Genomic DNA, 144,179 nt, shown 5'->3' on the forward strand with positions numbered 1-144,179 from the left:
AGGCTGCCCTGAGCTACAAGAGGGGTCTGCTTATTCCCCGCCTCTGAAATCAGAGTGCTCCTGGGGACAGGAACTTTCCCAGGCTTAGCACTACCTTCAGGTTCAAAGAGAAGATCAGAGTCCATAATTAAGTGTTCAGGGCAAGTTAAGTGCTCCAAGATTTGGTGCTAAAAATATTGTATTCAGCATGCAAATTATGCCCTGACAGCTCCCCAGAGCCCGTGGGTGCCACCACCTTGTTTGTCATCACCATCGTTATTCTCAAGGTGATAAGAACATTCTTCTTCCACTGATGGATGTCTATTTCATCTTTTAAAGCCACATTTCTGTTGTTGGGGCGGGATTGAGTTGTAGCCCCAGAAAGCTCAGAGAGATATCCGGACCCCGCACTCATGCCCGGCCTGCTTCCTCCAACCTCTCCCAGAGGTAGAGATCCCAACGTGAAACAGTGACAGGATGAAGGACAAAGACACACAGGCAAGGCTGGAACCTCCAGGGCCACCTTTTCCAAGGAGCTTTCTCTGCCCGGGTGGAGGTGGAGCTAAAGGAAGGGCTGAGCTTTAGAGACCCCAGCCCTGGAGAAGTGGGATCCCCTGGCTTCCCTCCAGAAAGACCCGGCTAGGTTCAGGAGTTCCGGCATCTCTGAAGGCTAAGGCAGGTGTTGGGACTGCTCCAGGTCACCCAAGGGCCCTTGAGAGTTATTGTCAAAGTTTTATTATTTCGGTGCATGTATGGTGATGTTACAGAGTCTGGGGCCTCGGGGCCCCTCCAAGCTACAGCTTCCCCTCCTCCCTCAGAGCAGGACCAGGCCGCCAAAGGGCACTCAGCAGCCTCCTGGCCGGGGCTCCTCTAACACAGAGGCATTGGAAGGGGAAAGGGGAGAGAAGAAGCCAAAGGGAAGAGAAAGGGAGACTTTATGTCCGAGGGTGGCAGGAGGTGTGGATTCTCAAAGAACCTTAAAGTTCCCCCGACTTAGGCCCAAATGTGGGTCCAATACTTATCTTCCCACGCTGACCAGCACAGGCTAGCAGAAGGGAGGTGGCTGAGGGGGGTGGGGGCTGGCGTGTCTCTCCCCTCAGACCCTTCTGGGCCCTTGGAGATTAGGGTTCCTTCCTCCGAGGGCAAGGGCATAGAAACTGTATGGGGAGCTGTAACAGAGTGCGGTGAGCCAGGACCAGAGCTGTGGAAGAGGAGACGCACTTCGGGGCTGGGGAGGGAGCTAAGATTTTTGGCTTGGCTTCCTCTGGGGTCCACGTGCTATCTGGTATTTACGTGGCTCTCCCAGGGCTGAAGTTTCCAGGGCCTTCTGCATGTGAGCTTTGCAGGGTGAGAACTGTCCCTCCCACCCCAGCACAGGCCCATGAAAAGGGGGGGAACCCAATAAAGTATGCTTGCCTTGACTCCGGCCTCAGTCACCCTAGAGACCCCCTAGTGCCCAGAGGAAGGTCAAGGAGGGCGGCTGCATCTTTGGTGCCGAGGAGAGATGGCCTGGAGGACAGAGGGAGACTCTGGGAGCTGCTCTGAGCCATAGGTACCGGGCCCAGCTCTGCCCTGCCCCGGCAGAGTGAGGGGGTGTGGGCAGAGGGGCGCAGAGCCACGTGAACACTGCAGCGCCTGCGGGGTGAAGAGCAGGCCCAGTCCCTCGGGCCTTTCTGCCCGTGGATCTAGGGTCGAGGCCCGGATAACCCGGGCCCGGAGGTGGGAAGCAGCTGCTGCGCAGGCGGGCGGCAGAGTCAGCAGTGTAGAATCTTCATGAAGGCCTTGCGGAACTCGATGTTGAAGGTCGTGTAGATGATGGGGTTCACGGCGCTGTTGACGTAGCCCAGCCACGTGAAGGCGCTGTACAGGACTGGCGGGATGTTGCAGTCACAGTGTATGTTGAGGATGTGCGTGATGAAGAAGGGCAGCCAGCAGATGATGAATACGCCTGGGGGAGAGGCAGGGTCAGGCTCACCGCCAAGCCGTGGGGAGGCCGGGCTGGGCATGCCCTGTCCTACCAGATGGGCCCCGAGCGTGTGCCCTGCAGGCATCAGTGCTGTGGGCCGCAGCCCCAGGAGCACTGCAAGGGGAGTCCAGGTCCTGAGTCTTAGACCTGCCTGTGATGCTCATCTGTAAGCAAGGGTCCCTTCACCTCCCCAACCTCATTTCTTACCAGTCCAGTGGGTGTAATAATAACTGCCTTTTAGGGAAGGAGAAGCAGTTTAAAGAGAAGCCCTTAGGTTAGCATTTTGACTCAAGGCATCCAGGGCTCATGGAAACACCTAGTCCTCTTCTCAGGACCCTTGAGAACAATGTCTCCCTCAATCTGGCAGTGAAGGAAGTGGTCATTGTCTGTGGCAGCCTACAACGCATACTTCGGGAAAAGCGAGTGTTCAATGCCTGTCTCACATAGTTCTCACGGTGTCTGCAGCTGAGTCCTACGATTGCTCTGGAACGTGTCCTGGACCATTGTACTCTTGAGCATCACAGCTATGTGAGCATCAGTCTATCTGGGCCCCTAAAGAGCCACATCCCTGCTCCAGTCTCCTCCACTCCACCCCAGCTTAGAGGCTGCGTGTTTGCCTGTCTAGCCTGGATAGCACATTCTCTCACCTAAGAGAGATTTCCCACCTACCCTGCTGTCTGACTAGGGTGTTCTTGCTCCAGGATAGCTGCTCCAATGGGACATTCAGCATGGAGCCCCAAGGGGCATCTTCAGGGACATCATAGTATCAGGGAGGAGCAGAGCCTCCATAGCAAAATATCCTGCTCCAACATGGCCTGGCCACATCCCAGTCATGTGATCATGAGTAGCCCCTTAGCCTTCTGGGACAACAAGCTCTTATGCATAAAAAGGGAACGGGGCACTTGCCTACTCACATCCAGGGTTGCTGGGTTATTAAAGGACCTCTCGGGTGTTACATAGAAGACAGATCACCTTGGTCCCTCCTTTCCTCAACCATCCTCTTAGTGACCATTACTATACAATTTTCTAGGAGAACTTCATTCAGAAGTCCTGCCTAGTGGACAGGGATGCTCTGTCCTTCAGATCAGAGCCCCATTCCCCTTTATTTTTACAGCTCTTGCTCCATAGAGGTGTGGTTCAGTACTAGCGTTTGCTTCCCAGTTCTGCAGAACAACAGTAGAGAACACAACGATAACCTGGTATGTGGACTGCTTTCCATATTTTAAAAGCACTTTCACCAAACCTATGGCATCTGACCATGACAACAGTCTTGTGAGGTTATCTACTCTACAGACAAGGCGGGGTCAGGAATAAGAAGTGACCTGGCTGAGGACATGGGGCCTGGGGGCATTATGGCAGACAGGTCAAACCCACAGACTCTGGAGTCAGACTGCTTGAGTTCAAATTATGAGGCCTTCTCGTCCAAATTATATAAACCTCAGCTTGCCCATCTATAAAAGGAGCACAATTATAGAATCCTCCTCAGAGCTTGTCTGCATGTCCATAAGCATGGGAAGGATCTGAGAATGTGTTGGACCCGTAATATACCAGCCAGTGCCAACAAGGGCTCACAGGGACTGGGGTCTGCAGTGCCAGACCCTTCTCCTGGCCAGAGCAGACTCACCGAGAACAATGGCGAGCATCTGAGTGGCTTTCTTCTCCTTCTGCTGGGAAAGCTTCCTACGGCTCATGGTCTTGAGCGAGGTCCGGGTTTTGCCATTGGGCATGGACTGGATCTCAAAGATCTTGGCAATCTTGGGGTGGTCTTTGGCGTGCCCGTTCTTCTCTGGCTTGGCAGGGCTGTCAGGAGTGCTGTGGAAGCCGTGGTGGGACTGGGCGGGGAGGGTCAGCTGGTGGTGGCTGGGCGGGATAGGGCTGTATCGGGTCCTCTCAGGGGGGCTGGTGCTGGAGACAATCTCCATCTCCAGCTCCTGGGCTCGGCGGGCGGCCTCCTGCATAGAAGCAGAGAGCTCTGGGTGAAGCCAGGCATGGTCTTAGGCAGCAGCCACCCAGGCTCCCATGTTCCTCTACTCCTCTCCCTTCCTCCAGTGGAAACTCCTGCAAACACAGGGTCACTCTGCCAGGAGGGCAAGGAGAGCCATCACGGAGAGGCAGGGGCTGTCCGGATCCATAGCCCACGTCCCAGAGCAATCCTTCTGCAGTCTCAATATCCCACGTCATTTTCTGAGGGCTTCTCTTGTTACCCGAGTAATGATGACTGAGTGCTGCCTAAATGTGAGGTGCCAAGCTGGCTGCTGGGGAGAAATCCCTGAATGATGTTTAGTCCTCCTCTGAGAACTCATGCTGCATCTGTCTAAAGAGCACCACCCTTTATCCTCCCAGTAGGCTGAACACAAGCCTACTACTCTTGCTTCACGGGCTCCTGCACCAGCATGCCAACTAGACTGACCCAGGTGCTGAATAGCTGATCCTGGGTCCACATCTTCCCTGCTGGGCTGACCAGGAGGGCCTGGCATGGATCCACTCACAGCCTCCCAGTTCTTCCCTAGGCTGTCCTTTATGAGGCCTCAGAGGTCTTAGCTCCAGCCTCTAAAAATGCAGCTGGTCTGTGTGCCCAGCTGGTATGACTGAGTGACTGCTTGACTCATCCTGGGTCCCTGTTTTGGTACCTGCATCAACAGCTCTTAGAGTGATGCCCTTGGAGTGCAGGTGAGAGGTGAGGATCCTGCTTTCCAAGAACGTCAGCCCTGGACTTTACATGTGGCCCTCTGTGGGTTCCCTGGCCCATGCTCTGCTCACCTGTACGAGTGTGGGTGAGACACCCGCTGCTTAGACCTCTGATTTGCACCTGTGGGCCCTGTTTCCGGACTGTGTTTCATCAGCAGCCCCAAGTCTGCCCTGCTGCAGCCTTCCTTAGCTACCAGCCTCCAGTCCCAGCGCCTGCCTGTCTAGACAGCAGTGTGGTGGAAAGAACATGGGTGTGCGTGTAAAAGTTGCAGAGATCTAGGTTCAAATATGTGCTCTGTCACTGTTTTGACGTGGGGAAGTTACCTTAGCTCTCTGAGCCTCTGTTTCCTCTTTTGTAAGTCAAGATTGATAAAATCAGCCGGACTTGCTTTCCAGGGTTGTGGTGAGGATTGATGAGATAGGAGGGACTCAATAGGCAGGCGACAAGTGGTAATACCCATTCCCAGCACTTTATTATGCTTTTGTAGCTAAGTCCCTCTTCCCAACAATTTTCTGTGGACCTGGGGCCATGCAAGTCCTGTGTCACACCTCTGTCAGCAGAGGCAGTGTGGGGGATGCCAGGAGGCGCTTCTCTCTTAGGCCAGATGGCGAGGTTCAGAGTCACGGCTGGAGACTCCCCAAGGACAAAAAACTTGATGATGGGTCCCTGACCTGAAACTTACCATTCTCCGCCTGTTCACTGGGAAACTCCCATTAGACTTCATGATAACGGTGCAGAGTTTCATGTCCTCAGGGTGAGTACAGTTGGCCTGTGGAGTGAGCCAGCACATGGGTCACACGAGACAGGGAGGGGACTGGGCACAGGGAAACAGGAGTCCAAGGAAATCTCAGAGTCAGACCAGAGCTCAGAGATCGGGAGGGCTGAGCCACAGAAGGCAGTCAGGATAAAAGTTAAGATTGTGGCTTTGATGAGAGGAAACAGGCAGGACAAGGGACAAAAGGACCCTGACTTTGATGAGCACTTAGGGTGCAGCACCCTCTTAGGCACACTCACATCCCTTCTCATGAATCTTCAAGACTACCCTGTGAAGTCCATATTATGATTTCCATTTAACAGATGAGGAAACGGAGGCTCACAGAAGTTAAGCAATTTGCCCATGGTCATGCAGCCAAAACGGGCCAGTGCCGGAATTTGAACCTGGTATGTGTAACCCGAGAGCTTTTGTTACTCCCATTCCTGCACAAAGTCATTTCAGATAAGGCTGAGGGGAGGGGAGAATTCACCAGGCAGAAGAGCAAGGAGCTGAGAGAAGAGCAAAGAAGCAGGAAAGAGGAAGTGTTAAGGGTACAGGAGATAAACAGGGCAGAGAGGGCAGCAGGTAGGGAAACGGGCTGGAAGAGGCTAAGGGACGGAAAAGGAGACGGAGAGGGAAAGGAGGAGATAAGCGAAGGGAAAGGAGGCCTGGAGGATGCCGCGCTGGAGCAGCTGCCCTCAGCCACAGAGACTTGGGCGGACTTCTCTGTCCACTCAGTGCCACCGCAGACGCCACCTCCCAGGCCTGGACATTCAAAACCCTCCACGAGACCCACTCCCTCAGCCGCCTGCTGGGCACTGCTCCAGCCTGGACCTCAGCCTTGCTGTGGTGCCCAGGTCCCCTCCTGGGCAAGATGCAAACCACGCTGGGACCGCTTAGGTAGGGGCAGGTGGAGGGGGCGTCCCGGGACCTTGAGCGGGGCCCTCAGGTTGGCCCGGAAGGCTCGGCTACTGCGGCTACTGCGCTTGGTGTTGACCCGCTTGCGGCGTTTGCGGAGCACGATGTAGATCTTGATGTAGACCAGCAGGGTGACAATGAAGGGCACGTAGAAGGACACGATGGAGGAGTAGACCACGAAGGCAGGGTTGGCGATGATGCACTCATTCTGGTCTGGGAAAGAAAGCCCGAGGTGGGCAGGGCATCAGCTGGACCCCGGGGACACAGCGCCTCCTCCTCGGGGGGAGAGAGAGCAGGCGTGCAGAGAACAGGATGACATGCTCAAGGCTGCCTGGAAATGTTAGGTGTACACCGGTGTGCAGGTGTAACTCAGCGTTAAACCACACTTGTAAGCAGAAAGCTAAGACACAATTGACTGCGTCCACACTTCCTCACTACTAGATCCCTAGATCATTAGTTATGACATCTCTGAGCACATGAATAAACCCGAAATGTTCAGGAGAAGTGACCCAAGAGTTATTTTCAGAAGAGCGACCCATTACTCCAAGCCTTCCCTGTACACTGGGAAGGGGGGTCGTGCCACTTGGTAATTAGGAACGCGATAGCTTGGTCCTATTTGCTGGACCCAATGTGTTTTATGTACTCTTAAGGTCCCTTTCAGGTCTACTAGATGTTTGTTCTTTATCTTGGCCTTTCCTGGATTAATTCAGTCATACTTAGTTCTGTTCTGACTTCTCAGAATTCCTGTGAAACTTCGATTTCATATCACACATTTCCTCAGCTTCACTGTATTCTGTCTTGCTGTGATCTCCAGGGTCAAACCTGCCTAGCTCCTGTCTCTCTGGTGAGAAGCAGACACACACCAGCAGGTACTCTGCCCCTCTTCTGTTAGCGGTGCTCTGAGGCTCCCTTCTGTAGAGGGAGGCACAAGGTGGGCTCACTTGGTACTTTTCTCTAATTTTCCTGCTCTGGGTAACTCAGACTTAGCTTGGGCTCAGGCAGCCCACTAGACTGAAAGCTAATCACAAAAATTCCTTGCTAGTGATAAATGGAAGACCAGTAGTCTCCCCCACATGCACACACACACACACACACACACACACACACACACTCTCTGTGAACTCTGCTTCAATTTAATAAGGTTGAAAATGACCAGACATGCTCCTGTGCCACTTTCACTGCTTCTCAGCCCACTCTATCATGCCCTGGGCCACTGTGTCCTCTCTAGCACACCCTGGAACAGCTCTGAGTTGGGCTGGATCCCGAAGTCCTAGGCCCACCTCAGTCCAGGCTGGTGAATGGGTTCAACAGGACTCTCCACACAAGAGCGGGCCTCCCTGGGGCCACTTCAGGCCCAGGCCCAGGCACGACTCACCTGTATTATTGAGTCCAAAGAGCATTGGGCAGGAGATGGTGAAGGACAGGACCCAGACGATGGCAATCATGACGGTGACCCGGCGCTTGGAGCTGTAGCGTGTGTTGTACAGCATGGGCATGGCTACCGCTGTGTACCTGTAAGAGGGGCTGAGGCTGGGGTGCAGGTCCACAGAATGCACACACAAGAGATGCCCCCACCCAGGGACTGAGCTGCTGACCGCCTCCGCGTAGCCTGCCTAACATTCTCTCTCAACCCTTCCCTCTGTGCCCACATTCAGACAGAGAGCATAGCTGGCCATGCCCTTTGGAGCACAGGTTGGCCAGCTGCAATGTGCTCCTCTCTCGTGTCCATTACTCTAACTCTCCACTTGGACTTTAGACTATTTGAAGGGTCATGGCCTGGGTCTTTGCACCTTTTAAATAGCACTTCACTTATGGTGGGCCCGTGGGAGGTGGAAGTGTTTGCTGATGGACTGATAGCCAGGCTCTTTGGAGCAAGATGTCAGCACTATTTAGCAGGAAAGATTTATGATGGCAACTCTTTGCAATCCTCTGTCACATCGCACCGCCCAGAACATCCTAAGCACTAATTTATCTTCCATGAATGCTGTGAGCGGAGTAGGGCCAGTACCAGAGGGTACATTGGTGCAAATTAGTGAAAGGCTCTCCACATACCGAAGAGTGGGCATAACCTGTGTCAGGTCTCTGAACTAGGCTCCAGCCCAAATAGAGAAAATACTCCCTCAGACAGATCTGTTATTCACATCTAGTGGGGCACGGCATTCCGTAGGAAGCAGGCAGCTGTCTCTACTCAGCCGAACCTGCAAAGAGGTGGTTTCTCGAAAAACCACAAGAGACATGCTGTGCCTGCCAGCACCCCTGTACCCAACTCTGCCTATCACCTAGGCTTTGACTCCCTACTCAGAAACCCAAAATTTTGCACCTGTCTCAGCAGTACCTCCCTCCCCTACAAAAACATGCCCTCACCCCTTGCTCGGTGCCAAGGGTCTTTTTGCCCTTGGCCCGACCTCACCAGGTTGGCAATAAAGTCCTTGCACCTTGCTTCAACTTTGCCTGCCTCAGTGTTCTCAGATGCATCTCAATTTAGCATAACAACCTGTGCTGTGAGCAGTGCAGGGCATAAAATGCAAAACCAAACTCTGAAGCTTCAGGGGGGAGATGTCATTAGCATTCTTGCCCAGAATGTGAAACTGGGAGGTTTAAGAACTTCAGCAAGTTTAGGGAAGTAGGAAGAAACAGAGCGACAGCTTCGTCAGCATCAGCTACTTTCTCTGTCAAAGCACTCACTACATGGGTATTGTTTGGAGCCTCACCATCCAGAGATGGCTTCCTTTTCGGGAGTTTGTGCTACCCTACCCAAACACAACACACACACACACACACACACACACACACACACGCGCATGTATGCATGGATGTGCACACACATGCGTGCACAGACACACATGCATACATTCACACACAAGCACATTGAGTCACACACACATAGCCAGTCATAGAGTGTCACAGACACAGCTGGTCAGAGAGTCACGGACACAGCCTGACTCTGAGCAGAGGCAGATGAACAGAAAGGTGGATGGCTAGAGTCACCTCCCCCTGGGCTGGCGGAACTCACCTGTCGATGCTGATGGCACATAGGTTCAGGATGCTTGCTGTGCACATCATGACATCCAGAGTGACGAAGATGTCACAGTGGATCCTGCTGAATTTCCACTCGCCCACAACCTGGGGACAAAGCAGCACAGTGGGTGGACAATAGGAGGAGGAGACTGGCTTAGGCCCATGGCTTGACCACAGCAGCTGCAGATCAGGCCATAGGCTCAGAGGACAGCTGTGGGACTCTCCTGGCCCTTGGCTGGAAAAGAGGTGGCGATTGGGAGAGGGCCCATGGGAATCTGTGCCCCCGCCTCTCTTCTCCTTGGTGTGGAAGTCTTCTTTGGGCCAAGAACCTGACTAGAAGAAAGGCAGTTCACTTACAGGAGTGCCTCATCTTTGACCTTCATCTGTGAAGCATTTGTGTGATCATCTTGTAGATTCTCCTGTGTTTTCTTAGATTCTTTGTCTATTTGCTGCTTACTCATCCAAGAAAAACTTATGTTAACTCTATTTTTTGTGTTCTATGTTTCTGATGCTATCTTGGGGGACCTCTAGACTTGGGGAAATACTGCCTCTCCCAGAGTTAACTAGTTCATAAACACAGTAAACTGCTTAGGTGGTAGCACACTACCTCTCAGATGCAAGCCAGCCATTGCCTTTATACTCTATCATGGCCAATATTTCCTGCATCTGAAATCCTCCTGGGAGCAGATTCTCTGGAGTTAATCAGAATACACAGTGTTAAACCGCTCGTTCAGTCCCACCTGCATTTCCCATGGAAATCCCAACAAAGTCTGTGGCATGAGCTTTCCCCTGGCCTTCCCTTTGCCCCTTGACCCAAGCTTGGCTTGGTGCTCCCTGCCTGTACCTCCCCTTCTTAGGGGAGCTGGGAATAGCATTAATTTTTTCCCATGATGTTGACCTCCAGGTCATCACTCCATTACAACTGTAAATTAAACCACAGGTATAATTTCAGAACACTTATTTTTTTCCAGTAAAGCACACTGACCCACTTACAGCCTTTTGGTTCAGCTTCTGATCCTTCACTAGCACAAATTCTTTATGAGCCAGGAAAGAGTGTCCAGTCTTAGCCTAGAGTGTGTAGCACAAAGTTAGGGTCCAAAAGTTGGTTGTGAAGACAGTGGATCACTATGAGAAGGGAAGAAGCATCTGCTCTTTGTTATCCTTAGAGAATAAAAATATCTGGGTTGGAGCAGGAGGTACACCACTGGGAAAGAGGTGTTTTAGTGATCTGTCTTTAGTCTGATGAGAAATGAGGGGTTCAGCTCCTGTTGGGAACACTTCATATCTCACACACATACCCGTGTGCACATACACACACACCTGCACACACGTCTACACATCCCCAGCCCCTCATTCACACACAGTCACATAGCTGGCTGGCCCTAAATGTGGCCCGCTGAGGACACCTTTGGCTTCTCCCCATAGTAAAGAAAGAAGTAGCAAAGCCCTCTCCAGTGGCCACAGCAGGGCAGCCCCAGCTACGTGTGCCAGTTCGGCATGGCAGTGGAGCTAAAGGCCACATTCTCGTTCTCGCCAATGCCCTTTCTTCTGCTCAGGCACAGAACCAAACCTTGGCGTTTAGGCTCAAGGGTGGGCAACCCAGCTGCTGTTATCTTGCAAATAGGAAACAGCAGCGTTTCCCAGCAGACAGAGGCCTTTCTTGTGGCAATATTTCCTGGGGGCCCTGTCTCAGGGCTTTTCTTGGTGGCCCTGCACTGTGGGAGCTGACGGGTGGAGCTCCAGTTCGGTTGGCAGAGGAAGGTGTGGAGGGTATTCTCAAGTACAAACAGGGTCTATCTTTAAGGTACTACTGGGCAGGGTCCCAATCCCATCTGATTTCCACTCACCTCACCTTAAAGCCTCTCCCAGGACTGGCATCGAGGAGCTCCCTTTATGTGTCTGGGGACCCAGGTCTGAGAGTGCAGACCTCTGTCTCTGTCTCCTCTCCCTAACTGAGCAGCTTAGTGTTTATGCGAGGCTTATGGACACAGACATGAACCACTCACACTTAGTCTCTGCTCTCAGGACACTCCAACCCCAATCTCCTACAGCCTGCCTTGAGCCTAGTGGGAAGGATTTCTTTACTGGGCTCAGGAGCAAATGCTTTGCAGAGAAACTAGGTGTGGCCATTCAAAAACCCAAGAGAAAGCATTGGCAGCAGCTTTACAGAATATCTACTCCGGGCACTGTACTTTGGCTCTTGTAAGAATTTTTATCCCCTGGGAACTGAAACTCAGAAGGGCAACAAACCATGGCCAAGTTCACACAGCAACTGTTCAGTAGGGCTGGAATGTGGGACAAGCTGGTCAGGCGTCACATCCCTTGCTTTTTCAAACGTGGAGAAGACCGTCTTAGAGATCTTGCAAAAAGAAATCATCTGTGCAAAGCACTAGATGAATATAAAATAAGGCATGGAGAAGTCACCATTCCAAGCGTGGACAAACAGGGTCACAGAAGAAATCAGACTTGCCCACGGTCACCTGGAGACTGAGTGGCAGAGGAAGGAATGGCCTGGGTTTTCTAGTTGCAGAAAGGATGTTTCCTCTACACTTTTGAGCATCTTTCACTGATATCTTACTCCTTTGGGGCTGGGACCAGCATAGGAAGCTCTGTACCGGAGCCAGAAAATACTAACAAATCTAGAGTAAGCACCCAGTGCTTAGCGTGTCGGGGGCTGTTCCAAACACATGTGTTCGGATTTGTGGAGTGAAGACAACAAACCTCAGTATTAAGGACTCTGGTTCCTTCTCTCACTGGGTGATTCTGCTTCACTGCTCCCGCTAGGTAATTCTTCCCAAAGAATTCCCTCTTTCTGGAAGACTTTCTAATATCCCATATGCCCCACTATTCCACTTGTCTTGCAGGGGGACTGTTCCAGGTCACCTCCAGGAGATTGCATTGTTCTGGGGTTCTGTCTTCATCTATGGCAGGCCAATGCCTCAGACTCTAGAGTCTCAGATGGAAGTGTTTGATCAGTGATGAATAAGTGCATAAATAACTTTGAGACTTTGCTCATCTTTTCTGAAAATATTTGTTGAACGAGTTAATGGGTACGGCCACCTCAGAAATGCCCTTAGTTTGTCCAGCTCCTGATCATTCCCTGGAGAGCCCAGTTCCAATTCCATTTACCGTCTGCACAGAGGTGGTCATATGGAGAGACACTAACCATTCCATGGCTGCTTTTTATCTTTTCTTTTTGTGGTGCTGGGGATTGAACTAAGTGCCTCATATATGCTAGGCAAACCCTCTAACCCTGAGACCTTTGATCATCTTTCCAATCTCTTCTTTTAGTAAATGTATGCAGCAAGCCTCACCTTGGAGGGGCGGGAAGCACCTCAGTAGAATCCACATGCAGGCAAGTGACCCCTTCTGCCATTCTTCGGGGACTTCCCTCACTGCTGTGCCATTGAAGAGGGAGAGTCGGGAGGTAAACCCAGGCTTCTCACTCCAAAATCAGCATATTGTTCATAGAGAAGGCACAGTCGTCCCAAGACAGAGGATGGCATGGCAGGCTATAGGGGATGTTTAGCATTGTGGGAATGGAATAGAATGGAAAATTCTAGACAGCCACAGCATCTCTTGGAGAAGGTGCAGTGTGCAGTTAGCTGAATGTTGGACAATACTCTACTAAGGGACGATAGATCAAGGAGATTCTGTCCTTCAACTGGGGCTTGCCACCAAGGCCTCGTGTTAAGAGGATTATGTGGGTGGGTTTGGGTACCGCCTGAGAAGGTGCCTGTCTGCCTGCTACATGCTCAGCTTCACCTCCACAGTAATGGTGGGCAGAGGTGTTTAAATCATTACTTGAAGGATTTAGATTGCATGGGACCCTGAGATGACTTGTGTAGAGATCTTCCTCTGCCCAAGGTCTGCTTCAGTCCTGGATAGGCAACCCTAGAATTCATGGCAGAAAATGGTACAGGACCCAGCCTGTGCTCAATGACTCCCCTCGGGCTCTCCCACCTGCCAGGTTTGGAAAGTGTCTGCCGGTGGGAGGCTGTTTTCTTTCTTTACCACAGGACCTGGTGGAGACAGCAGCTTCTCATCGTCTCTGCTAGCCATAAAGGGGGGAGAGTCATGTTGCCTCCCAGTTACCTGATCAGAGTATACAACACACTTGGTAAGTGTCTGGGCTACCCTGGGGGGCTGCTTGCTCCCCATTTTAAGGCACAGAGCTATGCTCTGTCCTGGGTGCACAATGAGTAGGTTGCATAATTCTTCCTAAGTGGCTGTCACACAGTTAATGGAAGCCTCTTCCTGTGGTGCTGGTCATGGGGTGCCAGGATCAAATGGGAATGGAGAGGATTATAGACGCTCAGAGCAGCAGCCCCATTTCTGATAATGAGAGAGTATGATGAATGTTTCAGGCCAGGGAGCATTAACATGCCCCTTCTTTGGGCATCCTGACCAGCTGCTCCATTTCCAGCATAACTTTCTGAACTGATAGGAGAGCCAGACAGAGTTGCACTTTGCACCTGCCAGCTGTGTGATGTTGGAGACACCACCTAACTTCTCTGACCACCTGGTTCTCCATCTGCAAAATGGTGGTTACACCAGCTTCCCAGAGCTGCTTGGAGGATTATTTGGGAAAGTGCTGTGTTTTCACCCCAAGGCCCAGCATTTAGTGAACACTCTACAAATGATTGTTGCACTTATTAAGGAGACAGTCTAACAACATGATAAGGGAAGAAACTGAGCCCAGAGGTAAAGGAGAAAGTGTCAGGCAACATGTGACGGAAGTAATCGGGGATCTGAAGCCCAGGCCCTCGAGGGCACAGAGCCTCCTGGAGAACGCCCTGGAGTGAGGTGGGGCCTCCACCTACCTCCAAGTAGACAACCCAGGGCATGACCAGCATGGCGACAAGCAGGTCGGCCACCGCCAGGCTGACGATCAGGTAGTTGGTGGTAGTCTGAAGCGCCTTCTCACGGGACACAGCCATGCACACCAGCACGTTGCCGAAGACAATGACGAAGATGAGGAGGGTGAGCAGCATGGCGTAGTAGTTGTAGTGGGGCCTGTCCGCCTTTCCTTCCGACCCATTGAAGGGTCGACTCCAGTTCTGCCTTTCCAGATCATCATCGTACCAGGACAGATTCAGTGGATCCATCGGGGTAGCGGAGCCACTGGGCAGCACGGCTCTGGCCAGGAGAAATAGACACAGGGGTGAGCAGGAGGGTTTCCAGGGTACACTGCCTCCCACAGATGGATCGAAAAGTCCAACTATTACCAACCACAGGTAGTAAAACAGAATTCTCCAAACTCAAGATTTCAGCTTTGGTAACCAACACTTCTAAATAATGTTGGGGCCCAACACCACTCTTCCGCTAGCATGTTCTTGCAGATGGTACAAGGAATGATGAAGTATATAGCTTCAGATGCATAATAAACTAAGTGACCTTGGGCTGGGGATACAGCTCAGCAGCACAAGTGCCTGCCTGGCAACTGCAAGGTCCTGGGTTTGATTACTGGTACAAAGAAATAAAAATAAATAAATAACCTTTAAATCCATCAATCATCCATTCTTGCATTTATTCTACATGCTTGTAAGAACAATCCATGTACCACACACATTAATATAAGTTAGTTAGGGGCTCTAGCTTCTAATGGTAGGAATAGAAATAGGCATTTATTTATTCTCAATTCTATAAATATTTATTAAGCATTGCTCTATATATTGCCAGAAAATGTGGGCAGGAACAAAATGCACATGGTTCTGTAGCTCACATTCTGGAAGAAACAATAGTTGATTAATTAGGCAATTAAATCTATGATTGGTAGGAACTAAGAAATGGACTGGGAAGAGATACTCACTACCTAACCTGGCTATTCAAGGAAGGTTTTCCAGAAACAATGTTCAGATTTTCAGCACCTAAAAGATGTGCAGTAATCAGCCAGATAAAGAGTTGGGAGTCAGGGAAAGATTCTAGACATGGCAAACAGAGTACGCAAAACATATGTATAGGTAACAGGTGCCCTAGGAGAGGACCTGAAAGATGTCCAGGACAGCAGAATTCTACAGGGTCCTGACATGAGTGAAATCGAGGCAGGCAGAACAGGTGAGATTATGGAGAGCTTAAAAGTCATGCCAGAAGCTGGCATCAACCCTAAGGGCAGCAGGAATACGTGACCAGATCTCCTAGAAGACAGATGACCCAGACTGCAGTACCGAGCGTGGGTGGGAGAGACCCAGTGAGCAAGTGGAACACCGGGAGTCCGAGTAAGTGAGGCATGCCAGACACTTCTGATGACAGTCCTGGAGAGTGGGCATCCCATCCCAGGGGGAAAGACTTCCAGAAAGAGGTGTCACCTAAGTAAAGTAGAAGCAGAGGCTGAAACAACTGGGTGGCGCAGATGTGCCAGTAGGGGGAAAACCACAAGTGCTAGCAATTAACTTTTCTTGGCTAGAAGAGTTATAGCATGATTGTCAGGTGGGAGAAAATGAAATGAGAGAGACATTCTTTGGTCAGGCTGGGGTTTTGTTAGCATGGGAGTCCCTGAAAACTGGAGACAGAGGAGTGATCCCTTTGGGTTGTTGTTCTAGAAAAGTCATTAGCAATTATGATGTGGAGGGCAGCTGTAGGTGAAATTCAGGTAGGGAATTACAGCCACTGAATAAAGGTAGAGGGAGTGAGAATGGAGAGGTGTTCAGAATCAGGAGCTAAATTACAAGTCATTCCCCAAACCGGGGGTGTAGCGCAGTGGGAAAAATCTCGCCTAGCTTATGCAAGGTCCTGGGTTAGATCTGCAATACTGGGCATGGGGAAGAGTCAGTATCATGGAACTTGGTTTTGGGGTGGATGTGCACAGGCGAGAGGGCAGAGGTAAGCAGGGAGAGGAGTTAAGGATAATTGCAGGATTTCTGCATGGAGCTCCAGGAGGCAGTGGTGTGCTCACAGAGAAAACAGCGGAGGGGCTCAGGAGCAGACTCAGGAGGCATCAGCTTGACAGCCTGTGTTTTGGTTGTGATTGAAATACAATGCATACATAATACAGACAGTTTGCCTGCTATCAAAATTGTTCCTGTTCCGTACAATGGAATTAAATTTTTCAGAATTTCAGGATGGTTGGCACAAGAAACCATGACTTCCAGGTGCTTTGTTACCCAAATGGATTTGAAAGCCACCAGTTTATAGCATTTGAGATGAACATGGAACCATATCAGGGAACAGGGTACGCTCACTGAAATGGATCAAAGAGGACTGCGGAGAAGGCTCAGCCTCCTTGTCTGACATAGCCACTCTACAAGCTATTGGCAGAGGGGTATACACGGTGTCCTCACCTCCACCCTGGGATCTCCAGGGGAAGCAGAAAACTTAATCCTATGGGAGATGACATGCAATGTCACCGTTGTGCAAGTTTTCCAATTCTAAGGCACTGAAGCATTGTATGACACTGATGCTGAATTCAGCAATGCCAACTGGTCCCTCTTTCTATTTGGAGCACACAGCAGGAGACCTGCATGCACATATTGATCAAGCAACCCGAGCTGCTTCTGACATTCATTTACTCTATCAGCCTCTTATTGGACCTGCTAAGCATGAAGCACTGTGTCAGCACTGTAGGTGCCTGGAGAGACGGGAGGGCCACTCACCCTCCACTGTCTGCCCCTCTTCCACCTTCTTCCTGCTCTGGGTATGGCCAGTGGCATCCACGATGGCTTTCCAGTGCCCGTATCCCCTGCCCCTACCCATTCTCACATCTGCCACACTTGCTTTCTGTAACAATGCTATGTGCCTAAGAACATCCTATACTTGTGAAGGGTTTGAGGATTTCCTACCTTATTTATCCTCAAAGGAGCCCTCTGAAACTTTCACTGTCAGCCCATTTTACAAATGAGAAAAGTATCTGGAGAACTCTACTTGGTTCCCATACATCCTTCAAAGCAAGCTGGTTCAGAGTCCTCTTGCCTTGGAATCCACTCGTGCCCTCCTGTCCAGACCATCACCCATTCTCTGCAGAGCCCCACAGTTCCATGGTTCTGAGGCCAATTTTCTTATCCAGGTGTGATTGTCTTAGGAATTTTACCATGTATAACTCAGGCCCCAACTGTGTCATGAGTCAAAAAATTAAAAGCACACTATTGTTCTTTTCTGACTCCTGGCTCTGCGGTTTGTAGGCATGCGTGATCAATAGACATTTCCTGAATGGAATCCAAGGGTTTATAGAACTGAGAAGAAAATCCCTCCAGACCTGAAATGTACCTGCAAACAAGACTACTAGACATCCGTAGCCTGAGAGCATCATGGGTGCTGACTCTCAGTACTATTTGGGCTACACTGTGTTCCTTGTTCCCCCACTCATTAGTGCCTACGTTGAAATCCTAAACCCAGTACCTCAGAACATAACTGCTTTTGGAGACAATGCCTGTAAAGAGGAGACTGGGTCACAATGAGGTCAGTAGTGTGGGCTGCAGTGTAATTTACTCATGTCCTGCAATAAAAAGAGGAAATTTGGACACACGGAGAAACACACAGAAGACATATGAGGACCTATCGAAGGGGGAAAGTTCCAAGATGCACCAACGTCTGTCCCTGGACTGTAGCTGTAGGACAAACTCAGGATGACCCTCGGGATGAGATGGCAACTAGCCCGGGGGACCCAGTTCTCCCAGGCCACCTGCTGTAGTCAGTGGTTGTCATAATACTCACCTTATTTCATAGGATCTGACACAAGGTTGAATGGAAGATGCAGCACCGTTTTATGTACCAATAGCAAGAGTATCAAAGCTGTAAGATTCTTTTCATTATCAAGTGCATTCTGGCTTCAGAGTTATTGAGATGGGGTATATCTTTGGATGGATAAAATAGCTCCCTGGCATTTCTCTGCTGGTTTTGTCTTGTAACCCCTGAGAAAACTGCCCAGCCCAGGTCACCCCCGCTCTAGCCCCTTTTTTCTTCTTTTCTATCTACCTCTGTGCTGCACATGTGAAGCTCCAAAGAGCACCCTAGGAGAGGCCTGGGGCCAGCTGTGGTTTCTTCCCTGCAGTGGAAACTGGGGGATTCCTCTGCCCTCACCTGGCCCTGTCCTTTATGCTTCTCCTTCCAACCAGAGCTCATGCCTCTGGGAGGGAAAGGGAGCTCTCACCGAGCTGGCTCAGGCTATCCTGGTATTCTGATGTGGTCCCTCCTCCAAAGAAGCCAGGTGAGGTCAACGTCTACACTGGACTTTTGTGGGGACAAAACGCCAGGCCACACGGCACCTTTTACGCTGAGTTTCCAGGAAGACTCAATTATTTTGGTTCTTTTTTCAAAAGAAAATCAGCTAAATGTATAACTTAAGGTAAATCAGTTTTATAATCACAAGATCTTTCAGATAAATAAGATCACATTTTTAAATGTGATCTTAAGTCTGCTATCAGAATCTACATTTTGATTTAAGATTTTAAATATTTGAGCAACTTATTCACCACCTCCAAACACTGCCTCTGTTCCTCGGGTGACTCCTGGCTCACACAAAAAAGCTCACAGTCACAGGCCTCATCAACAAGCAGTTCATGATCACCATATACATGTGTGGTCACTGGCACCTCTCAGCCCTTACAGGTGCAGCTGTTTGGTCCTGTTTCCTAAGGTGTGGCCGATGGTCTAACTCTCAGGTGCCAGGCCTCCAGGAATGCCCGCCTTGCCTCAAGATCACAGGACATCTGTACAGCAAACAAGGTGGGACCGCTCCATGAGCAGATGCGTCCAGCCCAGCTTCCGCAGCTGGGCCGCCGCTTCCTAGGCTGCTCTTTTGCAGCGGTGCTGGTGGATGTTAAGGCCATTTGTGTGGGTGGCCTGCAAGCCTCAGGCCATCAAAGTGCCAGAAATCATGTGCCCCTCATCTGCCGCCAGTACTTACTGTTCTGCCCTAGCACGGAGAGGTGAGTATCTACTAAAAGATCTTCCAGAGGAGTCATGCGTTCTGGCGCTCAGCACCTCTCAAGTCCCCTGAACATCTAGCTTAGTGCCATCCCGGTTCAGTGGGGTTCTCTGCAGAAGCATCAGTGAAGAGCTCCCCACAAGATGTCTGGAAAGGTGTGCAGAAATATCAGACCAAGTGGCAGGGGGGCCCCGATATTTCCCACCTCAGCAGCTCCAGTCATTTGCCTTACAGATGCTCCTCGTTTGTGTGTGTACCTTAATTTTAAAATTAAGTAGTTCGCTAGCTGAGTGCTGATGAGAAAGCCTGGGGTCAGAGTCTGTCACCCAGGCCAAGCCCCCTGCTGTGATCAGCCACCTCTCAGAGCTGGGAGCATGTGGGGGGCAGGGCTGAGGCATGGGGTAAGGGGCGTTGTGCTGGTCACACTGTAGAGACAGACGGCTCCCTAGCTATAAGCAGAAATTACTTCTTCCAGATTCTGTATGTTGGAAAGAAAACCTCAGCTTTAACTCTGAGACTTAAAGCTGACACCCAAATGTGTCATTTTTTTCTTGGGGGAAATCTGAGAGATGATCACTCTTAGTTCTCAGGCTGGCGGTGGTGGGAAGGGTCCAGGGGGGCATCTTCAGGGCAGCGTGGATCCCTGCAGCAAAGCTAGCTGGCTCGGAGGAAGACCTCCATCCTCTGTCCCCTTCTCTCTCTGTCTCCCTTTCTGTCACTCTAATCCACCTCTGTGTGTCTTTTGTTTCTGACATCTCAGGACACAGTACCTGGGAGGTGGGGGATGAGGAACTTTGGTGCAGCACCAACCTAAGCAACCTGTTTCCTGCGCTCCCGTCTCAGCGTCAGTCGTGCACTGCCTCCTCTGAAGCTTGGCACTTGAAGGAATCTAATTGTCTAATTAAAATTTAACAATCTTTTATCAGGCTCGATGGCGGGTGAGACAGTGCTGTCTTAAACACATCATTTTTTTTCTTCCTTTTCTGAGACTTGAAGCATTTCAATGAAAAAGTGAAGAGGAGGAAAAGCATTTTGCATTTGCATCTCAAAAGCAGCACTTTGTCGGAGTGATTTGAATTGGATGAGAATTCAGTCACCAGATAAGGGACTCCACTGAGGGCCCCTGCTAGCCAGACCACCACCTCCCGCCCCCTTCCCTCTGCAGAGGATCAGCCTGTAACTTAGAGTGAGCCTTTCTCCAGAATCTCTTGCAACTACAAGAAGGTAGGATAGAGGCAGAGGAAGAGGAAGAGATAACCGTGTTCTTCTTATTCCTAAGAGAAAAGACATAGAATATGCCTCAAAGACTCTGGGCCTGGAGGCAACCTCGGCAGGGGCCAGACAGGACAAACGTCATGCCAGAATCCAGGTGGAGGCCAAGCATCTTCCACAGAGGCCCTTTGTGCCTAGACCTCGGGAAAGCTGGTGTGCGGGATGAGAGGCACTATCACCCTGAATGGCAAAGGCAGGCTCTAAGCCCTGGTGTGCTGGGGTCTGTGGAAAGGAGGAGAGGAGGAGCAGGAAGAGGAGGACGGCAGAAGGCTGAGATCCAGGAAAGCCAGGCATGGAGAATTTACAGTGGATGCTGTCAACTTCCAGGGCTCACCCTCTTTCACCCCTGAGCATCCTTCCCGGCATCCAGGCCATGTTGCAAAGGGGAGCTGGCTGATGAGCCCAGGAGACATCTTCTCACCTGGGTCTGGCTCAGCTGTCACATTGAGGCAAGAAACACTAACATTTTTTTCTGGTTGGGGGTAGATATGCTGCTATGTTTTAGATTTTCAATGCCCCACAAGGTCCATGTGTTAAAGCCTTAGTTCCTGTTGGGAAGTGGTGGAAACTTTTAGATGTGGGACCTAGTAAGAGGACTTAGGTCATTGAGGGGGGTGTCCTTAAGGGCAAGCATAGGACCCTGGCCCTTCCTTTGCCTGTCTGTGCTTCCCAGCTGCCAGAAAGACAGCTTCCTCCACCGTACACTTCCACCATGATTGCTACCTTACTGCAGATCCAAAGGCAACAAAGCCAATCGATCACAGGCTGAAACCTCTAAAACCTGGAACCATAGTAAACCTTTCCTCTTTAAATTGATTGTCTTGGGTATTTGTTACAGTAACAGAAAGCTGACTAATACAGGTGCCCCTTTCCCTAGGTCACTAGATTTCCTCTGTACCTGCAGCTTCAGCATTGCTTGGGGGAATAGGTCTGGATGATTCAGAAAGCCAGGCCTGAGGAGGCGCCTACCTGCCAACAATATGGGCATTTGAGAGCTGGCATCTGAGGCTTTGTGAGAGCTTGTGGAGAAGCATCACACTGACACCTCTTGCTCGTGTCCCCTCTCTGGGCATGGCAAGTCCAACCTGGTGTTGTGTAGAGGTGGCAGGGGACAGGGAACAGGCCTATAGCAGCTTTGTTACAGAGTTCAGACACTGTTTCTGTGGAGAACACTATCAAGGTGTCCTTAGGAAATGTGGGGTGGTCTGGCTGAATCTGGCCTTCTTGCTCTCTGGCTATGTCTGTCCCTGCCCAGTTAGAGCCATGAGGGTGGGCACTATCAATGCCCAACACTGAAACTGGCACCCCAGTTACCTGTTCAACTCCTCTCCCTCTTCTTCCTGTATTAAAACCCTTCCCAGCATCCTCAAACCATATCTCCTACCTCACATCAAAACAAGCCATCAGAGGCAGCACTCGCCCAGCTTCCTGTCACTAAATCCACAAACCCACAGCACAGGCAGCCACCTGCCCCTCTCAGGGTTCCATCATTCTGACTTCTCACCAGGCCTGGTCCTGCCCCTGAGCTCAGAGTCCCACCATGCTGCTGATTTCCTCCTCCTCCCCTTCTCCCCCCTCCTCCCCCTCTTCCTCCTCCTCCTCCTCCTCCCCCTCCTCCTCCTCATCCTCCTCCTCTTCATCCTCCTCCTCCTCATCCTCCTCCTCCTCATCCTCCTCCTCTTTTCTTCAGCACTGTCTTCCAAGTTTCTTCTCCCAGGAAGTCTTTCTAATGCTTTCATAACACATGCGCTTCTGGGTGATGCTTACTGCAGGTATAACTACGTTTTATTTGTCTATTTGTTTAGTGACTATGCTTCTTGCTAAGCTGTGAGCTGCCCCACTGTAAGTATCCTGTCCGTGTCTGTCTCATGGCCTTGCCTTTCTGGCCTTCTTTCTCCCAGCACAATGCCTAGCAGTAGCAGGGGCTCCATGAATGTTGGGAGACATCAAGGAGCTAGTATCTCACTCAAGGGAGAAGCTGGAGAGAACTAATCCTAGGTCTTTTTCTACTTCTCAGTCATTTCTCCTCCTGCGTCCTTCTGAGGGGGATCAAGGGACCCCCTCTGGGGCTCAGTCACTAGGGTTGGATACCCAACTAATTGGGTTCCCTTCAGAGAGCTCCCCAGGTGGACCATCACAATGGCAGCCAGGGTCACATGACACTGGCAGGAAAGAGTTCAAGTGTATGAAGGGGGGCAAGTGGGAGGTGGGGAAAGATCTCAGGTAATATACTCCCGTGGAAAGGGGGGCACAGAGCCGAGGGGGGTGCTATTGAAAAGCTGAGGGCTCGAGGGTTTCATACTATCTGCACTGTAGTGGGACTGAGCTCACAGCAGGCCAGGAGCCATCCTCTTACATGTCACCAGCCAGAGACCCTACAGCACCCTCAGTGAGGGTACTGAGCGCTGCTGAGGCTGAGCTGAGTGGTGGGCGTCATGAAGGGGAAACCCTGGCCCAGCTAGAGAGAACCCCGGGTGAGGATAGTCTGCTTGGAACAGAGGAACAAGGGAGCCTCCGAGTGTGACTAGGGCCCTCCTCCCAGACCCCTCTGTCATTCTTTTGCTTCGTTCCAGGTGGCCAGGAGTCCCCAGTCTATGCAGGTGTCCCTGGGAGTATGGAGCACCCCGAGTAGCCTGGACAGCAGTGGAGAGTGGAGCTTTACAACCTCACCAGAGCGCAGGCCTCCAGGGTCTGTGGAGGGGTACAGCGGGTTCTGGAAACAGTCAACACACGCAGGGGTGTCTTCCTGACAGCCCCACCCCTGAGGATTTGGATGGCTCTGTATAAAGTGTCTCCTCACAAACTGTCAAAGTGTCACATTAATTAACTGTTAGCGGGAGCGACTCAGTGTGGGGGATGGAGAGAAGGCTCCACTGAGCCACGCGGTGCTCTGTGCCTGCTACCTTTTGATTAAAAATCCTCACTGAGCCAGCGCTCTCCACGGAAGGGGCAGCTCGCACTGAGAGTGGGAAGCAGGCGGGGACCCCATCCTGGAAAGGGGACCCAGTGGGGAAAATACAGTCTCCAGAAACTGCCCAGAGGACCTCAATTCAGACCAGATCTCACGGGTGACACTGTTTGCTTTTGCTGCTCTCTCCTTTCCTCTTCCTCCCCACGGTTCACACACACAAACACACACACACACACACACACACACACACACACACCGAACCCGTGAAGAAACGAATTGGAAGGGAGCTCAGTTTGCCTCCGGGCTGGGCAGGGCACCTGAGCTCAAAGAAGCAGTGTCTCATTTGGCCCTGCCAGCCTGTGCCCGCAGGAGTTGGGAGAGGAGGGAGGGCTGGGTCTCACACCAGCCCTCTTGACCTTTACTTTAATTTCGAGAAAGAATTGAGAAAACATGCTCTTGAAAGTCAAGAGAGGGACAATTCCTGAACCTTATTGCTCCAGGAGGAGGGAAAACAATTCTTGCTATCCGGCAGAAAATTGCCCTGCTTTATGAAAAGACAACCTATTCATAAAAACGGAGAGAGTTTCCGTTCCAAAAAAGAGCAAGAGCCATGATCACACTGCCGAGAGCCCTCGGCAGGTCTGTCTGCCATCTCTCCTGTTCTTCAGCACCAGCAGGCCAGGCCAGGCCAGGCCAGGCCAGGGCCAGCTCTTCCCCAAGTGACAAAGGGGAAGGAGCCCTTGTAGTGCAGGGGTGGAGGTGCCCCCGCCTGAAACAAAACTTTGTCAACTGCCACTTAGCTAATATTAGGTGTCAAGACCTCAAAGGCAAATTGACAGTAAAACTTCACCACAGGAACACAACGCAGAAAATCCAGATCGCTGACAGTGCCACGGGACAGATGAACTGCTTTCTTCCAAAAATAAATTGCAAAGGAAAGAGAAAGAGAGAGAGAGAGAGAGAGAGAGAGAGAGAGAGAGAGACAGAGAGAGAGACAGAGAGAGAGACAGAGATCGAGATGGGGCGGCGCTCTAGAATAAAAGCAACTTCAGGGCTAGTTTAACCAATTGCAGTGTGCAGGCCTTATTTGGATTCTGATTCAAAGAAACAAACTGTTAAAAACCATGACATTTCAGAGACAATTGAGAAACTAAACAGGAGATTTTTTATAACATTAGGAACTACTGGTAACAGTTTTTAGGTACAGCAAGGTTAAGTTTTTTTAAAAGTCCTTATCATATAGAGCTACACACTGAAATGTGGAAACATTAAATTTTATCTTTCCGGGATTTATTTGAAAAGAAGGTAAAGGTACAGATGCAATCAAAACTGGTCACGAGTTTTGATCTGAAGCTGGATGATGGATACATTGAGGTTCATGAAGTGGATTTTTTCCCTACTTTTGCATGTTTGGAATTTTCTATAACAAAATGTTTTTAAAAATGAATCTACCCTTTAACCCATTACTTCTGGATCCCTAAAAAAAAGATGGGTACAAACTAGGATTATTCCAGCCGTCTTTCTATCCTGTTCCTTCATTATGACTGCAGGCAGGCTTCCTTTCTTCCCCACTCTGGCTTGACAGAGGCCTTTCGGCCCTGTCCAGCATAAAAGAAGCCTTGGGGACCTCTGTGGGCCTCCTCCGAGGAAACCCTCCTCCAAGATACTAGAGCCTGGGTGTCATATTCTCCTTTTGCAGAGGTAGTGGCTCAGCTGGTAGGGACAAGAGACGGGCCTGACACCCACTTTAATCACGAATGTAACAGCCGTGGAGCTCCCAAGGCACACCAGACACTGTATAACCGCTAGGTACCTATGACTTCGTGTGCTGAGCCCAACAGCCCCGTGAGGTAAGCCCTGACCTCAGCGCTGCAGGTGAAGAGGCAGGCACAGAGTGGGGACAGTGTGACCAGGAAAAATCCCACAAGCTTATACAGAGGAGGCTGGGTCCAGACCACACCTAAATTTCCCCAGGGCATCAGGTTTCCTGACAATTAGCTCAGGGAGCACAGGGCAGGCTGGGCTTCGAGTGGCCCCAAGGTGTGGGCAAGCCTGGGTCACCTGGGGTCAGCTTGACTTCCGCCTGCTCCTCCCCTCCTGTTCCTCTCACTCCCTGGGTGCAGCTTCTCCACCAGGGGCAGCGCTGCTCTTCACTGGAGATGGCTATGGGTACACAGTGCAGAAGGGAGCAGGGAGGCCGTGTTCCTGTCCTGGGGACAGGCTGCCGAGCATGCACGGCACCCCCAAACCACCTCCCTCCTCAGGGCCCTCCTCCCAGAAAAGGGGGCTTTTCTAAGCCGTGATAACCAGAATACAGAGGAGGGGCTTCTCTCTACCTCATAAGTTGAAGGGGAGAGTCAGTACGGCCTATGTTTGTTCCTTTTTTTCATCATACAGGCAGAACTGGTGCCAGCCCCATGGCCAAAACTTGCTAGTAGTGCAGTCCTGATAGTGTAATTGATCTGAACCTCAATTTTCTTACCTGCAAAATGGGGCACTGGAATAGTTGTGGAACCAGCATGTGGGTGCTCAAACGTAGCAGCTCGTGTTCTTGAAGGCAATGTAACAGCTGCCAGACAGAAGGAGCTGGGCTATGGGAGGATCTCGGGCAAAAACACAGTGGGAGGAAAAGATCCATGTTTTTCTGTGGCCCCCAATCCTCTGCCTACTCCAGAGACTCTAGTCGTGATGCTACGTGGCTCCCAACAGCCAGCCCTAAGCTAAAAAGCCAGCAGTGCTGGGACACGTGGCAGGCTGCCTTTCCAGGTGGGCCTTGTGTGTTTGCAGCAACCTCGACCTTCCTTCCAACTCTCTGGGGAAAGAAGGCCTGCCTGACCCATAGCCTCACTGGGAAATTCTGGGGACACAACAGCTGTTAGACCTTGCTGTTCCCAAGACCCTGGTGGAGCAGGAACAAAACATAATCAGTCTTGGTAGACTCTGCAGGAACTGGCCGCTATCAACTCTGGCTTAGTTCATCTAACAGAGTGACATACAGAAAGATAACACTGCTCCCTTGGTAGAATTTCTTCTTTAATTCTCAGCTGTACTTAATAGTCAGTGGTCATTTAATACTGAGAGTTTTCATACCCAGCTTCAGAGAGAGAAGAATCAAGGACCATGGCATATTCCAAAATGTCTGCGCATCCTAATAAGAACGTCACCTCTGTTATGATTCGGTGCACACCTCCCCTCGCCTCCTACACACTGACCGTGTCTGTCTTCTTACTAAGAAGCTGCTGTGGTGGGTGTCGTTCACTCGCTGCTTGCACAAGTGCTTGTTACTTACTTGTTCTGGATCTGTCATGTTTCTCTGATGCGTTTCTAGACCCCTGGGGCAGAGGAGGTTATTTTAAACCAGTATGTGTCTTGGCATCTACCAGAGGACTGTCACTTCAGTGAACGTTTGTGTGGAAACGGACAGTGATAGTACTGCTACAGGCAACTCTAAAACGGGGTGAAATCGCCTTCCTTCCTGGGCTCTTTGGAGGAGATTATATGAGACACAGCAAGGCCTTAGCACAGTCTCCAGGCGAGAGAAGGCATTCGATGGTTCTTATACTTTGGTTGCTAACCTAACATAGCACAGAATGTTAAATTTTGCTGCTGGAAGACACCTTAGGACTATCTAATCTCTTCATTTTGTGGATTAAGAAACCAAGCCCAGAAAACTGAAAGGACTTGCCGGAGGACACAGAGATGCTTGTTTCTTAACCAGAATTTCAGCTCACGTCTCATGCAGGCCCTCTGCTTTGTCCTCCAGGACTCTCTGTCCGATTTGCTGCAAGGACTCTGTACATGGCCAGTCCTGGCAGCTTCATCTTCATCATTGGCATCATCAAAGAAATTAAGTCAGCTAAAGGAAAACCATTCTGGAGTCTCACACGTATCTCCTGTACCTAACCTAAATTGATCCAAGTTCTGTGTGTGCTCCTGTCTCCCAGACCTGTCCTCCACAGAGGCTGTTGGCATTTGAAGACACTGCATATGTGACCAGCCTGCACCCAGCCAATTCATTTCCTAGCACGAACCCTTTTCTTCTAACTTCTCTTGATGAAGGCTGCTTTCCAAGCCTGATACTCCCCTCTCTGTGTCCTCTGGACATTGGTGAGAACATCAGTCACAAGATGAGGTCATGTGTCTACAGATGACCCCCAGATGTTCTGAGAGCAGCCCAGGGCCATGGTCTCTTGTAGGTCACCTCATGGGGTGCTGCTCCTTGAAACAATTTCATTGAGAGACTTTCTATCCTATTTTCCCCTAGAACCCTGAAACAAAGACTGAACTTCTACACATGTTGTTAAGAACAACAGAGGCAAAAAAATAAATCCAAATCCCAGAGTGCTTCATTAGATGTAAAGATGCATAGGAATTCTCAGGCAGGAGCTGTGGACAGGATGGGTAGGACCAGGGACTCGGCCCACATCAGCTCCTTTCATGATAGAAATCCAATGAACCGTGTTCTAGAGATCCACCTATGGAGCAGAGGAAGAATGGGGGAAATACAGCTTGGGAACTCCAAGCGGGAGCTGCCAGTCCAGCTTCTGACCCTGAGAATTTCTGAGGTAGAATATAAACACTGCAGTCTTATCTTGAGCTCCTGGGACACAGATGAGCTGAGTTTCTGAGCCCATTATGGCAAACAACATAATGTTGCTAATCAAACTTCCTGTGCGCCCACCCAATTTTATAAATCAGCCTTTTGATGCACTAAGTGAAGATGAATTAGCAGTAATGAGGCTGTGACAGCTCCCTGAGGCACAGGCTGATGAGAGCTTTGAAGCAGGGGGTGGGGGGAGCGCCTCACAGGCATCAGTTTGAGCTGCCAAATCTGCAAATAACCCTCCACTGCAAAGCATCTTGGCTTCACCTGCAGGTCATGCACATCTCCCCCACAGGTGCCACCCCAGAAGTGTCAGCCTTTGCATATTTGAGATTTTGCTACATTCCAATGATGAGCCCCAGGCCGAAATCTCAAGGCAGTAGCAACTTTGGGCAGACCAGGAGTGCAGACCCAATCCAAGTCATTATGTGGGCAGAAGGGAGGCTGGTATTTTCAGGCTAGTAAAATCTTTCTTATTTCCAAGGCTGCCTACTACATAGCCATAGACTCTACCAAAAGAAGCAGCACTGTTAGCTGATCCCCTTCATACCCAGAATTTGCAGCTGGTAGTCTATGGCCTCGATGAGCTTGCAGATATGATTTGCTGAGTTCACAGAGCATTATGGGAAAACTGAAATTGACTGCCAATATTAGAATTGGAGCTTTCACACTACAATGCAAATCTCTGGCTTCTTTTACAAAATTAACCATAAGCTTTTTGGGGAAAACTGGTCAGCTTTAAGTCATGGCACTCGAGCTGGGTTCCTGGAGAGGCAACTGCCTCTAGGCAGGCACATGTGTAGAGAAGGAGGCAGAGGAGGAGCCAGCTCGTGAGGAAGGGGCTGTGTCCATTCTCCAAGGGTGTAGGAGGGGAGGGAGCTACATCGCCGCCACCTCTGCCACCTACCTTGCTCTGCACAGATGCCTCAGCTTAAAAAAGGCAAGACCCCAAGGCTTCTCCCCTAGGATCACATGCACCCCGTCAGCCTGGGGTCCGTTCTGTCAAGTATGCCACAGTTCTCACCAATCCTTATAACCCTGTGCCCAGACTGGTTTCTCTCAGTTTACTGTCATTGCTTGGTCCCAGAAGATAAAGTGGTATCTCAATTCATGAATGATTTGTTTGCAAACAATTTAGTTCCTGTTTGCAAATTCTGCATTGGGTAACAAATACGACCGGAGCCATCTTTCCCCTATAAACACAAATATGATCATCTTTTCCAAAATCATAGAACAAATTAGGTTCGTGAGGTGACATACCGCAGTATTTGACTTCATGCATCGTGTCATGACTCAGCTGAGAACGGTGCTGTTATTACCTGGCTGAACTGCAAAGGCTGTGTGAGAAGGAGCCCCTCGTTCTCCTCGCCTGATCCACCCCTTCATGATGTGGCAGCAGGAAGATGAGCGCTCTGGGGGCTGGGGAAGTTGAAGAAACTCCGGTGCCTTTGGGCACAGCAGTGATTCTCTGCACTTCCTTGTCCTGGAGACCTTCTCCAGGATGCCCCTGTCCTGCTGTGTCTGAAGCTCTGGCTCCCTTGTGTCCCTCTGTTCCCTGCTGATATTCAAAGCAACTCAGTCTAAAAAAACTCTCCTCAAAGGCTGTATTTACTTTCAACTTGCTGATTGATCATCTAATTACATTCATGGCCCAGGAAGTGGTAATCTGTGCAGCAACTGGGGTGCATGCCACAGGTTGGAACCAAACACTCCATCTCCCAGGCCTGACACACACTAAGGGCTGGCATCCACCGGGTGCACCGGCCTGATAGGCTGGGTTGCTGGTGATCCGGCAGAGGCACCTCCGGCTATCTCCACCACCATCCTCGCTCTGTGCAGCACAGAGTTCCCAGAGGGAAGGCCACATCTGTCACTCCCACCCTCTCCCTTATCTGCCGTGCTGACAGGTAATGCTGGGGTTTGCTGGATGGTGCAGCGGCCCTAGGATGCTGGTCCACTCCAGGATGAGTGCTGCTGGCAGTAAACAAGTGGACCCAGCTGCCACTAGTACCTCAGCGCCCATGCCAGAGAACAGCATTTCAGCAGGCTCATCTGTATGCTTGGGTTATTTAAGAGGATGATGCAAAATTCCTTTTCACTGCGGCCTCTAATTGTCCATGGAAGGGCAACCTCCTCCTAGCAGTCATCAATAATCTCTGCCAGGATCGATTACTTATTTATTCCTCAATGTCATAGTAATGATTTGTTTTTCTCAGTACTTATAATATCAAAATTCACAAGTCTTTCTGTTCCATCACCCATGCTCGTTAATGACGAGATTGGAGTCTGCATTCACCGTAACTCCAGGACCTGGCTCCTGCTAACATGGAAGGCAGTTCGGCAATGACTACTGCATTGAGAGGAAAGACCATGCACACTAGAATCTCTCCGGAGAGCTCTGTGTTACTGGTGCGTCAGGTTAACGCTGCGTCCCAATCACTGTGTGAAGCTAAAATGCAGCCTGGTGCCCATGGCATATGGCACGGCTCTGTCCCTTTGTTACACGAGAACATCTGGCAGCAGACTGGCTGTCTCTTCCCAAACTGACAAATGATAATTGTACTTATCACTGTCACTAATTTAATTTCATTATTTCACAAACAATGAAATATTGCAATTGCTAGATTGCAATATTCATTTATAAATGCATTGGTGAAAAGTTTTGTTAAAGAAAAATGGCAACTGATCCCGGAGTGTCATGATGTGAAATCCAGCAATACTATTATTCTTTGTTCAGTGTGATTTTAGCCTGCTTTGGTTTGTTTAATCTCAACATAAATGAAGATATGGATAACTGCATGTATGTTTAAGTGTACAGGATAACCATATTACTAAGTTTTTGTTGGATAGTTGAACAGAACTGTTTGCAGTCTCGCTGTTTGAATCCCCACTCTGTATGCTTCACTTTTGTATCTTGAACAACTATTCGTAAGAGGACAATATGTAATTATCAACTAGTGATTTCTTACTGTTTATTTTTTCTTTGAAAGTATGTATTATTTTTACTCATTTTCTGTTTTGTCTTTCTTTAAATCAATTTTTTAAAAAGAAAGAAAAATAGCAAGTATTTTTGTGAATGCAAAACATAAAATAAGAATAAAAAGGAATAATAACATAAAAGAAAATTTCTCAAAGCAAAAAAAATTATTGACTGCATGTGAAGGAGATTAACTAAAAATTCTGAAAATCTAGGTATCTACACTTACATTGTTTCATAAATTTAAGTTTTCTCTCTGATTTAAAAAACAAAACAAAACAGTTGTGATGGTACCTGCTTATAATTCCAGCTACTTGGGAAACTGAGGCAGGAGAGTTACTAGTTTGAAGCCAGTCTGGCCAACTTAGCAAGAACTTGTTTCAAACTAAAAATAAATAAATATACAGATAAATAGGCTAAAGATGTAGCTGCCTCCTCCCTAAGCTCTGCCCCCAGTAACACACACACAAGGAAGAAGAGACAGAGGAGGAAGAGCACCTATCATTTGCAGGGAACGTGTCCTAGAGAAAATCTTCAAAAAAAAAAAAAAATTGTGATCCCATTCTAAAAGGAGAGAGCCAAGAGAAACTCAATTTGGTAAATGAATATATATTAATATTCTAAGATAAAATGATACGTCTGAAGTATCATCTGTTAGTGAATCCTCTCTTTAAAACCTTTTCAATCAACCAACAAAGCACACTGGATGAGAGAGCTTCTGTGGGGTAGCCTAACCCATCTATTAGCTTTCTCTGTCTGCCTTTTCATCTCCCTAATGGGGCAGTGATTTCCTTGAGGGATGATGAGCCTTACGCCCCTGTAATCTGCATGCCTGGTTTTGCACTCCACGGGCCATCTGTACAGGGTGGTGATTGCAGTGCATTCCAGCACACTCTGCCGTGTACAGCGTGTGTTAGACACTGTGGACACAACACTGAACAGGAGAGGTGGGCCGCTTGCCCCAGGGAGTTACCTTTAGACAGAGTGAAGGTGAGCACAGCTGCTCAGGGTGAGTAGGAAACAGATTCACATTTCGCGGAGGAAGGAGATGTCAGGGCTAATGCAGTACTTTAAGCAGATTAATAGCTGCCAATTTGCTCTTTCATTTCGTGGGACAGATTTTTAGTGGAAGCAAAGGCTCTCAGAGTAGAGAAAAGGAATAAATACTTTTTAAAAACTGCAAAACTCAGGGTTGCTAGCTCCGTTAAAATATTTAAAGTAAGTGTTCTACATTCTGCAAAGGCCTGACCCTTCAGCCACCTCAAGGACACGAGAAGCAGGGAAACTAAGGTATTGTCCCAGAAGACTAAGTGCCATGTGTGATCCTGGACCAGGAAACGACACTGGTGAAAACATCAAGTGCGTACAAACTCTGTCTTTTTGTTAACAGCATTGAATCAAGGCTACTTTCTTAGTTTTGATAACTGTACTGCGGTTACATAAAATGTTAATATTAGGGGAAAATGTTAATATGAAGGGTATACAGGAACACTCTGAACTACTTTTGAAACTCTCTGTTAGTCTAAAATTATCTCCAATATAAAATAGGCATCCCAGGATGGCCAGGTGGGAGGGATCTCGATACTCAGGTGCCACGGTAAAGAGGATGGGCCATAGCATCCGTGGCTTTCCAGGCCTTTCTGAGGCATCATGTCCTCCTCTGTCTGCAGGCAAGGACACAAGACAACTTCTCTGCAAAGGGCAGGAGATTCCCCTTTTCCTCACCCACAGACACAACAAGTGTAGAGTGTCTAGTGTGTACAAGATGGTACTAGCTGCTGGTACAAGGGACAGGAGGCAGAGAAGGTGAGAGGCATTAATATCTCTCAACTGACCCAGCCATTGTAAGCACCTACTGTGATCTGGGCATGGTGACCTTCCTAACCTGGGTAGGCACCCTTAAAACTCATAATGTCCCCGTTTTTCAGGAGACATCAATAACTCCTCCACAATCCCAGCTGTTCGGTGGTGGGAAAAACACTAACAAGGTCAGTCTGCCCCCAGGGTCAGGCTGGCTACAGAGACGCTGCTGGCCTTGGAGACCTTTCCCAGCCTCAGTACCGGAGCGCTTCCAGGGTCCCTGAGCCCAGCGAGTCACCCGTTATCCACGTCAAGGAAGTTTTTCTCTTTCTCTGACCTCCACTTGCCAGTTTCTTGCCAGAGCCCTGTGGCTCCCCCTGAGACATGTGGATGCCACTCCCTGTAGGTGACGCGAAGTGAAGAGCTTCGGCTCACCCTCCTCCCTTCCGGGTTCCTGTGATGGATATGACAGAGCTATGGAGCTGCTGCTTTGGCCCAAGTTCTATGGAATCCACCCCTAATGACTAGAACCCCCATATCCAAGTCTTGTGGTCCTTTCTGCTAAGAGCGCCAGTTTCTGCCACCTGCACTGGGGGTCAGACATAGGTGCTAAAGAAAATAGGGCTAGAAGAAGCAGACTTGTTTACCGTGGTGACACCAGTCCTAGTAATAGTAGCGACTGTTTGTTGATTGCTTGCCACGCATTAAACATTATGCTGCACACTTTATGCACCTGCCTTCTAATTTTCAAAGCAATCTTAAATGGTAAATGTTAATAACCCTTTAATCACAGAAAAAGCAAGTAGGTTCAAGAGAGCTTCAATAACCCAGCACCGTTAGCAAGTAGTGGTGGGGGGCAAAAGCCCGGGGTTGCCGCGTTGCAAAGCTCCTCTTTCTGCTGTGCATGAAACCCCCTACCAATGTGCAACACATGCAAGACAGACTATTTAAGCCATATCCCTGCTAATTCTCACAATACCTTTACGAAGTTAGCATGATAACCCCATTTTACAATATAGATCAAAGTGAGCAGGTGTGAAAACAAGGAAAAAGGCAAGAAAATGAAACAAGAAGAAGAAATCTGAGTGTTAGTGTGCAAAGACACAGTGCTGCCACTCCTGGACTAAGGCCTGGGATGTGCGCCCTGACACGTGTGCTCACACCTGGCCCCTGAGAAACTGAATGACTGCACAACTAGTGGATGGTGGATACGGGGTGCAGATCCAGGCTGCTCTGGCTCTAACCCCGTTGGGCTTTCTGTCATCATCAAAGCCAGACCCTGCGAGCCTGGGCCTGCTGATCAGGCACAGACAGACAGGAACCCTACTGAGATGTGCAATCCTGATGCGGTGTTTAAAAACCAGGCATCAGCATCAAGGGAAGAAGATGCCATCACCGGAGCAAGGCAGAGCCTCTGTATTTCCACAGTGGGAGAGTTTGCAAGGACCCTCCTGCACTTTCCCAGCTTCCTACCTGGCCACCACCTGTGCTGATGGCCTGGTGAGACAGAATATCCAAGTGGCCGCCTTTGGCCTCCTCTGTGGCACCAGTGCCAGCTGGCTCTGGCTCTGCTCACCTTTCAACTGTGCAGCCTTGACTTGTAAGCACCCTGGTCAAGAGTGCTACACAAATGCTGGGCAAAGAAAGATCTGTGCTGAAGCCCTTGGGTTCCTGGGGAACAGATCCTATTGCCTGTCATGGACCTTGAAATTCCAGACCTGTTCTGTTTATGCTCCAGCTCCCGGGAACAGCAGCTCCCCGTATCTGGAGGCTGCACCGAGAAAGGTATGGGCAGTGGTTTGCAGACCCAAGGTGTTGCTCCATTGCGCCATGTCCTTGTCCTCCGAGGCTGCCCTGGCAATTGAGCAGGCTCCATGCTGCTCTTTTGAAACCATGAGGCCCTTACCCCTTCTATGTCTCTCGGGTTTCCCGGAGAATCTGCTGTTCCTGGCATTGCCCTGTGGCTCAGGCTGCTGGGATCAGTGCATGGAAGTGGCTCAGAGAACCAGAGTAAGAAGACATGGCTGCTGGTCAAGGCTTCCGCGTGACCTCTGGGCCAAAAACAGAAAGCAAGACGCTGCTTGCCCCGGTGTTACAGCTGGCAAACACAACACTTGCCTTGCACACGAACACTGGTACACAGGCTCAGTGTGCAGCAAGGGTGAAGTGGAGCCTGGTGGCTCCAGAGAGACATGAAGCAAAAGGACCCAAGGAGGTCAGAGAGTGTGTGGGCAAAGAGCTCTGGACCAGCAGCCAGCACTCATTTCTTGCCCCAGCTCTGCCCATCTTTCCAACTGGGCAGCCTTGAGTAAGTCCCTCTTCTCTTCCTGTCCTGAGGTTCCTCTTCGACAAACACCAGTGACTGCACTAGAGGATTTAGAAGTCCTCACCCTCCAAACACTAGGTTCAAACGTGTCGTAATATACTGTCCCGTCCTGTCCATGCTGAGAAGCCAGTGGTCAAGGTCCTTCCAGCCTGTCAGTCAGGAAACACACAGCCTGTCAGTCAGGAAACACTAATCTGTGGTAGTTACTGCACCTGGAAAGCAGGGTCAGTGGCTCTGAGATTTGGGACTGGGACTAACAATGGAGACTGTGATCAGAAGAGCATTGCCCCAGGAAGTCATCGTCACTCTGAGGAGGAGTCGGAATGGGGAGTTACGTGTCAGTGAAAACACCAAGCCGTGGTAGAGAAGGCAAAGAAGCCTCTTACACTCTGAGTCATGATTTAATCTTTAATCCGCAGGCCAGTGGAGCATCCAAGGCCAGCTGGTGGCCTGGAGCACTGGGTAAGGGGGCCTCGCTTCAGTCCAGCGCAGTCTCCAGGCAGCCACACCTGGTCAGCGGCAGCTGGAATCAGTTCCCAGGTGCTGGAGACTCCCTAGCTCTTCTGGACATGAGGCCAGTGCTGGCTCCCTCCCCAGACATTCCCTTCTCTGAGAAGCCAAGGAGTCACAGCCACAAGGAGGGAGTCTCAGTGATTGGGACTTGGTGCTCCCTTGTCGGCAGCATTAATCACTCCCTCGATCCCAGCCCCAACCAAGGGAGAGGGAGCTGGAGGAAGGAACCAGAAGGAGCTGCTGCTGCCGCCTGTTTGCACCTAAGAGCAGTCACAGCAGTCTGCTCTGTCCCCGCGCTTGCTCAAGCCTGTTCTTGCTTCTGACATTAAACTCTGCGAGGTGGGAAGACTCAGTATGAGAGCAAGGCAGCTGTTGCTCGCCACTTCCCGTAAGGAATGGAGGAGTCCGGAGGACACGGGAAGTGGAGTCTGTCCTCCCGTTTCTGTCCTTGCCCTCACTTCCCCGCCAGCCTTTCCAAGTCCACCACCCCAACTTGTGGCTTTGGGTTTGTCACCACACTGCTCAAAATGCCTTTAGAAAAGGAAGAAGTCCAGATTGAGTACCTCCCCCCACACCTTCTTAGTGAAGCTCTCTGCTTTTTGTACAAAGGCAACGCTACTCCTGGGGCTTCTCTATTTTGTGGATTTTCCTACTTCGCACTTTGCCCATTCTCCCCATTCCCTCAACTTGAGTGTCCCCATGTCTCCACCTGTGTCCATTTCGAGCTTTCCAACCCTTTCAGCCCTTCCAGGGGCAAAGCTTCTCCTGAAGGAAGCCTCCCCTGACCATGAGCTCAGCGGGACCTCTTCCTCTACCCTGCCGTAGTCTGTCACGGGAAGATATGTAAGATCACATGGGAAATAAGGAACACTCTAGCATCCCTGGGGAGGAGGGGTCCTGAGACACCTTGGGACACTGGGTAGGTGAGACAGAGGGCTTGGCATTTATCGGTTTGACCTGCCAAACATTCCTGCTGTGCACATGAACTGTGAGCTACAGGTGCCCTTCCAGTGAGAACAGATCACAGAAGCCAAGAGCAGGTTTTTAAAGTGTGGTGCAGGAAGCTGCACATGTTCTGTTCACTGCATTTGCTTGGCTGCACAGTGACAGTAACTGTGCATATTTATGCATCTGTTCCCAGCACTGTACCTGGTGGCACCTGAATCTGTAAGAGAAGTAGAAAAGGGGGTGTATACCAGATAAAGTGAGCCCCTCAATCTACTATTGTTATATGAGATGTTGCAGCTTTCAATGCTTCAAAGGAAGACATACTTTCGTGCTTTTATTTGAAACCCTCTCATTTTTAAACACTGACAAGTAACTTATCATACTCCATGAGCCAAAGTACTTCCTTTGGACAGATCGAGCTTGCACCTTTCACTTACGCCACCTAAAACATCCAAGCCAAACAAACAGCCCCAAAGATGCTGTTGTACTTTTGAAAGTCCCACAATGGTCATCTGACAAAGCAGTGCAGGGTTATTACACTGTCTTTAAGAAGTGAGGAAATTGGTCCAGATAGACTGACTGGCTTGCCCAAGGTTGTTCAGCTAGTTAGCAGCACATGTTAGATCAGGACTCACATCTAAACACTATTTCACATGAGCACTCTAACAAAGTCAGCATCTTCACAGTGAACAGCAGAGGCAAAGCAATTGTTAGAACTGTCTGAGATCTACGGTGTTAGCTGGTAGGGGAGGAAATAGGCAGACCCCTGAATCCTTACTTAGTCTCTATAGGAAGGAGAGTTCTAGGTCATCTGAAAACAGAGCTCTAACTCAGATCACCAAACAGAGTCACAGGCCTCCATCAGTTCTCAGGTTTGAGAGGATTTTCAAATGCAGACCAGGTTTATGAGGGGAGGCTGTATCTTCTTGAGGAAAAACCCCACTATACTGCCATAATTTATACTTTCTCTTTGTCCCAGCTTTCTCCAAAGTGACCTCTAGCCTTTACCAGAGTGACTGCACGTTGCCAAAAGAAAATAATCAGACTTCGGGAGGATAACTAGACAGTGGCTCAGAATCATTCCAGGAGAACCAAAACATCACTGTGGTCCACCAGTAGAAAGAAGGACTTAATGAAGTCAGATGACCAGTGGAGTTTTAGCTTAAGTCCTTCTCACAGTGAATCAGCAAGACCCCAAGCCCACCGGGGATTATTCTCCCAGTATCAGAGAGTGTGGTGGGAGCAGACACACTCAGTGACTTGAAGAATCCTCCATAGCACACAACCAGCCAGCTTCTTTGAGCTGTTCAAAACACGCATCCACAAGGTGTACATAGGGCAGCAGGTCCATCTAAGAGTCATCTGACTGCAAAAGGTCCATTCTGTTTATTTACAGTTTGCTTTCATAAAGTTTGCCCTGTAACATAGATGTTAACAGGTAGAAAACTTTGTAACATGGAAATGATTTCTAGTCAGCAGAGAAGATAGTCCCAAACTTTACAAGATGTTATAGAGTTTTAAATGTATTTATAAATATATTTAAATACATTAGTAAAAACCATGTATCTACATATTCCTATATAGGCATACACACACACACATATATACACACACACACACGCACACGCACACACACATACATATAGGTGTGTGTCTGTCTGTACATCTATCCTTTTGTGAACCCTGCTTTATCATGTGACTAATTTCCCTGGTAATGGGTTAAACAAATCTTTGGCTTATTTAAGAAACTGTTTTTTAACCTTTAGGAAAACATTACTTTAATCATTTACGAGTCTCAAAACATAAACACTTATAGGAAAAGCCAGTGGCTGGGGATGGGACGGGAGGCTCAGGGAATTCCATGACTTTCATCTCTTCTCCCATGACTGGCCTTTCCAGGCCAACACTGGACTCCTCTTCACCCCACTCTCCACAGAGGCTGGTGGGATGCATGCCGTCCTCCTCAGAGGGCAGCTCAGAGCTCCAGACTCAGCTGCTGTGGTCTCCGGACTCTGCAGAGTGAGAGGGGGCTGACTGCAAACCGTCTCTGGACGCGGGCACTTTTCGGCACGGTCAGCACGGCAACGCGTCCAGGAGTCGGAGATGCAAATGGTGAGAAAGGTCAGTGTTGTCTGGGCAGCCTAAAGGGCCAGTAGATCCTTTGTGGACACAGCTCAGAAAATAAACACGCAAGAAAGGCAGCAGCTGCCCAGCACTTCTCCCAGACTTGCATGGGAATGAGCTTGTCGAAAGCTTAACCCTCGCTTTCCTCAGGGAGGAGCAGTGGCAGGGAGGCCTGGGTGTGCGTGCATGCACACACGTGTATACGAGTGCCAGTGTGTGTTCTGGGATGACAGACGACACCTGCAGATCCAGGCCAACCCTCGGCTCCCCAGAACCCACTTGCTCACCTCCGGCAGCTGCCTGACCGTGTGACACCCCAGCTGGGCTGCCACACTTCCGCTAGTTATGGCGCCAGGAATCAGGAGCTGGGTCTACATTCTGGCTTTACCTCCTATCTGCTGTATTGTTTTAGACCAGTCATGTAATCTTTCCTTCTCTAAGTTCTAGTTTTACTTCCTATCAAATTTTGGGGGGCAATAAGCATCAGGTCGTAAATTCACCTCCTGGCTCTGTGCGTGTAATACCAACAGTAAAAATACTGGGAACCCCATTTAACTGCTGCTCTTTTGCTCATATATAAAATGAAGATAATAACAAGAGCCATGTCTTGCAGTATCTACTGGGCTAGTTGTGAAGAGGGAATTGTTGTAATGGTTAAATGAGACACAGTGTGATGTTTGTTGACTGACCACATTAGTGCCTGGCCTATAGTAAACACTTAATAAATGTCCCATCTGAAAATGTTTTGAAGCAATAAAATTCTTTCCAGGTGAGAAATTTTGTAATCATGATTTCCTATTTTCTCCTATTATTCCATTTCAGCTATAACAGATGTACCTCTTCAGGTGAATTTTAAGCATGTGAAATCATTTAGTAACTATATCTTAAACACCTTCAAAATGCTAGGAAGTATGAATACCAAAATAAAGAAGGCATATTCATTGTTTTCAGGGAGACCACAGCCTGGAGAGAGAAACGAATACCTAAGTAGTAACATATTAGATACTACAGGTGTCAACATATGCCAGGTATCTGAGCACCCTGAATTTCTGAAGGCAAGCATGGTCACATGATTTTTTTTAATATTCTGTGCTTTCAGGAAGGTTTTACACATACTAGAAGGCCAATGTATATTTGTTGGACAAGCATGAAGAACTGAGTGAACTTTATTGTCTAGGCTATCCAGAGTCCCCTTGGTAGGAGAAGGGAGGAAGGAACCTAATGTTAATAGCGAACCTGAGGTGCCCTGTGCACCAGGAAAGGCAGGGCACGTATGGACAGCGTCTGGTGCAGCTGATCCTGCGGGTCTTTCTTTCCAACTATGCATTCGCAAAACAAGGCTGGCGGCTTGGATTTCGATGCAGTTTGAGTATTTACACAGCGAAACTGACAGATGCTTCAAACTACGGAATTGTTTTTTCTTTTTTCTTACAGAACTGGTTGTTAAAACATTTACCAGTATACAGCTATGTGAATCTCTCACATTACTATTTTATGGATGAGGATATCAATGTTCAGAGAGATTAAATCATTTGTTTTAGATCAAAAAAGGCAGATACAGAATCTGAAATTTGTCTAACTCCCAAAGGCTTGGCTTTTCTCTGTGTAGTTTGTGGCCTGCCCTGTTCCCGCGGGAGCTTGCTGGGAGTGGATTAGCACATTCTCTGGCCCTTTACCTCTACTCAGTCTCTGGTAGGAAGGGTGCTCTTGGTACCCTTCCCAGCATCCATCCGAGGGAACCTAGTGTTCTCTGCCTCCCTCATCTCCTACTTTGGAGCTCCTTATTCATCTCCTCCGAGAATTATAACAAGATGCTTAATTTCACAAATCGTCAGAGAAATGTGGATCAAGATCACAGTGAGCAACTGCCTCGTGCCACCAGGATTGCCAGTCCTGGAAAATGCTGTCAAGAATGTGGAGAAATCAGAAAGCTTATCCACAGTCAGCAGGATGGCAAATGCTGTGACTGATACCCAACATGGAATGGAGATGCCTCAAAAAATTAAAAATACAATTGTCATATCCAGCAATCCTACTGGTAAAGATATATCCAAAAGAGCACGAAGAATAACGCTCATGTTTATAGCAGAAGGAGAAATTTCTTACCAAGGGTCCACGTGGTATACATTAGATGGAATATTAATCTGTCTTTAAAAGTAAGGAAATGCTAAGCTAATAGAAAGCCCAGAAATAAAATAAACATATATATCTTGATTTCCAACAAACAGATCAAGAACACATGTAGGAAAGAACAATCTTCTCAGAAATTGTGTTGGAAAATCTGGCTACCCACATGTAGAAGGATAAAATGGGACCCTTATTGCACATTCTATACAAGAATCAGCTCACAGGGGATTAGAGATTTAAATGCAGGACCAAAAACTGTAAATCTGCTAGAAGAAACACGGGGTGAAATCTACCGGACACTGATTTGAGCAATAAATTGTTGCACATGACCTGAAAAACACAGGCGACAGAGGCAAAAACAGAAAAGAAAATTGCATTGAACTAAAACTCTTCTGCAGAGCAATGCAAACAACAAAATGCCAGAGCCTCCTCACAGACTGGAAGAAAGCATTTGTAAGTAACACACTGGCTAAAGGACCGTGCATCTGAAATACATGAGCGACCCAAATTATTCAATAGCAAGAAAACACACAACCCTATTAATTATGCCAAAGGGTCCGATAGATCATTCTCTGAGGCTTTTGCTCAGTGGTAGAGTTCTCACCCACCAGTGTCTGAGGCTCTGGGTTAAATCCACGGCAGGGTGAAGAAGGATACAAAAGTCCAGGAAGTATGCAAAAAACACTTGCCATGAGTAATGACCAGGGAAATACAAATTAGCCACTGGGAAGTATCACCCGTGCATCCAGAACGGCTGTCACCAGACAAAGGAGGTCAGGGTTATGGGGGTGGCTGGCAGGAATGTAAGTTAGTGCAGCCATTTTGAAAGACACTATGGGTGGCCCTCAAAATACTAAGAATACGACTCAACAGCCCCACTCCTGAGTACCAATTCCAAGGCTTGGAATCAGTAAGGGGGAGAGATGTCTGCCTCCCGGTTCACTTTAGCACTATTCGTAACGTCCAACTAGGAAAAAACTGGAGTGTGCACCAGCAGATGTGCAGATAAAAGCCAATGCTTAAGTGCACAGTAGGACACTAGGTAGCCTTTAGAAAGAATAAAATTCTGACCAGTCATGGGAACACATGTCTGCAATTGTAGCACTTAGGAGGCTGAGGCAGGAGGACACTGCATGTTGGAGGCCAGCCTGGACTGCGTGGTAAGCTCAAGGCCAGCCTGAACTACACAGCAGGACCTTGTCTTGAAAACAGAAAGAAAGAAAGAAGGATGAACGACAGGGAGAAACTCTGTTATTACTAACAATACTGATCAGGCAGAGCATTATGGTAAGTGAAATAAGCCAAGCACAGAAAGATAGATATCACACGATCTCATTCACATGTGATATTTAAAAATTCAAGTTAGAAGAAAAGAAGGTTGGTGGTTATCAGACTGAGCAGATAGGGATGAGCAAAGAAACGGGAGTCTTGTCGGAGGTGCAGAGTTTCAGTTAAACAGGAGGAATAATTGTAAGACTTTACTACACAGCAAAGTGCTGGAATTCATAATGTACTGTTTATTGCAAAGTGTCTCTAAGAGTGGATTTCAATTATTCTCACCACAAAGAAATTATAAATGTGTGACATAATATGTTGATTAGCCTGATGGATTCATTCCATAGCATATACTATGTATCAAAGCATCCTAGTCTACCCCATAAATACGTACAGTAATCATTTTTCAATAAGAGTTTTTTAAAGTTTAAAAAGAAAGAAATCCAGGACTCAGAAGTTATAACATGATGAACCTTGAAGACATTATGCTAAGTAAAAATAATCCAAGTACTAAAAGACGAATGCTATATGATTCTCTCAAATGAGGTGTCCAGAGTAGTCAAACTTGTAAAGACAGAGAGCAGAAAGGTAGTTGCCAGGGCTAAGAGGGCCAGAGCAATGGAAGACTAATGTTTAATGATACAGAGTTGCAGCATTGCAAGATGAAACTATTCCGCAGATCCGTCACACAATTTAAAAACACCTACCATTATACACTGCCGATATGCTACAGAGCTATACACCGAAAATGGGCAAAAAGGGTAAATTTTGTCATTTTTTTACCACAATAACAAAAGAAAAAGATTATGAATCTGAAATGGAATTACACCCCGCCTCACCCACCTACAAAAATGAGTACAGTACTGGGATCACCATGTACCCCCATAAGCACTGCTGTCTGAGAGGCTGCCACCCCCGCAGGAGTGGTAGGATCGGGAAACTGACCAGAGATGCCCAGCAGCTCACAGGTGAGTGTTGAGAATGAATGCACACATTTATTTATCCATCAGGTATCTGTGCTACAGCATGTGGAACATTTTTGCCAGGCCCAGCAGGGTGATGAAAAGCAGGGAGGTGCTAGCCCTCAAAGCCAGACGTTCAAACGCAGAGGCAGATAGATGTTCCGGCAGCTGAAGGACGGGCTACATTGAAATCCCGACTGTGCCACTCCTTGGATGAGTCACTCGAGCTCAGTAGGGCTCAGTGTTCACATCAGAGAGTCCTGCCCTCTGCAGGTCTGGATGATGAGAGGATGTATGACCGCATAGTGTAGCTTTCTTCACTAAGTATGCATTTGTTTGACAATAATTGCAAGCAAACAGAAGGAAGGGCAGAGCAGCTTGGTGCTTTTACACAGAGCTCCTGCACAGACTGCAGTCCTGGGCACTGCCAGGCAGGTTGCATCTGTGGGGTTGTAATGCTCCTGCTTCTACTACGTCATAAGGGTGCAAAAGAATGCTATCTAAAGGCCTCCTCCAGACTCTGGGAACCAGCTGGCCCAGACTGAGTCTCTGGAATCCCCCTACCACCACCTCTAGGACCAGGACTGAAGCATCCAGAGATTTTCCAGGAGCAAAACTATTTGCATCTAAATGACCTGGGGAAGATAAAGTCTGGGGCCCTGGTGACTGAGAATGAAATCACTTTCCATGTAAGATTGCCCTTTGTCAGCTCCTGCAGGAGCTGCTAAGCCCTGTCCCTACCACAAAGTCCAGGCCTTAGAGCATCTAATTTTGAAATTATAAACCTTCTGAGTGGCAGCTCACCAAGCTGCTGGCTGGATGCTGATCCCGGTCCTTTGCAGGTAGCACTTCCAATCAGTGATGGCCTCTGTCACCCTGGCCCTGCTTGTTAGAGCGGGTACCAATTATTCTCCAGTCCTGGATGCTGAGCCAAATAACAGCCTCTGGTTCTCAGGGGCGACACCAGGGCAGGTGTATGGGACCGGGCAGGCCAGGAGTGGCTGGGCTGGAGAGACACACAAAGACCTGAGCCTTCCTGGGCAGCAAGGAGGCCAGACTGTCAAAATGAGTAAAAAGGATTAAAAGTGCAGAGCAAGACAGTCCCGGCTTTGTCTTGATTCCAGCCAGCTAGGGACAGCCAAGACCTGCAATTAGAAAAACAACTCCCCGAGGCAAAAGCTCAGCTGCTTAAAAGGTTTCTAACCTGGCATTTAGCAATCTTCATACATAAACATGCATCCCTGCAACCTACACAGAGTATGTGGGATTTTTTCAATCATAAAAATCATTTTCCAATCCTCTCCTTTTTATAAATGTTTTCCTCAGTAATTTTCTCATTTAGGGCTTTATTCTCCTTGTTGCATTTGGAATCTCTAGCTCGCAGGGGTGACATAAAGTGTCGGATATGAGCTTACAGAAGGATATCACCAGGCGAACGTGAGGGGAAGGCTCCATTCACGCTTCTTGAGGTTTGCTACTAGAGAAACAAACGCAGCCCTGTGTGGCTTTTGATAGGGAGGTCACGGTGACCACCCTGTACTGGTGTGAGGATTTACTGATTCTTCCCAGCACATCCACTGAGATTGAAGTTAATCTGGAGGGTATGTATCGACTGGTATCTGTGAAAGAAGTGGCTGTCCCTCCACAATTTACAGGACACCACAAATGAGCGCTGATTGTGTGCGCGTGTCAGGTAGCATGATTAAATGCCACTCTTGTGCGTAGCACTTTGGTTTATACTGATATTAAAATTTGTCTGTAACTTACTCAAGTTCCAAAATTTTGGATCACACACATTCTTTCATTCATTTACTCCACAAATGTCCAGAGTTGACTGCACTATGCAAGGACACAGAGAGGCCCTTACTGACCTGTCTTGGTTGAGTGAGACAGAGACTGGCAAGGCAGAAGGGAGAAAGAGGCAACTTAGTGCCAGCACTTTGTCATGTACATTGTAATAGGGGTGAAACAGTACATGGTGGAACTTAATCCAGGGGCATCACGGGGCATTGCATCAGACAGAGCTGGACTCAAATGCTAGCTTCAGTTCTTACTACTGTGTGGCCTTGAGCACAGTTACTTGATATCAGTGAGTCTCAGAGTCCTTGTCTGTGGTACGGCAACCCCGAATTCCCATCTTTTACAGCTATCACAAGAATTAAGTATGAAGTGGGTAAGGTCACAGTATAATCAGTATTTCAAGCAGTAGATAATCAATTGAATATTGCTGTGGGCAAGAAGGCGACACATTAATTTTAGTGCATACACATGTGTAGTGTGCATGTTTTGTGGCCAGGCCTGTGACCTTCAGATGCAGCTGGAAGGAGGGAAGTGGCATGGGGGCAACTGTTGGTGGTCACAGTCTGCTAACATTAGAAGGGACTTCATTTAGCCCAATGCCATCATCTTAGAAATAGGAACCCAAGGACAGGAAGGGTTAGAGTAGGTGGATCATCAATTTGGATGTGAGCATTGAAACCAGAACTGATCGCTGCTGACTCCCAATCTCATGCAGATCCGTATGAGTTCAGTTTGCACAGAAACAAACCCCAACAATTTAGCAGATGCTCCAGAGGAATGCTACTGGCCGGAGGAAGCAGACTGGACTCCAGCTCTACTTCTCCTTTCTTTGCTATTTGAGTCCAAGCTTGTAGGTTTGCTAGGCGTCTGTGTCTGAGGGACAGAAGCCCAGAGGCTGTGATTTAAGGCATCAAATCTACTGTCTTTAGACAAGTTGTTTTTTTCTACCATCGTTGCAGTTTACCTGTTCACCAGGTTGGGCAGCCAGTGGCCATCTGCTGAGGACACTGCACTCTTCCAACCCTCCTCAGTCACACCCCAACCACCAGAGTCTGGAGCTTGCACGGGCTGGCAGAACAGGAACGGGGAGAGCACCTTCAGGTGAGGGGCCTTTCCTGGGCCACAGGGAACCTGTGTTCTGCCTGGGGATGGATTGTGACTCCCAGGCGGGGAGATATTGAGCTGGGGAGAGCACCCTGTGGAGAGACACCCCCTCTGTACCTCAGGAGCTCCCAGGATACTTTTCTGGTGCTGAGAGGTACTACTGTGGGGCCTTCAGCCCAGCCCTTCCTCCCTGCCACCCCCTGGTACAGGCTCCCTTCCTGGCCTATTAGAGTGGTGTTCCTCAGAACAGTCATGTAGACACTGCTGGCCACATGTGCCCAGCTCTGCCCTTTCCTCTTCTCTCCCCCAAGACCGTAACCTCAGTGGCTGCAACATTGCCATGGAAACAGGGTGTGAGAGATTCTGCAGAGGGCAGGTAGCTGCTCAGAGATGGAGAAGAGATGGCAGCTAAGAAACAATGGTGCTGGGTGCTCGGGTTGCTAATGCTGGCTGCAAGCCTGGTCCTGGATAGAGCTTCTGAGGCCCCAAGTCTCTACCTGGGCTGGGAGCAGCTCAGGCTTTGGAAATCACCCTACCTCTTTCCTTGGCGCTGTCCCTCACCTGTTACGGTAGGGGGTTCATTTCTCTCTCCAGGGTCACTCCAGTTACTCAGCAGGTGATTCCTAAGACTATGGTATGGACGGGGCCGGCACAGAGCAGCCTACGGGCTGTGATGACTCAGGCTCACTGGGGTGCATTACAGGCAGCTTCAAACATGCCATGCGGGCAGCAAGGCAGCAGGAGGAAAAGGGGGTGTGCTGGGCCCAGGAAACCACCAGCACCACTGGCAGCCCCTCATCCCTGCTCATTGGCCAGCCTTGTGGGGCTCCTTCAGCGTCTAAAGCCTGTTTGGGGGAGAAGCAAGTCCCTGCCGGCCTCTCTCTGAGGTCTCTATGGGAGAACCCATCCTACACCTTGCCTGTTTCTCCCCTAGAAAAGCTGACCCCAGGGGCAGGAATGCAGAAGATGCCTGCGCTACTGGCTCTACCCAACCACATCAGAAAATGACTTCTGGAAACCCTTCACGCACAGTCCAGGCCTGCCCAGATGCGGGACTTATCACTGTCAGTACTATTTCCTGATGAAGATCAGCAATCCCACAACAGAGCGGAGCGTATGAGAGAGGAGGATTGCTCTGTGTGAGGTCAAGTTTCAGACCTCAGATAATTCACCTGGCTGGCTGGAGCCACGGTGCTGTCATCTGTGCCAGGACAGCAATAGACAGAGAACTTGGCACACAGAAGGCCTTTGATCAATGTTTGCAGAATGAACCCTGAATGAAAACTCCAAGTTTCTGAGTTTTCTGGCACTTAACATTGGCATGCTTCCTGGGCCTGAGCCAAGTGGCCAATAAATTGGGGTTCCCATGGGCTCCCCTTCCTGAAACACCAGAGGGACCCGCTGTCTTCTTCTGTCTTTCTCCAAACCCCTGTTACTTTGCCCTTACTAACCATTACACCAGCAGGCCAGTGAATCCTTTTAATCCTAAACCCCCTGTCATACTAATTGCTTTCTTTCTTGTCCTTACCTGCCTTCTAACTCAGGAGATGAAGCTTCAATTAGATACGTGGGCAGCTGTTCCCAAATAGGTGATGAGAGGGAAACCGTTCTGCCCCAGGGGAAGCCAAAGCTGTCTACAGGAACTTGGAACCAGCAGAGTAGGAAACTGTCTGTACTGGATTGAAGAATGTCACTCCAAAATTCATGTCCCCTCGGAACCTCGGGGTGTGGCCTTGTTTGTAAGTAGGGTCCTTGCAAATGCAGTTAGTTAAGGATGAAAAAGGGATCATACTGGAGTAGAGTAGACCCTAAATCAGTACCTGGTGTTATTATAAGAAGGGGAGGACACGGAGATGTGGGGATAGATGAAAGTGTTAAGACAGAGGCCACAAGCCAAGGAACACCAGGGGCCATGAGAAGCTTGAAGAAACAAAGAAAGATACTCCCCTAGAGTCTTCAGAAGGTCCACAGCCCTTCCAACCCTTGACCGTGGACTCTTAGCCTCCATAACTCTGAGAGAATAGTGCCTTTTGTTTAAAACCACATGGTCCGTGGTATTTTATCACGGCAGTCATGGGTAGCTAACACATTCCCAAGGTTTATGTGGCCCTACAATGTCTGAGGCCCACGGCTGTGAGGTATGAAGAAGACTTTCGCCTCTGAGATTTCCTTGATGGCCTCAGGCTCAGGGAGCCCAGTCAGATTTGAAGTCTTCCTGCTCAGTGTGCTTTGAGCAAATCTCAGTTTGCTGTGCAAGAGGACATCAGTTACTCATTTGTTCATTGACATCCTGCTTCCTGCCAAGCATGGACTGTGTGGACAGCCCCCTTGCTGCCCAAATCCTAAGATTTGCCTGGTGACCTTACAGGAGCAGCCAATGTACCTTTTAATGTTATTATGAAAACAGCAATACAGCATCCAAAGAGCTGCAGCTTGTCATTTGATACAGTGAGTACCAATTTACCTACAATAAAATGAGAACCTGGCAGGTCTGCAGTCCTGTCTCACAACATGAGCCCCTCAAATACATGCGTGCTAACCTGGCCCTAATTTATGTTTCACTTCTCTGTATTTTCCAGACAATCAGAGTACATCTGGGTAGTAAGGGTCACCAAATCAGCAATTTCTGGATACAGAAAGAAGAAGAAAAGATATGATTTTTGTAGATGTGTAAGCCAGGGGAATTTAGTTGAGGCTGTGTGGGCCAAATAGTGTGAGGAACACAAGCTCTGGCTATCAGATCCAGGGCAGGGCTGTTTGGGGGTGGTGGTGGGGGTGCTGGGTGATTGGCGTGTCCAGGGTCAGACTCTAACCTGGTACTAAGCATCTGTGACACTCTGGATGCATCACAGTACAATTTTTTATCTACACACAAAGAGTTAGTTAATCTAAGTCCTTATGGCTCTGTACAGGCACTGACATTCTGGGGTCTCTCCAGTGTAAATCACTTGCTGGAGGAACTTCTCCCCCTCCCTTAATAATTGGAGGTTCCAGGATGAGCAGAGGATATGTGTACTGGTGTCACATTATTGAAACTGTACATCTGAAATGAGAGGATGCTGGTCACTATCCCACTGTGGTCAATGCAGTGAGCTATTACCTAGACCTAAAGAGGTAAGGATTCCATTTCAAAGAATTTGTCATCCAGCGAGAGAAACCGACCAGGAAATACAGTAACACATGACCCTATCCTGCATGCTATGGAAGTGTAGAGGAGGGTCACCTAGCCCAGGAAGGTGGGATAGTGCAGAAAAGAAAACCAGGGAAGGCTCCCCAGAAAAGGCGACACATCTGCTCGGTTGAGTGGGAGTTAGCCTTTAAGGTCAAAAGCTAGAGCATTTGTAGAGAAAAGAGCATACTGAAAGGTTAGCTATGGAACGCTGGCTGCAGAGGAACAGCAGATGTCAGCAGATCCATGTTCGCTCCCTTTCCGAGAACCCTCGCCCCTTCATCTCTCACACCCATATTTCTATACCAACCCACCACCCCATTTCTCCTCTCGTCCTCTCCTTTTTCTCTACTACCCTCTGTAGACATGAAAAGACATGGCTCACAAGCCAGTAAGAGGCCAGAAAAGGGAAGCAGAACAGGAAAGGTAAGATCTAGAAGAAGATGCGCCCCGTGTCGCCTCAGTGATCCTCTCCTCCCAGCTTCCCCCGCAGGCAGCGCCTCTGCACTCACAAGCCTGTACCGCTTCACCACCTTCCATGTCCACCTACAAATCCCCCGTTCCTTGGAGGAGCATCTCACGCACCCACCACCCTCCACCCGTCTTGGTCACTATCCTCCGTACATTCCTGGACACCTTCCCATCTGGCATCTCTTTCACTGTCTTCTCCTCCAGCCCGGGTCCTGACACTGAGGTGAATGAAATTAGCTGGCAGCATCTTGTCTTCTTAGGCCCTCGACCTCTTCTCCACTACTTTGTACTTCAGTGACCTAGTTCCACGAGGACCTTCTGAACCCTGTCATCATCCGTCCTGACCACCATGGCCTCTGCAACCCAGCTAATCGCTCAGTTCTTCCCCTTCACCAATTCTCTGACCTCACCATGATCACGACTCCATTGATTGCATTTCTTTCTGTTAATATCCACAGCCTAGACTCACTTTCCTTCTGACTTAGATTCCTAGTCCAACATTCAGGTAGTTGTACCAGTATCCTCAGTCCCCTTGCTTCCTGTCCTTGAATTATCTTTAGCTTCTTCCTTGCATTTTTCAAAGCCTATCAGTCACGAAATTCTGGTGAATTGTCAGATTTTTTCAGATCTTCCAAATCCTCCAGCTCCTTTGCTACCACCATTCAGGCTTCAGCACCGCTGTACTGGGGATCTGCAACCTCTCCGGGCTGCTCTTCTTCCTGCCTTGCTTCTTTGATGATCAGTCCCTTCACCCCTACAGAAATTCCTCTGAATATTTTTTTTAATGCCAGCTGAACAGATTAAATTATTCTACTGCCAAAATTCAGTCCTTCAAAACAGACCCTTGACTCTCTCAGGATGAAGTCAAATCTCCTCCCTAAAACATCATAGTTCATAACCTCTGGCTTCACCTTGTATCATCTTCTACCCAAACTCCACCCCTCAGTCACAGAGTTTCTTGCTCTGTGCTGAGACTTAAGATAAAAGAGCATGAAGAAAAGACCCTGGGTCATAAGTGAGCTCTGGTCCGTCTCTGATTTACTTGCTGGGAGATGCCGGGTCCTTCCCAGGATGACACTCTCAGTCAGGTCTCACTCTGTCTCATTGTCTCATCTGCCATGGCATCTTTCATCTTAAGGGAGAAGACAACTTCAGAGCACAGGCTGGGAGGTGTCCTGTGTGTGTTTCTATGTTCCCTGACAGTTACGATAAGAACAATGATAGGTGAATGTTTATTGAGAATTTACCACACATCAGACACTTCTGTGATTTATTCATTTACTTTGCACAAAAGTAAGTGCACAGTCAACAACAACAACAACAAAAAAAAACCTACAGCTGAGTGAGGTCATAGTTACCTGTTTGAGGTTCCACAACTTGTTAGTGGCAGAACAAAGAACTGAGCCTGATTAACTGTGGATTCCAAGTTCATCCTCTAAATCACTCTGTTATAATGAATAACTAGATGGGTAGATGGTACATATCTCACTTTTTCAGGAATGACAGCTTCAAAGTATTGCTGCCTTTGGAGGATCTCAGGTAGACTGATACATATTGTACTTCTCAACCTGAGAACCAGCCCAGGTTCCTAAACTAACCCTCAGCTTCAAAATATAGAAACTACCAAGAACATTAAAAAACTCCCCCCAACTGCTCATCCAGGATGGTTTCAGATCTTCCAGATGACCAGAACCAAAACATCTGAATGTGTGTTTTGGACGGAGCATCCACCACCTTTATCTCTGTGTGAGTCTGGTTGAGGGAGGCTCCCAATTGTGCAATTGTGAATCATCCCAGCCAACTTACAATGTAGTCCAACCAGAAGGCAGCCAGAGAGTGCCAGCACAGAACCAAAGAGAGAAAGTGTGAAGTTTCTCTCTGATTTAGGAGACACGAGGAATGCCACAGACACTGCCAGACCCTCTTGTTGGCTTCAAGTGAACAGGGAGAGGGTGAGACTGGGGGGAAACAAGTTATCATGCACTGACCCATCAGCCACCGCTCCCTCAACAGCTCCAGCGACTACTAAGTGCTTGGCATCATTTTAAATTGCAACTATTTCCAGAGAAATATCAGATTCTCTGCTTCAAGGACCATAGAGTCTAGTGAGAAAACAAAAAACGAACTATGAGAAAATTAGCACTAAACATCAAGGTGGCAAAGGAAGGAATACAAGAGATATCATCAGGCACTGGACCCAGTATTTTCTAGCTCTGTGACTCTGGACAAGTCTCATTTAACTCCTCTTAAGTGGCCTTCAGTGGCCACATCTGCAAAAATGGGATTTATAACACCTATCTCAACGGATTATAATAAGGAGCAATAGGGATGGTGTATTGGAGGGTGTTTTACAGTGACAGGGTTGTTATCACCTATAGATTTTAAAAATTGAAAGGGAAGCTGGGCACAGTGGCACACATCTATAATCCCAGCAGTCCAGTAGGCTGAGGCCAAAGGATCACAATTTCATGTGCAGCCTAAGCAAATTTGTAACTTAACAAGACCCTGTGTCAAAATAAAGGGGGCAGGGAGTTGGGATATGGCTCATTGTTAAGGTTCTGGCTTAATCCTCAGCCCCATGAAATATAATAAAATAGAATCCTGAATGCAGAGTGTTATCACTATTGCTCCAAAAGAGGATAACACAATTATTTTATTTATTTTTTACTTATTTATCTTTCATACCAGGAATCAAACTCAGGACCTTGTGCTTGCTGTACCACTGAGCTAAATCCCCAGCCCCAAGACAATAATTTTAAATGCCTGTAAGTGTATGCAGACTGGATGGTACCCCTACCTTAAATGCTATGTCTGGACAGCTCATTTCCCTATGTCCTTTAAGTCTCAAATGTTACTTCCTTCATCAGGATAATTGTGGACAGCCTATTTAATAATACACAGAACTATGGAGATTACTCAGCAGCTCCCTAGAAAAGACTTTGCCTTCTTGGTTACCCAGAGTGATCCCAGACCTTTAGGCTGTGTACATTGCTAGAGGAAAGATGTTTACTAAACAGTAGATCCACCTTGGAGACTCTTACGTCTTCCAACGGGGACTCCGGATACTAATTTCTGCTTGACAATACACTTTTCTTGCTGACTCTGTTATAAGTGAATGAAAGAGCTAAGGGAATTCAGAATTTAAATTAAAAAAGAGTGATCTGAGGAAGATAACCTGGGAACAGAATACCTGTCCACCTGTCCTATCCTCTGAAATATACCATCACTAAGCAGCAAGCAGCTATAATTGGTCAGAAGTACCAGGCACCAGTCAGAAGAGGCCTCCATGAGAAAGGTATCATAGGTCATGGAAAAAGCCAGAGACAGACAAACAGACAGACAGACAGACACAGACACAGCCACAGACAAACACAGAGACAAAGAGAAGAAGCTTTCAGGATTACAGAATCCCAGGCCCTTTTTCAGACAGGACCATACTTCATGCAAATACAGAGATGGCCTGTGTTCCTGCTACTAATGTTCCCAGAAGACAGAGAGTGCCTGTTTCATCCTGCTTTGGGGAATCTGTGCAGCGTGAGATGTTTTGGGGCTCTCGATCTGTGAAGACAGGAGTTTCCTTGTCCTTGTGCACTGGTATGGTCTCTACAGCTTTTATTTTTAATAAAAAGTGGCCTGTGTCAGGATACAACACCCAGCGTGACAATGCCAATCAGGAAGGTTCCAACCAAGAAGTGGCAGATGAAGGACTTAAGAAGCCAAGAAGAAAAATGAGACCATGAGAAGCCACCATCAGGAAGCCTGATGGCTCTTCCTGGCCTTGTGGGGTGAGATGGGGATTCTGCTGCATTTACTTCAGGAGGATGACAAGCAATTCAAACCATTCTCCTTAAGATGGGGAAGAGCCTTTAAAAGGTGATCACTGAAGAATTTTGTGTAGATTTACAGAGAACATAAAAAAAGTTGTAACTTTGAAATTTGGGGAAAATTTAGGAGCATAATTCCAGAGGTGCAAAATCAGGTACTTAACTAGTGAAAAAGGATAGCAGTTGAGAATTTCCCCCTTAAAGGTTTTTCATGATCAGTAACAGTCATTGCAGGTAACACTTGTGAATTGTGCCTTTATCTATTATTTCTTTTAATCAATATAACAATAAAGTTGGTACCGACATATACCTCTAGATAAGAAATTCAGGATGAGAGCAGGTAATCAACTTTAAAAACCAATCATGCTCAAGTATGGGAACAGGTATTGGTTATGTCATCCATAAAAATCCTGGTGAGGTTTAACAACAGGCCAAAAGCTTTTTATTGTATTTCAAAGTGAAGATCACTAACCAGGCATTTAATGGAAGATTTTCGGGCCATTGAATCTCAGAAACACAAATTTATTATGCAGTATATCAACAGTTCTCTTAGTCTGTACCTGAAAAAAAGTGATTCACAGGGTTAGTGCTCTATCCAGGGATACCCAGACCTCGCCTGCTTCTGCCAACCAAAAAACCCACTGCCCCTCAGGGACAGTTCTCATGAGTCACTCTTTTGTCTGTGCAGGGTGCTAGGCCACTCGACCTTCACCTCTATGTTTGAGCAAGAAACTTATTATTCGAGATAACAAGCTTTCATCCATGGTCATAACAAAGCAGCACAAAGACCTAAATGTTGGCAGAAGTCTGGCTTTCATCTTTTGGACAGCTCCATTTACTCAAAGAGATGTAGGGCAGAAGGTGATATTAATCACAGCTCCAGGCCAGCTTGAAAAAGCCTCCATCCACACCTCTTCCCTTGCTCCTGCTGCCAAGTTGGAAAGCTTCGAGTTCTGGCCTCCTCACTCTCCTCCTTCCCTTCCTTTTCCCCTCAATTGTTTGTGTTCTCCATGTATTGCATCCAAAGCTGCCCACACCGAAGCACAGATAATACTTTTTAATTGATTCTTTTTTGTGTGTGTGTGGTCTTTTTCGTTTTTATCGGTACCAGGGATTGAACTCACGACTGCCTGCTTATAAGGCAGGCACTTACGCCGCTGAGCTAAACCCCCAGCCCCTTTAATTGATTCTTAAATCTAAGAACCTCAAAGAGTTATTTCATCCATTCCCTCACTCTGCTGTGTATTCACCTCACTTTCCTGGTGTGGTGCACAAAATTCCTTGTCACATCGGTTTATTAGAAATATACTCTTACCTCTATTCTTCTCCATTCATCTATTTATGCCACTTATGTAAATCAGAAAGAGCTATTACTTAAGCATCAGATAGTCTGGCTTTGAACCCACATTAGCTCTGTGCTCTTGGGCAAGCCACCTACCACTATAAACCCAAGCTTCTTCCTCTGCTAAATCAAGAGGACAAAAGTTTCTATTTTATAGAGTTGCTATGGGATCAGGAATTGAATGAAAAGCACATGTCAAGTGCTGAGCACAGTGCCCTGTGCACAGCACATGTATAAAAAATACCAATTGTTATGACGATGAGGCCAGCAGTAGAGAGACTTGTGAACAGAACCACTTGTCAAAAGGAACCGTTCTGAGGCAGCCTGAGAGTAAGGCTCTTTCCAGAACTAAGGGTTCCCAGGGAGCTGCTAGTGATGGTGCTGCCTGGGGTAACAGGAAGGGACGGAGGCAATTATACAGCGTGCAACAAAAATAATTTCATTTCTAATGCTTTTCCCCCGCTGGGCCACTTAGACCCAAACAATAACAGTGAAGCGGGGTAGAAATGAGAAGGGCAGACACATTCTGAAGGAGCCTGGTGACAGATGGACGAGCCCCAGGACACAGTTTGTCTCCCAGACATCGCAGCTCTGTGCTGCAGGTGGTGCTGGAAGGCAGGACTGATGAGAAGCTATCGATAGGGCCTTGGGGCTGAGTGTCCTGATGTCACTCACCATTGCCCGTCTGTGAGCATGCTCACAGCATTCAGTGGGCTCCAGGGAAATGAGGGGCTCTTCTTCCCATCCCCTCAACAAATACCTCCCTTGTCTGCTCTTGAGAAGAGTGAAAATCCCTGCAGGTGCCCACAGATTATAACAAATTTGCTCTAAACTTACTAAGCTGCCTATGTTCAATGCATATCTAACATCAATCTATTCTGGGAGTTCCCAGGAGCACTTCCCTGCTCCCACCTTGACATATTGCCCAATACTCTCCAGAACATTCCCAGCAGCCTCTGAACTTTGGGGTTCTTCAGCAATACAAGCTCTTCTATCTGGGGAGAAGGGAGTCCCCAGGTCCTAGTGAGTCATCTCTGGCTCCTCCCATACAGAGCCAGCAGGAGCCTTGGTTCTCTGCAGAGACGCACTCTCGTGTCTCCTAGGGAGAGAAGAGGGTGCACACTCCCAGAGGCACCGCGGCTGTTAAGGGTGTTGATTTAACTCATTTGTCAGATTGAGGTGAAGGTGACAAGAGGAAATGAGCAGTTCACAGGGCAAGTTTCTCTCTCTCTTCTCTGAATGCAAACAGCAACAAACCAAGAGGTCATCATATAGCTTCATTTCCTCTCCATTCCCATTATGCTAGCTCTATAGCCAGACTATTTTCCACACCTATGCAATTAGGTGATATGACTCTGTTGTTAAAAAAAACAAGATGCAATGCAATCCCAGTACTCAAGAGGTTGAGGTAGGAGGGTAACTGAGATCAAGGCTAGATTGAGTTACATAGTGAGTCCAAAGCTAGCCGGAAGTACATGTTGAGATGAGAGAGAGAGACAGACAGACAGAGACAGAGAGACAGAGAGACAGAGAGATAGAGACAGACAGAGACAGAGACGGAGAAGAAAAGAAAGTGAAATTTTCAACTACATTGGTGATGGAGACAGGTGGGAGGCAGCAGAATATTAATGTTGGCTTCCAATAATATTTGAGAAAATAAAAAAGTAAAAAGTATTAGAGGAAATATTATAAGAAGTAAAAAATGCAAGGAGACAATATCTCTCTACTACCCAGAATGGAAAATAAGCAACATATTTCGTGGTTCCATTATGCATCATTATGCAACCTTCCAAATAGAAAGAAAGAAAGAAAAAAGAAAGAAAGAAAGAAAGATCTTCCTACAGCCAAGTCTTGGGGTCTTCCTAGAGCTACAAGATACATTCTTGAGAAGACACAGCAGGAGGAAGGGATGTTGTGCTGGAGTCATCTATACAGCAGGTCACATAGAGAGGAAGTTGCCAACTGAGAAGCTGAACTAAATTGTTCCCTTTCTGCTGCTTGCTGTTTCCAAAAACTGGAGCTCTTGGTGGAATGGAGAAGTCTGGTTGATGAATCTTTGGGCCAAAGAACTAGAAACTTGACATCACTCTGTTTTAGACAACTTCAATAGAGGGAAAGAGATGAGGTATTTCTGGGCAGCTGCCCTTTAAGGAACAGAGACATTCAGAAAAACATCTGAGGAGGCCAGATAGTATAAGAAATTGAAAGCCCTGTCAATGTTGCCTTGGGGAATGTAAGTGACAGAGCCACTCTTCTAAATTCTGTTAAAGACTTCAAATCTTAGTTTATTGTGACCTGCTGGTATACAACCTGATTCGGGAAAACACTGCAGATATAGCTTTGGGTCTTGACATTATAAAATCCCATTTGATTCTCCACTCTTTAAGTGCTAAAAACCTTCATTACCAGAGACTCGTAGGTATTAAATCACAAAAGTGGGAGAATTAGAGAGCTGAAGGTCAGAAAATATGAGGCACTAGGACAGGTTTGGCTCAAGATGACTTCATTATATTACCCCATGTGTATACACACACACACACACACACACACAGTGAGAGAGAGAAAGAGAGAGAGAGAGAGAGCTATCTTTATAACCATTCTTTGGTTTCAACACCAAAATATGACTTTTGCTTTGCAAGGAGATGAAGACAGATCTCTCTAGGTAGAGTTCACATGTGCTTTCCCTTATGCCTGTTTACCCATGGAATAGGGTCATCACACCAGTCTGCCTTCAGCCGGTCAGTCTTGTAACATTTGAAACCCTATTTCTGATGAGACCCTAGGCCAGAGGAAATACGAGACAATTTTTTTCTCTTTCAGGTTCTTTGACATCATTCTCAAAATTATAATTTACAAAATTATAATGTACAAAGACAGAAATAATCCAAAACCTTGCAAGTGAGGTAGAAGACTGACTACCTTACCAAGCATCATTACTGGCTGATTCACCCCACAAGCCTCCCTGTTTATGGAGCACAAGAATTAAATCAATATAGTCAATATGTCACTGCCAGGAGGGAATGAGTGGCTACAAGCCTTGGAAGCATGATGTGCTACCAGGCTGGCATAATCATTCCTTGGCATTTCAGCAGCAGTTGTATTTGCAGATCACAGCACATGCATAACAAAAGACCACAACTCACCCTGAAAGAGGGTAAGAGTGACACACTAGATTGGCCCCCAGAGAGGAGCAGTTAGTATTTATTCAAACCCATTTGCAACCATGTTGGTGATTCCTAGAGAACTCAAGAACCTATCTGAGAAAAAAGGAAAACCCAGTAGGGTCCCGGGGAAGAATCTAGTCACAGCCAACAGCCCCACACTGGAAGAATATAACATGCATAACTTCAGGGGATAATGGTATAAATTAAATATTTTAATTTTAAAACAATTTTAAAGCATGAATTCTCTAAGGAGTGTGAACTTTTATGAGAAGTAATTCCCTAACCCCGTGTACACAGCAACCATCCAGAGATATTGTTAAGAGATAAGCTCCTAAGTTTCATTTTGAGATTCTCACTCAGCATTTCTTCAGGGGAGAAGCAAAAATATGCATCTAACAGCTCTCCAAATGATTCAGAAGCAGGGAGTTCATTTATTAAAAATCCCTTCGAGAAATGCTGCTTAGGACCTCTACAAAAGATCAGAATTTCTCCATTTCCCAATCACCTTTCATCTTCAAGCTGTGCAGGGAAGGTGGGAGAAACTGAGAACATTTTAAGGAGACCAAGGCTGTGAAGGCCATGGCCATCATTTGGCACTAGGTAGGCCTCACCCTTCCAAATTTCAGATATCTGAGACCAGAGATAGCATCATTATTCCCTGCAAACAAATATGTCATGTATTTTGAACACAAAGCAAAGAAGTTCAAGGCAAGGGTTGAAACCTAATAGGTCAGCTAACTGATTCTCTTAAGACGGGTAGGCTTCTCACAGGCCTTTCTCTGCCCACCTTCATCAATCAGCAGCACATGGAAAAAATGAAAAGAATGCTTCCTTTTTCAAGTGATCCTAACGCTGCAGGATGAATCACGGATAAGAAGAAGCATTTGCATCTAGTAGTGGGATCACTGAACGTCCGGTTCCCAGGAGAGAAGCAAGGCTTAGCCTGAAAGGTTTGCAGCCTGGCCAGAATTCAGAAATGATTAGATGTGCATAAGGACCCGTGGAAAAACATCTACAAAGCACCTTACACCTAAGGTACCCTCAGGAAGCCTGGTACCAAGAGTACTGAGGTGCCAGTTGGGCCTAGAGTGACTTGCTCCGACAGCTTTCCTGAGGCTGAACAAGGGTTTGTCCCTGCGGAGGTATCACGCTGAGATTTGTGTCCATGGTGAAGCCTGCTGTGTAGATAGATGCGCAGGCATCCTCTTGCCTCTGCACCTTAAGAGAATCCGTTCACAGGCTTCCTGCCGCACACAGGGATGGGGTGCTACTGTCTGGGGCTCGGAGCTGCCTCTTGTCTGAGCACTCCGACCCAGCGGGACTCATGGTCCATTCCAGAGCTGGACAATCGCCTAGGCTACTGCCCCGACTGCCACTCGCACTCCCAGGTCTAGATGGGACTGGGATCCCAGGCTCCCTCCCCAAATGAGTCTCAGAGACCCGCTGGAAGAGAGCGGGGGTTCAGGACCAAGGACAGCGCTAACCGCTGCGTTGGGCGAGTACAATCCTCTTCCCCATCTTTGGCTTCTGCTCTTTGAAACTGAAGTCTTGGGTTGCAACAATACAGCGTTGCCCAAAACAACCCTTTTTTCTTCTTTTGGGGTAATAGGAAACTGGTTCGGTGTCCCAGGATCCCGAGCTCCAGGGCAGGGAGGAAAGTGCCCTCCGGGGTCCGGGGTCCGGAGCGGCTGTCCCTGAGCGGCTCACTCAACGCCCCGCGAGAAACTGCCCGGTCGCACCCGGCCGTGCAGGGACGAGGATTCCCGGCAGGACGGGCGGAGGGAGCGGGGCGGCCGCCGCTGGTTCCGGACACCCCTTAGCGCTCGGGAGCGGAGTGGCCGGACTAACTTCTGGTCCCGGTCCTGTCCCGGTCCCGGTCCGGTCCGGCCCCTGCCCTGTCCCGGTCCCGTCTCGGCCCCGGTCCGGTCCCGATGGCAGTCTTCAGCGCCCCCCTCTCCTTGGGACCCCGCCTGGCCCCCGAGTCCCGCTCCCTCGGTCAGGTCGGTGCTTACCTTCAAGCCATAGGGCGCCCGGGGGCAGAGTCGGTGCCCGCTGCTCGGGGCTTCGGGCTCCCGCCGCATCCACGCGCGGCCGCCTCCGGCAGCCGTCCCGGGCCGCCGCTCCCGGCGGATCCCTGGCTCCCGGCCCCGCCGCGCGGTTCAGCGCCCCGGCGGGCAGCCTCTCGGCCGGCTCGGGCCCGCGGGGAGCGGTGGACCGGCCGCGGCGGGGCGGGGCGGGGCGGGCCGGCCGCGGGCGGGCGGGCGGGCGGGCGGGAGAGCGGCGGCGATGGGCTCCGGCCCCGGCTCGGAGGCTGGACAGCTCCGCGGCTCCGGAGCGCGGGGAGCTCGCAGGAGCGGGAGGGAGGGGGCGGGGCCGCCCCGGCCACGAGGCGCCCAGGCCCCGCCCACGAGGTGCCCAGGCCCCGCCCCCGAGAAGGCCCCGCCCCCTCGCGCGCTGGGGTGCTTGCTCCTCGCACCCTGGCCTGGGGCCACCCGGGGAGGCTCGCCCTGCCCTCCTCAGGCTGCGTGTCTAGGTTGCGCTGGCCCTGCTTCGAGGAGGCCGAGCTCTGGTGCGGGCACCGCTGCCCAGCGAGTCCAGGGAGGAGGAAGCGGTGTCTGGAGAAGCCCAGGGTCCATTTTTGTGACTTGGGCTCTGGACGTCTCTGTGGCCTCTGCTGTTTGACCTTTGCGGAGGAAAAGCCCAGTAAAGGACCTGAGCCAGGGTGGAACCTGCAGTGTGCTGTGGGACGCAGGCGGAGGAGTGAGGAGAGCTAGCTCTGGGCTGCCCGGGTCATCTGGGGTGCAGAGAAGCCGCTGCTCCCCCTTCCTTTCTCTCTCCCATGCGTTTCACCTTCTTCAGCAGTTTATCACAGAATCAGCAATCCCTGCGCTGGGCTCTACGTCACATTCAGGGTACACAGAAGGGAACCAAACCAGGCCCCTGCTCCCTGTCCTGCCAACGCAGGGGAGGTATCTGTGGCTTAGACGGGAAAGGGAGACCTTGCAGAAGCTGAGTGCTGAGGGGGAGGGTGGCATGGCATTCCAGGCAGAGGGAGCAGCACGAACAAGGGACTGGTGTGCGTGGCAGGGAGTCAGCTCTGCACGACTGAGTCTGCGCCACTCTAGGTCACAAAAGACTGAATCTGCCCCTAGTGACCCGTACAATTATAGAAAAATAGAAAGACTGTGGTATTCATGTCCATCCTTACTTCAGAAGGGGAAACTGAGACTCAGTGAGAAGCTGTCTCCTTCCCACTCCCACAGAGATCTGGGGTGGAGCAGGCCCTGTGTTCTGAGCTGCAGGCCAGCACTGTGGCATCCATGGAAGCATTTGAGGGAGGGGCACTAGTTGCCAGTGGACACCCCTGTGCCTTTCCCCCAGCTCCTGCCTTTGGCCCCACTGCGTAAATCTGGACCGTTATCTGCAGCCCTTCAGGCTTGATAGGGAGATGTCACAACCATCAGAAATCCTAACATTTTAAATGTTTGTTCCCAAAAGACTCGAACATTACAGATTCAGTTGAATTGTCAGTGTTTCCCTTGTATCCCTTGGGCCATTCTGTTTGAAATTTAACTCACTCAAAAGAGACTTGGTGGCTGCCAAGCCAGAATCCCGGTATAGATTCTGGGATGGGTCAGAGCGCTTTGTGACAAATAATTGGGCTTGGGGTGGCAGTTTGGGCACGGAGGCTCTCAAAGGTTAGCCATCACTGTTCCAGGGCAGCCTGGGTCAGTGTCCTGCCTCTGTCACCTCCCAGTTATGTGACTGCCTAAATCGTTCAGTCTCTCTGGTTCTCAATTCTCTCATCTTTAAATTAGGGCTAAGAATACCCATCTCCCTGGGCTGCGTTGAAGATAATGGATGGTGACACAGTGGACAAAGAACAATACGGGCAAAATCTGGCTGCTCTGAAGCGGGAGGTTGGCTCCGCTGGGTCAGGTGGCGGAAGCAGCACCCAGATGACCTACACAGGGATGCACTAACCAGGGATGCTGTCATTTGCGCTGCCTTTTACCCTAATTTTGCATGGTTGAGTGGATTTCATGCTGGCTATGAGTGAGACGGATGGATCTTTTAGTTTTCAATTAGCAAATGCCTCGCTTTTTAAACAAGCAGCTCGCAAACAGATGCAAGGGGGGAAGGATGACAGGGAACATCTGCAGCTAAGCAGCAGCTGCACTGGAGGCCCCCAGCATCCAGGACTGTCGGGGCCTCCGGAGGTCGTTTGGTGCCTCTTCCTGCCCCAGGCAGAACTGTGCCCAGTCCAAATAGGCCAGGTGAACAGGGCATGCCTTTCCTCAATTGCTTTCTTGGAAAAGGGGCACCACAGCTTTTTTGAACTCATCAGTATGTCCCAAATCTAGAAGTTAGGAAGCTCTCCTGATATACCCTAAATTATTTATTCTACTCTTTTTATTGTTGAAAATAGTAAATGAATAGATAGGAGTAGATATTACAAGTTATCTTAGTCCATTCAGGTAGCGATAACAAAATATCGTATGTAAAGTGGCTGATAAACAACAGAAGTGTATAGCTCACCATTCTTGAGGCCGAGAAATCCAGGATCAAGACTTAATGTCTGGCACAGGCTGCCTCTTAGTTTGTCACCTATTGGTGCTTCTAGCTGAGTCCTCACGTGGTAGAAGGGGCAAATACTACAGGCTCCTTTGGGCTTCTTTCTTAAGGGCTTTAATCCCATTACAAGATCATGAATCCACTCTTAGGACATAGTCACCCCCCAAAGTCCACATCGCCTTATACTCTCCCCTGGTAGGTTAGGATTTCAGGGTGTGAAGGGCTGGTGTACAAATACTCAGACCCCAGCATGGGTGGAAGAGGGGTCAGGGCAAGTAGGGGTTCTGTTGGATCAGAGGGAGACTAGAGAATAAAGGAAACTAAGTCCTCCACCCGTGCTCCAAACACTGCCCTCTGAGCTGAGAACATGGCCGGCTGAGGCTTGGTACTGAGGCTCCTCTCTGGTCTCTGTCAAATTTTGAGACCTGCCCAAAGAGGTACAGACAGGCACAGACCCCTTATGAAAACTGTTCCAAATAAAATAAGGGAAATGCCCTCATCTGAGAGGAAGGTCAATAGCAACACTAGAGAAACACAAGCCTTGGTTCAAGTCCAAACTCCACAACCTTGGAACACTCTGAATGCTTCTGAGGCTGTTTCCTCTGTGGTAGAGTGGGGACAGAGACCCTCATCACAGAGCTGTTGGGGAAATGAGTGACAGCGGCCAGCCACTGGTGCTCTGTGTGTCTTGTCTTCTTCAGAAAGCTTCAGCTGAAGAAGTCGCAGGGAAATGCAGTGGCCCACGTGCAGCACTGCAACTCTTGATTTATTAAATAGCTCTGTAGATAAAAATAAATAATAAGTGGAGACTTTATTTTCCAATTTTAGGGTTTGCTCTTTTCTCCTCTTCCTGTATTTTTGCCATTTCACTCTTATCCCATTTGCAAATAACTCTGGAGACACCAGGGTGGCAACAGGTGGGTCAGAGCAGGAGTGGGGCAAGAGAAAAGAACACAGTGGTTTTGTCCTTGATTTCAACATCTCTTGAACACAGCAAACCTTAGAGAAGGGCAAAGTTCTTGGTAACTCCCACTGCTGAGACAGCCACAGCCCCGGCCAGAAACTAGCACAGGAACTGAAAGTGGGTTAGGCTGGCCCTCCTGAGGCTGGGGGAGGGGAAGGAGAGGGTCCTTTTAGAAAGACAGGTGCAGGGCACAATCTCTGACAACATGGGAGAGCAGTCACCTGAGGTTTTTGGCAGCTTTGTGTGTAATTTGTGCTTAGAGAATGATTTCCTCACTGGCAGACTAACGGGCCTTTTCACCTCGGTGTGAAATGGACATTTGTGGCTGTTCTTTGCATCCTCTTATTTTGAAACAACAAAAAAATACAGGTGTGACCCACTTTTAAAAATTCTATTGTACAGTCCTTCAGAGTCACACAACAGATAAAGCATAATTATCAAAAATGTTTATTTTACTGCCTGATGGGAAGAAGTCATAAACATGCATGCCTTACTCTGTATCCATGTTCACAGTGGCAGTATTTACAGTAGCTAAAACCCAAGAACCTATCAACACAGACAAACAAAATGTTATAGTATATTACATATACATATACATTACATATTACATTACATCTGATTCTTAGTATCATTCAGCCTTAAAAAGGAAAGAAATTCTCACATATGCTACAACACAGATGAAACTTAAAGTCATAAGTAAAATAAGCCAATCGCAAAAGGATAGAGAGTACAATTTCCCTTAGATGAGGCGCCAAAGAAGTCGAACCACAGAGGTAAAGAATGTTCGAGGGGTTGCCAGAGACTGATGGCGGGAGGCACTGGGGCATTACTGAGGGAACATGGGTTTCACTTTGAGAAGATGGTACATTTTTATATCTTGCCACAATAAAATATACACACTGTGTTTCCGTGGGCACTGCAGTTGCCAGTAACTGTGAAAACAAGATAAAATCTCTTGGACATTACTGGGAAACTTACTGAATTCTGAAATTTGAAAACAATCAATTGACATTTAACCTCTGAGGTGGTATCTAGGGAATTAGAATCAGTGCTGCCTTGGAGTTCTAGGCCCTCACATCATAAAGCACTTGCCTGTGATCATATCACCCTAGGCACAGCCTTGGGAGGTCAATGCCATTCAGTGGGGAGGGCATGGGAAGGCCACGGAGGGTGCCCCTCCCAGAGGAGGGGAGCAGACCATGGAACTGGGACAAGAGTTTTCATAAAGCTCTGCAGTGCAAGAGCCACTCACCCACTCAGGTTCTGAATGAACTTGTGCAGTTCAGAGAAAATTCCATTATGAAGAAAAGCTCCATCCAAGCTTACCTTATTGAGGGTGAGTCAATGGGGAGCAGAGATATTTTTAGCCTATAAAATAATCCAAACCATTTGGAATCTTGTTGCTCACAACCTGCTCCTCTGCTTGTTGAGTTCCCCATCTCTGGAGATGACAGCATCCAGCTATTCATAGCGTGTCTTCCTCCAACACGATAAGGGTACAGTCAGGATCACAGACGTGAGAAATAAACAGCCCTGGCAGTGTAAGCAGGGAAGGACTTCAATGAAAATAAGCTAGTAGCTGGTAAAGTCACAAGGGAGAAAGGAGGCTTGAGTTTATAAAGCTGTCAGGGAAAATAAAAACTAAACAGTGTCTCAACCAAAATCAAGTGTGAGCAATAGTGCACTGAGCAATCAGCTTTGGAGTTAAACACAGGACACCGGAAGGCATCTCCATGGCTGCTGAAATTGGACACAGCACCTTCCTGACATTGTTATGTTATTTTCGGTCCCTGAAAGTTGTGGCTGCTTGTGCTACCTCCTAAATGGATTCTTTGCTGTCCCTGCTTCTTAGATTCACTCACTACGGAGTGTAAATCCGGAACAACTGTCTCTCATTGATTGAACTCAGTCATGAGCTCACCCTTCTGGCTGAATGGTGGGATGAGGGCTCTTACACCACCCAGAGCCTCCCAATGAAGGATTCTCCAGCATAGGAATGGAACCGAGCCTACTATAGGTCCAGACAACAATAATAATTCATCATATCTCGGATACAATGAAAAAAATAACAACAAACCACTGAGTACAGCCCGTTCTATTTTCTGGGTGCCATAAAAATCAGCCCCCTCTAACCGCCCCTCCCACCCACTCACTCAGACTCGGGTCATCATCCTGTTATGCAGATTATTACAAAGCCCTTCTAACTGCTCTCACCCCCAGCTCTCTTCCACACTGCCTAAGAATGCTGCTGCTAAAGCATAAATCTGATCATGTCACCCTGCTTAAAGCCCTTCGAAGTCTTGCCTATTGCCTTTGAGATAAATTCTAATCTTGCTAAAATGGATTTAAAGTTCACCACATCTGTCCTTGACTCTCCCCAGCCTCCAGCTGGTATTTTTCCCTCAGAAGCAATAAATCTGTGATTTGGAAAGGGTGACAGAGAGGTTCTACTCCAGAGTTTCCCAGCTGTCAGTTCTCTAGTTGAATGTGACAGGAAAACCTGCAAAACTAAGAGAAAAACACAGATGGAGGATGGAGGAGATGCCAGACCTACTAGGTTACAATTTTGAAGGTAGGGCTTAGGGTTCTGGATTTCTAAAAGTTTAGCCAGTGATTCTAAGCACAGCTTGGGTCAAGAGCACTAACCCAATTTATACCTCTCAGTTTACCTGTCTGGGAGCTAAGGACCAGAGAGATTAAATGCTCAAGGTACGTGAATCTCATTTGGTGTTGCAATGAAGCAAAACTTTAAGCTAAGTTAAGCTGACACATTCAGTGCTATACATAATCATTATTGTGCCACATGGTAATTAGATATAAATAGTGGGTAAGGTATTCAGAGGGAGAGCTATTATTACAGTTATAGAAACCAAGGATTTGGGTAGGTCAATCTGGATGGGAGAGAGAGAAGCCATTAGGAAAGAGTGAGGTGTTTCTCTAAGACCGCCCCCAAAGGCCCCCAAACTGCCACCTGCTCTCCAACAGATCTAATCCACATTGAGATGAGTCAAGTGGGAGCTGGGTCAAGGAAACTGATTCAAAGCAAACCCTCAACAAAACTGGGAAAGACAATAAGCATCTGACTTCTTCCAGGAAGGGAGAGATTGGACCAGTTGGGGCATCTGGGGAGGAGGGAGAAACATGCTTATAAACCTCAGGTTGTTCCTCTGCAAGAATAAACCAAAAGATGGCATTTCAATGCATCTCTTTTTCTACCTGCTTTCAGCAGAAGAAAATCTTCCCATATTGGATTTGCCTGTTGTTTGCTGGATACAATTCCAGGTCCAGCTCCAGGCCTTGGCTCGCACTGTTCACACTGTCTTAATTACCCTCAGCCCATGTCTATATGTCTGGTTCCTGTTGGTCTTTCAAGGTTCAATTCATGGTTGTGTTCCATAAAGTATTTCCTCTTCTCCCATACTGCAATCTTAATAAAAATACCTACATCTCTGTGACATTGCTTGTACCATTTCTGCTACTGTCTTGTTTCTTGACTAAATACTGGGGTCTTTGGGCTCACTTTCGTTCTTTCAAGTTCTTAACACAGAATCTTTTGCTGAAAGATGCTCAGCAAATACTTGATAAAAAAGAACTCCCCGATTAGTAATCTGTTTGGCTTAAAGAGCAAACTCCCCTGGGAAGGTGAGTTACCCGTTATACTCACTTTAGTGTAAGTTGGGACCTTACTTTCTAACTTCCTAGTGAGAGTCTCTGGAGATGCGCAAGTTCTGATGAGGATAGGAATCAAGAGTTGAAAGATGCAGCAGACAGATCCTTTTGCTCAGCATTTGGACAGAGCAAGAATGAACTGGTGAGCCCTACCGTGAAGCTTCTGAAAGTAGATGAATGTTGCTGTGGAAATAGGAACCAAGAGAAAACCAGAGAGGTAAGGAAGCAGAGAAGGATGGGTAAAGATGAAGATAATGGTAGAACCAAACAGAACTGACCCTCTCGGCTCTCCGTACTCCTGTATTAGACACTACTCCTTCTCATTTTCAAAAAACCAGGATGGAAGTGACCTACCCCACCATTCACCTCAGCCCTCACTCCAATCTTGTTTAAGGGAAGAACACAGAAGTCCAGAAGCAGAATCTCCTTGTCCTTGTTCCCGGCCTTCCTTTGGAGCTTGGGAAATGTGAGTAGTCGCCAATCAGTGACCAGTTCTGGATGGGAGCCCATTGCCAGGGAGAAAAGCCCCTGGGTAAAGGAGCTCTGGTCTGTCCTTTTCCACTTTGTGCTCTGAGCTGACCCGTAGGGAGCACACCAAGGACACTGTGCCCTGTCTTCCTGAATAGTGACCCGGTGGACCACTGGAAAGAAATCAGAAGAGTCAAGGACGATGGGGCAAGGGTCAGCCCTCAGAGCCTCCCTGGAGGTTGGGTGCACCACCTCAACTGTAGGCTGTAGATCAAGGCTGTCATGAGGACTCTGTGGCAAGCACTTTCTTGTGTTTTCTCTTTTCCTTCCTTCTCTCCTACTCCCCTTCTTGTGATTGCTTCCTTGTCAGCCCCCTCAAGTGGCAGTGGAGCCCCACTGTCCTGGATCTAGAGGACAACACTTTCTCTCTGGTTTTCCTACGTGCTACTTACATATTTGTGGGAGTCTTTATTAACTAAACTCTGAAATGAGCCCATTTGAGAGTACCATCTGTTTCCTGCTGGGACTTTGACAACTAGAAAACTCAAAGTAAAAGTCTAGCTTTCCAAATAGGGACTGAAAACAGAGTGGAGTAAATGAAGCCTGTCACAATCATATATATGAGCCCAGGTCAAGTTCCCACGGGACCCTAGAGTACAGCTGTCAGAATACTTGGTCAAATAAAACAGAGATCAAATTGATTCAAATGGAGAGTTTGTAGGCAATAATATAATTGGGCATTATTTTTCACCCATCCTGCTTCTGATTTGGAGAGAATTCCCCACTTGACTACCATGTGTAGACCTTGGCTCCACAGGCTGAAGGATTAGCATTTCCTCACGCTAGCCCCTGGGCAGGGTGGGGCACAACCAGGACCCACGAGGCTGAGCCAAGTAGATGCTCACATTTACTGTGGCTGGAGATGCTGTTCCTACAAGGAAATTACCTTAGGAGTCCCCCAGAGGAGGTCCAGATGCCCTGAGCATTGCAGGGATGTCCTAAACAGGCTGTCTCCTGCTGAAAGACATGGATGACTCCTTCCTCACACCACAGATGCCTTAGTATGCATGCATCTTCAAGTTCAAGTCTTTGTACCACTGTGTCATTCTACTCAATTAACTCATCTATCTCCGAGGGAGCGTGGAGGGGCTGCAGGAGAAGAGGATCAAAAAGAAGAAGAGGAGGAGGAGAAAGAAGAAGGAGGAGGTGGAGGAGAAGAAAGAGGAAGAGGAGGAGGGGGAAGAAGGAGGAGGAAGATGAGGAAGAAGAGGAGAAGAAAGAAGGAGGAGGAAGTGGAAGGGGAGACGCAGAAGGAGAAAAAGAATTAAGGTGCATTTTGCACATGTACAAACTCTCCACAATAAATAAATAAATGTAATCATTATCTACTGCAAACATGCACTAATAAAAACAATTTGTGTGGTCACTTAGCTTTGCTCCACTTTTCCAGTTCTGGCCTCTAAAGAAGCCAGTGGGAATTAAGGCCTTGTTAAAACAAGCTCCCTGGTTCTCTTGAAAACTGGCTTTGTGATTGAGTGTTTAATTACCTTATTTCCATGCTCTTCCTTGTAGCTCCCCTTCCCTCACCCGAAACATATGCACATTTACTCAAGGTGACTCAAGAAACCTCCAGTGCTTCCCATCAAAAAAATCTATCACACCTACCCTAAACTAGAGCCTAATCTTAAACAGTGGTTTTCTTCCTTATCCCTAAGACCAAGGCTTCCCCTGGTGTCCAGATATTGTGTTCCGAGTGTGAATCCCTAGCTTTCTAGCTTCACCCACTATGGGCCTTTTCTGGGCTCCCCACTTCCATCAACACTAAGTCAAGACTTCAAAGGGCTAAGTGAGGTGGCAGGACTGTGGGAGCAAGGGGCATGTGGTGGTTCACCTTAGGGGTCCATTGAGTAAATTAAGAAACTCTTGGAGAGGTGGCTGAATGGTGGGAATGTTATTCTCATTGGTGGATCAATTCATGGATGTTCATAGCGGAATGTTCTTTTAAAGTCCAAACTGGGAGATGGATTGCTGAAGGAATACCACATCTTTGGATGATATTATCTTCTTTCTGGCTCTACTTCCTGAAGACCATGAAATGAGAAGCACTGCTCCACCATTCGCACTCCCCACCCCATGGTGTTCCTGCCTTAGAACCAGCCTACCACGGATGGAAACCTCTGTCAGTCAAGCCTCTCTTCATTTCAAATGTGAGTGTTGGGTATTTTGTACAAACAACAGGAAAGCTGACCAATAAAGGGGAAAAGGTAGCAGTCTACTTCTTCAAACAGAAGAAGGCTTAGTTCAAAAAGAAGGAGACATAGACGTCCTCTGACAGACACTTTCTCCTGTCCCCTAGATGTCCTTTCTCTGGCTTCTCCAGCTCTATGGCTCTTCTCTTTATTCTCTGAGACTTTGCATGAGCCACTTTCCCATCAGTGGGACAAATATGAAATACTTAAAATTTAAAGGAGAGATTTACTTTTGGCTCACAGTTTCAGTTGATTAGTCCATGGGTTTCCAGCTCCAAGCTAGAAGTGCAGGTGAAAGGAACTGACAGAGAAGCTGCTCATGTCATGGTGGTCAGGAAACAGAGCAAGGGAAGAGTGCCAGAGAGCTAAGGGATCAGGCACAGACCCAAAGCCCATGGCTTTGTGTCCTGCTCCACAGACACACATAGAAATGTGTTCCACCAAAGCCTGGAGCAGATCATAAGGCCAATCAGGTGAAAATTCTACCCTATCACAGGCGATCCGTCTCCTCTAAGCTGCTCTGAGCTTCTCACCTTCCTTCTTTGTTGTGGACAGTTTCTCTGTCTTTACGGGATATTCATCCCTCTCAGAATTGGCTCTTTGACCTCTTTATTCCATGGAGTTGGACTGATTGCTCTGATCCTGTTGGTCCCTGTCCCTGGACCTGTGCCCCATGTTTTCCCTGAGATCCAAGTGAGTGTGTCACTGCCTTCATCTAACAGTTGGTTTCTAAAGCATTAAAAAACATACTCTTGGCCCCCACCCAACTCTGCATATGCTAATCACCATTGTGAAAGAAGCCAGCGTTTTCTTCAGATTCACTAGTGCAGTCAGTCTCTGTAGCTTGCTTGTTGACAGACATGATTCCATTGCATCCCAAAACTTACTCCTGCAAACTCCAAGCCCACACAGCCTCAAAGTCGGAGCTGACAAAGAGGTTTCATCTCACACATCAGTCTTAATTCACTCAGTGGCTGTCTGGAGTGGTGCACTGAGGACTAGGAAGCCACATCTGTGCTCAGAGGGAAGGGTATCAGATAAATTGGCGGTGTCTGGCAGTGGGACAGCTGGAGGAGTGACAGGCTATATATGTACCATTATCTGCCACCCATGGGCCAAGCGATTGTTTCAGCAGCCACACAGCCTTGGTGACAGGCTGTTCCTAGACATCTGTCACTTGCCACGTAGAGGAGCGTGCCTCTTCTCAACCAGGATTTAAGTTTCAACTTTGCTGTTTCCAGCCATTTGATCTTAGACAAGTCAGTTATCTCTCTGGCCTGGATGCTTTATCAGTGAAATATAGCCATCCACATCCCCTGGGGTTCCTAGTTAGGAACTGGCTTGATGCTCGTAAAACCCCTGGAGCACCACCTCACAGAGAGTAAGCATGTGATAAATGCTACTTCTTGTAGAGCAGTTATGATTTACATCAAGAGGGATCACAAAGATTCTCATGTGCCCAGATGCACATGGAAAGTGTTTGAATCATGGAAGTGACATAGCTGAATTGCTATTGGGAGGTGGGGCTTGGCCAGAAGGTGGGGGTCACTGTAGGTGTGACCTCAAGGGCCCATCTGCCTCTCTGGTTTCTGCCTTCTTTCTCTGCTTCCTTGCTAGTAAGACATGAGCAACCTTCCTGCCCAGGCCCTTCCACTATGCCTTTCTGTCTTGGAGTCAGCTGACCATGGACTAAAACATGACCCAGTGTAAATTACTTCTCCTTTAAGTTGCAGGTGTCAGGTATTTTGTCCTAGGGACAAGAAAGTGACTAAAACAGAGACTTTCTACTTCTTAATGAGTTAGATTGCCTCACCTTCTAAGGGTATATGTTGTTTTCCCCAACGAGGTAAGAGCTCTAGCAATTATTAAATCCACTCCCATTACCATTTTGTCCTACTAGTCTTGGGTTGTCTCCTTGCAGAATGATCTGGAAACTCCTCCCCCTTCTGGAAACTTCTCCCCTTGTACCCACACTGCTTTGCCTCTCAGCTGACCTCTCCTCTCTGGCTGCCTTACAGTCAGTCACTCCCTAGCAGTGAAAGACCCCACTATTCCCTTAGGACCATCTCTGGGATTAGCACACAGTCCCAGAGGACTGTTCAGACAAGCAGCTTCTTTTTTTATTTATTTAAAGAAAAAAAAACAGTAAAAGGGTACAAGTAATACAGAATTTCAAAAAAATAAGCAGTAAGAAATCACTAGTTAATAGAGTACATATTGTCATCTTAGAAATAGTTGATCAAGTTACAAAATTAAGCACACAAAGTGGACATTCAAACAGTGAGACTGCAAACAGTTGTGTTCAATGATCCAACAAAAACTTAGTAATATGGTCATCTATCTTACACACCTAAACACACTTGCAGTTGTGTCCTTTAGAGCACTTTCTTTTCCTCTCTTTTTTACAATAACATTTACACATTTTGGGTTTTATCACTCCCACAATTCTTATTACTTTTTTGGAAGAGAATAAAACCAAATGTGACAAAACAAAGCAGTCAGTCAAAACAAAGGATGGACATAGTACATGATGTAAAAACAGAATACAAGGTAATCAGCAATGGTTACCATAATGCCTCTTGCTACCTTAAAAAGAATGGCCTATGTCATCAGGTATAATAAAATCGAACAAAACAGTACAGAACAAGACCAATAAAACCTAAACATTGGAGACATTACTGAACTTCAAAAGAAGATAACAGTCAAACCAGAATGGGCATGATAGTGAATCTTATTGCCTTCAAAGTAGTTGCCTATACCCTCAAAATTGATAGTATCAAACAAAACAGAATAGAGTAAAATCAGTCAAAACAAGATGGTGAGAGCAATGCAGGGCTTCAAATTGAGTTAATAGGAAATCAAAAAAGTTACTATAATATATTCTGCTAATTTTTAAATTTTTTAATTAAAAAAATAATAAATTTTTTTTAAAAGGCAGAGATTGAGCCTGTCCCCACTTTACCACCACTTGCCTCTCTCCCAGCACCGCTGCCTCCCCTGCAGCCTCTTCAATTAGAAATGTTTCTTTCTTCCACAACTCAGAAATGTCCCCATCAGGGGCTGAGCATGACGTCTCTATGCTCACTGACGCAGAATTTCCACACTTCACCTCCCCTCCTGGTCAGGCCTGTGCTTCCTGCCATCTTCCCCAGTAACAAGCTCCCTTCCTTGGGGACTCTGTTTCTGCCCTCGGCCGCCTGCTCCCCCGGTTATTCTGCCACCCCAGGCGATTCCCCTGTCCGTGTAGACCACCCGACAAACCCGAGCCTCCCTGTCTTATTCTCCTTAGCTCTCGTGGCTTTTACCTGCCCTCTACTTCTCTGTTCACAGCTCCAACCTGAATCTGCCGGTACCTTGGACAGCTCCACCGCGGGCCTCTGAATCCAAGTGCTCACAGCAACTACAGCTTCTTAAATCCCCTTCCTCAGTGATTCATGCCCCGGCTCATCTGCAGCCTCTTCTGCACCTCCCGTTCTCTGCACTTGTCCCACCCGCAGCCCACTTTCTTTCGTTCTTTCCCACCTAGCCTGGACCTTATGGGTTTTTTTTTTAATTACTTTCCTGCCAGTATTTTATTCTCTTGCCATTCCAAACTCTTTCCTTAGCCTGCAGTTCTTTCTTCCTCCTTTTTTTGCTGCAGTTCACTGAGGCAAAGGGTTTTTTGTTTTTGTTTTTTATTTTTTGTTTGTTTTTTGCAGTTCTGTGGTTGCTGAGGTTGAGATTTCCGTGTGACTTGTTTTGGCCAGTGCAATGTGAACAGCAATGATGATGCACTGGCTCTGAACCAAGGTCTTAGGAGACCTCTCAGGTTTCTGACTCACCCTCTTCACCACCTGAGGAACAAAATTGGTTAGCAATCCAGTCAGAGGAGAGTGGAAGGCACCTAGAGCAGGTGTAGACACACAGATCTGCAGCACGATTCAGAGTCATGCAGTCCACCTGCTGACACTAGGGAGACTTGAATAAGTGCTTCTTGTGACTGCAAGCCACAGAGGTTGCAGGTGAGATTTTATTCAACATTACTGGTGTAATTTCTAATGCAGTCTCCTGTATCTTAGTCCTCTTCCTTCCCTCCAGTTCCTTTCCCTCCCATCGACTTAAGTATGTGTAAGTCTTTCCCATCTTTCAGAACAAACCCTCCGCCTGGCCTGTCACCTCCTCTCACTGTTGCCGTTCTCACCTGCGCTCCTCTCAGCTAATCTCCTTGGAAAAAGGAGATTTTCACTTCCTCCAGGACTCACGTTCATTCTCGGCTGGCTTCCCACCGTCTAGCTGTGCTCCACCACTTCTCTGAAGAGGCTCTTCCTAAGATTCCCATTTATTCAAAAGATTGTTACTGAGAACCTGCTTTGTGTTCCAAGATGCAGAGAAGGCAGCTTCGCGGAGCACGGAGACAATGCTCTAAATTATGACAACTCAGTGGCGATGAGAGCTCCCCCAGTGACAGGGAAAGTGCCCAGGGAGAGCCCAGAGCGTTGATTCAGAGCTCAGGAAAGCATCCCTACAGAAAGTGAGATCCAATGTAAAGAAGAAAGAATGGACAAGACTTATCCAAGTAAAAGAGAGAGAAAGTTCCAAAAACTTGAAAAACAGGTTATTTTAAAGGCATAAATCCATTCAAATTCTGCCTTTGTTCCAAGGCTTCAAAAGTTTTGCATTTTAAAATATCCATGCAGCAGCAAGAGACAGCATTCTTGTTTACCATTATATCCTCACTTAGCTCATAACAGAAATATGAGAAATATTTAGTAATATGGAAAATTAAAAACCAAAAACTCAGGTATTCATGTTTTCTGGCTAAGTACCGTTAACTGTTATTTTTTAAGAGTCATTTATGTAATGTCTAGTGTAATGGAGTCGCATAGTTAGTGTTTAACAATGCTTTTGGAATGCATTAGTATTTGGTAATTTTAAGCACTTATAATATATCTGTAATCCTGCATCCTGTAACCCAAGATAATCAGGGAAAAAAGAGCTGATGTTTTAAAATGGTAAATCAGTTTCACAAAATCACTCAACTGCTAAGTAATGTAGTCATGATTGGATACTAAGGCTTCCAGTGGGAATCTAAGCTCTTTCCCTGGAGCACATTGAGTAGAGATTTATGTCAATCACAACACTGGAGAGTCCTTCACATGATGAAACTTGCTCTGGACCAGGCAGAGCAGTAGCATTTGAATAGACCAAAAGTTGTGCTAAAAAAGAATCAGTTGTGAGAGGACCAGCAGAAACCCAGGAATGGAAACAGGATTAACATGCTTCTTTAAGGGACAAAGAAATTTGTCTGCTCTAGGCAGAGGGTCCATACCACCACAGAAGCTCCATTTCCAAACTGAGCCCAATTAAAGGCATCCAGAGCAAAAGAAATTTATTAAAACCCAGAGGAGAAGTACATCATCAGCTTCTCTCCATCGTACAAGCTTCAGTAAGACTGATGTACACAAGTAAGATATATGCACACAAGTCCCAAGATGGGCCATGCTGTTAGGATCAACAGAAATCTTACTTCCTAGACAAAGGTGTGTGAATCCACCATAATTTGAAAGGGCTTGAATAGATCTTATTGTAATGTCATAACTCTGCCTACTTGCAAATCCTAACAGGTCAAAAAGCGTCTGAAGTGAAACCAGAGAACCCAGAAGCTTCTTCAGATCGTACCACCAGAATAGGCAATCTCCCGGCCAAAGGCCTGTCTTACGGCTGGTAATGGCAGGCCATGAATAGGGCAGGTACGGTCTAGATGGCCTTGCAGAACCGGTTGAAACCCATTCATGTTGATATGCTGTGTCAGATACATGTACACAATCTTCCCTTTCTCCATTTGTGTAATTTGTTCTTGCCTAAATGAGGACTTAAGATTTTCCTGGCATTAAATCTTGAGTTCATATTTTCAATGGTTTTATGTCTTCCTTATTCAATGGTTTCATCTCTCATTAATCAAGCGGTACTTGCACACAGTTGAACTATATGTAGTTTCTACTATAGTTCAACTGTGTGCAAGTACCGCTTGATTAATGAGCAAAACGGAAGCAACGAAACTTCCTCAAAGGTAACAGTGGATAACTGGTTTGTATACATCTCCCCAGAATCTTGGCATAATTTTAACGATAAAACCAGCCCATACTGCAATACAGTTTTATGTTTTGGTTTTCATTTGTCAACATAACCCTAAATATGTTTATATATTATATATAAAATCAATAAATTATCTTCCACAGCATCATTTTAATAGCCAGGCAGGGTTTTTCTGTTACATTAGTGCTGCTGTGGTGATCTACTGTTTGACATCTGAGTTGTCTTCCAGTTCCAGCTGTCATAACCATAAAACCATACCTTGATGAGCCCACTCGTTCACCTCCTGTTACTCCCGTGTGTCCTTTGCTTTCTTTCCAGCCTTCCCTCCTAATTGATCCCTCAGTCTTGCTCATCTTTCAAGTCAAAGTGAACCTCTTTGGGGACCCTAAGCATCCATGCCCTCTCCACCTTTGTGTATACTCATATTACTTCTTAGAATATCCTCCCACCACCAATAATCCCTTGCCTTTTTGATTTGCGTTCACTTTTTAGACCTTGCTATGGTTTGAAAACTGGTGGCCAACTCAACACCAGCTGGATTATATCAGCATGCATTGAGAGAAGGTGCTCCACCTGAGGAGGGTTGTCAGGATAAATAGGTGGAGAAGAAGGGAGGTGTTGAGGGTTGAGGTGTTAAGGAGGTATTATGGATTCTCCTACGAGTTGCTGTCTGAGCTGTTGTTTCTCCTGGAAAAGCTTTGGGCTTCACATCGAGCATTGCTTCCTGGCTCTGGAGGGGAAGACATGTGCTGCCTGGTCTCCAGGATGAACTCATCGTGCTGCTTCCTGGCACATACCCGACTGTGCTTGGGTGGGGGAGCTCAGGGCCTCCATGTCACTGAGGACGGCTGTGGTGCCTTTCAGGATAGCCCCGCTCTTTGTTGTGAGTATGACCTCTCGGCTCCAGCGTAGAACCCTCATCCCACTAGCACAGCTCCTTCATCCTGCTGGCATAGACTTTCTGGCTTCCACCACTGACCCTTGGGTCTTCCTGGCACGGATCTGTAAAAGAGACTGGCATGAGTTCTTCTTGTGGGCTTTGGACTTCCAGTTGGACTCGTGGAGGCATTGTCCTGAGCTCTAGATTTTTATCTGGACTCATGTGGGACATGTGCTGTGGGTTTTAGACCCTTGACTAAATAATCTATGACTTTGGTGTTGTGGATAAATTTCCTGCATTTTCCAGTGTTAACTCCTGGTGACCATTATAAAAGTATTATAAACTCCATGTCCTGATCTGTATTGTTCTCTGTGTACAACCCTTGACTACAACAGACCTTAACTGAGACATCACTTCTTCAGATGAGTAACCCTTGAGCACAGTTACCCCCTCAGCTTTCCATCTCAGCTTGGCCACCATCACCCACTGTTCATCCCTCTGGAGCAAGAATTGACCTGTGTCTCCTCTTCGCTAACTTATAATGTTCATAAGGGTAGGAACAATATGCCCCTTGGCCAATGTTGTTGTGTAGATATAACATGGTCCTCAAAGTCTCATGTGTTTGAAGAGGGACCTCGTTGGAAGAGTCAAGTCCCTGAGGGCATGGTCTAGAAGGCTGCATTCTCATCCCTGGGGCCTCTCTGTTTCCTGGTCACCATGGGATGAGGAGCTTTCCACCATGCTGTTTCTGCCTCGAAGCCAACTGACCCACCTCTAAAACTAAACTTCTTAAATTTAGAATCTGCTAAAACTATGAATGCCCCAATCCAAACCTTCTTTCCTTTCAATTGTAGATGTCCAGTATTTCGTGCCAGTGATGTAAAAGTAACTAATACAGTACATACACACAGCGGTGCCAACACAAAATCAGCACTCCAGCTTTATTCAATGATCAATAAATAGATTTCTAAGAATAAAATCGATGGGTCAAATGTATGCACTTGCCAAGGCTCATGATATATATTGCCGAACTGTCCCCTCCAAAGACCTTACTCACTTGCTTTTGCCCTCAATGTGTGTGATGTTACTCATTTCTCCACTTTGCAAAACATGAGAATCATTTCCCCTCACAAAACTTTGTTTTGGGAACGTCAGTTAGAATGATACACATAGAGGAGTCACAATGCAGTGGGGCATAGACACTGAGGTTAACCTATTTTTCAGTCACAGTTATCTGTTGTATTCCACTGAATCCCTTTTCCCCATCACTTGATGATGTCTTTGGTGTAAAGTGAATGTTCCTGCCACTTTCAGTTATTAAAAACTCGGTCTACTCAGTTTTAAACTCTGAATTTACATTAAATTCAAGGCTTTTCTTTCTCTAGCCATCCTAAATCCTACAGAGGCTGTGGCTCTAGGGACGCCAAGGTGGGAGGATCAGGCTGGTCTCTTCTTTCACTTCTGCCAGTCCTCTCTCCTGGGCACAGCTGTTCCAGGCTCAGTGTGGGAGAAGAGGATGGGAGGTTGGGAAGCACCTTAGCCTAAAGTATCAGTGGTCATGAGGCAGACTCTCCAGTCTGACCTGCATCAGGTTGGTTCTGTGGGAGTTCTGTGTAACCTGCTTGAGTGAGAGTCCCCATGTGTACACGTAATCCTTTTCTTGGGTAATGCTTGACTCAACCTGAGCTTCCACTCATGCAACAATGCACTTAGAGGAAGTGATAATGCTCCTTTAAGCCCAGACTATGGGGCCACCCTTCCTGAATAAATAAAGCTCTCTTCCCTTGTTCTGATAGCCAGCTGGACAGTCTTCACCCCTGCCTCTGTCCCTCACCATCCCTACCTACCCTTTTAGGTGGATCCACAGTAAAGGCTATGGCTTACTCTCTGTGTTCCAAGGGTTGAGGAGATCTGGGGTGGGATCACCTCCAATCTCTCCTCTGCAGGCCTTCCACAATCTCTTCCTCCTTTAAATGCATGGGCTGCATTCACAGGCCTCATGCAGAAAAATTTAGACTACAAGTAGCCTCTGGTCTCTGACTCTGTGTGTCTTTCCTATGGAAAGACAAAGGACTGAACCCTTCCCACTAACATTCAAGGTAAACCACTTTGCTATCATCTTCTTGTGCCATTCCTCATGCCCACCTTATATAACAAGAGTGGAAGAGGTCAGAATGGGGCGTGGAGTTCTGCAACCTGTGCTTTCTACATTGTGCTACCCAGATATGCTGGCTCTGTTCCCAGGCAGCTCTGTTTAGAGTGTAAGCTTCCATCAATGCTTGCTCTCTTTGTCCTTCGTTTGGGCCTTGGCCACAATTCTGGGATACCAGATAATCCCTCTTTCTGTCATTTTATGGCAGATGTGCCAGTCATGATCCTCGGTAGTATTTTCATAACAGCAGAAATACATTGCTTTATAAACCAGTGGCCCTGGGTAAAAGCTGAGGGCAAGACCAGGCAATTTGGAATTAAATGGCCACATAAAGCAAGAAAGACAGAGCTCTGGGCCTGTGGAGAAGAGTGGGGGAGGAAGAAGAGTGAATGATGAGCCAAGTAGGAGCCCGCTGCCTCCAGGGGCCAGGAGGTCAGGAGACCTCTCTGTCCAGTCTTGTCTGTTGTTAGAGACAATCTGACATCACATGCAAAGCAGAGGGGAAAGAGACCCCAGTGAAACGCTCTCACCCTGCCGCAATCCTCCAATGCAAATGTCACATCCAGTTGAGTGGAAATTCTGGCTGTTGCTCCTCCTTCTTTGCTGGCACTGGCCAAAATAGTCCATATGGTCATCTCCCAGAACCTGGGCTACTAAAGCTGTGTGGGTAAGTACAGAAATGCCCATGGGTTGGGGAAGGCGTGGCCAGGGACTGTTTCTAGCTCGCGGCATCCATGAGAAAAGAAAGCTTAGATAGGGTCTCAATGAATCAATCACAGTGAGAGGGTCCATTCTTTCCTCCCGACTGTCTGGTGTGGTCTGTTGAAATAAGAACCTCACTATTGCAATTACAAAGTCCAAGTGTTAGGAGCCTTGGGATTCATTAGTCTCGACTTCAGTGACATCGATTTCTTGTGTAGTAATTAGCTTGGCAGAGCTCTGGGTAGCATAATCTCTCCATTTACATAATTAAGACATAAATCTTGAGCTTGGACATTAGCCAGGGCACTGGGGAACAGGACACCACGGGCAGCAGGTGCTTGACAGCTCGGGATCCCAGCCTCACATTCTCACCAGCTGACCCCATTTGCCTCTGTGACTTTAGTAGGTGGAGAACTCCTCCTAAGGCGCTATTTTCAAAGACTCATGCCAAAGAGATCAATCTACTTAAACTAGGTTTATTGAGAGACTGTGATAGTTTTAAAACATGTTCATAATTTTTTACTTGTTTTTTTTTTTTCAAAAGGTGGGGGTGCAGGGACTGGAGATGTAGCTCAGTAGCATATTTGCCTAGTGTGTCCAAGGCCCTGAGTTTGATCCCAGCACTTGGAGAAAAATAATAGACAAGCAAAAATATGGAGTCTAACCCCTTTCTCCTTTCATTATGAACTGGAGTCAATAGTCAGCACTTGCTTCTAACAAGCAGAATATGGCAAAAAGTGATGGTATGTGATTTTGAAACAAGTCCAAAAACTGTCTGTCTGTCTGTCTGTCTGTCTGTCTGTCTGTTTCTCTGCCTCTCTCTTTTTCTGTGTGTCTGTCTGCCCATCCATCTGTCTTGCTATCAGTCAGGCTGCCTGTGTATCTTAGCTTGTTCTGAGGAAACCAATTGCCATGTTATAATGGCAATTGAGTCTTTCTGCTGACTATCATCACCTAGCCAGCGGGTGCATGAGCCACTGTGGAAGTGGATTCTCCAGACCCAGCCAAGCTCTCAGATGACTGCAACCCTGACTACCTTTGTGATCACTGTCTCTCAAGAGACCCCAAGAAAAAAATCCGCAGAGCAGTCACTCAAAAATTCTTGACCCAAGAAACTGTGAGAATTGTAAATATCAATTGTTGTTTTAAGGCAGCAAGTTTTGAGGTAACTTGTTGAACACAGTAAATAACGAATACAAATGTTTTTCCAATGTTGTTTCTTTAAGAAAGAAATGATCTAAGGTTAAGACAATAGACAATGTTTATATTCTTAGCCCAACAATTCCTCTCGTAAGATTTAGTTTATCAAAATATATGTAAAGTACAAGGGCATACAATTAACAAAACACTATTATAATCCCATCTCCACCAGGACCCAGGCAAAGCCCTAGAGAGTGACCCTGGTGAAGGTGCAGAGGGTGGCCCCCACCATCCCATCTCCACTGTGACCCAAGCGAACCACTCTGGAAGGCCCAGAGAATAACCCCTCCCCTCGCCAGTGCCACAGCTGAGGTGAGTCAGTGGGGAATGCCCAGAGATAAGAGTGAGCTCCAGTGACACAGTAGGGTTGCAAACGATGTGCAGGCTGAACAGGTGGGACTAAGCAACAGTAGCAATGCAAACCAACAGGTGTTAAGTTAGGTGACCCAGCTCTGTGCTTAGGGACAAAGATGGAATAGAAGCAGGTGGGCAGGGCTGCCCCTGTTCTCTTTCTCTTTTTACTTTGATTTCTTTGTCTTTTTCCTTTTTACTTTTTTTTCCCCTGATGCTCTTCTAAACATCTGGAGAAAACTCCTGCCACGAAAAATTAATCCCATCCCACAAACCAAGAGACCAAGCTCAGACAATCCCTTTCTTTCTCCTTCTCTCTTTCTCTCCCCTAGTCTCCCAAAGTGTATGTGATCATTCTTTGACCTCCATGCTTGCTTCTTCCTTTCCACTTGTCTTTGTTTTATCCATGACCCTTCTTGAATCTCCCTACCACAGGGTAAAACCACTCCAACAAAGGGAACCACTTTGAACACAAACTCTCAGTTTACAATTGATTGTGTTACATAATTGTAGGTTTTGCTCCTATGGTTTAAGGTACAAAATTAAAACCTTCCACAGTTTGTCAGTTTCTAAGCTGTGCTAGCTGCTATACTTATTGATAATTATACTATACGAGCTAGGATGTCATATCTACTCTAGTCAGTTGTTCTCCTGGGTGCAACCATATCAGGAAACTCTGGAGTTTCCCCAGCACCAAAGGACTGAAAATTGAACCAAAAAGATACGAGCATCTCACTCTTATTTAACTGGAAAGGTAGGATCATGGGACAGGCACAAGCCAAGAACGTCCTATACACAGAAGACGCCCCTGACTCTTCCTAGAGAGGACTTGATACTAGTGATATAGCTACTTACTACAAAAACTCTCAAAGATCAATAAAGAAAAGAAAAAAAATTTGAAATAGAGAAATGACAAGACTCAGGAGCAAGGTCCAATCTCAGATCTTCAGCCCGCCCAGAGGAAGTTCAAGAAACAACAAGATAGAGAAAAATGGAAGAAATGCACATGAAATGAGAGAAATGAAAGTAAGGAAACAAATCCATGAGGCTATAGAAAAACTCAGACCGCAAGTAATCCCTCAGGTTAAAAACAAAAAGAAATGGCAACATGTACAGAGACATTGTGCAGCAAACCTAGAATAGACGTAAATTTTAGGGCGATTTAAGAAAGGTAGTAGGTAAAACAAAAATAACTGATGAGAAGTAGAAGCGAGGATGGAGGCCACAGATGACGGTAGGAAGAAGGAGGAAACTGTGAATGATCAATAAGGGAAAGAAAAGGCTATGTGGAATGCATTCAAACAGATATCCAGGAAACTAAAAATTCTATTGAAAGCTGGCAAAACTGCTTGGATGAAAAGGAAGAGAGACATTCAGACGTTGAGGACATGATTGCGGCCAGCAAATATGAAAGAAACATCTTTTAAGAACAAGGGGATGGGATCAGAGACATAGCTCAGCAGCACAGAGCATGACTGGTAAGCTCAGAGTCCTGAATTTGATTCCCAGTGACAAAATAATAAAACAAAACTAAGAATCTAGCCAGGAAGATAGCTTAGTGACGTAGAACCTGACTGGCAAGTTTGATTCCCAATACCAAAAAACCAAGGAATCAAGAAATAACAATTCAACAATTGCAAGATGATACAAAAAAATAAGATTATTAGGTGACAATGAAAAAGCAAGAGTCAACACAAATGACATAAAAAGATTATTTGCAGAAATAAGAGCAGAAAAATTTCCAAACATAAGAACAAAATCTCACATACAGATAAGTGAGCGATATAGAACTCCAATTAACTATGGCCAAGAAATACCTACACATACGCACATAATAGTGAAGATCCCCAAAATCCAGCACAAGAATAAAATATTAAAATCTGTTAGAAAAACCAAACTGATCACCTATAAAGGGAAGCCCATCAGATTATGGCAGAATTCTCAGCACAAACCCTCAAGTGAAGAAGAACTAGGAGTAAAAGATTTCAAGTACTGAAAGAAAACAACTTCCAATCCAGATTTATATACTCTGCAAAACTATCTTTCAAAATTAATGGAGAAATAAGATACTTCCATGACAAATAACAACTGAAGAAATTCATGACCACTACAAAGTGTACTAAAAGATATTTCTAGACAGAAACAAAAATGGCCACAATTCCAAGAACAACAGGACAAAGAGAAAAACAACAGGAAAATAACATGACAAAGAAAAACCATCACGTATCAATTATAACTAGCAATGTAAATGGCCTTGATTCACCAATCAGAAGAACAGACTGGCAGAATGAGTCAAGAAAGAAAATCCAACACTATGCTGTGTACAAAAAGTGCACTTAAAAATAAATTCATAGACTGAGAGTCAAAGGATAAAAAATAATATGCCATGCAATAGGAACTCAGAAAAAAAAAGCAAGGGTAGCTATTCTGTTTGCAGAAAATGTGAATTTCAAACCAAGAACAATCAAAAGCGATAAAGAAGGTCACTTCATGCTTGTTAGGGAAAAACTTCAAGAGAAAGAGATAACAATCATAAATAACAAATGTACCAAATATGCAAGTACCCAACTATATAAGGCAAATATTGATAGACATGAAAAATCAGGAAAACACAAGTGTAATGGGGGAGCTTAATATTCTATTGTCACAAAGAAATAGGTCAACTAGACAAAAAATCAGCAAAGAAACAACAGGACTGTTACGGTTTGTATCTAGGTGCATCCCCAAGCCTCATGGAGTCATGGAAGCAGCTATATTTAACATTTGTGATTGGTTTGTTGTCTAGCATTGGTGCGAATTCTGCACCTGCCCAGGGGTGGAGCCAACATACAATATAAGGGAAGGAAAAAGGCATGTTTCCCTCTTTTTCTCTATTTACTCTTGCTGTTTGTGGCTGCCATGAGCACCTGCCCCTGTGCCACATCACCTTGCTTTGGAGCCAGATGCATATGGACTGAAACCTCCAAAAATTTCCTTCCCTAATTTTGGGCATCAGGTATTTTGTCTCAGCAATGAGAGAAAAGTAACCAAGACAAGAGCTGAACCAAATCTGTGAACAAATGGACTTAGTAGATGGACACAGAGATTCCACCCGGCAACATCAGAGTACACATTGTTGTCAGGTGCACATGGGACACTGTCTAAAATAGACCATATACTAGTCTATAGAACATGCTTAAACGAATGCAAAGGAATTGAAATTATCCCATGCATATTATCTGACCATAGTGCAATAAAATTGGAAATTAATGACAAAATAAATGTTAAAATTCCATAAAAACACAGAAATTAAATAACACCCTCCTGAACAACCAATGGGTCACAGATGAAATTAAAGAAAAAACTAAATATTATCTATGAGCAAACAAAAATGAAAATACAACTTACTAGAACCTGTGGAATGGAATGAAAGCAGACCTATAAGGGAAGTTTATAGTGGTGAATTCTTACATCAGGAAAATAAAAGAACATAAATAAACAATCCTATGTTGCACCTTAAGGTTCTAGAAAAAGAAGAGCAAGTCAAACCCAACGCCCATACAAGGGAGAAAATAATAAAGATCAGAGCAAAAAAGAATGCAACGGAGACTAAGAAAACAATACAAAGAATTAATGAATTGAAGAGTTAGTTCTTTGAAAGAATAAATAAAACTGATAAACCCATAGCCAAACATATCAAAAAAAGGAAAAAAACTCAAATTTATGAAATGAGGAATGAAAAAGGTGAAATCACAACAGGTTCTGTGGAAATTCAGAAGATATCAATACCTTCTTCAAAAATCTTTACTCTCACAGAATGGAAACACAAAAAATGGACAGATTCCTAGAAACATATGAACCATCAAAGCTGAATCAAGAAGACATAAAAATTGTGAATAATTTATTATCTGTTAATGGAACTGAAATTGTCATTAAAAACTGACCAACAAAGAAAAGCCCAGGTCTTGATAGATTCACTGCTGAATTCTACAAGAAATTTAGAGAAGATTCATTACTAATATTCCTCAAACTCTTTAATGAAATTAAAAGGGAAGCAATTCTCCCTAACTCATTCCTGCAGACAATTTATTACTCTGATATCAAAACTAGAGAAAGATCTAAACAAAAAAGAGAACCACAGGTCAATCTCCTTAATAAGCATAGATGCAAAGCTACTAGCAAACGGAGTGCAGCAAATCATCAAGATTATATACACCATAACCAAGTGGGATACATTGCAGGTGTTGTGGTTGACACACAGAGTCAACGTGAGAAGTTTAGAAACTTAACTAAATAGGGAGCCAGGATCCTTACTTTGTAAGTATTCTCAGCCTGTGCAAGAGGAGGGCATAGAGGTGGTATGAATGCTACATCCACCCAGGGCATGGAGATAGCCTGCTTGTAGTACAAGGCAGGAAAAGAGGCCCTTGTTTCCCCTGCTTCTTTTTTTGTTTGTTTTTCCTGCTTTCATTGGCTGCTGCCTTCAGGTGTTGCCCGTGTGCCATGCCAATTCGCCTTGGAGCCAGCTGACATGGACTGAAACCTCCACACACTGTGAGCTAAATTAACCTTTCCTTCCTTCATTTTGGGTGTTGGATATTTTGTCCCAATAATGAGAGAAAAGTAACAGAGACATCAGGAATGCAGGGGTGTTTCAAAATGTGAAAATCAATAAATGTAATAGAGCCAAAAACAAAAATCACATGATCATCTCATTGATGCGAAAAGGCTTTTGATAAAGTCCAACACTCATTCATCAGAGAAAAAAAAACCTACAGGACACTGGAATAGATGGTCTCAATTTGATAGAAGCCATCTATGACAAACCAACAACGGTCGTATTAAATGGACAAAAACTGAAAGCTTTCACTCCAAAATCAGGAACAAGACAAAGAAATCCATTATCAATGTTCCTATGCAGTATAATTATGGAAACATTAGCCAGAGCAATTAGACAAGAGAGAGAACTAAAAGGGACAAGGATAGGAAAGGAAGAAGTGAAATCATTATTATTCACAGAAGACATGATATCCGACAAAGAAGATCCTAAAAGCACTACCAAAATGCTTCTAGAATTAATACACAAATTCAGTAGTACAGGTGGGTACAAAGTCAAGGCTGAAAAATCAGTAACATTCCTGTACACACACAACAGACTCACTAAGAGAGAAATTAGGGAAACAATACTCGTCAAAATCACATCCAAAGAAAATGAAATACTTAGGAATCAGCCTAACAAAGGAAATAAAAGATCTATACACTGAATGTTACAGCACTCTGAAAAAGGAGATCAAAGAGGATATCAGAAAATGGAAAGCTATCCCCTGCTCATAGATAGGAAGAACCAACAGTGAAAATGGACATACTCCCAGGACTGTTATACAAATATAGTTCAATCCCAAACAAAATACCACTGCCGTACCTTATAGATATAGAGAAAAGATTGCTAAAATTCATTTGGAAATGGAACAGACCTAAAAGAGTAAAGGAAATCCAATCCCTGACTTGAAATTGTACTACAAAGCTACAAAATAGAATCAGCATGATACTGGAAAAAAGAGACCTGAGGATCAGTAGAGCATATTTAAAAGATGCAGACACAACTACACAGATAATCAGCCTCCTTATCTTTGACAAAGGAGCCAAACATGTTCACTGGAAAAAAGATAGCCTCTTTAATAAGTGATGCTGGGAAAACTGGCTTCTACATGTTAAAACTAAAACTAGACCCATGTCTGTCACCGTGCACTATCCTAGAGTCAAAATGGATGAAAGATCTAAATGTTAAAAACACTAAATCTACTGGAAGAGAAACTAGGTAAAAATCTTGAAGACAAGGACAGGCAGAGAGTTCATGAACAGAAACCAAAGTGCACGCGAAAAGTATTTCAAAGAATCAACAACTGGGATCTCATCTTACTAAAAAGCTGCACATCAAAGAAATCACCAACAGAGTGAAAAGAAAACCCACAGAGTGGGAAAAATTTTAATCAACTCTCTTTCAGACAAAGGATTTCTATCTAGAACATACAAAGAATTGAAAATATCAGACCCTCAAGTTCAAAGATTCCATCCAAAAATGGGCATCTGAGATGAATACACACATGTCAGGTTAAAAAACTCAAATGGCAAATAAATACATGACAAAATGTTCAACATCATTGATCATTTGAAAAATGCAAATTAAAACAGTATTAAGATTCCACCTCAGCCCAGAAAGAATGACCATTATCAAGAAATAAACCAATAACAAATACTGGAGGAGCTGTGGGGAAAAAGAAACACTTTCCACTGTTAGTGGGAGTGTAGTCTGGTACAACCACGTGGGAGTTGTGTGGAGGTTCCTCAAAAATTAGAATTAGAGGTCCCATTCAACCCAGCTATCCCCCTTCTGGGTACCTTTCCAGAAGAATTGAAAACATCATAGCATAGTGATATTGTGCACCCGTGTTTACAGCAGCACAATCTGTAATAGCTATACCTTGGAACAACCCAAATGCCCATCAACCATGGAATGCAAAAAACAAAGATGTGATATTTTTACATGTGGAGTGCTACTCAGCTGTAAGGAAGAATAAACTCAAGGCTTTTATAGGTAAAATGGATGCAACTTGGGACCGTATTCATAAGTGAAATAAATCAGACTTACGTGTGTAAACATTGTATTGTCTCCCTAGTGTAAGAAACTGAAAGAATAAATAAGATCCAAAATGTACAATAAATATCATGTAAGTGAAAGAAACTGCTAAGTGGGAAAGAAAATATACACATGATAGCTAAGATAATTATACTACTAATTTCTATTAGCTAATTGAAAAGGACAGTTTGAGCTTATATTGTTTGATCAATTTTACATACTGTATCTTTTAATCTGAGCAACTATTTTGATGAGAGCAATATGCAGTGCATTAACCATTGTTAATTTCCTATTATCTTGTTCTGAAATTCTGTATCATTGTGTTTATTATTTTCCTGTCTTTAAAATAAATACTATTACAAAGGTGTTCACTGAAACATCTGTTCTAGGAGTAAAAACTGAAAATAAATTGAGTTTAACACAAAAATGAAAAGCTGATTCAAAGTAAATACTTAATCTACAGGAGAAGGAGAAATATCACAGTAATTATGGGAAAATCATTTGATAAAATATGATGTTCACTGACAATTTTAAGAAGCACTTAGCTTCTTAAAAATACAAGGTGCTTTCTTAATATGAAAGAGAAATGTCATAAAATAGATAGAAAAGAAAGATATCTGACATCAATAGTTGCAGCCCCGCATTGTACTGGAGATATTTTCCAGTTTATTAAGGCAAGAAATACAACAAAAATGCAAAAATGATAAATGAAGAAATGAAACTTTCACTAGTCACTCATAAAATTATTTTCTACCCAGAAAACCTAGAAGATTCTACAATTAAACTCTTAGCATTAATGAGCAGTTTGAGAAAATTTTCTGAATAAAATGTTTATTTTACAAACAGTATTTTTGGATATCAGCTCTTATCAGAAAATACTGAAATTTATGAATGACATCTTTCATAACAGCACCAGGAGGTTCCAGGCCCTAGGAATCTAGCTGTCCCCATGGAGACACATCTTAAACAGCTTTGCAAAAAAGGTAAAACAATGTTAGCAATCTCCATGCCCTGAACCTTCAAATCAGCTTTGGGAGAATTAGAAACTTCCTATCAGAGTTTTTCAATCTATTAATGGATGATTTAATTCCACTTAACTTATTTTAAGCCTTTTCAGTGTCCTTCAATGAAGTTGCATGGCTTTCTTGGAAGTCTTCCAGACACTTTCTAGGTGCTTGACTTTTTGATGTTGCACAGCGTACTAAAAATATATATTCAGGGGTCGACGTTCAACACAATTTTTCTTGATTGTTGAAGGACATTCTTAAGTGAAACTGGCATCTTAAGAAGGATTAAGCACTGTTATGAATAATAAGATAACCAGCAGCGCACCTGGTATCAACTGTCTTGGTTTGTGCTAGGGCACTATGTTTCATCCCCACCGCTTCACACCATCAGTGCAAATGTCAACTCAGTGAAGAAGGCAATTAATGCCTTATATAAACTTTTGATTTCAAGAACCTCTGAAAGGGTCTTGGGGGTCCCTGGAAGTAGCTAGCTACACTTAGAGAACCACAGCTGTGGAAAAATGCATGCCACCATGCAGGAAACATCTATAAAAATATGTGAGAGCATTTCTCATTGTAACGCCAAAGAGGAAATAACCTAAAAGTTCTCCTACCATAGAATTAATGAACTATACTCACTGTTGATACACAAACTGTACCCTGTGGACTAACAACTGAGATGTGGAACCACTATGTAAGGATACCACAACCAAGGCCCACCAGCTGGGAGGGGGTACATAGGAAGCCTCAGGTGGTCCTTGGGACTGTGGTGACAGAGAACAGGCTTTATTCTCCCTAGATCTGGGCAAGAGCTATGTTCTAGCAACAGAAAACAAAAACTTCACTTCCTGACCATGGAGGAAAGTTTGGAGGTTTTGTGGGTTACAGTTGTTGAGGGAGCTCAGCCAGAAGACAGCTGTAAACCTTGGAGAGGAGCTGTATCTGCCTGTTCTGTGTGGCACAGGAAAAGAGGATCTGCCTGATCCTGCCTGATCCTGGTCTCCTGATGGTCCAGGAGACCAGCTGCTCTAGTGAAATTTCCCCACCACATTCTACTGGTAAACCTGTGACCCAGGAAATATTGTTCTAAAATTTCAAGGGAGGAGTAACATTTGCTGGCTTAATCACCCCTGGTTAAAATAAGCAGAAATCAGTGTGTGTTTCACCACTTATTAATGTGACACAACTAACAGAAACCCCAATAACCTTCCCCATATGGGAATGAAGAACCTACAAACCACAAGAAGACCAAATATAATCACAAAATCCCTCAAAATCTGGGATCTTAGTGGGAATGTAAGCAGGAGGAGTTGAGTAGGTGGTTCCCACTGAAAGGTTAATAGCAGAAATCTATGAGAACATTAACCTTAAAAAGTAGTAAGGATTCTCAAAAGAGATGCAGTATAGGACATTCCACAGCTGAAAACAAAATCCTAATTAAATATTTAATTGATAAAGTAGATAAGTTGAGAAACAATGCTTACTAATGAGAGTCACATTAAAGATCTAGAAACTCAAGAGAAATGTCTCATAAAACAGATGAAACACAAAAACTAACAAAGAAAAAGATAATTAACTTGGAGAGAGAGCCAAGAGACTTGGCAAAAAAGAATATGAGATCCAAGGAAAGAAAGAGGAAGAACTGGAGAAGATGATTTCTCCTGGGCTCCGGATAGACTTGAATTTGCTAGAGGAAAGTACATAGAACATTTAAATTAGAATGAAGATAGACTTAGGCTTTATAAATACCCTAGTGAAATTCCTAAATCACAACATTGAGCCTTCTCAAAGGGTAAAGAAAAAATATTTAAAACTTCTGATAAGGTGGGTGGTGGGAAGAGACACACTCAGAAAGAATTAGAGCAGCGACAGAAAAATTGTAACAGCTGTACAGACCACCAGGGCTCATCCTAGGGAAAGAGGACAAGATGTTCGGAGTGTGCAGTTGATACCTTCTATTAATAGGTACTAGAAGTTATTGGAGTAATTGCAACTGTTGGGAACAGGAAGACAATCAACCACAGAATGGGAAGACATAATAAGATATCACAATTAATGAGGCGGAGACAATAAGCAGAAATTAAACCAAGCCAAATATACTGGACACCTACAGTGTTTACCTTCTCGGTGTCCATTCTTTCCTCTGTTAATACGTCCTACATTGTCCTTATACTCAGTAAACACAATGATAGCACTTGCCATTGGTTCCAGGTGCTTTTCTAATTTCTTTAAAAATACTAACTTACTTAATCCTAATAGCCTGTTTTATGGAAGAGGCACCAAAAGGCATTTAGAGCTGTACACTCAACCCAAGCTGAACAAATAATGAACCTTCTGCTGAACTTACCTCTGAATTATGCATAATACACTTTCTTTCTCCTAGAATTACTAAATATGAAATGTAAGCCTAGAGTTTATGGTAAAGATCCTTCTGTCTCTGTAGGAAGAAACTGCACACAAGGTAGGAGAGAAGACATCTAACTGCAAAATGTCCTTGATGATAATGGTTGAGCGCCTGGGTCTAGCCTTGTTTGGCTCCACTCTTGGGACTTTTCGTATTTGAGACACGAATTCTTGCCTTTGGTTTTAGTTTTGTTTATCTGGTTTCCCTCCCTTGTCTTATCTATTATCAAAATAGAGAAAATTAAAAGAAGTGAAGTTACATAAGGAAACAAACAATAAATGAAGTAATAAATATGATTATAGTATACCAATGTAACTGTGCTAAATTTTTCTTTTAAAAAGTTTCATTTTCTTTTGATATTGAGAAATGTACCCAAGACCCTCACACTGAGCTATAGCTTCAGCTATTTTTATTTTTGTTTTGAGATGGAATCTCACTAGGCAACCCACGCTAGGCTTGAGCTTTTGATCTTCCTGCTTTGGTGTCCTAAGTGCTGGGATTAGAGGCATTAGGAGGCACGCCCAGTTTAAAATACTGGTATTTTTAAACTGACTTAAAAATATATCCAGCAACAGATAACTGCATAAGGTATCATGGTATTTAAACACAATAGTGTGCTACTCTGCTATAAATAATACATTTGAGTCTTCTGTGGGAAAATGTAAGCAATTGGCAACCATAATATTAAGTGAAGTAAATCAAACACAATGATTAAATATTACATGATTTCTCTTATACAATAAATTCTTAAAATACTTTAAAGAATACAATAAAATATAAGAGGAAAAAGCAGATAGATGTTTTGCAAGTGGTGAAGGGACTAAGAAATGAAAGAAAGGAAAGAGAAAGGAAAGAAAGAAATTAAAAAGAATTAAAATGTGTCATGTGTAAGACCTACTACTCATGAGGAATGTAACCATTAGATACCGCAAACATGTACTAATAAAAGTTTCAAATATGTTAAAACATATTAACAAGCATATAGAAAACACAGAAAACTTGAAATTACTGAAAATAAAGTTATCAAGCAAAGATAAAAAGGAAAGCAAAAAATAGCAATGTTGATACCAAATAAATAATTTAGGCTTCAGACAAAATTGGACAATTATGATCACAAAAACATACCCCATAAAGAAGAAATAATCATTAAGTTATTTGTACAAACAATATAGCAGCCAAATTTGAAATTTTTAAAAGTTTCCTGTAATTGTAAGAAAAATTGACTAAAATGGTTGACCATCTTTAATCATGACTTTAAAACTTTGACAGATTAAGCAGAGGAAATAAAAATTTAAAAATACATGAATAGCGTATCAACTTGGTTTAACAGGTCTATATACAAAAAGTACTTTGGTACCAATGGAACACATACAAACATTCTACACATATTTGGAACAAATAAATGATTACTAAATTTCACAAAGCATATAACAGACGTTGTCTTTTTCTATAATCTTGAAAATCTGAAAATCATCAATGTAAACACTCATCTTCAAAAAACTCACACCAAACATCTAACAGTATAATAACTGAACACTATTGCATTCATAATTTAGGTTAAACTGTTCACTTTCTTAAAAGACTACTTTTAAAATATAAATAAATACAAAATAATAAGAAAGAAAATACTAAATGTCAAAACTTACTTGATACAACCAAGTCTCTATTCTTGAACATTTTCATAGTCTTAAATTTTTCCATGGGGGGGTGCTGGGGATTTAGCTCAGTGGCATAAGCACCTACCTTGCAAGCAAGTAGTCGTGAGTTTGATCCCTGGTACCGATAAAAACAAAAAAGACAAAAAAAAATTTTCCTTGGGTTAGTGATTAAAATTTTTTAAATTAGATAAGTATTCAATTTAAAAACTAGAGTATTAAAAACCAAAAAAATTAGGAAACATATTGAATAAAGATAACTATTTAAATTAGTATAAAGAAAAATTAATTAGTATATTAATATAAACAAAAAATTAATATAAAGGAAAATAAGAATAAATTTATAATAAAGCCTAACAGTTCATTTTTTTAAAGAAAATTAGAAAATAGTATACCACTGTATAAATTGATTAGAAAGAAAAAAGTATATAGTATTGGGAATAAAATGGAGTAAAATCACAAATGTGTACTATATACAACAGATGAATATTAGGCACAATAAATTTGAAAATCTAAAGGAAATTTATGCTCTTCCTAGTAAGGAATAATCATGAGGTTGGTTCAAAAAGAGGTTAGAAATTTAAAGAGATAATTACATAAGAAACCAGAAAGTGAGCTAAAGATTTAGATTAAAAATAAGTCTACATGATCCCTGGTACCAATGAAAAGGTAAAAGATAAAAAATAAATAAATAAAATAAGTCTACAGAGGACTTCCGGGAGAACATGGAGGATAGATAGCAGCAGCTTCGGAGGCTCTGAGAAACCGCACTTAAAATCCAGGAATGGTGCCGGGCGAGAAGTCCCAAGCAAGGAGAAATATACTTTGCCGACACAGGAACAAACTAAACTAAGAAAAACCAACTGGAAATGCAATCCTGGTGATATAACAGGAACAGATAAGGTCTCAGTGTGGAAGCTGGGGCCCGCGCCACTGGAATCTGTGATTTGAATTTCCTGCAGCCACTGCTGCATCCCAATCGGCATGGCAAGGAGAGAGGCACAAAAGCTCTGAGAGTGGGAAGTGGTGAGTGGAGTTGAGAGTGGGACTGACCAGGAGCCCTGCATCGACCTGCAGTGAGTGAGCGGATCAGGGACCCTTCCATAGAGTAGGAGGCTTCAGCAAAGGACATACTGGGACCGGGCAGACTGCCAGAACAGGGCACTGTAGTGACTTTAGTCGCATATTCCCCTCTCAAGCGGGATTGGTGGGGAGTGCCTGGCTTAGGTGACGCCACTGACTAAGACCCAGTAGGCCAGCCCAAACCAGGTCCAAGTGCCTGGAGCTACACCCTAGCAGTGAAGCCTTCGGTAGGTTGACCTGGAGGAGCGGGCCCAGCAGAGGCTGCCCAGGTCTGTGTCTCCCTAGTACACTGCAGTGGGCGGGAACACCTAGCCGGCGCAATTCAAACTGTAACCGACAAAGAAAGAAACTGGGCCTCCTATATACGCTTGTATAAAAGGAACAAAAAATATGGGAAGAGGGAGCAACAAGAAAGGGTCCTCGGCCCCCAGTCCTGAGAAACATGCAATAGCAGACACGGCACCAATAGACATAAAGCGATATCTCCAGAGCCTCATGGACGAGTTCAGGAATAAAGCTTTAACGACCTGAAGCAAGATATAAGTAGAATAGTTAGAGAAATGCTAAGCACCACCCCAGAAAAAACAGATGGTGGAATGGAAGAACAGAAAAAAAGGGGACAATTGTTTGACGGAGAAAATAGAGAAAACATAGAATACGTGAAGCAGGTTCAAAGAGATTACCAGGGAACTAAAAACTCTATCGAAAACTGGCATAACAGCTTGAAAGAAACTAAGGACAGATTATCTAAACTGGAGGACAGATTTGTAATATGGGAGCATGAAATGAAAAACTTCTTAAAAATAACAAAAAAACAAATAGCAATAATACAAAGGCTAGAAGATGATAAGAGGATCTATAACTTAAGAATTAAGAATATAAAAGAAGAAGTAGGGACACAAACAAATGAACTACAAAAGCTATTCACAGAAATAATCCAAGAGAATTTCCCTAATTTAAAGGTAAAGATACTCAGTTGTATGAAGCATTCAGGATCCCAGCCACCTACAACCCAAACAGAGCCACACCCAGGCATATAATAATCAAAATTCCAGAAATCCAATATAAGAATAGAATATTAAAAGCCGTCAGAGACAAGAAACAGATCACTTACAAGGGAACACCCATCAGAATTACAGTAGACTTCTCGGCACAAACCATCAAATCACGAAGAGCATGGGGGGAAATAATTCAAGCTTTGAAAGATAACAGCCTCCAGCCAAGAGTGATATATCCTGCACAACTGTCCCTAGAAATTGATGGAAAAACAAGGTGCTTCCAGGATAAAGAGGAACTAGGGGAATTTGCAACCACCAATTCAACTCTACAGAGAATACTACAGGATATTCTAAAACAGGAAAATACCAAGATTCCAGAAATAGTGGCAGAGAGGCCACAATGAATCGAGCAGAAAGCAAAATGTAGAAGACAAACTGAAACAAATGACAGAAAAAGAGCTCAACAGAAATGAGGCAGAGAAGATCGGATGATAGGAACAGCTCTTTTGGAGAAAACAAGACATCATAATAGCTAGTGCTGATTTAATGTCATCTTGCTTTGAAGTCCCATCAAACTTGTATTCTTCTGCCTCCATCGGACTTAAAAGGTTGTATCTTATTGGATTTTAATATATATGATAATATAAGCAAAAACTTTTATAGACAAGGAGATTATACAGAAATCATTATTCATTTTCTGTTAATTGGTTCTAAATACCCTGTAATAATGTCATTCTCTTGAATGGTTTTAAAGTGTCTTGATATGTTTGGTGCTACAGTATACAAAGTTATACTCAAAGATTTCAAGGAAAGAGACACTATGATACCTATTTTTATGTCAGGATATCTTGTGGTGAAACACTATTTTGCTTAAATGGTTATGTTTTGACCTGCGCTGTTCTGTTGTTATGCCCTCTCTTATCTCAATCACCTTTTTTAAAAAATTATTTACTTTTTTATTTTTATCTTTTTAATTAAGGGAAAAATAAATAAAAAATAGCAGGATACATTATAGTAACCTACTTTGATTTCCTATTAACTTGATTTGAAATCCTGTATTGCCCTCATCATCTTGTTTTGACTGATTTTCTCCTATTCTGCTTTGTTTGATAGTACCAAGTTCGAAAGTATAGGCAACAACTGTGAAGACAATAAGATTCAATATGACGCCCAATCTGGTTGACTATTATCTTCTTTTAAAGTCCCGTAATGTCTCCAATGCTTTGGTTTTATTCTTTACAGTTTTGTTCAATTTTATTATAACTGGCAATTCTTCTTAAAATAGCAAGAGGCAGTATGGTAACCATTGTTGATCACCTTGTATTTTGTTTTTACATTATCTATTATGTCCATCCTTTTGATTTGACTGACTCTGTTCTGATATGTCACATTTGGGTTTACTCTCTTCAAAAAAAGTAATAAGAACTGTGGGAGTAATAAAACCCAAAATGTGTAATTGTCATTGTACAAAAGACAAGAAAAGAAAGTGCTCTAAAGGTTATAACTGCATATATGTTTAAGTGTATAAGATAGATAACCATATTACTGAGTTCTTTTGGATCATTGAACAAAACTGTTTGCACTCACTGTTTGAAAGTCCACTTTATATGCTTTAATTTTGTAACTTGAACAACTGTCTCTAAGATGAGAATATGTAATCTATTAACTAGTGATTTCTTACTGTTTATTTTTTAAATTTTGTACTACTTGTTCCCTTTTTCTGTTTTTTTTTTTCTTTTTATCCTTAAATAAAAAAAAGCCTACAAACCCAACCACTTTATCTATGACAAAGGGACCAAACATGTCCATTGGAAGAAAAATAGCCTTTTTAATAAATGATGCTGGAAAAACTGGCTTTCCACATGCTAAAGAATTAAACTAAACCCACGTCTATGAGCATGCACTATTCTAAAGTCAAAGTGGATCAAAGGTCTAAATATTAAAACAGCAATACTGGATCTACTGGAAGAGAAAGTAGGAAAAAATCTGAAGACATTTGGGTAGGCAGAGAGTTCATGAACCAAAACAAAACTGCCTGGACAGGACTTCAAAGAATCAACAATCGGGATCTCATCTTATTAAAAAGCTTCTGCACATCCAAAGAAATCACCAAGAGAGTGAAAAGAAAACCCACAGAGTGAGGAACAATTTTAGCCAACTGTCTTTCAGACAACGGACTTCTATCTAGAACATACAAAGAACTGAAAAAAATCAGACCTTCAAATTCAAAGACTCAATCCAAAACTGGGCATCTGAGATGGATACAAACTTCTCAGGTGAAGAAATATAAATGGCAAATAAATACATGAAAAAATGTTCAACATCATTAGTCATTAGAGAAATGAAAGCAATACTAAGGTTCTATCTCAGCCCAGAAAGAATGACTATCATCAAGAAATTAACCAATAACAAATGCTAGAGGGGCTGTGGGGAAAAAGAAACCCTTCTTCACTATTTGGTGAGAGTGTAGACTGATACATCCACTGTGGAAATCACTGTGGGGATTCCTCAAAAACTGGAATTAGAGGTCTCATTCAACCCAGATATTCCCCTTCTGGGTATCTTGGTGCGGTGAGTATACAGAGTTTAATTATGGAAGAAGCACTGTACTTTCTTACATGATAGTAAGAAATGGAAAAAGAAACAAATTTCCTTTCCCAAAAGGAACAAAACCTATAAAATAGTGAAGACAAAACTTATAAGGGTAACTCTGGATGTTTATTAGAAACACTAAAAATCCAATGATCTTATAGGGAAAGAAAAAAAGATGAAAATAGTAAACTATATGTGATTCTTAGTTTATGACAAGACCTTTATATGTAAAGTGAAATAATAAGATAGAGAACATATTTAGCATGGTATGCTAAAAAATATCCGTATCGGGGAGTTTGTGGATAGCTGGAAATATAGAGGTTCTTGGAGGCTGGTCGCTGGAGGGGATGCTCCATGACCTTGCCAACTTGCCTGTACTACACATCTGTCCATTAGTTTTCCTTTGTAATAGCCTTTATAATGAGCCAATAATCTTTGTTTCCCTGAATTCAATGAACTGAAAGCAAATTAATCAAATTAAACAACTGTAGAGTGCATTACTAAATTTTCCCTCGCTGTAACAAAATATCTAGAGTAATCAACTTCAAACAAGGAATGGTTTATTTTGGATCACAGTTTCAGTCCATGGCCAGTTGGCCAGTTGCTTTTAGGCCTGCATCGAGGCAGCCTGTCATGCGAGGAGTGTGTACCAGAAGGCTCTGTTCACCCAAAGTGGCTGAGAAGCAAAAGAGAGAGGGGGAAGCTAGGATCTCAGGAGTGAACCCCTCACACTAGCCTCCACTTCCTAAAGATTCCATTATCTCCAAGCAGCATCAGCCTGAGGGACAAACGTTTAAAGCATAACTCTGGGAGAGATTCCAGATCCAAGTTGAATTATGGGAATCTCAGCTGCAGCTGGTTGATCAGAAGCACAGGTAAAACAAACTGGGACTTGTGTTGCTAACTAAATTAAGTGGGAGCAGTCTGGGTACTGAGACCTCAACCTGTGGGATTTGATGCAGTCTCTGAGTAGACAGCGTCAGAACAGAATTCAATTAGAGAACACCAGCTAGTGCTCACTGCTACAGAGTTAAGAGCTTTGCTTGTACAATACTTACAACAGCTAGTACTCAGCCTAAGTGTTCATCAGTTGAAGATGGATAAAGAAAATAGGATGCATACAACAAAAAAGGATGGAACCCTATCATATGACAACATGGATGAAATTAGAGGCCATTATGTTAAAGGAAATAAGTTGGATGAAGAAAGACACACACAATATGATATCAGTCATATGTAAAAAATTTTTTAAATGACCTCATTAAAATTGAGAGTGGAGTGGCGATTGTCAGAAGCCAGGGACAGTAAAGGGAGAGAAATGGGGGACACTGATCAACGGGCACTACATTTCAGTAAGGCAGAAGAAAGACGTTCTGGTAGGTGACTGCATAGTAAAGTGAATGTAAATAATTACCGTGTACTGAATATTTTTAAAAACCAGAAGAAAGGATTTTGAACATCTTCACTATAAAGAAATTAGATGTTTGAAGAAAAAGTTATGTTTACCTTGATTTGAACATCACACAAAGCATAATTGCATCAAAATGCTACACGGTACCCCATAAATATGTGTAATTTTTACATACCTATTAAAATAAAATATAATAATTGCTTAAAATAAAATAATAATGATCGCTGCTAGGGAGAAGTCTCTAAATTTTTTGAGATCACAGAATGACCCTGCATTGATTGCTGTGGTATGAAAGCAGAGAAACAATGATTTGTTTTTCCACCAAGAGTTCAATTGTGTCCCCCTCCAAATTCATATGTTGAAGCCATAACAAGGTAATTCATTGCCTCAGAAATGACCTTATTTCATGATAGAGGCTTTGCAGAGGTCCTGAAGTTACAATGAGGCAATTATGATAAGCTTCATCCCATTCATGGAAAGTCCCTGTAAAAAGGGGAAATTTGTACACAAAAGCCAGGTTTGAAGGGCAGATTGCACAGAGAGACGTGGCCATTGTGATGGCTAATCTTGATTCTCAGCTTAATTGGATTGAGTTGCTTAGAGAGGTGATTGGATTACATGAACTTCATGGATTGACCCACTGAGGAGCCCATAGCTGAAGGGACTCCTACGTGGGGTCCAGTCGGAGGACGTAGGTCACTGGAGATGTGCCTTTGGAAGATGCATTTTGTACTCTTCCCCTCTTTTTGCTTCTTGATTATAAGGGGTGGAAAGCTTTTCTCCACCATGCTCCTCCTCCATGTTTCTGCCTCAGAGCCGACTTGCCGTGGACCGAAGCTTCTGATATTGTGAGCCAAATTAAACCAACTTTCCTTTGTTTTTTTTTAAGTATTTGGGCAGAGCAACATGAAGTTGACTGACAGAGAAATCTACAACCACGGAGAAGTCACACAGTAGATCTTCCTCTTACAATGCTTGAGGAACAAAAGCAGGCTGGCTAACACCTTGACCTTGGACTTCCAGCCAAGAAGCGAGACAATAAATTTTAATTTTTGAGTCTGAGAACTTTGTTACTATTGTCCTGGGGAACTATCACAGTGGGTTGATGCACACTTGGAGGTCTGGACAGATGGATGTGCTATAAGACAAGTATAGTGAAATGGTAAAATGGATAGAAATTAAGTGTGACAGTGAACACCTGTAATCTTAGCACCCTCAGAGGCTGTGGCAGGAGGATCGCAAGTCTGATCCCACCCTGATCACCTTATTGGGATCCTATTTTAAAATAAAAATGTGTAAGAAGGGCTGAGGGTATACCTCAGTGCAATTACCCTGGGTTTAATCCCCAATACCAAAAGACAGAGACAGACAGAGAGACAGAGAGAAACAGAGAGAGCCGTGGTCCTGAGTTTATGGGTGTTTCTTGTAAAAGAGTGCTATATGTCTGAAAATTTTGAAATTTTGAGAGAAGGGAATTATCAAAGAAAAGTCAACTTTTACACACAGTGCTCCATGTGTAGGAATTTCACTACTAGATAATTCCACAAAAAAGAGTAAACAGTTTCAAATAAGCAACAGGAAGAGAAGCAGTGACATCCAGCACACATCTCTACACATTGACTCATTCGATTTTATAGACTCTGTCAACAAAAACAAAAAGAACACCAGTAGAAAAGCACATATTTGTTTATTTCCCTCTGGTCTGTGTGGTGGAAAACCCGGAAACAAGCTGACTGCCCATCAGTCGGGACTGGTGACTAACCAGTGGCTCCTCTGCGGGATCCGACTTTGCTGTCACTTGACGAAGTGTGTCTGCATTGCTTGCTTCACACTCTGAGTCACTCCAGGATGTTGTATTACAAAGAGTATTTTTTATAATAATATAATAAATGTCTAACAAAGATACAGCTCTCCAAGATGTAAAGAGACAGGTCCTCCCTCTGAAAAGCCAACTGTGGTCATGTTGCCTCACTTTCCAGAGTGTTCCTGAGCCATGCACATACAGAAGAGGGAGGGAGGGCATCGGCAGTGGTCATTGTGAGTGTATCGGTGCATGTGCCCATTCACACATGAGTCCACAGCTGAATGGTCTACTAGGTGGGGTCCAGTCAGAGGAAGTAGCTCACTGGGGACACGCCTTTGAAAGATTCCTTTTTTCAGTGATGGTGACCATTGTCTTAGTCTTCCTGGGGATGAGAGGCAAGGGAAGAAATTTTCCTGTTCTCTTTGCCCCCTGTCCCACATGCCAAAACCTCTTTCCATTTCTTATTTTCCTATTTTCTCTATTCCTGCATGCAATGGGGGAATGCAGTCTTTACGCAGCTCAAATGACAGGAAGAACCCATCGCAACACAGTTCTGGTAATAACTGGCCTTGATACACTCATGCAAATGATTAGTGTTTGTACTACATGGCTCATGTGTGTTCTTTGACAATGAAAATGTCAAAAGATTTGGGAACCCAGTTTGGTTCTAGGCTCAGGGATGGCATTTGATTGAGTTGTGATTCTCTCTCTCTCTCTCTCTCTCTCCTCTGTCTCTCTCTCTGCCTCTCTGTCTCTGTCTCTTTCTGTCTCTCACTCTCTGTCTCTCTCTCTGTCTCTCTGTCTCTTTCTCTCTCTCTCTCTCTCTCTCTCTCTCTCTCTCTCTCTCTCTCTGTGTGTGTGCATCATAGAGACAGACAGAGATAGATGGAGAGTGACAAACAGAAACAGAGACAAAAGAAAGGAGGGAAGGCTGGCATGTTTTATAGACGCAGAGTAAAAAGGGAAGCAGGAGAAACCCAAATGCTAGCTATGAAAATCAGAAAGCAATCACCTTTATGTTTACGCCAATCAGTTCTGGAAGCAGATAGAATTATCTGCGCTGGCAGCATGTAATCTGTTGATAAGTCACCCAGCTCTGTTATACAGCCTGGATCTGATTGGATACACAGGCAGCAAGAGACACACCGATGGATCGGAAGATTGCAAAGCCTGAGAACCACCTGCTGCTTTACTTCCCGGAAAGAAGGCAAACCTCCTTTTGATAAAATACTCTTGAGACCCTTCCCACACTGCTTGCTATTGTGTCTCTTTTAGGAAAGACACCTCCCAACTTCTTTGCTTACATAGCCACAGCCTTTGTGATCAGAAAACTCTTCCCTGATTTTTCCTAGAGACATTATGATAGCATTGAAATTTCCCTCCTTATTTGAAGTGAAGCATAGGAAATCCCTCTTCCGTGTATAAAATGCTGCTCTCAGAACCGCAGCACTTTTCCTGTCTTGCATGAAATGTGTCCCAATGCCAATGCAGGGCTTTACAGCTCTGCACTGATCATGAAATTGTGGCTGCATCCTGTCCTTCTGCCCCCCCGGCCTTCAGTCCCATTAAACCTGAAGGGATGGTTGGAGGAGGGTGTGAACAGAGATTCCAGGCCAGATCAGAGTCAGGCAGGGTCTTCTGTCACCAGGAGCAAGACACGCTGACTCCCTTCTGGCATCCACATGAGTCCTGGTCCTGGACTGAGATCAACCTGAACTTTTTGTCTCAGCTCGTGTCTTGAGCATGCTGTTGGTGTCCTGTCACCCTTCTTCTGTTTAGCCCTGTAATTTCACCATCAATCTGTGCCCACAAGTCTGTGTGACCTGCCATAGTGGTCCTGTTAGGTAGTTACTGAATATATCTCTCTTCGGAGGCAGGATAGCCTCTTTCTTGGCTTAGCCACCTCCCTTCTGTCATCCAAGACCGGAAGTGAAAGGGAGTTCGGTTTTATCTCTCTTGGCAAAATTGTGACTGCATGCCTCTGGGTGCAAGTCTGCCACCCTGGGTTGGCCTTCACCTTGGGTCTATTGCATAACAAGCGCCTTTGTTCCTGGCTGAGGTACTTAAAGGTGACAGAGCTTCCTTTGTTCTCCAACTCCCAGTGCCTCAGCCCCAGCTCTTCCTCACTACAACACTGTGTAAAGCAAATCAGCAGCAGCCCGGTGGAAATTGATGCTAAAGAGATGCCCATGATTGGCACTTTCTCTTTAGTGTCTTGAAATTGCTTACGGGGACTGTTGTTTTGTCAGTGCACAAGTAATGAGATGTTAAGTCTCACTAGCTTAGCCAATTGCATGGTGGCTTCTGGATTGCCTTTAAGGTTCCTTGGAGTCAGTAGATTGCTAAGAAAGACAGAGACCTAAAGAGTCCTTGAGGCTGCCCTCCAGCTTCCAGGCATTCAAACTACCTTTCCACTGTCTAAGACAGAAGAATAGCCATTATTCCCTTCACCCTTATATAGGGAAGGGGGTATTCTATTTCCATTTCACAGGTTTAAAAAAAAAGTTTGGATAAGTACACAAGGTCAGTAAGCGGTAGGGCTGGCCAAGATCCCAGAAGTAGTGCTCATTTTCCCACTGTGCAGGCTTAGAGAACTTTGTTCAAGGTCATCACTTCCTTTCACATCATTCAGCTACTCCTAACCAAGAGAAATAGGAATGACAGGGGGACACTGAGCCCAGAGGACACAGATACTCAAGTCTTAACTCTGAAGCAGGGTTCCTTATAAATACAGGCACTGGTGAAATGCACACCCACAAGTCTCCAGCTCCAGCCGTAGCTGTCCCACTGAGATCTTCTAAAGAGAGAAGCAGCCAGACAGAGGGCCTAGAACTGCAAGTGAAAAATTCCCTTGCTGACGTTACTAGCTGCCCCTCAAGCTGGATTCCCTCTTATTTGCTTCTCTTTGCAAGATAAAACTCCCTGAGTTTGGTGGAAGCAGGTATTCCAACCTGAGCAGGAGGACAAGGTGAGACACCCTGCATATGGATGCCTAATTCCCAGACATCAAGCTAATGCCTTTGTAGAACATTTAGTTTGGAGAATTGCCTGGGCTGGAAGGTTTTGTAGAGGGATGTTTTTCTTTTCAACTTGTTTGTTTTTTTGTTTTCTCTTGCTATCAAGAGCTACTCCCCGGCCAGGCAGTCACCAGAGCTCTGAAGACTTGAGTAAAAGAAGCCAAGAGAAAGAAAGGTAGAGCCAGGTCAAGGGGAGGGATGGATAAGGAAGAATGAGAAAAAGAAAAAGTGATCAGGAAAGGGAAGAGGGGTTCAGGAAATGATAATGTAAGGGAGGAATAAAAAGGAGCAAAGACCATGAAGATAAACAGCAAGCACCGTGTGTATGAATGCCATTTATTTCCAGGCTGGCTGGGCTGTGTAAGGTTCTAGCCCAGAGGTTTGCTCAGGACTGCCTGAAACTGGCAGTGATTTTCTGGGAGTGACTCACACTGGACAGCAGAAAACAGAAGCTTTTCTAACAGTAATGATAATATCAATAAATAAAAGTCTAATGGCAACAGTAATTGGGCTGAATGAAAAGCTCACTGCAGTGCAAGAGAAGGTGCCCATTACCTGTTTGACTTCGGTTGGTGTCTAGTGTAGGAATTTTAAATGCCTCTGAAACATCCCGTTTTAAATCCGAGAGGAAATGTGGGCATCTCTGAGGTTGTTCAATCTCCTAGTTTAACAGAAAAGGCTCAGAGAAATTAAAGTATTTTCTCAACACCGCTCAGCAAGTTAATAACAGAATCTGACCCAAGGGAAATTTTATTTCTAGTTTGAGAGACAACTTTATAGAGCTGAGAGTCTACAAGCTTTGAATCTGCACAGCTCTGAGTTCCAATCCCAGCCCTGCCCCTCTGACCCCCTGGAAAGTCTCACCCCTTTTAGAGCTTCCTCTATGGGAAGAATTTAGAGAATGCTGCAGAGAGGGAATGGGTTTCTCCTGGGGTTAGTGTCGGCCTTGGTAAAAACAATGCATTTCCTGTGCATAGCAAGATTCAGCGGTAGCCTCCTGTCACGGTGTTGGAGGAAAAATGGAAACCAGAATCTCTCTACTAGCCCAAGATCCCAAGAAGCCACAGTTCAGAGGGCAACCTGGGTCTCACAGGGAAGGAAAATTTTCAATAAAGTGACTCACCTCACACAACTTGGAGATGAGGTGTTTACCCAACATGTACGGTTGGTTATTTCAGGGATTTTCTCTTTTCTGTGCTTCCCCAGGATTGCACAGCTTCCTCCCCATCCACTTAGCCCATAGTAAGATCTGCACTATCCAACTAGCTAGCACAGCATTTTAAATTGAAGCTCATGAAAATAAACTATAAAATTCCATTCCCTGTACCAGTCACATTTCAAGTGTGATATGTAGCCTTTGACTGCCGTGTTGAACAGCACAGGACAGAAAAATTCCATCACTGAAGAAAATATGATAAATCACCCTCTTACCCATGGTTTTGATTTCTGCAGCCTCAGTTACTTGTGATCAGCCACAGCACAAAGATTTTAAGTGGAACATTCTAGAAGTAAATAATTCATGTTTTTTAAAAACTGCATGTCAATTTGAATAGCATGATGGAACCTCATGCTGTCCCACCTCTGTCCTGCTGGAAGTTGAGTCATCTCTGCCCAGAACATCCATGTCTTGTACTCTAGCTGCCCCTTCATCATCTAGTAGCCATCTTGGTCATTAGATTGACCATCGGAGCATAACAGTGCTCTGTTCAGGGAAACCTTACTTTACTTATTAATAGCCCTAATATCCAAGAGTAGTGACTGTAGCAAAGAAGTCATAACACATTTCCTTTAAATGAAAGGGAGGAAGTTTATCATACATATGTACACATAAGAGAAAATGGAGAATATATAAGGTTAGGTAATATCTGAAGTCAGGCATTCACTGGAAGTCTTGAAAACAACCCACATGCATGATGGAAGACTGTGGAGCTTGGGTGAGTGAGATCCTCTTCCATATTTTCCTCATTCTTTGTTTTATATGTCTTACTGGTCCAACCAGAAATTGTTGCAATAGCTGTTTGCTTCTTGGTAGATCCCTGGGCTTGGAACTAGCCATGTGTCACATCCCTGGTTAGCTGCCCCTGTCTGTAGAGAGCATTACAGGCATGTGGTCCTGCAGCCCAGGCACCGTGCCTCCTTCCAGAGTAGGTGATGTAGAAGGGTTCTGACTTGCTGGTCTCTTTCTTTCTTTATCTTCATCCCTGACTTCCTGTGTTGCTGGTAATTGCAGGCTAAACGACCGAAACAGCTTCTCAGACCCCAAGGTCCTGTTGGTTTAAGCAGAGGTTGGAGGGTCAGGGGACTCATTACCAAGTTCTGAGCTGACTCAGCACTGCTCGCTTTTCTGATTTCCCTCTCTTTCCTGTGACCCCAATTTCTAGTCCAATATATTGCTGACAATGAGACAGCAGTTACAACAATCTGCAAATTGGGGTACAGAGAGCAAAGGCCAGATTCATGCTTCTGTACAACCACTGACTTTTCTGAGAAAGAAGCAGAAGGCAGGAATGAGTTCCTCTTGCTTCCCCAGCAAGGGATATTTCTTTTGCCAATTGAGGGAACAAACAAACAAACAAAAACTAGTGGAATCTCCTAAGCCACTTGGAACACTCATCTGGTTTCACTTCTTATTCCTTGTTCCCAACTAAAACTCTTTTTCCCTTAAGCTCAGATTTCTTATTCAGTCATTCATTCCGTTTTTATCCAGAAATTCCCATCAGAATCACCTTGGAGAGGTTTTTTTCTAAAGCATACAAACCTGAACCACAGCCCTAGCAGAATCGGAGTCAGTGGAACTATCAGAATCAGCAGGTCAGTGGGGTTCTCAGAAAAATCAGGCAGAGAGTGAGGGTGAAAAAGTATTAGGTTAGGCTCACATGGTTTACAAAACATCCCTAAGCTATTCTGATGCTGGGTCCTGGGTAGGGAGCACTGTGTTTGTTCATTCATTAAATATCTGTTCAGACAACAAACATTCTTTGGATACCAAGGGCTATTTCAGGTGGTAGAGGGATGCCATGAGAGCAATTCCAAGAGGAAAATTTATAGTAGCGAATTCTCACATCAGGAAACCAAACAAGCACAAATAAACAACCTAATGCTACACTTCACTTCTAGAAAAAGAAGAGCAAGTCAAGCCCAAAACACATGCAAGGGAGGAAATAATAAATATCACAACAGAAATGAACACAACTGAGATTAAGAAAAAACACAAAGAATTAATGAATCAATCAGAGTCAGTTCTTTGAAAGAATAAGTAAAATTGATAAACTCCTAGCCAATCTTATCAAAAAAAGAAAGAAATCCATATAATAAGGAATGAAATAGGATAAATTATTACAGACCCTGTGGAAATTCAGAAAACCATGAATAAGTACTTTGAAACCTTTGCTTGCATAGGATGGAAAATACAGAAGAAATTTACACATTCCTAGAAATGTATGAGCTATCAAAGCTGAATCAAGAAGATATAAAAATTCTGAATGAACTAATATCAGTTAATGAAATTGAAAGCATAATCAAAACCTTACCAACAAAGAAAAGCCCAGATCTGATGGATTCACAATTGAATTCCACAAGAAATTTAGAGAAGATTTAATGCCAATACTCCTCAAACTCTTTAATGAAATTGAAAGAGAAGCTGACTCATTCTTGGTGGCAAGTATTACTCAGATACAAAAACCAGAGAAAGATCCAACCAAAGAAAACAACTATAGGCCAATCTCCTAATGAACATAGATGCAAAAATCCTCAACAAGAAATGGGCTAACAGAATGCAGTAATAATGAGAACATTATACACCATGACCAAGTAGGATTCATCCCAGCGGTGCAGTGATGGTTCAACATTTGTGAGTCAATAAATGTGATACACCATGTTAACAAAGCCAAGGGAAAAACCCGTATTTGACAAAGGCCACATCTATTGATGATAAAAACACTGCAGAAAACTAGAATAAATGGCCCTTATCTCAGTATAATAAAAGCCATCTATGACAAAGCAACAGCCAACATCATACTAAATGAACAAAAATTGAAAGCTTTACTCCAAAATCAGGAACAAGACGAGGATGTTCACTCTAACCACTCCTGTCCAATATACTTAGGGAAACATTAGCCATAATGATATTGGATGGGAGAGAGAAAGGGAATAAGGATAAGAAAGACAAAGTTAAATAATCATTATTGACAGATAACATGATACTCTACATAGAAGACCCCAAAACTCCACTAAAAGACTTCTAGAATTCATACACAAATTCAGTAGCATAGTTGGATACAAAGCATTCAAAAATCGATAGCAATTCTGTACAAACAACAAATTCACAAAGCCAGAAATTAGGAGAACAATGCCGTTTATAATAGCACCCCCAAAATGAAGTACTTAGGAATGAATCCAATAAAGTAAGTAAAAGATTGATACATTGAAACTTACAGCATCCTGGAAAAGGAGATTGAAGAGGATATCAGAAAATGGAAAGACATCCTTGCTCGTGGATAGGGAGAACCAACAAAGTAAAAATGGCCATACTCCCAAAAGTGTTATGCAGATTTAATGCAATCCCAATCAAAATACCATTGGCCTACCTCACAGATCAGAGAGAAGATTCCTAAAATTCATTTGGAGATGGATCAGACCTAGAATACCAAAGGCAATCCTGTGCAACAATGACAAGGCAGGAGGCACACAAATTCTGACTTGAAATTGTATTACAAAGCTACCGTGATAAAATCAGCATGGTACTGGCAAAGAAACATTGCTGAGAATCAGGAGAGCAGTTTTAGAAGAGGCAGACACTGCTATAAACACACTCGGCCACCTTATCTTGACAAAGGGGCCAAACATGTTCACTGAAAGAAAGTCTCTAATAAATGATGCCGGAAAAATTGGCTTTGCACATGCCAAAGAATAAAACTATACATATGTCTATCACTATGTGCAAAACTAACGTTAAAATGGATCAGAGTGAAAAGTGTTAGGATAGTTTAGTGTTAAAACAGAAACACTAAATCTACCAGAAGAGAAAGTAGGCAGAAACCTAGAAGACATAGAGGTAGGCAGAGAGTTCATGAACAGAAACCAAACTGCGTGGAAAATCTTCAAAGATTAAACTGGGATCTCATCTTATTAAAAAGCTTTTGCATATCACCAACAGAATGAAAAGAAAACCCACAGTGAAGAATTTTAGCCAACTGTCTTTTAGACAAAGAACTTCTATCTAGAACATATAAAGAATTGAAAAAACCAGACTCCCAAATTCAAAGACTCAGTCCATAAATGGGCATCTGAGATGAATACACACTTCTCGGGTGAAGAAATACAAATGGCAAATAAATACATGAAAAAATGTTCACCATCATTGGTCACTTGAGAAACACAAATTAAAACAATACTAAGATTCCACCTCAGCCCAGAAGGAATGACCATCATCAAGAAATCAGCCAATAACAAATGCTGGAGGGGTTATGGGGAAAAAGGAACCCTTCTCCACTGTTGGTGGGAGTGTAGACTGATACATCCACTGTGGAAATCAGTGTGGGGATTCCTCAGAAACTGGAATTAAAGGTCCCATTCAACCCAACTATTCCCCTGCTGGGTGCCTTCCCAGAAGAATTAAAAGCATCCTACCACAGTGATATTGTGCACCATGTTTATAGCAGCAAGATTTGTAATAGCTACATTTGGGAAACAACACAAATGCCCATCAACCAAGGAATGGATAAAAAAGATGTGGTATTTTTATACAATGCAGTACTACTCAGCTATAAAGAAGGATAAACTCAAAGCTTTTATAAGTAAATGGATGCAAGTAGAAATTATACTCATAAGTGAAATAAATCAGATTCCCAAGTGTAAACTTTATATCATCTCTCTAGAGAGAGATGATAGCTGGAGGTTTAGCTCAGTGACACAAGCGCCTGCCTGGCAAGCATGAGGTCTTGAGTTCAATCCCTGGTCCAAAAAAAGAAAAAGAAACTGAAAGAGTAAATAAGACACAAAATGTACAATAGATACTGTGAAAGCAAAAGTGCTCAAAAGAAAAGAATAACTGAGATGGAGGAAAACAGAAAACAAGGGAGACAAAATACACACACACACACACACACACACACACACACACACACAATACCTAAAATAATTAACTACTAATTCCTGTTAGTTCATTGACAAGGGTGGTTTGTGTTTGTATTGCTTGATCAGTTTTTCATGCCTATATCTTGTGGTCTGAGCAACTACTTTGCAGACAAAAATGCACAATTTATTAATCATTCTGACTTCTTACTATCCTGTTTTGAGCCTTTCTATCATTCCCTGGGTGTCAAATGGAGAGATGTTCTTTTTCTCCTAGCTGAGTTTTCTAAGTTACTGATAAATAGCAGACTTCTTTGGTGTTAGGCTGGTCCAGCTCTCCACATTTAGAAGTCAAAGTAATTCCAAATTTCATGTCCACACCAGGAGCTTGGCACTAATAAGAGGTGGGTGTTCTGCCAAGCCTGGCACAGGCAGGTGGGGAGACCCTGGCCTATTACTGCTGCCCACACTTCAGGGGGCCCCATCTTTCTTCTGTCTCATCTCAGGAACCACAGGGGTAGGAAGGTCTCCCTGTTCAAGCATTGCTCCCTGTTCTTCTCTGTGGGGAGTTATCTACGATACTGGGATTGCTCTAAGCCCAAAGCTTCTGCCCAGCAGTCCTTAGACACGGCATCCATGAGTGAAGTCTCACCAAGCCAGTGCTACTCGGAGCAGGGAAAGGGGCTTCCAAACGGGACGCATGGGTTAGTGCATGCATGTTCTATTCCGCATGGTACCCGTTTCCTACTATTTTATCACTCAAGTACAAAAAACTTCGAAAGGAAAACTGTGCTGTAGAGGGCAGGGCAGGAAGTTTAGAGTTTAAAAAAACCAGATTCAGGTGAGCCATATGAAATCGCTGGATGCTTCCTTTTGCCACCTACAAAAGTAACAGCTTCATATGGCTGCACTCAATGTAACTGTAGATACATTTATACTTCCCATACTCGTCTATGAAACAGAAAGGAAGCTATTCATTCAAGAGAATTATTATTAATTTAAGGGGGATGAGTTCTCCCAGACCATAGCTAACCATACCTCCCTCATGTAAAAATTGAACACTAAGTATCTACAAAATGCTGGATGACTGACTCAAAAAGGCAAGCCATCATTGTTTGTTTGCTTGTTTGTTTGTTTTTGCAGTATCAGGTATTAACTCAGACTTCATACTGAGCTACATGGTCAGCCTTTTTAATTTTTTTGAGGCAAGTCCTCACTAAATTGCCTAGTTGGCAAACCAGTGGTCCCTGTACTTCAGCTACCCAGAGTGCTGAGATTATAGGCAGGTGCCACCATGCACCTAGCTCCCAGCTGCCCTTGGTATGATAAACTCTTTGGTAGCAACCTGACAGTCCTGCAGAGTCCTGTCACACTCACAGAGAGGTGGGAACTGATGTGGTGAAGAGTCTGGGGCACAGAAATCAGAGTCAGCCTGAGTTCTGTCCGCCCCAAGTGTGTGGCTAGAGTGAGCCTCGCCTTCAAAGGGCCCCAGCTCTCCCCCTGCTGAAGAAGGGCCACTCGCTCCAGCCCCACTGCTGTTTTGCAGAATCAGATGATCACATGTGTAAAGTGCTGGCAGAGCACAAGGGACAAGGGGTTGGAGACTCTGTAGGGAGCCAGGAGGGGCTTTGGAAAGGAAAGTGGGAGGCCCTGAAAGCTTTCCCTACACAGACAAGGGAGTCAGCTTGGGGGGAGGTAAACTGTACTGGAAAGAGAGAGAAAGAGAAAGCAACACAATGCCGTAGCCATCGGCAACCAGTTGCCGGATGCCGCTAAGGCTCAGAGCCTTAATTGGGGATTAGAGGCTGAACTTTACCAGTGTGCGGCCTTGGTGGCCTCATTAAAAGCTGGAAAATTCTCCATGCAGATGCAATGACCTTTTGTGAAGTGACCTGGAGGCTAGCTGGGCTCTCAGGAGCGTCCTGCCCTGACCAGGCCCTGGTAACTGTCCTCTTCCTGCCCAGCCTGACTTGTCTGCCCTTCCTTATCCCATCCCCCTTCTCCGCCCTCCTGCAGCACCCACTTGGTGATGGATGACGACAAGACTCTTGTATTACACTCTCACGGGGCCTGGGTGAGCCCAGCTGGCTCTATTGTTTTTACCTAGGGTATTCTTGGCTTGGACTTCCACTATGAGGCTTAGTAAGACATCTTTAAAACTCAAAACCTACATGTCACTTTTAAAATGCAAGTGATAGGGACCCCTCCGCTCTTTCTCCAGGTACCGGCGATGTTTACTTAATCCCTCACCTTAATCTGCTGCTTACTGTTATGTCCAGATGGCCCCATAAGGACTCCTGAATTCATAGGTGGGACCCTTGGAGGTGGCCCAGAAGGTGGTATTTCATGTTTTGGCTTCTTCCCTGACTCTGCTTTCTGTACACCACATCCTGAGCAGCTGTCTAGTTTGGGAGGCAGAAAACTGTGTCCTGAAGCATCATCCACAACAAACCTCTCCTCCTTTAAAGCGCAGGGACCAAGTGTTTTGTCTCAGCGACAAGATAGGTCTTAGTCCTCAAATGATTCTACAGGTGACAGATGGAAGATACTCACACTTTAAAGTATACAGGGGCAGAAGTGGGGGAGGTTCTAGAAGCTCCAGGACTGAGTCCTGAGGCAAGGCTTCTACACTCTTACCTTGAAGACCTGCAAGACAGACAGGTGGTCCTCACCTGCTGGCTCTGACCAAGGATGGAAGCTGGAAAGATGACCTCATGAGGCCCTGTTGACCAGACACCAGCGGCCTTTACTTCCCACCAGGGAGCCTCTCCTCTGGTCCTTCTGCTACTGAGAGATAAGCAAATGGCCACTGATTAAGGAACATTTTTCTTAGGGTACCATGGAAGCCACAAAGAAGAGCGATTCTTCTTCTGATTTGTGGAGCTCCTCACCTTACTGGAGAGCCAAGACAGTCACTTAAAGATGAATAGTGACACAGTATAACCTTTGAAGCACCTCTTACTTGGTATTATAATCTCCTCTGTATTTAAACATTTAGCCAATATGCCCTAGAAAGCATAAATACAAAGCTATTATTGTTACTGCAATTATTTTTCATTGATTACAAGTTTCTTGAGGGTGAAGTTGTGTTTCATTCATCTTTTCTCTGTATCTACGTGTATTTGAAAAGAATACAGAATAATTGTACATGTTAAAAGAACAAAAGTTATTTTAACTTTATAGTCCGTGAAGGCATTTTCTTTCCTTTAAAGACAGAGCACTAATAGGGAATATGGCTCAGAGTTAGAGACAAAGTTGAGGTCAAAAGACAAGTGAGAAGGAGAGATAGGAGTTCTGCTCTGAGGTGCTCAGAAGAGGCTTCTTGGAGGAGATGTCGCGTGTGTGGACTGACTATGACTGATTTCTGAATGAAGCACAGGAAAGAGGGACCATGGAGGGGAAATATAGAAACGAACGCCTGCGGGAGGCTGCAACCCCCTGCAGAGAGGCTGGAGATGAAGGATCCCCCCACAGAGACCAGGTCTTAACGGTCAGACTAGAGGTTAAAGCCTATTCTCACATCCACTGGTGCTGGGTTCCACGTGGGCCACTTTCCACCCAAAGATACCAATTATGGGCACGTGCCACCTGCTTTTGGTACTGGAAAAGACCAGATCTTGGGACACTTTCACCTGGGACAAGACAGGGCCATATGCCACCCAGTATGACTCATTTATTAGAAATCTGCCGCAGCCCTTAATGAGAAAGATTGGGGCCTACAAAGTACATGTTTATTACTGAAGGTGTCACATTAATTATGAACACTGAGGGAAGTGGAAAGCTGTGCACCCAACCTGGGAAGCAGGGGACTGTCACCAGGGAAGAGATGACACAGGGCAGGTGTGGGGGACACAGAGCCAGGACTTCCCAGCTCACACTAAGGACCTGAGAGAGGTCCATGCACTCTGCAAACAATATTTACACCCTGACTCCGGGCAAGGCACCGCACTGAGGCCCAGAGGACCCCGGCATCTGGTGACCATTGCAGACAAACACAATCAGATATTCGGTATAAAATCTCCTAGAAGAGACGCACCCAAAACCTTACCTTATCTGGGGTAAGCACCTTAGCTAATCTGGGGGTGACCCAGATGGGCAGGGCTTACCCAGAGTGCCTGGAAACGTGTTCAAGAGGATGCGCTTTAACTTCCAGTAGTGGGGAGACACTAAAAGGATGGAGATGGGGAGACCCGTGGTCGAATCTGTTCCGTCTCACTGCCAGAGACCCAGTCCCCCAGCCCCCCACAGCGTCCCCGCTCTTTGCCCCTTCAGCCTCACCTGCCCTAGACTCCTGCTCTCAAGGAACAAAGCTTCTGGAGTTCATAAGTCAGCAGCTGGGCAAGGGTTTGAGGGCGAGATGAGACCCACACACTATGGACCACGTTCATTTTGTTCCTCTCACCTGGTCACAAAGGCCTGCTGAAGGTCCTACTGGCCAGGATAGAGAACAACTGAGCCAGACCAAGGGCTGTCACAGGATCTTAGCAGCAGAGTGTGGAGCAGGAGCCCCCAAGAGGCCAGCTAGGCAGAGGGAGCCGAATAGCTCTGAGCAGCTCTCTGGCAGATCCAGAATTCAGGGTGCTGAAGTCCCATCCTGACTCATTAGCAAGCATATAGGCTCTCTCCTCTCTACCTGACCTTCTCTGCTTTTCCCTCTCCCCTTCTCTTTGCATTGCACTGCGTATCCACCTAGGCGGTGTAATCACGGCTGCCCTCACACGGCTGGAAAACGAGCTCTGCTCTCAGGGAGAAAACGGAAAGGTCTTAGTGAAAGAAGCAGCCAGAACCAAGAATCAGAAACTAGCACACAGCGTGGAAGGACTGAGCATGGATGACCCAACACTCTATTTCAGTTCTAGTTCAGTCACTTCCTTGCTCTGTGACTTTGGTGATGTCACGTCAACACGTGAGTCCTTCTAAGTCTTGTGCATCTGAGAGATACTGAATACAGGGTCCTGCAGAGGCTGCCAAGGTAATTTAATGTAGTAGCTCTGAGTCTAATGCCATGTCTGACACTCAGGAAATGTCAGGAGATCTCTGACAAAATATAGCTCTGAGATGTGTATGCTGTTGTAGAAAGACTGTATCCAAAGTAGGAAATTAGGGGCTGGGGATTTAGCTCAGCGGCATAAATGCCTGCCTTGCAAGCAGGCGGTTGTGAGTTCGATCCCTGGTACCAATAAAAAATGAAAAAGACAAAAAAAAAGTAGGAAATTAAACAACTGTAAGTGTGAAAAATCCTTTCACAGGTATGGTATCCCAGAATTATTATTTCTAAGATATTAATTTCCACTGAAACTGTGGCTTAAGAAAATATACTAATGTGACAAAAGGCACACCAGTGGCCTTCTGTCTTCTGTCGTTCCACCATTCAGTGACAGTCAGAAGGAAGGTGTTCATTGTGTCCTCACCAGGTGCAAGACACACCAGCATTTCCTCCACTCCACCACCTGGGTATGGGACAGAGCTCCCAAACATGTACTGTGAGACCATCTTATTCACCCTCATCTCACGGGCGAGGGAAAGAGCTCTACACGGTGACATGGACAGAGTCATGGGAACAGGAAATGGTGGGTGTGAGCCTCAGAGCTCTAGTGGCTGTTTCCTGCCTCACCCTGGCCCTTTCATTTCCTCGTACTCTTCCCTCCTCTACGAAAGGCCAGGGCTCTGTTTCCAAAGGATGTGAAAACAGACATGATTTTTGGGCCAGTGAGTGGGGTGTGGGTGTGAAGGCAGAGGGAGAGCTGGGCAAGTGGGCGTGAGACCCTGGCAGGGAGGAGAGCTTGTTAGACTCTTTTCCTCTCCATCTCACACAGGTGTCTGTCAGGACCTCGGTAGGACTCTTCCAGCAGATCTAGGTACGGCTAGAGAGACCCAGGAATGGAACAGACACCACACTCCTCCACGGAGTCTTCCCGGCCACTCCCAGGGCTCCCTGTCTGCTTTTGGGATTTGGTTCTAGAGCTCTTGCCTGCTTTCCTATCCATCTTTGGCTCCGTGAGTACCGGCTGGATAAGCGTAAGGTAGAGGATTGAAATAAGGCAAGAAGACTTGAAAGGAAAGGGCTATGCCTCCAAACCCATCCAAAACATAGCCTTGGCATGTCCTCTCTCTCTCTCTCTCTCTCTCTCTCTCTCTCTCTCTCTCTCTCTCTCTCTCTCTCTCTCTGTGTCTTTTTATCTGCCTGCCTATATATCGGTTTGTCAGTCTGTCTGTCTTAATCACAGTTCTCCAGAGAAAGAGAATCAACTGCATGTGCATAAAGAGCTTCATTGTAAGGAACTGACTCACAATTATGGAGGCTGGAAAGTCTAAAATATTCAGGGCAGGCTTGTGGCCTAGGAACCCAGGAAACAAGATACTCAAGTCTAAAAATTGTGCTGCAGAACCAAAAAAGAGCCAATGCTATAGAAGAAGTCTGACCCCACTCAGCTAGAGGATTCTTTCTTGTTCATGGCTGATTGGTAACTTCGTTTCACCCAGGCCTTCAACTGGTTGAATGAGGCCCACACATCTTATGAAGGCTCAGTAACTGGTTTATTTAAATTCTACCAATTAACATATAATTGCACCCAAAGACATTGACAAAAACACACAGAAAAATAGTGGAGCAAATATCTGGACACCCTGTAGCTAAGTCAAATTAACACATTCACCATCACAATATGTACCTGTGGTGTTTGGCAGAGGGATTGAAGTTATCCAAGCTTGGAAAGGTCCTTGCTGTGGAATTTAGTCATAAAAACTGATCTCACCTAAATAGATTCTCTGTGAGTGTGTGGGGATCACACTTGGAGTGATTGTGAGCGTTTAAACTAATGTCTTATTGTAGGGATCCCTGTATGTGGGAGTTGCATGGTGCTCTGTGTCCTGGGTATCAAGGGGGTGGATGTGACCAGGGATTGGTCTGGGGCCAGTGCATTGAACACTTGTTTCTCCAGTCCACATTACTTGCCATTTTCACAGACCCAGGGCCACACCACTGTACAGAAAGATTCCCATCATCAGCTTCTCAGGGCTCTCTGTGAAATCAGACAAGCGCTAAGTGGGAAATGTCTTCAAAAGGTACAGAGTGAGACAGATACACTGATGAGAGGGCCAGTTGCACTGCCTGCCTCTAGAACCAAGAGGTAAATGTCACACAGACAGAGAAAGCTGAGCAAAACCTGGCATTCTCAAAAGAGGAGCTCTTAGTTGTCAAGTTGTCTGGCCTCCTACCTGACATTCTTTTACTGAGACTGCACTTCTTCTGCAGGAATTCAATCCCCTCCCCGTAGAAACAGAAAACAGCCCGTCATCCTCCACTCCCCCGACTTCTCCCGGCCTCCTTGGCTTATGTCGCTGCCACTGCGTCTCTGTCTCTGTGCCCGTGGTCTCCTTGCCCACTCATCCCTGTGTGTTCCATGGTGGCTTTGTTTCAAAAGCTTTAAAGTCATCTTCTCATACAGCCATACAAGCTCCCTCCTTAGGTCTTTTATCCCAAAACCGTTCTAGCTATTTTTGCCTTTTATTCTACTGTGTGACTTGTAAAAGCATTTTGTCAAATTTCTCAAATATCCCATTGGGATTCATATTAAAATTACAGCCAACATAGAGATTATCTGGGAAGAAAGAAATGGTAAATTTACAGCACCGAGTCTTCACATTCACAAATATGCTACATTTACTTTAATGCAGTTTTCTTCCGGCGAAACCTTGCACTTTTGTGGTTAGATTTATTGGCTGACTTCCCCAGAAGCAGCCACAGAGCCAAGAGGTCAATGTCGACGGTTATGAAAAGGTATGAGAAATACAAAGAGAAAAACATAGGAGAGAAGCAGGCGGTAAAACGTGCATTAACAAGCAGTATCCCTGCGGGTAACTGGAGCCTAATCCTAGGAAACTCTGGAAAATGGTGCGTTATACATGCCTCAGAATTACCCCGCCGTGGGGCAAAGGAGCTGGGATACTTCTGTATCTGCATCCATCGCTCATCAGTTAAAGGCTGCCCTTGGGAAATGTTCAGTTCTGAGCTCCTCTATGTAGGCAAATGTGTTCTCATAGCCTTGCTACAGACATGCACTTGATGTCACAATTGCCAAGGGCAGTTGAGGTGGCGTGAGCACTGTACTTATATCGTCTTTCTGGAGTGGTTATTAGGACAGATTCCCCTTCCCTAGGAGGAAAGCCAAAGCAATGAGTGAAAACCACAAGCAACGCAATGGTGACAAAAGCTTTCTGTGTAATAAAGCAGTCATTTGAGGGTGGAAAGCTGCCATGGGGGCTATTCTCAAGCAGGTATGTCAAGGCTGCAAAGCAGAGGTTTTTGTAATGGTTGATATGTTGTGTCAAGTTGAGAAGTTTAGAAGCTTAACTAAGTGACTCAGGAGTTCTGCAGCGGAGGGTGTAGAGGACCCACTCTAGGGCTGTAGCCTGCTTACAATAGAATGGAGGAAAAGGGACTTGCTTTCCCCATTTTGTTCTGGTTACTTTTACTATCTTCCTTCACCATAAAACTGTTGCCCCTCTGCCATGCCACCATGCTTTGGAGCCAGCTGATTATGAACTGAAACCCTACAAACTGTGAACTAAATAAACCTTCTCTCTTTTCGGTTTGAGTGGCAGTACATTGTCTCAGCAATGAGAGGAAAGCAACTAAGACAGGGTCCACCCTTAATAAGAAGTTTGCATTGGATTTGCAGTTCCTAAAGATCACCAGGCAGATGCAACTAACCCAACACCCTCGTGTCAGTATAATTCTCAATTCTTTCTCTTTCACTGAAGAAGCTGCGATGGATTAAAAACTGGTCGTCAACTTAACACCAGCTGAATTAGATCAGCATGGTGCTGTGTGTAGTTGGCCCAACAGGAAAGTTGCCAAAATAAATAAAGACATGGAGAAAAACAGCTGGGCCTTGTGGGTTTTCCTAAGGGTTGCTGTTTCAAGCCTTTGGTTCTCCTGGAGGAGCTCATCATGGCTAGCTTCTGCGATATGAATTTGGCCATTGTCATGGGAGGAACTCGGGATCTTGTCAGTGAGAGTGGCTGTGGTTCATTTTGGGGAGCTCTGCTCCTAATATTGAGCACTGCTTCCTGGCTCCGCAGGGGAAGACATGTGCTGTTTAATCTCCAGAGAAGCTTGCCACACTGGCTTTCTGGCATGTACTCGACTGTTCTCATCATCTGAGGAGCTCGGGACCTCCTTGTCACTAAAGATGGCTGTGGTACTTTTCAGGGCAGCCCTGGTCCTTATTTGTGTATAACTTCTCAGCTCCAGTGTAGAGTCCTAACATGCTGGCACAGCTCCTTCACCCTGCTGGCATAGACTTTCTGCCTCCCACCACTGACCTTTGGGTCTTCCCTCTGTGGATCTGTAAAACAGACAGGCATGAGTCCTTGTTATGGGCTCTAGACCTCCAGCTGGACTCGTGAGAGGCATTGTCATGGGCTCTAGGTCTTCAACTGGCCTCTTGCAGGATATTGCTGTGGGATCCAGCCTGTTGGCTGAATGCTATGGGTCTTTAGTGTTGTGGACAGATTTCCTGCACTTTTTGTGTTTAACTCTAGGTGACTATCATAGAATAGTATTATAAATTCTGTGTCCTAATTGTAATTGTTCTCCTCGCAACCCCTGATACAATAGAAGGCTGTTAGTAGCCAAACATAATGGAACACACTGTAATCTCAGCTATTCGGGAGGCTGAGACAGGAAGACTGCAAGCTCAAGACTGAACACCTTAGAGAGACCCTATCTCAAAATAAAAATAAAATGGCTGAGAGTGTAACTCCGTGGTCCTGCCCTTACTTATCATGCTTGAGGCCCTGGTTTCAATCCTCTGTAGTGGAAAGGAAGGAAGAAAGAAAGAGAGAGACAGAGAGAGAGAGAGAGAGAGAGAGAGAGAATTAGAATGCAATTAAACTATATATTGTAACTTTAGATCCACTGTAATTTATTTTTGATTCAATAAATCATTTGCAGCTCTTATTACTTGGCTATTTATCCCCAGCTGTGTGCAGGGAATACTCTGTCTGATCCTGGCAACACCAGCTGTCCTAGCCAACTCCCAGTTGGGAACTTCAGGGCAAGAGGTCCTCTGAGGGCCGCTCCCACAGGCTGGGGAGTAGTGCAAGGACCTGGGTCCCTGACCCCGTGCACGTCTCTTTATTTCTTAGTAAACTTCTGGGTATGTTGAGCCATTTTCATATTCATCCATCTGAAGTGAACACCTCAACTAATTACTTGAGCCTGAACAAGTAGGGCTTTAAACACAGCAAGTTCCCAGGGGGACCCTGGCCGGGCAGCACCAGATGGACCTCTGCACAGAAATCCTTCCAGAACATGGCATCAGAACAGTAATTTCTCCTAGAGAAGCTGAGACTAAAATGAACGGGCCAGGAGGGGAACAAATTTCCTATAAGAAGTAGAAAAAACAAGGGACTTTGACCCCCAGGAGTCCATTCTTTCAGCTGTCTCCATCAGGGCATTGGACTCCCAGAGCTGGGAAATCACCAACTCCTCCAGGAAATGTCAAGCACCGGAGCCTGGGGGGTAACCAGCCAGGGACAGCCTGATAGGTAGAGCCATCTCCCATCCGTTGGGTACTACGAATTGTAAATAGACACCGTATCTGTCCTAGGCTCTCCTTGCCCTGCCTGGCTTGAGGACTGGTTTTGCAATGTGGGAATCATTTTCCTCTCTTGAATGCAATTAGCACCCACATGTGGGAATGGATCTTGGATTGTTTTCTTTATGATGCTAATCTTGCCCCTCCTACCACAGTTCCTACAGTTCCAGGAGAAGCATCCCACCCCCTCCCCCAAACTGGCTAATAAATAGTGGCTGGCTTGCAGTGTCTCTGTCTCTACCCTCCCTGGCATTGATCTCCCAGCCCCCCATCATGCATTACTAAATTTGTCAATTTCTTATTTCCTGTTTTCGCCATACCCCTCCTGGGGGCAGTTGGAGATCTTGGCCAGGTCCTGGATAGGCATCCCCAATACACAGACCCTCAAGGGCCCAGAGGATGGGACAGACCTTACCTAACCCTCATGGACACACGCTTCTGATATTTGATCAAACGCTTCTGATATCTGGTCAAGTGATCTATTGCTAATAAAATAATTTCCACACCACAACTGAGGCTTCTGCTAATAAAACACAGGGTTAGAGGGAGAGAATGACAGGGGTTCCAGGACAGATATTGCCCTACTCTCCAAGGATTTTGGAGAAAACTTTTTTACTCTGAGATTCTGTTCAGAACAGAGATGCTGTGTTTAATTCAGTTCTATCAATAATGAGATTCTATTATTCAGAGTCAACCATTCCCAAGGTACTGGGACAAGCCACCCTCAAAGATATTAGTTTAAAGGAAGAATGGACACAAAAATTTAAGTGTCACTTCAGTTGGGTGTGTGAGTGTTTCAGGCAGCTGAATTAGTTAGAAACACGATAGGCAGACAGACAGGGCTGAGCCAGAGCAGAAGCCCAGATACCTTGCAGCCTTGGAGGAACCCAGATACCTGGCTCAAAGGAGCCAGAGCAGAAGCCCAGATACCTTGCAGCCTTGGAGGAAACAAACACCTTCACTGTGGGCCAGATCTCAAAACAAAAGGCAAAGCCGACTGGTAATTGGTAGTCTAAATATTACCCCAGGAAGTCAAGGGTCACCATCCCAACCCTTGAATAGTCCCTGCTGTTAAGGTGCCCACTTACCATAGGACTTGCTTCCCCATTTGTTACTAATTTAATCAATTTTACCTGAGCAATTAATTTTTTGGCTAACCACAGTTCTGTCCCACCTTATGCCCACCTTGCAAGTTCCCAGGTTTTACTCACCTTGAACCTGTCTCACCTCATGGTTTTACTCTATAAAAGTCCCTGAAAAAAAAAAAAAAGCAGAGTCTGGCAACCCTCTCAGGACTCCTTTGTCTCTCAGACAGAAGCTTTCTTTCCCTCAGTAAGTACAATCTGCTCTTAACCTCTATTGTTTCTAAAATTCATTCATTTTGGAGAACATAAACTCATATAGTACATATAGTAGGTTGGGGTTTCATTCATGAGTACAAACCTCCCTTCCCTCCTCCCTCCTCACGCCTGCATCGCTCCTCTACTGCTTCCTCCCTCCCTTAGTATCTACAGAGTGCTTATTATTTACCATCATTTTTCTCATGGCTGAGAATGTATTCATATACAATATAAAAGAAATATAATCTTGTTCTAATGAAGCTTGTATCCTAGTAAGGGAGGCAGACAATTAACAAGTTCACATACAGTGGTACACATACAGAGAGGGTACTGGGTGCCGTTTCACGTAGGGTGTTAGAGACAGCCTCTCTGAGGAACTGACCTCCAAGCACAGACCTAAGTAAAGAAAGTTTCAGGGGAAGAGAGTTCTGTGCTCAGGGAGGAATAAGGGCACAGGAGAAAGCGTCCCAGCTTTCACGATAGAGGGATAACCGAGGGAGCTGGGGCAAGCAGGGAAGAAGGAAGGGTCCAGGCTGGCTGGCTTCAGAGGGCTACCGCGGGGGTCAGTGCCTGGGTGGGCTGGAAGTGGACCCTGCCGAAGGAGAAACCCAGGTCAGGGAAACGCTGGGAACAGACCAGGGCTGGAAGTGCTACCCACGGCCCGCTTCTTGGGCCGTCTTGCTGGGGATCGAGTTTCTAGGAAGCTTTGTGAGGCAGGGTATGCACGCTGAGAGAGAAGGGAGAGCTGGAAGCCAAGACACTCACTCTGCAATGTGCCTTTGCCCTCAGCCTTGGCTTCCTATGGGAAAGCACAGGGTGAGCTCCCTGCTTCTCTGTGGACCCACGGAGTCCCGGCCATGCACAAAGCAGACTCCCAAGTCCTCCAAGGGCAGAGCTGCATCTGCTTCCTCAGCTGCCTCCCCCGGTCTGGGCAACAGGAGCTGAGCCCATCTGCAAGTAGACCATCTTATCCTCAGCTGGTCTCCCTTTCAATGAGCCCTAACTCTCAGCCCCTCCTGCCATCTGGCAAGGTTCCCTGGGAGTCAGTCTCCTGTCTGCAAGCAGGCCGGCTTCACTGTGACCCGCTGCCCAGCACAGCTGCAGTGCTCATGGTATCATCCAGGACCATCCATGTGCAGCTTCCTCTCGGAAATCACCTCGCACCCTTGAGGGAAGGAGAGACAGCAACATAAACTCTATCTTCACAAAACAGAAAACAACTGAAACTTGGAATTGCATGATAAGTAGAAGCACCATCAAATCACAAAGGTCAGGTTGGATGGGAGAACAGAGTACAGAAGTACAGAGAAGCCACAGCAGCGCAATTCAGGAAGAATTTTCAAAATACATTTTTGAAAGGTGAGAAGCTCTGCTCGTGATGGATAGCCTATATCCCCATGCTTCAAAAGCAGCACAGAAGACAGGAGAAGCCTGATTTACTCCATGTCAAGCCGTACTTGAAAAAATGGTGTCTTTGTGACAGTGAAGAAGAGAGAGCTTTTTCCCTGTGAATAATCATGCAGGTGCTTACCTTCACCTGCTGGTCAGAGTAAAACCTCAGATTCTCCTGTGCAGAGCCGGCAGCCTAAAGAGAATCTGGGACCCTGGAATACAGCCAAGACTTTCTCTCCCACAAACCAAATGCAAGCAGCTGGTACAGGAAAGAATCCTCTTTCCAAAGTCAGTATTCAGAAAGAAAGCAGCACAGTATGTGCACAAAGACAGAGAAAAAAGGAGAGGGGAAAATTTAGTAGTAGGAGAAGAGTGGAGAGAAACATGTTTTCACAGAGCAGAATAAATTGTGACTAAATATTTCACCATGATTTTTAAAAAAGAAAGCAATGAGGCAATTAATGAAGCAAAAGCATTGAACCAAGATATGAGAGAAATTGCTACCTATTATCTAAAGAAATAGAAGATAGAATCTATTGTATAGATAATTAGCTGATACTGTTTAAAGAAACAGAGGCTTAGAGTACTATATAAACTTATAGTTATGAAGATAACAGTCAGAAAAATACGAACCTTCTAAATTACACACACATGGGAAAGGCTTTCACATAGAGGAATTTTCTTAAAATAGTAAAACAAAAGGCATAAAACAGTGACAGGATTAAGACCAAACATATTTGCCATGTAAATACGTATTAATAAGATACACTCGTTCATTAAAAGGAAAAGACACCAGCTTGTAACACAAAGAAAAATAAATTCTGCGGCACCTAAAAGCCACCTAGAAGACCAGGACTTAAGAAGGTAAACAATGAAAGAGCACACAACAGCATAGCAAACACCAAAGACGTGCACAGAAAGATAAAGCGGGCACGGCCTGAAGGCAGACAGGCTGCACTCAGGTACAAAGTAGAAACCAAGACAAAAAGCGACACTGTCAGGGACAATTCAGAATGAAGTTTTAAGAGTTGTGACCACCCTGCACAAAATATAAATACTGATAAAGTAAAAATAATGCAAGAAATAAAAAGAGACCAAAACACATCGGTTGTAAACGACTTTAATTCAACTCTCTGTAATGGAATGTCACATGGACAAAGCTGGTTTACAGGAGATCAGAATCACATAACTTAGTAAATACATGTGCTTTCTACACTTCAAACTTCCAACCTTCCAAACAGAGAAAGTCTCTTTGCTTGAAATACAACTGATGTGAAGTAGTTCGAAATCCGTTCTCCCATCATGCTGCACTGAAACTAGAATAATTAAACAAAAATAAAAAATGTTCACCACTGGGAAAAAAATTGAAGTCTTTTAAAAACAATTTAAGAGACAAGAAAATGCAAATACATACAGCAGACCAGCTAGAACCTGATAATGAATCTATGTGTATATACATATATAATTCGATGAGAAAGTAACAGGGCAGTTTGGCGTGCAGTGGTGCGTGCCAGTACTTCCTACTAATTGAAAGCCAAAGCAGAAAAATGGCTTGAATTCAAGGAGTTTTAGTCCAACCTGGGCAACATAAGACCCCCACCGAAAAAACGGGGGAGGATTTATTGCATTACATACAACTAATAGCAAAGATTATATAAAATAAACAAAGTGATCATTTAATTTCAGAAGTCATGAGTCTAAGAAAGCAAACTTTATGAAAGCAGAAGAAAAGACTGAGGACTGAATAGCTAAGGATAGAAATTAATATGTTAATTTAAAAAGCAAAACAGATAGAAAAATAAACCCAAAAGCTGACTTTAAGAAAATAAATGCCTAATTAGTAGAAGAAAAAGTAAAACTCCACAAAATAAAATGTAGGGAGAGGGGTAATTGCAGTTGGAGAAGGTTAAAAAAGCAGCCCTGTACTCAATTCTGGGTTAACACATTTGAAAATTTGAAGAGAATGATCAATTGTATAGCTATAAAATTTACTAAGCTGTCTCCACAAAAGATAGAAAATCTACAGGGATCAACAGCAAAAGATAAACAGAAAAAGTTGGCATCTTTTTCTCTATTAAACTACCAGGCCAAAAGTTTTTACAGACATAACTTTCTAAACCTATGTTTTGAAAGGAGAAAACAAAAATGGCTATTTTTAAAATGTCTTTAAGCTTGTCTGAGCACAGAAAAAGGGGAATTTTTCTAAATTACTTTGAATGAAGTACGCATAACACTGACTCCAGAACCGAACTGCTGACCAGCATCCTTAAAAATATCAGGTCAGTTCACTGTACTACGCATAATCAAAACATCACAGAGTGGGTGGCTAAACTAAGGAATATTTACTGCTCATAGTTTTGAAGCTGAGAAGACAGGACACAGCCCCTCTGAGACCTGTGGTGGGGGCAGCTCTCTGTCCCTTTGCTACTCGGAGGTGCGACTTCCTATCTGATAGACACAGCCACCTTGTCCTGTCACACAGCAGCCACCCTGATGGGCAAATCTAACCCTGATCCCCTCCCAAAGTCCTGTTGTTCAAATTCCCTCACTCTGGAAATTACAATTCCCACAAGAGAATTTTAAGTGACTACAAACATTCAGCCCATTACCAATATCATTGCAAAGTACTAGATAAAATGGGAAAGATCAGCAATGACTTTTCTCTCCAGTGTGTGATGGAGACTCAACACCAGAGACTCCATAAATACATGCATCACATTAATACAAACTACACAATTATCTCCAAAAATACCACACAATGTATATGTTAAATACACTAGGCATTCTTTTCTATTTTTATATAACATATGTGCCACAAACACAGAAAAGCACAAATTTTAAGTATACAAGTTAATTATATTTTACATTTACATATGCATAAACACCATTATATACAAATAATCACCACCTAGATCCATGTAGAATGTTTCCAGCTTTCTAGAGGACTCTTTTCCTAAAAAAATTTTTTTTAAATTTTATTTTAAAGAGGGTAAAACAGAATAAAATCAATAAAAACAAACCTATGTAAAAGATACAGGACTTCAAAACATTACAAAATTAATGATAGTTACCATAATGCCTTTTGATATCTTCAAACTAGCTGCAGATAACTTCGGGCATAGTAAAAATCAAACAGAACAGAGGAGAATAGACAATAAAAACAAGACAATGAATGCAATAAAGGACTTCAAAACAAGCCTATAGTAAATCCAAAATTGCTACCATAATATATCTTGCTATCTTTGAAATAGCTGCTCCTACCATGGGATTTATGTTTTTTATTTAATTTTAAAGAGGGTAAAGCTAAACATAACAAAACAGAACAAAGTAGATCAGAAGAAAACAATGTAAGTGACACAGATTTCAAAGCAAGACAACATGAGATCAACAGTGGCTACCATGTTGTCTCTTGTTTTCTTCTAAATAGTTGTCTATATCTTCACACAAAATGCATTCTTACCAAACAAAATAATAGTATAAAACTGATCAGAACAGAGTAATGAAGGCATTACAGGCCTTCAAAACCAGACAACAGGAAAATCAACAATGGCTGCCATAATGTCTCTTGTTCTCTTCAAAACAGCTGTCCATACCTTGGTGTATGTTGAAATTAAACAATACAACACAGACTAAAACCACTCTGAACAAAGAATAAAAGCATTGCTTGATTTCACAGTATGATGATACGGAATCCACAATGGATGCCATGATGTCTCTTTTTTTTCAAAGTAGCTGCTCATCTCATCACACATACTATAATTGATTCTCATAAACTCTGTAGAAGTTTTAGGTATGTATAAGTTTTTACACATATACCTATCCTTTCTGTATTAGAGGGGAAAACAAAACAAAATGGATTACTAGAAAAACAAGAAACAAAAAAGACAAGTAAACAATAACAAAGAGCCCAAAGCAATGACGATTTAGGCCTTCAAGGTGGCAGGAACATAACTAAAGTTATTTTACGTAGTAATCTTCAAGAGTTCCTCAGATCACCATGCCATTGCATTTAATATAATCAAAGAGAATAAAACCCATCCCAACAAACAATGGAAACGATATAGAACTTCCAAAACAAGATCATAGAGAATCAACAGTGGCTACCACCCTCAGAAGGAGATCCCCTAGATGTCACACTGAGTACTGCTATCCTCTGAACCGTGATCAGACCACAGGCCCTAGATCTGCAATGCTAGTGAAACACCAAAGCATCACAGACATCCAACCGCACTTCACCATAGCTACCATCACAGCTTGTGCTATTCCAGATCAGCCGGTTGCTTTACACGGGTGGGGAGGGTGATTAGCACTTCTTGCTTGCCAGCCTGCGGGCCAGAGGGGCTGGCCCTGCCCTGTGATGGCCCACACATGGCCCTGGTTCCCATACTGCACCTGTAGGCGGATGTGTCTCTACTGGACTCTTTCAGATGACTGTCTAACAAGCCCTTCACAAAGTGACAGATGTTCTTATTTTTATCACCAGACAGTGGTTTTTGTATATTCATGATCTTCATAAAAATGGAATCCTACCTTATGTCTTTTGCCATATTTAGTCATTAAAACCACTTAGTTAAAAATATGTGAATACTTTCTTAAAATGATAAAATATATCTCTTCAAAGACTAATGAAGAAACAATTGAAGTATTTCCTTTAATGGTAGGAATGCCAACAATATCTCCATTAGATCCAGTATTATTTAAAATTATCCTAGAAATGCCAACCAATGCAATTAGGCATAGAAAAAATAAGAGTCCTAAACATTGGAAAGAAGAAAGTAAAACTATCACTATTTTAATATGGGAAACAAAAAAAAAAAAAAAACACCCAACAAAGATTACAATAATACTAAGAACCTATTAAAATCAGTAAGAAAATTCACTAAGTAAACTAGATATAAAGTTAGTATAGAAAAATTAAGAGCCTTCATATAAGCCAATAACAGTCAGTTTAAAGACACAATAGAAGAAGAGACTTCATTTACAATAACAAAAGCATACAAATTAAGATGAAATAACTAGCCATGAAAACTAGTGATGAATATTAAAGATACATATGAAGAAAATTAAAACAAAACAAAACCCCCCCTTATGCACAAAACATTTAAAAACAAAAGAAAAAAAGGCTTACCATGGTCTCAACAATATCCCACATCATAAAGATATAAATTATCCTTGATCTATGAATTTAATTAATATTAAGTACCATCCAGATGTTTTGGAATTCATACAAGAAAATAAACAGGCAAGAAAGCCGAACACTATGGATAGGTCTAATAATGAAGCACTGCTATCCTTTCTGTAAGTCAAGCATATTATAAAGCGTTATGATCTGGTATGTAAACTGAGAGATCAATGGAATACAATAAAGGTCAGAAATAAACCCAAGACACTCAGGAAATTAGTACATTAGAAAGAAAGATTCTCAAATGAGATAAATCGATTGTATAAAAATTGAAGCTAGAAAAATAGGATGGAAATATTAAAAAGAAATTATGTTTTATTCATACAATGCCTACACAAAGACAAATCCCAAGTGAATAACAGTTTCACATGTAAAACTAATAGCATTATATCCAAAGAAAATATAAAAAAATTTTTTGTCATTTCGGAGTCTAAGTGGCCTGCATACAGTGTATACTTCAGCAGCCATAAAGGAGAAACTGAAAAATTCATCAATCTAAGTGTTTTTCAGTAATGAGGGTCAAACTCAGGACCTCACATGTGATCAAAGTGCTCTTTTACCACACTTAAACCACAAGTACCAACATTAACATTTTTAAAAATCTGCCCTGTAAAACTGCCGTGCAGAAGCTAACAGGACAACTGCAAATCATATGACAATTTCCTTAATACACAGAGAATTTGCAAGTCAAAAGGGAAAAGCCACATAGCAGCAGATGCAATAAATAAGCAAAATGTTAAGGAAACATTTATTTGGAGGGAAACAAACCCACAATGGAGAATTGCCAAAAAGAAAACCTACTGAAATGCCATCTGGCAGCTGTTAGACTGGCAAATATCAAAATGTGTGACAATATACTTTGATCACTACTGTGGCACTGCTCTCCGTAACAGTTGTGATCGTTTACACTTTCTCCAGCAACACGATAGTACATTTTCCCACACGCCTGCCACACTCGTACATTGCTGTGGAAACTGTCAACAGGTGTGACTTCTATGGAACTCAGCAACATCAAAGGCAATTAAAAAGGCACGTATCCTTTTGAACATGAGATCCTTCTTCAAAGAATTTATCTTTGCCTGTAACTCCAGCCTGAGTAAAATCATGCCGTTGGGTCTTTGCATGGCTGTATGTAATAGCAAATGCTGGCCAGGAAGATAGCATCTTCTTACAGGCTCATAAACAATTTTTGCCAGGAAGTGGGTGGGGAGGGCAGTTCAATATGGTATTACTAAGCACATCATCATCTACATACTTAAAAGGGAGAAGGGATGTGTATTATCTTGGATTTGCATTCATCTAAAATTAATCTAATTCTTGAAAAGAATGCCCAAGATTTATTAGGTACATTAGTCAAGATTAATCAATTTTGGGGAAGAATTCCCAAGAAGTTAGTAACATTTTTCACACGCAGGGAAAAAATTTTTCACTGTACACAGTTTTGCACTCTCAGTATTTTAAGCCATCTGGAAAATGTCCTTATCCCATAAACAGGCAAAGGTTTAAACCATTATTGTTGCTTTGATTTATTGAGCACTTTCTGTATTTTATAGCATTCTTAGCACATTTTACTAGCATTATCCCACACAATCCTCACAAAAGCCCTCTGAAGTACCCTTCTTTCCCCAGATGAGAAAGCTGAGGTGCAGAGCACTAAATAAGCCAAGCTGAGCACCTGGTCCAGGTGGGACGCCAGGGTTTGCAGAGTGCCTACAGGTGAACAGTGTGCTTCTACAGAGCACTTTTTGTTCTTCGAGGGGTCTCAGAGACATGTTCTGTGGTCAAGCTGGACTTTCTGTGCCCCAGGTGCATGAGGCTCCAGGGGTCAGGCGGAAGCATCTCACATTTTAGCCTTCTCATTCAACTGCCTTTAGCTTGCTGCCGGCTTCCACCAAGTCATGACTACATATTGGTAACAGCCTCTTCACTCGGTGCATGGTGGACAAGACAATGTTTCCTATTTACATCATATTTTATATGAGCAAACTTGTTTTTACAGGAAACAATTTGTAAAGAGCAAGACTTTCCTGCGTTCTTCCTTGGTTTCAAAAAACTGGAGTGTGATAAAGTACAAGAACCTCATTGCCTGGTGTTTCCTGACCCACCTCTTACACAGCCCCTTCCTCCTAATGTAGGAAATGAGGAATTACATCTGATTTCCTGATGTTTCTGGGCATTTCTCTTCCCTGGTCCTCCTTACACACACACACACACACACACACACACACACACACACAGTGTATCTTGTGCTTGGAATGCCCAGCTGTAAATCCACCTGGCCAGTTCCCACAGTTGTCTCAGGGCTCAGTTCAAGTACTGTGTGCTCCTGTCTATAGTTAATTACTTACAGGCTCCCTGAGAGTGAGAATGGAGCATGATCATCTTGGAAACCCAGTACTCTCATACAGTACCTAGAACTAGTTTGCATTATTTAGTACTTACTGAACAACTGATTGGATGAGCCATGTTGAAACTACACGTACCCCTCAGGACTGTTCCCCCACTTCTAGACTTGCCCCATCAAGCCCTATACTGCTTTCCTTACAAGCTGCTGTCAGCTGCACTTTGGAAGGCCATGTGGTGCCCTGTGACACTGGCAGTCCCCAGGGCACACATATACTGGTTGTTACACCCTGTGGGAATCCCCTCTTTCAGTGACCCTGGGATTAGCTGTGTGACTTTCTTTGCCCAGTGAGTCCTGGGCAGAGCCAACCCAGAGCTGGCCAGGTAAGTGCTTGGCTACGCTCTTGGGTCACTTCCTCTTGGAAGCTGGCTGCCACCTGGTGAAGAAGCTTAGAGCAAAATGCTAAATGATAGGCGGCTCTCTGGAGAAGGCCCTGAAGAAACAGAGGCCATCCAGGGCGCTCTAGCCCTGCCCAGCTCATGAGTGACCTGTCCACATGTAGAATAGAAGGAGCCACTCAACCTACCAAGCCCACTCAACACATAGAATTGTGATAAATGATAAGCCACTATTTATTTAAGCCACAATTTTCTACAATAGTTTTAAAGGGACTTGTTAGCAGGTTTAGATATCAACAACGGGCCAATACTGTAACTCCTGGCTCAGCGTTAGAGCCCCCTTGGCTATCCTGCTTGGTCACTCACTGGGACAGGGGCTGCCGGCAAAGGCCAAACCCAAGTAAGAGGATTGGAGCCCCCAGATCTAAGCACGGATATAAATTGGGACATGGAGGGCGGCACGGCTATATAAACGAGCGCACCCTTTGTCAGGGAAAACACAGGAAAGTCAGGCTGGTCTTTGTGTCTGCCCTTCTCCAGAGCCTTCAAGCACACTTGGCAGCGAAGCTACACAAAACTTCCACTTCCAAGAGCTTTTGGTCTCAGGAAAGACGAAGCAGTGTTCGGCATGTGCACCTCCCTACATACTCAGACAGCGTTGAACCAAAGGAGAAGCGTGCATTTTGCTCCCCGTGATAAAGGATCGAGCCCGTGCTGCCCGTGCTGCCCTGCGGTGCCTCTTGCTGTCTATGCACAGCAGCCCTGTGAATCTGGTGCTGTCCCCAGACTCATGATTTCTGTGTATGGGAAACACGAGACAAATCCCTACAAACAGTGAACGCAATAAACCTTTCCTCCCTTAACTTTTGTCTCAGCTACCAGGAAAACAACTAAGACACCTTGTTTAACAAATGCAGATTCTAAGTCAGCAGTTCTGAGGAAGGAAGAGCTGAGATTTGCATTCCTAAGGAGTGCTCCAGTGGTAAGACGGAACAATCCAGGGAGTACTCTTTACGGAGCAAGATAACAGCATCGGCAGTGGAAGGAGACCCATGGGCAGCTATGGGTGGCCCTGGAAGCAGGGAGGAGCAGTGGGAATGGCCATGGTGCAGGCAGCTTTGTGGCACAGCTCAGAGTGGGAGGCAGGATCTGACCCGAGAGCTCTGGGGTGCCTCCCCAGAGGCCAAACAGCGGAACTGCAGAAGGCCTAGGGTTTCTCACTTCCCACGAAGTAGAAATACAAGGCAGCAGGAGGCTCTTTTTTCTGGTGAGTTTACTCCACGAATTGGTAACTGAAAGGCACATTTTCCTAGCTGCAAGCTCCAGGCCTCTGGCATCTCCCCCAGTACGGAGGGCAGCCGTGGAAGAACACTAATCCCGGGAGGCCCAGTGGCAGTTGCTGGTCAGATGAACAAAAAGCCCTCCCTGAGTAATTCTCCTGCTTTAGGAACTGGCATTGCAGAAAAAGCAGGGAAAGCAACACTACACTTTCCAAGGCGCTCAGCGGAGCCTGTCTGGTCTCTCCGAGAGCCTGTAGTGCATTTCCTGCGACCTCCTGCAGCCTGGAGAACAGTCAGAGCCCTGCCTGAGTGAGTCAGAAAGTCCTCCTCTCCTCTGGCTCAGGAGAAGGGTGGGGCATCAAGAGCTTGGTGTGCATTATCTCGGCAGTCCCCAACTTTCCTAGGGCCTCTGAGGACTCTTGTCTCGTGGCCAATCCATCCACACACCCCGGCGTGACCGTGACAGTGCTTATTTGTGTTGACTGGGGAAAGTATCATCCCAAGAGCTACCAGGAATTCTGGACCTTTTTGCTGAATTTGTGTTTTATTTATTATAAGCCACTAACGAACATATAATAAAGGGCTGCACATATATAGTGTGAGTAGTGTTAATTCAGGTCATTCCACTCATTTAACGTGTTAAGGAAGATGCAGACCTTTTGCTATAATTCTTTGCCACCCTTCTCATCTTGGTGTTCGTTCTCTCATTTAATCCTAAATTCTTTATCTTTTCAGCCTTTCTAACAACCCTTCTTGGCAGGTTCGCCTCTCATCCTACAGATGAGGAAACAAAAATTCAGGCAGGTTAATGTGCTGTTCAAGACCACATGGTACCTAAGAGGCTGAATCAGGTTTCTAGCCAGGGTCTCTTTGGCACTGAAGAAGCCTGGCCTACCTCTCCACCGTCCCGGTGGCTTTTAGCAGCCACCTAACAAGGAATCACTTCGGCGCCCTCTGGAGGTCGTTCCTCCAGCCTGCCCCCTCGGTTTGAGCCCAGTAAAGGTCAGTTTATCTTAAATTAATACCCATTGCTTTACTTCTTGTTTTGATTTTTTTTTCCTACAAGATCTGGCGCCCTGAGAGGATTCTGAAGCATAACTGGGTATTATAAAAATCTGTCCAATAATGGGAAAGGAAGCAGGGCGCTCAGGCCTCTCCCACAGTCTAAATGCAAAGCGGGGAGGAGGTGACAGGCCCCCACCACCCCTGCCACCCTCGCTCTGGTCTCACAGCTGTCTGTCTGTGTCAAATGTTCTGAGAGGAGATGGGGGCTCCAGCTCCCCACACAGAGTTCAAAGCTGTCAGCACCTTCCCCACGATCCTGGGTGCTGAGGAGCAGGTGATAATTGCAGCCCTGTCACCCTCATCACCCTTGAGCTGACTGCAGAGTTTCTTTTTTTTTTTTTTTTTTCCTAAAAACAAATGTTGTGCTGCCTGGAATCGGGGTTGGAGCTGCAGCTGAGGAAAGCACACGTTCAGGCTGCCGTTCTCCGTGAGGGACCGATGGGAAGTCAGGAATGGAAACAGCACGGTGAGCGGTCACATGTGCCCGGTCATGAGGAAGATACTAGGGTGCCGCCCAGCCTCAGGGGCGCACCTATCCTCCATGGACCTTTACTTCCCAGAGGAGCCAGCTGGCCCCACCACCATGACGGCTGGGGTCACAGCCCTGTCCCAGTGTCCCTTGGGAAAAAAGGGACCTGTGGAGGCACTTCATATCTTGAAAGGTGTCTTCCGTGCTCTGCCCATCTGTGCCTCCAAAGCCAACTCTGTTCTTCAACTTCAGTGCTGCCCGGCTCTTTGGACATTTGATGCAAAAGGATTCTGTGGACCTGTGAGTGCCTGTGTTTAAAAGCAGCAAGAAAAGCGAAAATACCCTAGGGACACACGCTACAATTTTCACATTCAGATTCATATACCCTGGTGCACACCGAAGCCAGAACAGGTGGAGTTGTACCCGCTAATAGCTGATGCTGGTTATTTTGCTCTGCACCAGGCCTGTGCCAACCATGTACATGCATTATCGTACTCAGTCTCATAGGATGTATCATTTCCACTTTAAAGATAAGGAAACTAAGGGGCTGGGGATTTAGCTCAGCGGCATAAGCGCCTGCCTTGCAAGCAGGCAGTCGTGAGTTCGATCCCTGGTACCAATAAAAATGAAAAAGACAAAAAAAATAAATAAATAAAGATAAGAAAACTAAAGTTTAAAGTGTTAGGAATAAACCCAAGTCACAGTGAATAAAACATTGAAGAAGCTCTGAGCTCAATATCTGTATCCTCCAAAATTTCATGCCATAACCACAGCTCTTTATCACCCATCTCACCCAAAGTCACTTGACGTAATTCTACGTAAAACTGCACACTTATTCAGTATAACTGCTTAGAGTTGCACACACGCACAGTTCTACAAGCATGCTGACATGAAGACCTGAGTCTCTCAGTACTGTCTTACAATCAAAATTTGTATTTAAATATTGCTCCCAGAAATGTGGTATCTCTCAGTCTGTCTTCTCTAAGAACCTTATTCGTGACTGTGATACACTGTAGGAAATGTGACGAGTGCACTGGAATTCGTTTGTGGCCGTAGCAATCAGATCTTTCAGAAAGCAGGGGTGCTGGATGGGGATCATCTATCTGAAAGCTAATTCTGCCTCATTAGGGTGGCCTGCCTAGAAAAGGAATAGAAAGGGGATTCTTGAGAAATAGTAGCCAGGCCACTTCAAAATTCATGCTGCTCATGGAGAGAAGGGCTAGGCACGGTGTGACACGCACCTTAGTGTCTATGAAGGCAGATTCTCTCCATCTGCAGAGAAGAGGCAGCCTGATCCCACAACCTGATAGGATGGGGAAGACAGCCCTGGAGAGACGACTTTCAGAAGCGAAATTCTGACAGTACAATTGCAAATGACTCCGATTTGGAAGAAATCGGCGTACACAGGATGAATACAAAGGACTGACAGAGACCTTTGAGCAGAATGTCAGGAAGGCTGAAGCTTTGGATGAGCCCAAGACAGCAGCACAAAGGGCCTTTTTGGGTACAGCCAGAGTGATAAGCACAGAGTGTTTCCTCTACCTGCGTGACTGTGGGTAATGTTCTTAACCTCTCTATACCTCTGTTTTCTTGTTCATACAGAGGAAACAATAACTCTTACACCACATGCTTGGTGTGAGCATTATACGGAATGATGCGTTAAAACCACAACCACCGCAACAAAACCCAGAAACCTAGCACAGAGGTAAGGTTTAAAAATCCTGATTGTTGGTTCCTTTCTCTCCTTCTAACATGAGCAGTTTAAAGTAGCCCTCTGCAGCTCCTGTTTTTGCCTCCCTCTTTCTGTGAAGGAGGATGATTCTCATTAGAAAACACAGATGAGCACTGATAAGGAGAATTCAAGAATCAAGCAGCACAGGGAATGTTAAAATGCAGTCGAGCCTCCCAGGCAAGAAGAATTCGATAAATCAGTGAAAAGCTTTCACTGGGAGTCCTTCAAAATTCACTTTGAACACAGAAAGGAAAAAGAGACATGCCAGGTACATGGAAAATATTCAGTTAAAATTTATTATACCTTATTGAAAGGAGTTAGAAACAAATGTCTTGATTTTCTGAAAGGAAAAAAGAATGTGCTTGAGCTCCATCACAGGTAAAATGCCAACACTGCTTATGAAACATGTAGCTTGCAACCTTCAGCAAGAGATGTGATCCCCAGAAGCTAGCATGGTCCATCAAAGACGCCTCATGCTTGACACACCTCACTTTCTTTTCTAATAAACTTCTGCGAAGAGGAGTTGAAAATGTTGTATTTTGGGGTTCTTTATCCCAGATGGAGAAATGCAACTTGGATCTCGTGCTGTTGGGGCTTTGTAACCAACAGAGTGACCATGTACAAAAAGAGAAGGTTGGTCAAGTCAATGCTGAGCTGGGCTGAGGCTCCTGCAGTTCTGAGGCAGGTGTTATTGACAGGGAAAATAATTACTTATATTATACTTACATCAGTTATACAATGAACAAGCAGGGGCAGGTCCTTGTTAATGGACAGAGCCAGGGCCCAGTTATACAGCTGACAACTGACTCTGAGGTTTTCTATGACATCTCTTCTTCTCCAGACTCCACAGCCACTTGGGCCAGAAGTTTGTCACTCATGCATTCCCTAAATCCATCTATTTAAGAATTCACTGGGGTTTTGCCTCCTTCATATTTCTTAAGTGTTTCTTCTACTTTCATTCCCATTGTCCTGCTAAACTTGGACCATCATCTCACCAAGTAACAAAAATCAATCTTAGTTTGGAATCTTAGTGTATGCTGTTAACTATGTGATCTCAGGCAAGTTATTTAACCCAATGACATCTCAGTCTCCTTGTGTATAACATGAATGTGATAATAACCTCTCCTCAGGGGTTGTTATAAAATTCATGAGATAACTCTTGTGAAGTGTTTAGTACTATGTTTGGCAGGAGACAAGTATTCAGCAGACCTTAGTCAATATTTCTGGGCTGCTGTGATCACCTCCCAGCTGGTCTACGTCTAGCCCACCCCTTGAGCATTTTTTGTCCCTCACTAGAGAGGAGACCAAATAGACAACCCAGCAGTGATTCTCCCCAGAGTAACTGCCACCACAGTACACGCACACATGCATAAAAACACAAGTGCACACATGTACATAGAACACAAGCATGTGAACATGCCACACACAGGTGTCACATGCACATTCAGCATTGCTGCAGGATAGAGACCCAGCTCCATCGCCTGATGTACAGAGCTTTCCTGACTTTCCTAAACTGCAGTCATAACTTCTGGCTGTTTCCATGGAAGATGTCTAACTTCTCAGCTTCAGGACAAGCTTTCCTCTCTCTGTGGCAAGCATTTGTCCTGCTTGCCCATTCAGTGACCTCCAGCTCATGCATGAAAATCCAGGCCAACCCCATTTCCTTTGTGATACCTTGCAGGTCCTTTTGGGGTACATATGCTCCACCCCTCCAGTGAACATCGTGGAGCCTCGGTGGCAAAATGGTAGGATATCAACTCCTAGGGTGTCCTAATGGGATAAAAGATGAATCAACCGTATCTAGAAGAGATTGAGAATTGAATCGAGATGATGAGAAGAGGGTAGCCCCTCTCATATGAGGGGTGACAGGCAAAGCTGCACTTGTTTACACTAAGGGGAGAGAGAAAAGACTTAGCTCTGAGCCCAGCAGACAGGAGCCAGGCCCTGCTCAATTTGGGATTCCCAAAAGCAGCAAGAACCCTCTTCATGTCCTCAGAAGCTTTGAAAAACTGGATGAAGCTGTCAACAAAGAGTTAGCTTCTGAGATTTCTTAGAGTTGTTTTCATGGACCAAGCAAACCCCTCATTACTCATTGCCAAGCTCACGTGTAGATCATACATTGCCTGCACCCCTTAATCACTACGTAAAGTAGGTACCTCTCTTCCTTGGCATCCTGGGTATCTCATTCTTTGAAAGCATCTCTCCTGCTTCCTATAGTTTTCAGACAATAATGCAGGAAAATGTAGCATGGGCAGAGCTGAAAAGAGAGATGCTTTGTTGCAATCACCTGCTCCGTTGCAGGCTTGAATATGCAACGCACAATTTTCTGTCTCAGGCCAGATGGCCCTTGGTCAGGCCCGCTCCCTGAAGGTAAGCAGAAACTGGGCCTGTTTTTAAGAGTTCTGAAACTGCTACCAGCCAGACTAGGAGCTCAACAGGTCACAGTGCAGTTTTCAATGCTGGTAATCCTACAGACCTCCCCGTCACATGTTGTCTGCTCTTGTATGTTTAATATCTTCTTGGTCCTATAAAAACTTAATAAGCCAGGTCTTATTATTTCCATTTGATGGGTGAGAAAAGCAAAATTCAGAACAATTATGCAGTGCCCTCACTGTCGCACTCAGAGTGAATGTCTTTCATTTCAGAGTGATGGCAGGCACTGTCTTAAGTTGGGAAGAGGATAGAAATCATACTTCATTCAAATGATAATAAGTAAAACCATCCATGGTACAAATTGAGAGAGGAGAGGGAACTCAGGGGCCCTTCCAGCATGGACTGGAGACGAGTGCTGCTCGATGCAGTATGGCCAGAAGGCTAAAGCCTGTTTCCACAAACCACTACTGATGGAGACCACCATGAAGCGACTCTGAGCAGGATTTCTGCATTTACTTGGGAGTCTGTCTAAAGTCTAGGCCCCTTGTCTGGAGTTGGGCAGCAGATTTGTAGTAAGTGAACCTCTATGAATCACTGCCCCAGCTGGGGTATGTAGTGGCCTGTGATGCCCTGATGCCTCAATGGACAAGTTAAGGCCACAGCTGAGGATGCCTGGCTCCAACCCCAATTAACTAAAGACTGTAGCTGCAGACATCTCACTCCTGCAGTGAAGGTCAACCTGGAGATGAGATAGATTTTCTAAATTAGCACACTTTGTTACCTGGAGAAGTCTCTGAGCTGACTCCTAAGGTCCTGCTTAGTTTCCTATGCCTTGCACGCTAACTTCTTCCTTTGTTTGAAAACCAAATAAATACGGGCCCCCAGAGAAGTTCTTTGTCTCAGCCCCTAGAGAATCTTGAATTCTGCTAGAGGGTTTGATCCTCCAGGAGCCCTGAAATCATACCACTTGTCTCTTATTTAAGCCTTCACTCAGTCCACAATACACTATGTCCATTGCAGGAGCCTGCTATACCCCAGACAGCCAGGGCAGCTCTAGAGAGACACGAGGCAAACAGCCAGGAAGCCCATCCTGGGTCCTTCACCAGAGAAAAGACTAAGCAGCAGGCTTTGCTAGGGCCTCAACATCCCTTTGAACCTGGTAATGAGGGACACAGCCAGATCAAGCAGTACCACTGTCAGCCAAGATGCCCACAAAGCGTTACGTCATACTGGACTACAGATTTGAGTGAGTACTCAGCTTCTGAAATACACTGAGTTTCCCTTGTATGTGTCATAGTTTTGTTTTGTTTTGTTTTTCAAAACGTGATAATCAGCATGGGGCAAACTCAGATGAAAACATTTGGCTCACTGTGTAAGCAGAGCTAAAGGGATCCAAAGACCCCTACAAAGCCAGGTGCTAGAATAAAAATCCAGCTAGAGACAGACTCAGCCAATGAGCCCTGAGTGCCTACAGGATGCCACATCAGGTTTCCAGTCCTGGGAGAAACCGTAGAGGCAAAAGGGCCTCTGCTCTCACAGAGCTGATGTCCCAGCAAGAGGGAAGCCAGAAAGATCCAGTTAGGCAGATATTGCAGAGTCGATCCAGAGAGAGGGCAGTCGTGGTGGCCCCTTGAAGGAAGTGACGGAGGGAACCATCGAGCTGCACAAAGATGGGAGTCTGTTTTGCGAAGCTCTACGGAACACTCTGGGAAGAAGGAACAGCAGACACAAAGGCCCTGAGGCAGGACTGAGCTCAGCGTGTTGGAGGAATGGTCAGAGTAGAGTGTTGGCACTGATGACCAAGGGAAACCCAGGGCCACCCCAGCAGGTGGTTTTGTTGTTTGCTGTTTGTTTTCTAGAACTGGCTTAATGGCTCTGTTTCTACTAGTCTGGCAGCAGGACTGAACCGGACCATCCAGCAGTGATCAACACACACACACATGGCTCAGCTGGCCAGAGGCCAGGCACTGGAACACTCAGAGCCTGAGGAGGAAGGAGAGGCAGTGTGGGGGAGGGGAAGACAGCCACATAGGTGGAACCCAAGGCCTCGTTAGCACTGTGGGCTCCATCCACAAAGTCTGAGTCTTTTCCTCCGCAGGGCCAAAGTCCTGCCTGCCAGAAAGCATTTCATTCCTGTCCTCCTACTTTGTTTCTTGCTCTTCTGCTTGTTTTCTGTGGGGGTCAGAACATACCAACAGTGACATTTGGAATTCTGCAAACTTGCTATTGCTGAAAGGATGATGAATTATTGAAGGGTTATGCTTGTTAATAACACACTCCGTATCTCGGGTGTCTATAAGGCTGTAATCTGATGGTCCAAGTCAGATGCTATTCGGATGCTGCCCTAGAATCCCTTAGGATGCTTCTGAAAGAAGAGCAAGGCCCCATTTCCCCAAATATTTAACCGAGGGCCAAAGGGACACTAACTCCGAGCTCAGGCCATTCTCAGCAGTGAGAGGGCAGACCCAGCAAATCTAGAGGCCTGGCCAAAACCCTCATGTGTAAGCCTCAGACAGGAGCACCTAGCATCTTTCTCCTGGGACAGGTTTAGCACTGGACAGTTTGAATAATTTTGGCAGGCTCCAGAACATGTGAGCTGTCTTTAGTGGTCAGGTGGCTAACCCTGGGAGACCAAGGCAGGTGGACAGTGGCCCCAAGTGTGAGGGCCCAATGAAGGAAACACTTGGGGTGAGCTCTTGCTATGATTCAGATCAAGAACGTTCTCCAAAGGCCTCATGGAATCACAGCACGGCTGTGGGGGGTGTTCATTCATGGGGGTGCTGTAGTTGACTTGCTGCTAGGAGGAAGTGGGGGAGAGCATCTGGAAGGAAGTGTCTCCCTCCCCAGCTCTGCCTCTCTCTCTGCTTCACCCCATGGTATGAGCAGCTTCTCCTCCATTATGCCCCTCTGCCATGCTGTTTTCTGTTTTCTGCTGAAACCCTGAGCCAAAATAAATCTTCTCCTTTAAATTGTGGGTATCAAGCATTTGTCCCAGCAACGAGGAAAATGGCTAAGACAGCCCTGGACTGATTGCTTTGTCCTGCATAAGTGGGTCTCAGCAAAGGTATTTACGACCCGTAGGGGTCAGCCAGCCCTGGGAAGGGAAGCTCCTCCAGATCATCAAGGCCTTAGATGTAAAGGATCTGAATTCACAAAATAAAAGACTCCGCAATGCACACAGCCATCTGCTGAGTCAAGTGCCCACTTGTTTCTTTCATGTCTAGCTTCCCTAAAGAGACAATTATTGTGGGTCTCACTGCCTAATATTGTTTTAAATTTGCACAGCATGATAGGTCTCGGTCAGTGGTTGGACAGAGAGTGGCTGTACAGATGCCCTTGAAGAAGTGATTATTTTTTGCAAGGTTGCTGTTGTCTTTGTGCAAGCTTGTGGTCCTGGCAGAGCGTTTTGTGGTAATTCATGTTATCGGGAACGCATGCATGAGGCCCCTTCCTTCACGCCCCCCAGCTTAATTTAATACTTTTGTCAGATTTAGCAGGAATGGCTCCACTGTGATTCTGACACTCTCAACTATCCAATCTCACTTCGTGCACAATGAATGTAGAGCCTCAGCGTGGCCTGACTGCACCCATAGCAAGTGGTGGCCACCATGATTGCTGCTGAATAACCTGGCCTCCTTGCCCCATAGTTTGCCAGCGTGCTATAAACAAAGCCACTCAATGGTATGTGGATCTCTTGGCTAGCCTCTGGCACCATTAGGGACAGGAATGTGGCTGACACCGTGATACTAACTTGAGACAAATCAGGTGCACTGTGGCTTAAATAAAGTCACTTTTGTCCAGACTGCTACCTACGCCTCCCTTTGATGCAAATTGCTGAGGCCCACGGGCCTTGCTGCCAGTCCTGACCACACTTCTATCAGTGAGTTCCCCCAAACGGCCCTCTGCAACTGTGGGTCTGTCTGGCTTAGAACACCTTCCACTGACAGTGGCTCTTTCACACCTGATTTTCCGGGACCATAATTTAGCAGAAATTCCCAGAATAATGCTTAATTGCAGTGATGATTCTCGTATCATCCCGGGTTTAATTAGAATGAGTCAGTGTTCTGGTCACTCCTCAGTTGTTTTAATGGAAAATAAGCTGCCATCCAGTACCAGGCTTTCAAACAGAGACAGCAAGTTCTGTGACCAGGCAGCATTGCTCTTTCTAACCTTGAAAATGTACACCTGCTTGTCTCTTCTATCTGATCATCTCCAGCATTTTTTAATTGTTCGCCCATGTGCATTTGTACATGTACTTAAGCAGACACCCTTCAGAGGCGTCACTAGTTTTTACACTCATTTTTTCTTTATTGCCAGACTGTAAACTAAAGGAGAAATAATGAATTTTTCATTTTACAGGGAAAATGTCTTATATATACTAGATACTTCATAAATACTCTTCAAATTGAATATAAATGCAATGTTTACCTAAAGCAGGAATCTCAAACCCGGATATACATTAGATCTGGCTTATTAAACTAGTGGACAAAATTATTTTTTAAAACACATGTCAATTAGTAACAAAAATTAGTACACATTTTCCTAGGTCCCATTGCAGCCACTATAAATTAGAATCTGTGATCCCAGGGGCCTGGCATCTGTATTTTTAATAACCTCCTGGGTTATTCTTACCCCCTAAGCCTGGTCTTGGCTGAACAACTTATCATTGTCTTAAAGCAAAAAGAAAATCTAAGAGCAAAACTCTGTTTATTAAAAAACACTAATGCTAAAAGAATTCTAAAGATCAGTTCTGCCCTGATCTCTCAAAGGGTAGCACTTCTGTAAGGTGGGCTGCTCCTCCAGAGTGAATGTGTGTCATGCTAGTTAGCGTCAGACAGCAGCTGGTCCCGCGCAGTCTGTTTCTTTGGTACCACTTGACTCCCCAGGAGCTCCGCCTCCCTGGCAGAAATTAATGTCTCAGAATCCTGGGAGTCATTCTCACCACGTATACACATCAGCAGCAATGGAGGGGAGAATACTGGAGTAATATGATGACTATAAACCACACTAAAATTTTCAGCCAAACACTCAGACTCGAGTTTTGAAATCCTTCAAACTCTTGTGGAAATTATTAACAAACATGAAGCAATAATTCTCCATGAGCTGCATTATTTATAAGGAGGAAATATATATATCGCCTCTTTCTTTCTAGATGTTCAGTAAAATCCACAAGGCAGACAAAGCCATTCCATGGGCCTGGTTGCCAGCAGTCTCATACCACATGGTCACTCTCTTTCTAAGCTCTCTCTGTGGTGAAAACCTTCAAGACCTGACCACAAGAAAACCCGCACTCCAAAGTGCTAGGGAGAAGCAAAGGCCCTGAGGCCAGGAGAGGGTGGTGCTGGTCATATGCAGTGACCTCCTTCTTTTACAGAGAATAAAAAGTACAGATTGTGCAGGCAGTCTGCAGACGGTCACCAGCACAGCAGAGACTGAGTTGAAATAAGGAAAATCCTGGACAGTGTTCTTTCCACTCCTGAGTTTGCCTGCGCACACTATGCACACTGATTTCTGGGAAAGGTCTTGGTGAAGAAGCCCATGGCCCCTCATGGACCTTCACACACTGCTGGCAGGAATATAAATGGTGCTTTGGTTGCTTTGGAAAACAGATCAGCAGTTCCCCCAGTGATCAGACATGCGACTGTCATGTGATCCTGCAATTTCTGTCCTAAATGTCTGTCCTGTAAAATGAAGCCAGCCATCCTCACAAACACCTGCATGTGAGTTAGGGGTCGTTTACTGAAAGTCTCTGCTTTCCCCTGTCCCCTCTCTCTCTCTCACCGTGTCTGCCTTGTCTCACTCACTCCCTGCAGGCCGCCCTCCACCTGCCCATGGAGCTTCAGGGGTGACCTCTGCGCCACGCTGCTGCCAGGGCTCTTTTTAAACAGCAAAGCTGCTGCACTGTGGACCTGCAGTCTGGGTGCCCCATCAGGATAAAACCCTCACTGTGTAAATCACAAGGACGTTTATGCTGTGGCCATTTACTACCTCTGTAACTCAACACTCACTATTTGCCATTTTTCTTATCAAAATTGAGATCCAGGACCTCAGCAGGGGATTTGAGCCCACATCTGTGTTCCCTACCTGTAAAGAAAGCCCCTGTATTTCTCAAGCCCACTGAAGACCTGCGCTCTCTGACCGTACGTGCAAGCTCAAGG

At 45.2% G+C, this 144,179-nt stretch overlaps 1 protein-coding gene across 2 annotated transcripts; it reads right to left on the reverse strand.

Annotated features, from left to right (window-relative positions):
• Positions 1-691: 691 nt before the first annotated feature.
• Drd2 (dopamine receptor D2) lies at positions 692-60,079 on the reverse strand. Of its 2 annotated transcripts, XM_003472821.5 has the most exons (8): positions 59,911-60,077; positions 14,148-14,463; positions 9,320-9,429; positions 7,682-7,818; positions 6,320-6,519; positions 5,317-5,403; positions 3,570-3,897; positions 692-1,927 (listed from the first exon to the last, which is right to left on the reverse strand). In XM_003472821.5, the coding sequence occupies exons 2-8, from the start codon at positions 14,430-14,432 to the stop codon at positions 1,734-1,736; spliced, it is 1,341 nt and encodes a 446-aa protein (XP_003472869.1). In that variant the 5' UTR covers positions 14,433-14,463; positions 59,911-60,077; the 3' UTR covers positions 692-1,733. The 2 variants fall into 2 exon arrangements, with proteins under 2 accessions (XP_003472869.1, XP_003472870.1); XM_003472822.5 differs by lacking the exon at positions 5,317-5,403 and having other exon boundaries at positions 59,911-60,079.
• Positions 60,080-144,179: the final 84,100 nt, after the last annotated feature.

This window comes from Cavia porcellus, unplaced genomic scaffold (assembly GCF_034190915.1).
Source record: "Cavia porcellus strain 051 isolate PalLab524CR breed Dunkin Hartley unplaced genomic scaffold, mCavPor4.1 scaffold_9, whole genome shotgun sequence".
In the NCBI taxonomy this organism is placed as follows: domain Eukaryota; kingdom Metazoa; phylum Chordata; class Mammalia; order Rodentia; family Caviidae; genus Cavia; species Cavia porcellus.

Excerpts from the sequence above, each read along its gene's own strand:
- Drd2 (XM_003472821.5), bottom strand. The coding sequence starts at position 14,432 with ATGGATCCACTGAATCTGTCCTGGTACGATGATGATCTGGAAAGGCAG. Across the intron at positions 7,819-9,319 it reads TGTGCCATCAGCATCGACAG|GTACACAGCGGTAGCCATGC; the intron begins GTGAGTTCCGCC and ends CCCCTCTTACAG. Across the intron at positions 6,520-7,681 it reads CTTTGGACTCAATAATACAG|ACCAGAATGAGTGCATCATC; the intron begins GTGAGTCGTGCC and ends TTTCTTTCCCAG.